Source organism: Podarcis muralis, chromosome 12, assembly GCF_964188315.1.
Source record: "Podarcis muralis chromosome 12, rPodMur119.hap1.1, whole genome shotgun sequence".
NCBI lineage: Eukaryota > Metazoa > Chordata > Lepidosauria > Squamata > Lacertidae > Podarcis > Podarcis muralis.
In genome coordinates, this window is record NC_135666.1 from 20,571,247 (window position 1) to 20,715,425 (window position 144,179).

Below are 144,179 nucleotides of genomic sequence, written 5' to 3' on the forward strand. Positions count from 1 at the left end.
TACTATCCAATAGGTGCTTCATGCCTGTACAAATACATATGCAGTTGTCATGCTTGCTGGAGCAGGAATAATGGATTCCCAGCAGCTTCAGTGAGCAGAGTTCCAGGAGGCGGTGATTTCACGACAACGGCAGTGCTTACTGAGAAACGGCCTGTGTTTGGAATAACATGGAGTCACCAAGGGCAAAGAAGCAAAGGGCTCCTGTATTTTTAAGATGCCCTTCTCAGGCAGGGGTAAGAAAAAACATGCCAGCTGAAATCTCCTCTTCGAGAAATATTAGTACCAGAGAACCCAATGTGAAGAGGTAACTATTGTCAAATGTGATGATTTCATTACTCTCCCTGTTTTCGCTTTTAAGAATATGAAAGCTGTTATCCCCTAACATTTCCCCTAGGCTTAAAATATCCAGTTTCTCTGCCCTTACTGCATCTAATGTACTTTGGAGACCCATCAATATCATCTCAGCTCTCCACTGCATCCTTCCTACATCCCATTATTGGCAAACCTACTAAAATGTGGTGCTCAGAACCAGACACATTATCAGTATCCAAGAATGCTCCGAGAGGCAGGAACTTTCACCTCATTCAGGTTCTCCAAAATGCTTTTCCCTTAAGAAAGTTAGAGAGATCAGTTTCCTGCTTGGGGGTCTACAAGTTATGTAACAAATTGAAATAGCATTTGCTTCACATGTTCCCAGGTTGAATTCATTCCGACTTAGAAATGGATGCTTCTCTACATCAAAGTGGCCCATATATTAAGTTGAACCTTACACCTATACCACCACCTGCTAGTCTTCCTCGTGTGAATTCATCTGGGTCTCTACAATTTCCACAGTATTTTCCAGCCTTGCTCCTAAGCATTTTAGCAGCAATATCTCCGCGAATTTCTCAAAAGCCTCTCTGCAATGAAGTGGGTCATTTTTCTTTCTTTCTTTCCTCTTCTACTACTTGATATACTCTGCAGCTGCAGTCAAAAGTAATAAAGAGTTATTTCCTTCTCTGCTAAATATTGAAAAAGTAGACATTAAGGATTGGCCTTCACTGTGCAATGATCCCCCTCCTCCTCCTAATAATACACCATTTATTGGATCTCTCTGTTTCTGAAACTCTTCCTGTGACTCACCAGCCTGCACTCATAACTTAGTCCTGCACTGGTCCTTCATCTGTCCCCAATGGCCACTCCAAACTGCTAGTGGTGGAGACTACAAGGTCAACATAGCAGTTTGCATGATGGCAGCTGTGTGGAAAACATCCTCTCTACCCCTGCACCACATAAAAAATAAGCATGCGCTTTCCCATTTCATTTGCTCTCTTCACCTCCAGAGCATGAGGAGGTGGGCTGGGCTGGGCTAGGGGCTGGAGAGACCCAGTTTCAAATCCCCACTCAGCCATGCAATGGCGAAGGAAGGCTCTCTGGCACCCGGGGCGGGGTGTCGAGGGGCAGGGCAAACTGCCCACGGGGGTGTGACAAACTGCCCGGCGGTGCATGCACAGCGCCCGATATGGACGGCGTATGCACGGCACCCATACGGACGGCGTGCGTGTGCCCTCGGCCGCCCTATAGTGAGTGTAGCCCTTGGCCGGCCATTTTGTCACCCTCCCGGGTAGCACTCTGGGCAGGCCGCCCCCTGCCCCCTTCCTATGCCCCTGCAGCAATGAACCTTCCTGGGGTCAGTCACTGTCTCTCAGCCTCCCCTACCTCACAGGGTTGTTGTGACAGTAAGTTAGGGAGAGAGGAGAACCATGTCCACCTCTCTGAGTTTGCTGGAGGAAAGGCAGGATATAAATGTAATCAAGAAATAAGATCTCTGGGATTAAATAGGCAGGTAGCCCTGATTTACGTGTTTATGTACTATGGGGTTTTGATTTAAGATTTCAACCCTAAAGCGATGGACTACAGAAAAGCAGCATTTGGAGAGGGAAATGGCTCAGTGGCAGAAAACAGAAGGTCCTGGGTTCAAATCCCACCCAATGAAGTACTTTGAACATATGCTCTCCTCCGTAGATGGTAGTGTAAACGAATTAACTCATCAACCCTGCCATATGAGAATCCCTTGCATTTTTTTGCAGTGCCTGGAGATAGACAGTCAGGTTGTGTATCCACAGGAGTGACCAAAGGAAGAATGATCGCTGGAATTAGTGCATCTGCAGCACCACCACCAGATGTCTTCATCTGCCCCACCTGCAATACAGCATGTCTCTTTCGTATTGGTCTCTACAGCCACTGTAACTCTTCAGCATGTCAGGAACAAGCCAGCAGTAAATCACACTGTGCAAGTTGGAGCTAACTCTTTCTTGGCAAAAACATGATTGATACAGGAGTGTCAGGCCTAATGAGCACAGCAATTCATCTTCGGTAGGTCTTGCTCCCGTGAAGCAGTTGCTGAGACTGAAAGTCACCACCCTCCTCTCCAGGGTTTTGCCCAAGCAATCAGAGACTGCATCTGGGCACAACCAACCTCCTTCCTTTTCATGTCTCTTCTGGTTCTGGGAGACCATTCCTCTGCCACCAACCAGTGTATAATGCAACGGTTTGACTTTACCCCCAAAGGTTCACTCTTCGATTGTCTCCCGAGACAAGACGGATGCCAAAAATTCACTTCAAAATGTGGCATCTGCGGATCTTTTGCTTCGTTCTGCTGGGAAGGGCCCTGGACGTCTGCCACAAGGTCCAGTCCTGGTGGCCCCACTGTCCCTGCCATCTCCAGTCAAAGGATCTCAGGTGGTAGAGGCGGAAAAGGCATGATGGAGACATGGCTGTACAAGACTTGATGGACCCAATGCTAGTGGGGAGATGGACTCAGTTGAAGGCAGTGTCATAGATTCATACTCCTGCAGGTGTCAAGAGACGTTCAGGAAAAACAGGAACGTGAATTCATCCATTCAAAGAGGTCAGCTTTGATATGCATTGCAAAAACTAAAAATCCAGCTGAAGCGGGGGGGGGGGACCCTAAAAAGTGACGGGCGGGGGTAAATAACACGAGGCGTTTCACACAGGGGATCTCAATCAATTTCTACCAAAGACTGAGCAAATAAATTAGCAGTTCCTTGTCTGATAAAGTAAATATGCTCCGAGAACACTGCTGATTGTAGCAAAATCATCTGGATGGGCTGGTAATCCAATGCAGATGTGAAATTGTGCGAGAGGAACCCCAGCCTTTCCAAAAACTCCCCCGGTATTCTCATGACAATGATTAGCTGGAGTATTGTTGTTGGCCTGGACCAGACAGCAGACAGCCGAGCTCAGCTTCAGATTGGAAAAGCAAAATACAGGCCTGTTTCATTAAAAGAAGATTTATTGGTGTTAGCGGGTTTTTCTTACAGAGCTCGTTTTCGTGAGATGTGCTGCGTACAGTGCTGGTTCCTGCGTGTGCACAGTGGGAAGCAAAAATAAGAGGCAGAAGCTGAAGACAGCAAGGAAGGATCGCACTATAATGTTGCCCAGGCCTTACAGAGCAGTGGAAAGCTTCTAGCACCACCCTCCGTGCCGTGGAGCACGTGGTACAGTCACCCATCAAAATGTCTCATGCCACCTTTGAGACTAACGGGTCGATTTCCCCATATGCTTTCACGGATGACAGCCACGGAAAGCACCATATCATTTTATGTCAGCATGTCCCTTTTTGGTTTTGCTACAACAGTCTGACATGGCTGCCCTTCAGGAATTTGCCCCCATCAAACTGTGTGTCCCACTTCGGCCTCCTCTAGCCAAACCACTCATCCTGATTTGCTTATGCAAAGCTTATACAGTGCTTAAATTACTGTATTTTTCGCTCTATAAGACGCACCTAGAATTTGGAGGAGGAAAACAAGAAAAAAAATATTCTGAATCCCAGAAGCCAGAACAGCAAGAGGGATCTGGCTTCTGGGATAGCCTCTGACTGTTCTGGCTTCTGGGATAGCCGCGCCAAGTCTCTTCAGGGCAGTGGGATGAAGGCTCCCCCTGCCCGAAGAGGCTGCGCGCGGCTAAGGCAGAAGCCAGGAGAGGCGCTTCGCTGAAGGGGTGCTGCGTAGCTTTCCCTCTCTGTGCAGCGCCCCTTAAGCGAAGCGGGAGGAGGAAGAGAAGGAGCCCCTTCTGTTTCTCCTCCGGCTTCGCAGGACAGGTGCGTTGCTGAAGGGGCGCTGCACAGTTCTCCCTCTCTGCACAGCGCCATTCGCTCCATAAGACACACTCACATTTCCCCTTACTTTTTAGGAGGAAAAAAGTGCGTCTTATGGAGCAAAAAATACGGTATATCTGGTCTTTATTGAGCCTTTCTTCTAATTGGTTTATGTGGTGGTTATAAGACAATGAGCATTCAACCTGATATGCTGATAAGTAATTTAGGGGTCTTCCTGTAAATCGCTTGTCTGCCCCGAACTGCGAAAAGTCAGGTGTTGTTCTTATTTTTTAAGTGGATTTGTTGCACTAGGGTGAAAGGGAACTTTAATCCACTTTAAACATGAAAATGTAAAGTTCTGCTCTGTGCATGAATCTCTCCCACAGAATACTGACAATCTGGAGGCGTTCTTCACTCTAACTTCTCAACAAGAACACAAAAAGAAACCGGGGGGTGGGGGGTGGAATCCACCCCAGTACTTTCTCCTACTCCTGTATCTGGAAAATTTCTCTGCCCCTCTTTGGCAGCTGTACAGACCTTGCATCCTGAACATGTCCATTGTTAACCATTTACTAAAAACCCTGAAGCAGAGCAATCACACACGGTACTGCACATCAAAACAGATTCCAGATATCTCTGGGTGCTACAGTAAATTCTGGACATGCTTCATACCTTGCAAAGATTAGATTTATTCGGGGGGGGGGGTTCTCTTTGGAGGGAGGGGGGAGTTGCCTAGGGTTGGCATATTTCAAACTGAAAATCCGGAGAGAAAAGTTGTTGAGGTTCTTTTTTTTTGTTTTGCAAAATCACTCCCGGGCGTATGGCAACCCTTGCCCAACCTAGCATTTTCCTGGATTTTAACAATTGGATGCATATTGTAACTTAGTCAGGGCACTCCAGGTGCTTTTAATTGCTACTTTGGCAGCATCTTTAAAATATCCCTCCATGGGGCAAGAAACAAAGGTGCCTTGTTTGTTCACCGCAACATCTGTAGGTTGTGGGATTATCCCAGCTCCTGTTAGTCATGCTAGTTTATTGGCAAAAAGTCTCTCCTGGAATAAATGAAAGGTATTGAGTAATGACAGGTGGGATAAGGTTTTGAAATCCTGTGCATTTTTTCCATCACACCCTGGATTCCGTCTTTTTATCCCTCTTTGAAGTGGTTTGTCTGCAACTCAATTACAGAACGGAACAAACACAGTTCCTACAGGATTTACAGTGAAAACGTTTAGGAGATAGCTGCACCGTTAAAGGCACCGGGAGCACATGCTTGAACGTTTCTATTAACCATCCAGTAGGTGGTGCTATTGCAAAACCTTTACTCCACCGGAATAATTCCCCACATTTAAAAGGAACCAACCGAGACAGAATGGAAATAGGATGTAAGCTCCAACTTTTGCTCGTCAAGGGTTATCTGAGAGAGAGACACTATCCTTGTTTGCACATAACGCTAAGCCACATTTTAGTGGCTTAGGGGTGCATGTGTATTGAAGGTTTGCTGATTCTTGTGCACATAGCATTAAGCGACAAGTTTAGTGTTCTGTGCAATCTCAGCCGCTGGAGGTGGCAGCTCTCCATGTTTTTGTAAAATCTCGAGTCCTTTTTGCATGTCCAGTGGAATACAGGATAAATGAAAGGGAAAAGGGATGAGATTGCATTGGCAGGCTCCACCTCCAATAACTACATGCCAATTGGCTACACAGCATGGCACCTACATATACACAGCCTAAATAATCAATGAATGTGGCAGGGGCTGAGACCCTGCTCCTACCCAGAAAGGCATTCAGTGTGTGACCTGCAGAATCTTAGCTGCTGATTCAAGACCGCCACAGACACTGCCAATGTGTTTATTAAACAGGGTTACACACAGCTCACTGGCAGGGCTCTAAACACAGGCTTGCAGCGGGGTTTCTCCTAGTTCAGAGAAGGAGGGGGAGGGAGGAGTCTGGTCTGTATTTGAGGGCGCAATATGCAGTTAATACAACCCCTGAATACAACACACTTGACATCCCGTTTGGTCACATGAACAGGATTCTTGCTCTTCCTCAGCTCTGAAGCTCACAGGGCACTGGCAAGTTTCTGTCCCTCACTCTTATCTACCTCACAGGAGTTTTGCAAGTCTAAAATGGTATCATAAACTCACAGAATCATAGAGTCAAGGGTCATCTAGTTCAACCCCCTGCAATGAAGGAATCTCAACTAAAGCAGCCAACCTCTGCTTAAAAACCTCCAAGGAAGGAGAGTATACCACCTTCCGAGGGAATCTTCCCTTGTCAAACAGCTCTTACTGTCATAAAGTTTTTCCATATGTTTAGTCAGAATCTCCTTTCTTATCCTTCCACCCATGACACCCTGGGTTCCTTGGAAAACAGGCAGGGTATAAGAAATAATCCATGAATCTTTTAAGTCTCTTTATCTCTTTTTTTCTACCACTCACCAACTGGTAACCACTCGGACATAGCATGTCTTTCTAAAAATTCTCAGTCTCAGCAAAACACACACAGAGAGAATTGCTTGTGTTGTCTCTTCCACTGAATGGTGCATCAACTATAATATTTTAATTGGCATTTTGGAACTTGGAAAGGCCCTTTAAAAGTACAGTTGGTGTTTACTTGCTTGCCTTATCTATGCTCGTCTTGCATATTTTGTAAAGCTAAATGTTAATATACCATTATATATAGTCCATCTTCTCTAAACAGTTATAAAGCTGAGCTATGCTATTTATGTTCTCCTTAATCGTAGTTTAGAGAACGTTCATATAAACATGACTCCCTGACCTAGAGTGAAGAGAAAGACAAATATCGAAGTGAATAATCATGAGGTTACACCCAGTGTTAGTTCTATGCAGAATAGATCCTCTGAACAGAACCTAAATTAGCCATACCCATTAATTCCAATGGGTCTGCTCTAAATAGTACCAGCTACCATGTTAGCACACAAAATTAGGGCACAATTCAAGCTGTAACTTGAGCTCAGAATCATCTGACATCATATGATGCCAGGTGATTGACAGATGGGCGCCAGTGGGTGGTCCAATTCCCCATCCCATGTCATGTTTGAATGGGTGAGACAAGAACAAGCATCTTCACTGAATAGCTCACGGCCTTTCTGGATAACAGGGAAATTATTCTTTGTTATCAATAGCTCTATCTATGCTGGCCTCAGTCCAAGCCTAGTCAATCTGATATGCCACTCCCATGAACAGGATGGATGGGTGTCTGCTTTGCTGCAAGGGAAGCATGAATGAAATTGGAATGAAAAGGAGGAAGAAATTAGTTTCTGTACTGAAGAGGGGGAAGCACACACTGGCCAAAAGACACCCGGCAGCTCTCTTGTAATGCTGTAAGGGGCTTTGTGGTGGTGCTGGTAAAAATCTTGGAAGCGGTGGTTGCAGTGATCCTAATTTACAGAGGACAGGTCTAGCAGGGGAGCAATAGGAATGGGCCAAGTCTTTATGAGATTTCAGGAAAGGTAAAGGGACCCCTGGCCATTAGGTCCAGTCGTGGCCGACTCTGGGGTTGCGGTGCTCATCTCGCTTTATTGGCCGAGGGAGCCGGCGTACAGCTTCCGGGTCATGTGGCCAGCAGGACTAAGCCGCTTCTGGCGAACCAGAGCAGTGCACAGAAACGCCATTTACCTTCCCGCCGGAGCGGTACCTATTTATCTACTTGTGCTTTGACTTGCTTAAGAACTGCTAGGTTGGCAGGAGCAGGGACCGAGCAACGGGAGCTCACCCCGTGGCAGGGATTCGAACCGCCGACCTTCTGATCGGCAAGCCCTGGGCTCTGTGGTTTAACCCACAGCGCCACCCACGTCCCTTTTGAGATTTCAGAGAACTCTATAAAAAGAAGAAGTCTGGTTTGAAAACTAGCGCTGTTGCATTGCTACTTATAATACAGAACTGCATGTCCTCTGCTGCATCAAGGTCATAGAATCACAGAATTGTAGAGCTGGAAGGGAATCAAAGGATCATCTAGTCCTGCAATACAGGAATCCATGACAGATGGCCACTCAACGTCTGTTTAAAAACCTCCAAGGAAGGAGAGCCTGCCACTTTCCAAGGGAGCCTGTTCCACTATCACCTCCCACCATCAGATAACCCATAAACGCATGCAAAAAAGAAAGAAAGAAAAAGAAGATCATATTGGAACGCTGAAACTTGCTTGTCAGTAAGGATGGGTGACTCCAGTGGCGTAGCGTGGGGGGTGCAGGGGGGGCCGGCCGCACTGGGCGCAACATCTGGGGTTAGGGCAAATCCACAGGTTAGGGGGCGCAAATTACTTGCCTTGCCCCGGGTGCTGAAACCCACGCTACGCCACTGGGTGACTCTGTTTCTCATTTTTGACAACCTGAAGTTCTGTTCTCCACATTTCTACATCAGTTTGCAATACTTTTAAAAGTCTTTGTGAGAATTCATCAACATTTTAGCACGGATTTATCCTAATGTACAAATCTGTCTATGCATTTGGCCTGATATAATGTTATGTTCACAAACATATGCATTTTGTTGCTCGCTCCACCCTAGTAAATGCATTTTTTGCACACATTACCTAGCTAGAGAACTGTATCGCAAAATTCAGATAGGTGTGAATGGCTAAGGATGGCCGTGTTTCGGATTGCAGATTATTTGGGGAAGTGCAAATCAGTTCACCTTTACTGTACATGCAAACTGAATTGTGTTTCTTCTGCATCCCTACCTGCAGGTCTTCTGTCTCCAGCAGGTGTGAGCAGTATTCTCTCCATGGTCAATAGGAGGCAGAAGGTCTCCACGACTGAATGTTGTGCTTGGGGGTTGCCCTGCTTTCACAGACAAGCCATGCTGCCTTCAGCGAATGAGTCTGGCTTTATCAGAGCAGAGACCAAAAGATCCATTCTCTTGACAAATGGATCTCTTCTCTCTCACCCCTTTTTGTGAGTTGCAGTTGGGGACTGTTTGTTACTGTGCCACTACTTGCCACATCGACTTGGACTTGGGGCTTTGTCATGAGCCTGCAGTTTCCCCAGCTAGACAGTCAGTGTGGTGTAAAGCAGTGTTTCCCAACCGGTGTTCCGCGGCACACGAGTGTGCCGTCAGACGTTGCCTCGTGTGCCGCGAGATGCCTGGAGGGAGGCGGGCGAGTCGGGCGGCGAGAGGCGGGGCGGCGGCGGCGAGGAGAGGCCGCGCCTCCTGCTGCTGCCTGGCGCTCCTCCTCGCAGCCGGCAGCGCTGCCTGGGCGCCTCCGCGCGACTCTGCCTCGCTGGGTTTGGTCTCCCAGCAGAGACGGGTCACACGCGCCCCTCCCTCCCTCCCTCAGCCTGCGCGGAGGGAGAGCCAGAGAGAGGCATCGCTCCTGCGCGGCGGGAGAAAACTTTCACTTTTGTGCGTCCCTGCCGGCGTGATGCTGCGCGCTGACGTCACGGGGCGGGGCTTTAATGGTGGTGTGCCGCGAGATTTTTTTTCAGTAAACAGGTGTGCCGTTGCCCAAAAACGTTTGGGAAACACTGGTGTAAAGGTTATATAGAGTGTCGGACTAGGACCTTGAAGACTAGGGTTCAAATCCCCACATGGCCATGAAGCTTACTGGGTGACCTGTAATCACTGTCTCTTAGCCCAAGCTACCTCACAGGGTTACTGTGAGAATGAAGTGGGGAAGGGAAAACCTGTGGATGCCACCTTGAGCTCCTTGGAGGAAAAGTGGTTTGTAAATCAAGTAAATAAATCAAATGCATCTTTCATGACAATATCCCCACCACACCTCACCAGTACTTATTTTCTGAAGGAGTTTTAAGACTTCTCTCCTAGCCTTTCCTGCTTGCAGGAATTGCAGTTGGACCTCAAATCTGCCAAGCCAGCCTCCATAGTGCAGGAACTAATCTGCCAGGAGTTGCAGAGCCACTAAGCTGTCCTCACCCTCCAGAGCAGAGAGCCAAACAACAATAACAAAAATCTGCTGCTTTTAACTCCTGGCATTGGAAGGAGCTGGTTCGTTGAGATGGCACAGGGATGAAGTGTCAGCTTGGAAGGAAGGGAAACAGAGCTCTTGCCACTTCTAACATTACCCAGCAAGGATAGTCCTCTTCAGATATTGCCTGACCATAAAAGGAGGCATGCAAAGCATCAATTTTATGGTATTATCCATAGGCCTGTGTGATTGCTTAGCCTTTCTTTCTTCCTTTCCCTTCTAGCTCTGAAACCTCCGTGGGTTGGTCTGCCTTGAATAAAACTTTTTGATTTATTTCTGGCAGTAGAAATCAGACACAGGGCCTCTCTAGAAAAATCACCTGCTTTGCTTAACTAGATCATCTTGGGGACTCGTCAAGATGCTACCTAGTGTTTCCATGCTCTTGTCTTCTCCGAGCTCAGCTGTTCCTCCTGGGATGGGTCTGGTTATTCTCACCAACAGGCTTCCAGCACGAAGACAGGGTTTTCTGCTGTCTAGGATGGAAATTTCTTCGTTTGTTTCATAAGCAGCATGTTATTGTGGTTTCCTTGGCTGGAAGATTTCATTTTTATTTCTAATCTCCGCCATGTGTTGGTCAATACGAGTGTGGAATTTGCCTAATCTCTTCCTCCTTCGCCCATGTGCTCACATGTAATTCTCCAAGCTGCGTTGCCAACACATTGCTCAAACTGGGTGGGAGACGGGACTCTCCTAGCAATCTGAAAATGAACAATTGTGGTATGCAGCATTTGTTCCACTCCCCTACAGAGAGACTTAGCGGGCAATCGCATGAATAACAGCAATTAGCAATAAGTGTCTGCTTTTCCTCAACTGCTCCATAAGTTTAGCCAATATCTGCGGACTAAACAGGCATTAACTTGTCATTCTCTCTCCTACTGACATATGGTCTATGCTATCACTCATGAATCTATGGCTATGTAAACACTATACATTAAAAACACACACACCTAAGAATGTTGGGAACTGTAGTTTACCCCTAGGGTTAAAATTCTCACGAAGTTTAGCAAATTAGTTTCCAGGATGTGTGCTACTGTGAATGTCATAAAGCCCACATTTTGTGAACGTCTGAAAATTCAGAGATATGCCAGTAAATGTTGGTAAGTCTCCTCAATATGGTAGATGACATTTGCTAGTACAGTGGTACCTTGGGTTACATACGCTTCAGGTTACATACACTTCAGATTACAGACTCTGCTAACCCAGAAATAGTACCTTGGGTTAAGAACTTTGCTTCAGGATAAGAACAGAAATCGTGCTGCAGCGGCGCAGTGACTGCAGGAGGCCCCATTAGCTAAAGTGGTGCTTCAGGTTAAGAACAGTTTCAGGTTAAGAGTGGACCTCCGGAACAAATTAAGTACTTAACCCGAGGTACCACTGTATCTGTTGCCAAAATGATTAAATATATATCATACCCAACTGCACCAGAAAAAATGGGACATCTCATTGCCCCCCCCCCATGAGAGCACAGCAACCATTTGGGGTACCTTGCTCTCACACAATATCAGGCTGAGTTTTTGCCCTGAAAGAGTGTTTAATTTGGGTCTGCAATATTGCACCATGCCCGAAAAAGTGGTTTTTTCAAGTCCACAATCTCATGCAGGTGACATGACTAGCATGGGATTTCAGACGTGGAAGATGGTGTCTCAGATTTGGGCTGCATCACGTTTCAAGTCATGATGTATGCACTTTTGAATGACCTTAAATTTCCATAAGGACCGCTTTCACCCATATAAACCTAAACTGAGGCATATAACTGGCTTTAGCAGCTCTGTTCCACCACCATGGGAAATACAGCTGGGGGACTCTCCAGTATTAGTGTCACAGTTGTGGACTGTTCTTCCTGGCAAGATCTGACAGGTTCCCTGTCTTCCTGTGCCTCGTTTTACTGTTCTATAAGTTTATACTGTCCACTGCAGCTGCTTTTTTTTACAGAGGCTGGACTCCTATATGCACTTACCTGTGAGTAAATCCCATTGACTTATTTCTGAATAGATATGTGGGAAATTCTATTGCATTTTTTTAAAAAGATGTTGCTGAGCTTTTATTACTCATTTTGCAAACCATTCTTGCACAATATTTTACAACGAAGAGCAGCTTCTAAAGAATATGAAATTTGTAAATTAAATCGGCTACCTGACAATATTTATCCATTTGTTTCAGGAACCACTAACTTGCTGCTGCTGAACAGATTGTTCTCTTTTGCTAAGGAACTATTATGTCGAAGTTTTTGAAGGACCCAAAGGGTGAAGAGCTGCAGGCCACCCAAAACTGTAGAAGAAAGAAAAATCCACATGTTCCAATAAAGGAAACCGTACAACCATCTTGTTTAGATGTATAACAAACTTTAAATATTTAATAAAGATTCTATGTAATAGAATCAGGCATTACAGATAAGCAATTGTGATTGCCAAAGCACAAGAGGTGGGTTATTTGTATATTTGGTCAAATAGGACCGTTCTCCCAAAAATAAGATACTAGGAATTTGAAATGCTTAACAGATAACATGGCTTTAGGAGGTTGGGAGGGGCAAAAGCATATAAAACGCCCAATACAAACAGAAAGAGGGGGGAAACTGAGAGGTGTGTTAGCAAACAAAAACAGATAAGGTCGTATTTAAAAGTATATCTATATATAAATACATGTTGTACAGGTTAAATCAGCTGTAATCCCAGGGGAATGTACAAGGTTCTTTTAAAATACACTTGGAATATTTTGAGAAAGGAATGTTTTAAAGATTGGCAACAATAGGTCTATGTGTGGCCACAAGAACTATCATTTTCAAAAACACACAAAATGAGTGGGAAATATAAAAATCCAGATGCATAGAGTGTGACAGCCCAGTGCTATGAGTTGCTTATAAGATCTGGTCTAAGAGCCCCAGCATGGACTTGACCCTGGACACACGGGCTGGTGCTCCCTTAACCCCTTTGCAGCACCTCAGTACCAGCCAAAGCCCAAATGGGTAAAGTTGCATCTTCTTGTGTGACTTCCTATGTGCCACGGGCAACCTGAAGACAGGTGTGAAGCAGCACCCTCCATATCCTGAAGTTAAAGGATGAGACAGGACCCCTCGCCCAACAAGGAAGACACAACAGACTCTGACTCATTCCATTCATAAATGTGTACTTCTTCAAGTCTGCAATATTGGTGCCACTGCTGGGTCCTTAGAAGCAGTGATCTAACCAATAAGAAAATAAAAACTTTGGCCTTTCTAAAAACATACATATTTGCTTTATAGGAGATATATATACACATATGCACATACACACATACCTCTTCTTTTTTTACAACAGAGAGAGTTGCAGCTGTGAACAGGATGGTGTGGAATGTGCACTAGATATAAAAAGTAAACGCTTCTTTGCTAGCTCCTCTGAACAGCCTGTCAGCTTAAGAAAGGGGGGGGTCACCCCATATCTTAACTTGCTCGCCAACGGTTAGCAAATTGCTTAATACTGTAGAAAAATAGAGATCACATTCTGTTAAAAAGTTGCCTTGTTACAAGGATCTGCTCTATCAAACCAGCAATTGGGTCATACGAAGAGTTTCTAGTCCAATCTACAAAAACATAACCACGGGAGGAAAAAAGAAAAGAACTAACTTCATAATAGCGAGTGCAAAACAGTAGCCAGGGTGGTTATGGTGTTGGTTTGAAACAGTAAATTGGGGGCAGAGGCTGCACAGGTTGTAATTACATGTAAAACAATGCCTTGACTTTGTTTTGTTTTAGATTTGTCTGGGAGAGGGGAGGGGGCATTTTTTTGTGTTTGTTTGTTTGCAGATGCCAGGTAAGGAACTTAAAAAGCAAAGCCCCTTCAAACGATAGAAGTCCAAGCTGATTTTCACAGCCAGTCAATCAGTCTTCATCCCCTTCGGCACTCACCCCCCCCCCCCCCTCAGCTGGAAATGCGGTCTCTCGCCGGCTGGCTGCTTTACGAAGACCAAAGTTAAACAAAGCTGAGGGTGCAGAGGTTCGGAGGTTTAAGCTCAGAAAATTCGCATTCTTTCAAAAATCATTTTGCTAATCTCCCGTTTACATTTTGCACAGAGCTAAAGCCAGCTTCCCCTCACACCCCTCCCATCTTCATCCTGTTTACCATCCTGCCTGAACAGGGCTCCGCAGAGTTTTAAAAATGACCAACCCATGCCAAGTAGAGGCATTAAGGCCTAATGCTACAAAAAACAGATGGTTCCAAAGTGAGAGGTTTTTGTGCACTCTCTCTCTCTCTCACTCACTCACTTTCATGCAAAGCTGTGGGATATGAACTACTTATTTCCCCCACTGGCAGAGACGAGGGCTTTGTCAGTAGACTCTGAAGTCACTGCTTGTAGGAAGCTTAAAGCTATTTCCCTGTGTTGGAAACCAGCAAAACATTTGCGGAAGGCAGACATCTCCTGAGACTCGTGTCTTTTCCACATCACACCCTTTCAACTCTGGTGGGATCGTAGGCATCTGTAAAATAGGAAAGGCAGCCATGATTATTACCAGCAATTTATAATAGTCCCCCTTTTCCGTTAATGCAGGTCCCTCAGGCTTCAACTGGAATGCCGCATGGTCAACACATTTAAAACACCAAAGCCCACAGCAGTTGGGTAAGATGGTCCTAATGCGGAAGCTTTTGAGTTCTCCGGGACTCTTCAGCAGGCAAAGAGGTCACAGAGGTTTGGGAAGGTATGGGGGACATTTGGTCCTCCAGATGTTGCTGAACTAGAACTCCCATCAGCCCCAGCAAGCGTGGCCAGCTATGACTGCAGTTGTAGTTCAGGAGCATCTGGAGAGCTAAAGGCTCCCTGAACCTGAGTTCAGGGGTGGTGGGATGAGGAGAACCAACAAACAAAAAAAGGGAGGAAAATTAGGCTGCATGTTAGAGCCATGAGCTCCACTTACAGCTTGAGCCTAAGATGGAGATTGCAGGCTAATTCCGTCCCAGGTGGTGACAAAACAGGTTACACACACAGGATTACAGGAAGAAAAAGAAGAAAAATGGCTCCTCCTCCTTTAAAATAGACTATCTGACAATTTTTACACTGCTTGTTCTATCAGCAATCCCATATGGTGGCCATCACATTTTACAGGCTAAGTCACAAAGACCACATATTGTCCAGGGATACCCATTGAATTAAATGGTACAATAGGACTTGAAACTCCAACCACTGGACCACGTATGCTCTCGGTATTATTAAATATGGGCTGTGGTGCTCTGTTTACTGGGTCTTGTGAAAGAACAGAATATGTTTGCCATGTGGTTCCTAAGGCTTCAAAATTGTTTCAAGAGATAGCTTTTGTCGACAGCATATCACTTATTGGCTATAACACAGGCAAAATGATGTGTAAATGGAAAATGGAAAACACAGAAATAACAACAACAACAACAACAACAACAACAACAACAACAACAACAAACAAACATAGGAAGCTTTCAAAGTTGCACAGAATTCTCCATGAAGCAGGGAGTCAGTTGTGTGAACCTGGTTTAAGGATGGATGAATCAGTCAGTCAGTTTTGGTTTTCTCCATCTCTCATTTTCCCATTCTTAATTTCAGTTTTATTTTATTTTTTTTAAATGTCCTGAGAATTCATCAGATATACATACTGTTGTATGCCAAAAATGTACACATTTGCAAGCAATTTCTCTTCACCAAAGATGCATTTTGTTTACACTTTCCCCTATGAATTTTTTGTAAACATCACTTGGGTGAAAAACTGAACTATGAAATTTATAGCAGTGTGAATCTAAAAGGAAAACTGTGTTTTGGTTCATGTATTGTTGGGGGATTGAGAATTAGGTTCTTCTGTATTAAAATGAGAACTGAAATGAGCTTCTCCTCCATTTCTAGTTTGGCTTTAATCTATGCACCTGCCTATTTTAATACTATGAGATGGGTTTTTTAAAAAAAATAAAAATGAACAGAAAGCTAACGTTTGTTTCATTCAAATCAGAATTCACCACTCCCTATCCACACAGCTGCCATCAAAATGTAACTCAAGAAATGTAAACAGATAAATGAGACTATACAGAATACTTTACGTTTTGGAGGATAATGACTTCCATATCCTTGTAGATAGAGAAAGCCTTACAAGGAATAATTTACCTAAGTAAAGATTTCCAGATCCACTTTTTATTTGGGTATTGAGCTTTGACAGAGGGCAAGCAGCAGCTTTCATAAGCAGCTCGGATATATTTTCTCTCTGTTTCTCACTACCATGAAATAATTTTGTCCTCAGCTCCAACCACTACAAAGAAAGGAACTTCACAAATTCATCATGTTTTAGAAATGGGGGGGGGGGGGACGATGACGACGACAGCCTACCTCCCATGATGTTGATATTTTCAGCATTTTCTACATACTGATGCAGAATGCCAACAGTCACAGAAATGCAGACAGCTAATACAGTCGTACCTTGGAAGCAGAACGGAATCCGTTCCAGAAGTCCACTCGACTTCCAAAATGTTTGGAAACCAAAGTGCAGCTTCCAATTGGCTGAACAGAAGTCACAGAAGTCACAGAAGCCCCATTGGATGTTTGGCTTCCAAAAATAGTTCACAAACCAGAACAGTCACTTCCAGGTTTGCGGCATTCAAGAGCCAAAATGTTCAAGAACTAAGCTGTTCGAAAACCACGGTACAACTGTAGACAGAAAAGCAACTGTGTGTGCCCTGCAGATTGATTGTAGCTGGGCATTCCAGCCAGACTGGAGGCCTGCCACTGCAAAAGGGGTGCTCTCTTATGGCACAGCCAGGTTGACTTCAGGATTCCAAGTATGGAAAAGGGAAATGAGGGAAACTGAGATAACTGGTCCATGTGAACTGTTTAACACAAATTGGTAATGGTGAATGTTATGTACTGAGTTGAATAGGATCCAAAATGCAGCAGTCTGATTGGTCCTAGAACAATAGGATCCAAAATGCAGCAGTCTGATTGGTCCTAGAACAATAGGATTCCGAATGCAGCAGTCTGATTGGTCCTAGAACAATGCAGCAGTATGATTGGTCTGCAGGAGCCACCCAATCCAGCTCCAGATGGAAGTGAATCCACAACCTGATTGGCATACAGGAGAATTCCGGAATTAGCCAATCATGTGCAGCCCATTGTGTAAATAATGTATATAAAGCAGATACTTTGAGGGGACTTTCATTCCTCCTCACCACTATGAGCTGAATAAAGAGCATGAAATCCACTCTCGACTCGGAGTATATTTCAGTGAAGGATACAGAGCTTTGGAGGAGGAAAGAGGACGACTTCTCCTAGGGACAGAATAGGAAGAACTTTACTGGATCAGGCTAAAGGCCCATGTAGCCTAGCATCATGTTCTCAGAGTGGACTCATGAACTTTTTAGCTGCACACCCTACCTAAAGTTCAAGAGGGGGAATAAAGTGTTTTGTTGAATCAATATGTACTTCATGTGAGCCTTCCTAAGGGAGCTGTTTCCAGAGGAAGAACTGTAAGGGGAATGGGACTCTCTGTTGGCCAGACAAGGGATTTTCCCACCTGCCTTGCCCCACCTTCCTGCCCTTGTTGCTTTCAGAAAGCAGTTGCTGCCATGGCCATTATGTTTGTGTTTCTTTTGATGAACCAAGTGAACTTTACTTGTGGTTGTGCTGTTTAGCCTATTTTTAAAGTTGTTTTCTTAAGAGTGTTTTATAGAAGGTGGTTGTTTTACTGATGATTTGGGCATTATTTAATATGATTTATGTTGTAATTGTGATGTTCTTTTATGTTTTTTTATTTATTGTTTGCGAGCCACTTTGTCACTCGTGCGAGTGAAAAGGGGCATAGAAATATAAGAAATGAAATTAATACAAGAGATTTGGGCCTCTTAGAAAAATGGGTAAAAACCAGCTTGCCTGTTGATAAGGGTGGCAGAACGGAAGGGTGTTCTGACAATTTGGAGAATTCTTAAGACCACAGATATTGGTGGCTTTTTCGTAACGTATAATCATAAAATTGTAGAGTTGGAAGGGACCCCAAGGGTCATCAAGTCCAACCCCCTGCAATGCAGGAATTTCAAAGCATACATGACAGGTGGCTATCCAATGTCTGCTTAAAAACCTCCAAGGAAAGAGAGTCTTTCATTTTAAAAATTATAGGTGCTATGTATAGTCACCTTAGAAGTTATGCTGTAACATGATTAAGTGTCTTCTGAAGTGAGGAGACCACTTGGGGAGGGAGGAGACCCAGCCCATATTTCAGATCACATGCAATTATTCCTCTGCAGTACCTACGTAGCTGGTTATCCATTCACTTAAAATATACAGCTTTTATTTTTTTGCAGATCTTCGAAGTTCACTTCCCTCCCTTTGGGCAGGATCAAAGTGTCTTATTTTTCCCAGCAGTGCATATCAAACAACATGCCAGGCATGGATTTTTCTAGGCACTGACTGGCAGCTTTTTCTGCTTATACACTTGCTTGCAATTAAATGGCAGCTGCAAAGTTTATATTTGAGATGGAACAGGAAAATGCCCTTTCTTTCCAAGGAGGCTTCAGAGGAAGTGTATAGCCATCATCACCCAGCAAAAGTGCTGAGCACAAAAACCCTGGAGGAATTTTGCTCTTACCTAAAGAAACGAAATCCCTTCCAGTTTTCTTCTCACTCACGTTGTCCCAGAGCCCATTTTCAGCCAATGAGATGATGCGCTTGGAAACAGAATTCCCATGGGACAGTTTGCGGGGCAATTCATTGCGGCCAAAGGAAATGTCGCTTCCTCTTTCCTCCGGGCCTTTTAGCTGCTTATCCTCATCTCCATCCTCTACCGAATCTGCATTTTTTATGCTTAGACGTCTCATACGAGAGACCGAGTCAACTTCTTTCATCCTCACCAAACGGTCCATGGCAGCTCGGCTAGGAGCTGATGCAAGTTTGCCTTGCAAGGTCTCAATCACCTTTGAAGTGCATCTAGCTCTCTTTTCCACACCAGGTGGAACCATATTTCTTTCAGCAAATGGAAGCACAACAGACTCGGCAGAGGGAGTCTGGTCAGCTTTGGGTCTAACAAGACCTCCATGGTGCTCAAAACATTGTTTAGCTATCAAAACTGCTTGACCGGAAGGCTGGTCTTCAATAGACTCCAATGAGATGTTTCTGTCTCCAACGAAGAGGGAGCTTTCTGTCCAGCCACACTTTCGTCTTCCTTCGTAAGAAGATACTTTTGCTTCCACCTTGCCCTCCGACACACTTTCTTCTGGCAATTCAAGGCTCTGGGGGACATTGTCAGAGTGAGAGTGTTCATCTTGAAGAGTGCTGTTGTCAGGAATGAGGGACTCCACAGCTACCTCTATACCCAATATCCGAGCTGCTCTTGCCTGAAGCGATTCATTTGGGGGGATCTCACTGGTGATAGGTTTCCCATGACTATCTAGTTCAGGTCCTTGACCGTCATCAAACCCTACAGATCTCAGATCTGGCTCAGAGAGACCTTGGTTCCTATTTGTTAAAGACAATCGCCCTACAGACCCTCTGTCCAAAGCCAAGTTATTCCACGGCACTGCATTTTTTGTCAGCCTACCATAGTTGATGTTGTCTCTGTGATTCTTAACTTGTATTTCCTCAATGAAGTTAATGCTGTTGAATGGATTGTAGTGATCCTCATGGTCATAGCTGCTTGGCAGAACTTTTTCGACTGGGTGTGGACTCACAACCTGTTTTATTGTCCTTTTCCTACCTTCCTGATTCCTTGATTCTGCAACCACATATTCATTTGTGGCCTTAACTGAACTACCCACCTCTTTTGCCTGCAAGCAGCTTTGGGACCTGGCACAAGATATGACCCTTGCACGTGAGCTTTCAGATGCACTTAAACTTTCAGGTTTGGCTTTATCCCTCTCCTGTCTAAATATAGGAGTGACTGATATGACAGTTTCTGACTGCATGCCAGGTCTATGGTCCTGGGTTGGCCCATCAATCCTAGAGGTCCCACTGCTATCTGTCCTCTCTCCTTTCTCCCTTTCTGACTCCTGGTTGTCCTCATTCTCCACACTCTCATTCTCTACCCCATCTTCACTTTGTTCTTCCTGCTCTTCCTGCTCTTGAAGCTCCTTGTTAAAACTTTCCAGCTCACTTATTATATCCCAAGGACGGCGGCTAACAGGTTTCAAGAGGAACTGCCCAAACAGCTCCTTACTACTGCAAGGGGAGCTTCCTTCCTCCCCGATGAGACAAGTAGTTTCTCTTTCCTGCCCAGGGAGAGGGGTGCATGAAGCACAAGGCAGTTTCTGGCATGCCTTTGGGCTAAGGACTACAGTCCGAGAACACACATTATTGCTAGCTTTGTCAAGATACCCTGGAGCTTTTGCACTGAGTGCAACCTGCCTACATTTTCTGTCATCGGCAGGTAACACAGATAGATCTTCTGCTTCCGCAGTGGATGCCCCATATCTTGACAACTGCGAAGCTGTCACAGTATTTGAGCTGCTGGGTTCTAAGCGTTGGAGACGATGACACAAGATTTTGGGTTCTTCTGTGAAGCTGGTCTGCGTTTGCTGGTCTTTGTACTGATCACCTGGCCATGAGCCAGAGTACTGGAGCTCCTTGTGCTTTGCAGGCTGCAGGAATCTGAGGTCATTCGTTTGTTTGAACTCTGGTCTCCACCACAACTCCTGTTTTTGTAGCTCATTCTTATTGGCCATGCTTCCTGTAAGGGCTTGGAGCTCCAAGTCAGTGGAAGAGGTACTGAGGAGGCTTTGTTCCTGCAGACCCCCGCTATCGTCAAACCCATTCTTCTCCTCGGCTCCCTGGGTTAAGTTGTTGTTCCTATCGGTATCAGGCAGGCTCAGTTCAGATTTAACTGGGACGGAGACCAAACAAAATATTGTCTCGTTGGTTTTTTTCTTTGAACTCCTCTTGCTCTGAATCTCAGTCCCAGGTTCAAACGTTTTCACTTTCGTGACGGTCTCGCAGGGGGTTTCCATCTGTAAGCTTTGGACAGACAGCCTGCCTTTTGGGTATCTGTGATCCAAACCATTACCTGCGTCACAACCGTCTCTTTGGATAGGCAAGGCACAACTGTCTTGATCGACGCTGGACTCAGCTAGCCACTTGCCGCCGTGTGCAGAACTGTCAGGGACCTGGTCACATTTCACAGCAGTATTTAGCGAGTCGAAAAAGGCACTGTTGTACTCTCGTTCCAGAGAGCTCTCTTGGAAGGCATGGGAGCCTGTCCTATTTGTATCCACAGCGTATTTCTCATCGTCCTGAAGACTGTCTTGGTGCGCTACTTTAATATGCCGGATTCGAGGGTCATCAAAAGGAATGTACTGGACGGAAGACAGGTAGCCCTCCCCATGCCTCAGGTGGCTTTTCTTGTCACGAGGAACCTGCTCACCTTTGCAGTAGGTACTAGCAGAGGGATGGTAACCAAGCATGGCTCTCGTTCTCTCCACTGGACTCTGCATACCATTACTAAAGCACATATCATAGTCAGGCACTTCACCAGGCAAAGGCCGGCTCATACTTTGCTGAGCTGGAGATTTGTAACAGGGAGGGGGTATGTACAAAGGGGGCTCCAGGCCAGCATCTTGGCTGCAAGCATCCTGGATCTGATCGTTTGCTTTGGTCAAAGAGGAGATGGCTTCATCTTTCCGTTGGTCATCCTGGAGCAAACCGGCTTCTAGGTTTCCCCTGGTTTGCTGATGCAGCTCATATGACGGGGGCTTCAGGGGTCTGCCGTACTTAGGCTTGGGCAAGGGATGGAAGTGGGCCACTGGCTCAGGGTGTTTGGAGGTCTCTAAGCCGAACCCACTTGGGGGGCAAGATGTCGCTTTAGTTCCACGGAGCGAATGCTTGCTGTTGACCAAGGAAGGCATTTCAACACACTGCAGGCTCTCTGGTGAAAGAACTCTTGGCAAAGATTGCGATTTCCCCTTCGCATGGGAGGCAATGGCAGTACCTCCTCGTCTCACCAAATACATCTCTTGAAGCAGCCTTTCTCTGTCACCATCTGTCATGAGTCCTCCAAAGTTGGTTGGTTGGGTCCAACCTTCTGTCCTTAGACTTTGCCACCTGTAGTCCCCAGGGGCATTCCAGGTCTCCTGCATGCCAGTTCTCCTCACATTCTCCATTCCACCTCCTACTTCCCACTGACTTTCCTTATCAAGCCCATACAAGGCACAGGGCACTGCCATGCCTTTCATTTCAGAGTCTCCTCTGTCAGTATAACCCAACAGTACGCTAAAATCTTGGCCCCTTCTTCTCCAGTAGGCAAGATCTTTATCCGTCTTGGGACGTGAAGGCCAGGCTAACTGCGGTCGGTCATAAAACCTGCAAAACAAAATGAAATCTTACTAAAGAGGCCCATACAAAAACAAACAAACAAACAAGCTTTCTTTTCCTCCATAATTAAAAATAGAATCTCTGCCACCCAGAATCATGAGCTTGTTTCTAATCCCAACATCCCCACAGATATGATGCACGTGATCTTTCTATGAGGAACTACAAAAGAGCTCTTTGCTTACAAGGCATTTTCTTTTACTGCAGTGCATACATGTTGTAAAACTGCATGCATAACATTCCTTTGCATAATCACATTTCCTAAACTTTATGGTATTTCTTAACATGGAAGTGATTTCTGCATTGGAAGTCTGCAACTTATGAGTTGTCTCTTAGTGAGAAATCCATACAAATTCCTAAAACTGTCAACTCTCTATAGCACATCAAGATGCACTGTTAGTATTCCTGCACATTGGAGGATCAGACATGTAACTGCCATTGAGTATAAGCCAAAAGAAACATCAAACTTCACTGACAGGGTAAGAATATAGCTCAGATAGGATCGTTTTCTTCCATTCCTGTCAATCCAAATGTGTGGAGGTTGTTCGTGAGTGAGAGGAAGAATTGTCCATGGATGGGGAACCCAAGGACTCCTTTCCTCTTAAAAACAGAAATATTCAAAAATGAAAATGTAATGCGCCCCAAAAAAGATTATTTTTTTAAAAAAATTGAAATGCACACATACACATCTGGCTGCCAATAATCCTCATTCTAAGCACTGTTCAATCACTTTTCTTACGTGCATAGATTCATCCTATCAAGTAAAACTGTTCATAGACTAAACTGAGATAATAATATATATTTTTCATCAGAAAGATTAAATGAAATCATCTGGGCAAAATGTTCAGGATGGAAAATTACATCCTTCCAGGGGCCAGAAATGAGAGCATGATCATGTCAACAACGTACAAGATTAGTCCAGGCTATATAAATAAAATCACACCATGAACATGAATGCTTAGTATGGTTTGGATTAGAGCCAGGATCTCTCACTTAAATGAAGTGTGCAATTGACTACCATCAGCATTTTGAAATTATCACATTTGTGTCAATTTCATTAAAGGTCAGAGGATGTTCTAATACAGTCCATCAAAAGGTGTAGAAAGTGTGTTTTTATGACCTGCTAAATAATACTCTAAGACTGGAGAGCTCTATCCACAGAAGCAAGAAGGTCAAACAAAGAGAGGAATGATTAATACAAGATGCATTTGTTACATTAGTTATTTTGCCTTTCCTCAGCTGAGCTCAAGGTGGCACACAGAGAATTCTCAGGTGTTCTCCTAGTCCAACTGCTGACTGGATCCTCATGTGCCTTCAAAGCATTCTGTATCTTAAGGTTTTGTATAAATTAAAAAATTGTCCAGCAGCACCTTAAGAGACCAACTAAGTTTGTTCTGGGTATAAACTTTCATGTGCATGCACACTTTGTCAGATACCAGACGGACTTCCATTTCATGTGGCTCAATGTGGTGCCTTCCATGATTCAGGTAGGTAGTCGTGTTGGTCTGACGCACTTGAAATATTAAAATAAAAAATAAAAAATTGTCCAGTAGCACCTTAGAGACCAGCGAAGTTTGTTCTGGGTATAAGTATCTGAAGAAGTGTGCATGCACACAAAAGCTTATACCCAGAAGAAACTTAGTTGATCTCTAAGGCAGTGTTTCCCAACCGGTGTTCCGCGGCACACTAGTGTGCCGCGAGACGTTGCCTGGTGTGCCGTGGGAGGGAGGCGGGTGAGTCGGGCGGCGAGAGGCGGGGCGGCATCTCCTGCTGGATGCAAATCCAAACATGGCGGGCGCCTCCCTCGCTCCTTTGTAGGCGGACCATCGAGAGAGAAAGAAAAGGAGGCGAAAGAGCGAGAGAAGGCGCCTGCGCGGAAAGAGGAGCGAGCAGTGCGCCTGCGCGCCGCGGCGCCCGAGTGCAGTGAAATTCCGTGAAGAGGGGAGGGGGGGCTGGAAAAGAGAGAAAGGAAAGATTTTTCATTTTTTTAAAAAAAAAAAAAAGGAAGAGGGAAAGAAGAGAAAAAGCGGCAGAAGCTGAGGGGAAGGTTTCCGTGAGGGAGAAAAAGAGAGAAACGCGGGGCTGGCGGGACCCCTCCTCTTCCGCCACGCGTCGCCCGCCACCGCCTCAGAATCTCCTCAGGAGCGGCGGCGGCTGCTCCCCCTCGCCCCCTTCCTCCCCCCCAGCCCCCTCCCAACCCCCGGACGAGGGACGCGAGGTGGCGCCGCTGAGAGGACGGGAAGGCCCCCGGCGGCGGGGTCGGCTCGAGCAAGGAGGGGCGAGCGCTAGCCGGCTGGCTCTAGCCCGGCAAGAGGAGGAGGAGGAGGAGCACGCCGTCGCTTCCACAGCGGCCGCCCCACACTCCCCTCCCCGGGCACCGGCAGGGAGAATGACGGAGCTCCAGTCCGCGCTGCTACTGCGGAGACAGCTGGCAGGTCGGTCCGTCCGTCGGTCGGGGCAAAACACACCACAGCGCAGGCAGAGGCAGGCAGGCCCGTCTCTCCCTGCCCCCCCTCGGACCTGGCCGGCCTGGGGTTTGCACCCCAAACATTCATGTCCACCCCAGCTACACAAGCCACACCTTGCTCTCAGTTCGATCTGTCAAATAACTCACCTATCATTCACATAAAGAACCTAGTCTATCCTCAAACGTCAGAATGTACCTCCTCTCTAGCTTCCCCCACTTCATCTAGGCACTTTCAGCCCTTACTTAACCCACCCCAGCCTGCTTACTCTTCCTTCATTTGCTATAAAAACTAAATACAGAGAGAGACTGAGAGCTGTTGACGAAGAGCTACGTGTGTGTCTTTCTTCGATTCCAGCCAGAATATCAGCTTTGTGTTCAGCCAAACAGGCCCAGGTTGCGCACTGAATAAAGTATTTTATAATTTTTCATATTTCTGTTTACTTACTATTTCATAATAAAGTAATTATAAAATACTTTCTTTGTGTTTATTTGATTCCTATTAAAGAGAGTTACTTTATATATAGTCAATATAGGCACAGAGTTAATTTTTTAAACATTTTCTAATGGTGGTGTGCCTCGAGATTTTTTTCATGAAACAAGTGTGCCTTTGCCCAAAAAAGGTTGGGAAACACTGCTCTAAGGTGCTACTGGAATTTTATTTATTTATTTATTTTGACTGTGTCACACCAACACAGCTACCTACCTGAATCTTAAGGTTTGCGTACGGCATGGGAAGCTGAGTCAGAACACTGGTCCATCTAGCTCAGCACTGTCTACACAGGCTCTCTCCCAGGACCGCGTGGAGTTGCCAGGATTGAACTCAGGACCTTCTGTGTGCAAGGCAGATGCTCCACTAGTGAGCTAAGAATAAAAGAAGAGCCTGCTGGATCAAGACCATCTAGTCCAGCATCCTTTTCAACCAGATGCCTATGGGAAACCCACAAGCAGGAATCGAGCACTCTCTTCTCCTGTGGTTTCCATGATCTGGTATTCGGAGGCATTACTGCCTCTAGTGATGAAGGTGAAGCACAGCCATCACGACTAGCAGCAATCAATAGCCATCTCCTCCAATTTGTCCAATCCGTTTTTTTAAAGCCATCTGAGTCGTGGCCATTGCTGCCTTCAGTGGGAGTGAGTGCCATAGTTTAACTACCCACTGCAGCCTTTCCCCAGAATGACAACAGGAGAGGGAAGACTTGAAAATGAGCTCTATCTATCTTGAGCTGTCACTCGTCATTTTGCACAAACTGCTTTCCACATTAAAAAAACAGAAAGAAAGAAAAAAGTGATGGAAAACACTGCACTGAAACCTAGAGACGGGTTCCATTTACTTAACCAGGATCGAAACACTTTTAAAGTCCTGCATTAGCAGAAGGGAGTGACAGTGGGGTGGGGGAGAGAGGAAGCATTTGTTCCGGAGTGCTTGTTTCCATTTCTGTCTGAGCACAACCTGTATTTTCAGCATTTGTCCCTTAAAATAATCTCCGCCTTTCCTTTTGTTCAAAAGCGGAGTTGCTATGTGTCTCCCGCCAAACACAAACACACACACACACACCCCTTCCAGGACGATTTGTCCCAGTTCAAAAGTGCATGGACAGTCGGCCGCAGGGAAGCGCAACTGTAGCGGCACCATTTTCTGAAGTGGTGACAAAGCTATCCACAGGGTGGAGTTAAGTTTCACGAGACCTTCTGCAAATGCTCCTGAGAAAAGATGACCCTCTTTGGGCAGAACACACACAGCGGACTTCACTGGTATGAAACTAATTTAAAAGGAATGTCTGCGCCCTAAAAGGGGGCAACATATAAAGGCTGAGTTTGGGTTGAATCTACCTGTACTCCTGTACTAAGGTAAAATATGTACTGAGAAAAAGACACCCAGAGTGGCTGGAACAACCCAGTCAGATGGGTGGGGCACAATTGTTATTACGAAGAAGAAGAAGAAGAAGAAGAAGAAGAAGAAGAAGAAGAAGGGTTTCTTTCTTTACTTCAATATAGTTCCCCAAGCAATTTCTCTCTTTCTCTTATCTACCCATTCTACTCCTGTAACATTTTTTTAAAGCTCACTATGCAAAATGCACTAACTGATTAATGGCATTGATCAAGTATTAATTTAAAAGAGGAACCTCTGAAGATGATTCAGATACTTCAGCTGGCGCAGAATTCAGCGGCCAGGTTGCTCATGGTAGAAAGACGGTCTGAGCATACAACACCAATCCTGGCCTGACCGCACTGGTTGCTTTGCATACAGAAGATCTCAGGAATCAACCCCCTGCATTACAGGTAAGGATGGGGGTGTCTTCTGCCTGCAACCCATGGAGAGCATCTGCCGATCAGTTTAGACGATACTGAACTCGATGGACCAATGGAATAAGACAGCTGTTCATACCATCCTACATTCCTCAGTTCTTATTTCCCCCTGTCCTCCAAGCTTTTGACAAGCCAACTCAAGAAAATCCAATCTCCGACTGGACATCCTCTGCATCACAATCTTACTGAGATACTCACTTAGAACCACCAACAGACTGATTGCATAATAAGCAAAGAAACTCACTTATTTAGAGATGGTTTGGATGTTTCCAAAGTCTCTCTCTGTCCTGTTCTGATTAAGGGCTAGACACAAAGAGGGTATTATTAGCAAAAACAACCACTGGTTGTCAAGGCTGGAGGTGGTCACAAGCAGAACAAATTAATAGTTGCTCTTAACATAATCAAGGCTGTTGGAAAGCTAAACTGAGACTTTTGCTTGGCTTTGCACATGTCTAAGAAAACCTGGGAAGTGGGGATCTTACCGTCCTTCTGAAGCATGAGTATTAGCCAAACTCGAGAAGTCTTTATGGTAACTGGGACCCAGCTGCCTCCCTTGGATGGCATGCCTAGCTTCATTGTCATTCAGGTAGCTTTTAGCTACTGTCTTCTTGCTGCCAACACTGGCTCCAGAGTTTGTCGGGAACCCATTCACAGTTCTATGACCAACTCTCCTATCTGTGATCTCTTGCTGGAATCCATCAGTTCTGTTCTCATATGAATTGGTGGGGGTTTTAGACAATTTGTATCCATGGGAAATCAGGAGATCCTCTACGCTGAACATGTTGCACTGGCTTCATTCACCTTGGTACCCCTGGAGGTTCTCTCGAACTGGGCCCATCACTAAAAAAAAGAGAACGCAAAGGACTTGTGTGAGTATAGAAAGGCATATTGATCCAACTCCAAAGCAGACAACCAGCCCCAATTTATATATACATATATAAAAGATCTAACTGCATGCAGAGAGATTTCATTAAATTGCCATTAAATCTCTATTAATTTATAGAATTCTGTTAACATAAAGTGTGCTTTACCATCTTTATTTGGTTACTTCTTGCAATCTCCATGCTAGGTACGCTGCTACTGTTACATACTTAGGGAATTGAGGCTGAGTACCAATGAATTGTGATCCCTGAATTTCTATTACTTGTCTACCAAGTCTATGACTGAGGTGGGATTTTAACCCAGAGCATCTGGAAAGGTCTTTCATGGCAAAGAGATAAAAGTTGTCTTGAATGGTCTTGGACTAGTATAAAAGGCTGAGATTTTATACATTTTGTAGCTCTTCCTTATGCATAATGTAAGAACACTGGTAGCACATTTCAAAGGCAAAAGCCCAGCAGTGATACACTTGAATAACTCAAGAGTCGACCACATCAAATGCCTCTGCTAGCATGACCAACTTGAAGGTCCATGCATAAGTCATGTGTCTTTCCTGGCTGCATGTGGCTGGGTTTACCCACTTGTTTTGCTGTGCTGTTTCCTGAATCCTCTGCAGCTCTGGGGAGAAAATTACCAAATGCCTAGATGCCCACTTGAACTTCATAGACACCCAGGTTCATAGCATTTCTCAGCCCTCGTATAAGCCAACAATACAAAAAGAAAAAAAGGAAAGACAGGACTTTGGAAATTCAAAGACCACAAAGCCAACTCCAATGTTACTTTCCCCGCAGCTGCTTTCTAAAAGGAGATTTACGTGTGCATGGGCATCCCTTAGCTCTTGCACCTGGAAATGAAAGGTCCTTTGCAAAAAGATGCCACTGAGGCAATGCCAGACACTTGGTAGGCTTTGCCTAGAGAAGGGGTAGGCAACCTAAGGACCGTGGGCCAGATGCAGCCCAATTGCCTTCTCAATCTGGCCCGCAGACGGTCCAGGAATCAGCGTGTTTTGACATGAGTAGAATGTGTCCTTTTATTTAAAATGCATCTCTGGGTTCTTTGTGGGGCATAGGAATTCGTTCATTTCCCCAAAAAAATATAGTCCGGCCCACCACATGGTCTGAGGGACGGTGGACTGGCCCACGGCTGAAAAAGGTTGCTGACCCCTGGCCTAGAGAGTCTGATCTATGATGGCCATTTCACCATGCTGGACATCACAGCGGGTGGCGCTGTGGGTAAAAGCCTCAGCGCCTAGGGCTTGCCGATCGAAAGGTCGCGGTTCGAATCCCCGCGGCGGGGTGCGCTCGGTCCCAGCGCCTGCCAACCTAGCAGTTCGAAAGCACCCCCGGGTGCAAGTAGATAAATAGGGACCGCTTTATAGTGGGAAGGTAAATGGCGTTTCCGTGTGCTGTGCTGGCTCGCCAGAGCAGCGATGTCACGCTGGCCACGTGACCTGGAAGTGTCTCCAGACAGCGCTGGCCCCCGGCCTCTTGAGTGAGATGGGCGCACAACCCTAGAGTCTGTCAAGACTGGCCCGTACGGGCAGGGGTACCTTTACCTTTACCTTTATGTATCCTAAAGGAAAAAACGTATGTGGGGAATGAGGAGAGACAAAACTGCAAAGATTAATATCTCCTTCATGTCTGAATTCACAGGTGTTTTACACAGCCTTTGCTGGCTGAAACTGATGAGAATTGCAGGTTATAACATCTGGAGGGCACCAGGTTAGCAAAGACTGGTCTAACACTTACGTTTGTCATACAAGGTTTATTGTACAGCGGATTTAAACACACACAAATGTGGAATCAACTTTTGTGGTTTAATGGCATGACCATCTTTGCTTTGAAAAGGATCACTCCCACCATCTGGTCGAGTGTTTCCAAAACCTGGGTCTCCAGCTGCTTTTGGACTACAATTCCCATCATCCCTGACCACTGGTCTTGCTAGCTAGGGATGATGGGAATTGTAGTCCAAAAACAGCTGGAGACCCAAGTTTGGGAAGTACTAATCTAATCCAGAGACAGGAAGCCATCTTCATTCCAAGGGCCACATTCCTTTCTGGGCAACCTTTGTGGGGCCACATGTCAGAACAGGTGGGGCCAGAGACAAAAGTGCGTAGAGCAACAAATGGAAAACTCCACTCTTTTCACATTAGGGTACTTTCGACACTCCCTTCTCTGTACTCCATCCAGGCAAACAAGATGCGTTATGTGAATTCAAGGATATGTGCCAGCCAAGGAAAAACATCCGAGGAGGCTGGCTCAGGGACTGTCCAGGGGGCAGCCTGGAGAGAGGGGCTGTGGCTAAGGAGAGGCCTGAGGACCAGCTAGAGAGACCTGGAGGGATAAGCTGTCCAAGTAGTCCTCGGAGGCACAGCAGAAGTTTAAAAGCAGCCAAATCCACACAGGAGCATGTCATTGTCAGTTGCAGAAGATGCTGCAAATGCAAGGAGTCCCATTCTTGAAGGGAGGTGGCAAAGAGAAGGAAGAACTGCCAATTCTGGAGCAGTCTTCTAACAGATGGGGAGGTTGGTTCAGGGCAACTTGCAATTATTTCTCCATCCCTAATTGTTTTTTCAAGCATAAACACCTGGGACTGTACGAGGAACTCATAAGTACAGAACATGGACGAACAGCTGGCTGCTAGAACAATTCGCCCTCCAAGAGGAAGATCCACTTTGAGCAGCTTAAAACAACAGCATGGCGTTGACAGGTCACAGGTGCAAGGAAGAAATGTGCTTTTCCTGGTGGTATATAAATTAACAGGAATGGTCGTGTGTGCAGTGTCCATTTTCCGGCCATTGACACACTGTTGCCTGGGCAGAAAATAGGATCTAAGAAGCTCTTGAGAGACCCCAAGAAATGGCAGCGGAAGTAAATCATTAGCGGCAAAATTGCAAGGTGATGAAAACCATCCCAGGATAACTATGCAGACTTTCAAGAAACCTGGCTAGCTAGTGGCGAAGGGTGATAAACAAATACTTTTTGAAAGACACAAACTAGTCAAAGATAGTCTCTTTGGGAGCAGGATTCTCATCTTGGAAGTTGGAAATGGTACCTTGGGTTTCATATTGCCAAGGGGAAAGAGGTCACCCCAGTGTGAAGAACAAACAGACCCAAACTTGAGCTGCTAATATAAACTTAAGAACTGATGTAGTAAAGCAGCTAAATCTCACTTCTGCCCCTAATTCAGTGGATGACCTTAGGCAAACCATTCTCTCTCAGCCTCCCCACCTGCAGCATAGGGACCCACTTTATACGGATACTGTTAGGATAATTTATGCAAAGCACCCTGATTAGTGCTGTATAAATAAGTATACCATCACCATCATTTTTGCAGCTCACCACAAGAAACCACTGGGAACTGTAGTTCAGTGGGAATGCAGAGATTTCTCTGTTAGATACCTTAAACTCCCTGAATTATGTCCCCCAGGATTCTTAGGGAAGGGGTGGAACCAGGGATATGTGAAGGTTTATGTTGGAAATAGAGAAGTGAAATATGTGCCGAAATGGAATTCAATAAGAAGGGCTACAGAGCACATGCTTGGGATGCAGGAGTTCCCAGCTTCAATCATGGGCAAATCTGGGAAAGCAAATCTGGCAAAGCTAAGAAAGACTCACTGCCGAAAACCCTGGAGAGCTGCTGCCAGTCAGTGCAGTCACTGCTGCCAGACAGTCAGTCAATATGGAGATAGATGGGCTAATGGGCTGCATCAGCATAACTCTTAATTTTCATTTGTACATTTGTACACAAGAAAAACAGAGACAGCAGAAAAGGAAGTAAGAACTTTATTTTTAAAATGTCATTCTTTGTGTTAGGTTCTGAAATAACAAAAATACAACAACAATGATGATTGCATTTGTTAGTCATTGCGCAAAGCTACCCAAAATGACTTACAACCAATAAGATCACATGCAGTCTTATAATCTGCTATGTGTTTTGTAATTAATCTTGGCAGGCATGTTATTTGCTTTCATTGTCCTCTCTCTCTCTCTCCACCCCACTCTGTCTCTTTTTCCATATAGTAGAGCTATATGGAAACTAAATATTATACAATGTCCCTGTACATCCTCCCCCCTTCCCTAAGTCATAGTTTGTATGAGCACTACAAGTAAACTGTGGCCATTGTATCAGATATTCAACCTTTTATTCCCTCCCTACTCCCCCAGATTGGTTATATTGATCCCAAATCTAGCTACATCATTTACAAATAAATATAATTGCATCATGGATCTCTAGATTATACAGCAAGCTGGTTCTGGCTCCTACTGCTATGTAGCCATTCTCTAAACACGGAAGGCACACAGGAAAGATCCCTCAGTGAAGGTGTTGCCTCACCCAACACACATTCACAAACCCAATAGCAGGGACAGTATGAGTGTGTGCTGATACCTGGCTGAATTCCTACTCTGGTCTGAAATGCCAAAGCCGCAGGGGGGTGATTGCAGTATCAGTACTTTTAGATATGTATTGCTGGCTTTGGAAGTTCATGAAATGAAAAAACAAGCCCTGTCAAAAATGTCCTTCTCCCCCAGCCTGCCCCAGTGGAGCTTCGTAGCTCTAAACGCTGTGGAATTAAGCCTGAACATGAGATGAGAAACACACAAATACACAGGATAAGAAACAATGAAACAAGTAACAGGCAACCCAGACTCATGCATTTCTGATCTGATTCCCAAGTCCATCTGGCTAGACTTCAATCTCTTAAAAATTTGCAGAACTCTGTATTGGCACAAGAACTCTTGTCCTGCACATGCCCAGAAAGTCCTTTGTGCTCCAGAAAATGATATTCAAAGTGTTAAACAGGAAACTTGTTCATCGCTTCCCAAATGACATGGAAAGGCAACTCGTTTGCAGCTCTCCAAATGATGGTGAAACAAAAGGACTGTTTTGGACTGTGTCAAAGCTACGAGAGAAGATAATCTTTTTGAACAGTGGACTGTTTGCTAATGGTCAGTGGACTTTTCTAGAGCCAGCTGCAGATGTTCTGCTCAATCGCTTTTGCTAGCCAGAAAGCGTTGCTCGAGTAAGTATTTATGGCAGGAGGTAATTTTTGTGGCACACCACATACATACGGGTGGAGGCTAGAAGAGTTGGAATGTTTCTCTGGCAAGGGAGATATGAGCTAGCGGGAAGGAACCATACGCATTATGCTTTGCTTCTGGAGAACTGAACTGATGCTGCATTCAAAATTAGTACCATCAGTCTGCTTGCTTGCCTGCTCTCCTACTCAACCTGCATTTTTGAAAACAAGCAGCTATCACAAATATGTCCACAATCACCGCTACTCTCTCTTCAAACAGAAATAAATCTGATGTCCCTAAAACTTCCTACAGTTTACAGAAGCAGGGAGCAGCACATGGAAACAATGTTGTCCTCCTGATCTCATCTACCCCCTTTATACCATTTGACATAGATTCCCCACCCTCAAATGGTGTGATTTTATTTATTTTTTTGCAAGTGTTTTCTGCAGCATCTCTTCATAACCATGATGGATTTATATTGGCCCATGTGCACATGATTCTGCTGTATTCATTGTTCTGCAATGCTTCCTCAGTGTATAACACAGCAAAAGTGGGGCAAAAATAAACAAAACCCCTAATTTTTGTGGTATGAAAAATCACAGGATTTAAACATGAAGCTACGGGACATGCAATGATTAGGAATAAGTCATATGCCTGCCCCAAAATCTTTACAAACACAAACTGTATTGAAAGCAGGGTTGCCTTGATACCATCCTGTGAGAAAATTTGTTGTTTTTTTTTAAATTAATTTTTAATTTGCAAATTTAACAAAGAAAAAGAAGTCCATATAAAAAGGATGCAGTAACTGTCAGTACATCCATTAAATACATCAATTAATGTAAGGCCTCCAAATGTCCACATAGATATCCACATGAAATTGTTGTCTATAGGAAATAATGTTCACATGTAGCCAGGGCAATGAGATCCTCAGATCATTGTATGACCGTAGATATTTATCCTTCCAGGCTCAAAGTCTCCTAGCAACTTTAAGGGCTTTTGTTGTCCTGCTGCTAATCCCCATTTTATAGGAATGACATTTCAAAGTACATGAACATCTGTAAACCTTTAGGATTTCGCCAATACACAATTGATACGGATGAGTTCAGACCAAAAAGAATACAGTATGTCACTGGACAAGCCCACATCATATGCCTCAAAGAGGCATTTTCAGTTTTACACCTCCCACCTCTGTCTCCACATTGGTTGTGGAGTCCAATATACCCAAAACATTAAATTTTGCTGGATCAATCTCAAATCTAAAGGAACATTCCATACAAATTATAAAGCCGCTTTCCATTGTTTAAGCTGTACTAAACATTCTAATTCACTATTCTGCACTTCTCTTAAGGTCTTGAACTTCTAGCTTACAAAGATCCACTAAGCCTTTATTGGCAGCAGTTATGGGGTTAGCTTTCTGTAACACGTATAACTGCCCCAAAACCACCATGGGTGCAAATCATCATGAATGCACAATAAAAAGGACATCTGGAGGGGCTGATAATTATAATCTCAAGCAGGCAATGTAGTGCGCATTAAAAGCAAATGCCCACTTAGCAGCAAACAAAGCCAGAAAACGAACAGTGTGGACCCCGGGTCTTTCCCATCAGAAACTGGCTGAGATTGAACGTGCAGCCTTTCTAATCTGATGCAAGAGTTTAAAAGGCTGGGAAAACATTGTACCTTCCTGGGGCTCCTTTGTTTTGTTTGCCAATGACATCACAGATTTCGGAGCCGATTTCGCTTCCTCAGGATGCTGGCTATCTCCCCAGAGTTTCCGACTTGTCAAACTTTAAGCCAGAGCAGTTTTGTGGAAACATGAGCCAGACCCTCTTTAGCTATCTCCAAGCTATACTGGACATGCTTATATTTTAAAAAGGACTTCCTCACCCAGCCGTTGCAGAAAAGAGAGGAAGCAATGAGATCACCCTCATCCTACTGATTTCCCCCCCTTCTCCTGCAACTCACTAAGATGACTTGTTTCAAAGAGGAGGAATCACTCTCATGTCTTCCCCCGGATTAAGGCCATAATGAGGGCTAACAGGAATGTCACTTGATGCAGAAGTGCTACAGGCAAGCACTCAGCTCAGGCCGTTCTCCTAAGTTCCTATCTCTCTAATAAGTGAGCAAAAAGAAGAAAAAGATGCCTGGAGGGGAATGTCAAAGAAAACAACACGTCGTTCTCCGGTGCCAAATTTCCTTGCCTGCCTGTTCATCTCAACACATTGCTGTTTCTCTCAAGGCGGTTTTCGCACAACAAAAAATGTCTGAACATTTATTATCTGAATCAAGCCTGGTGGGGAACCTGTAGCCCAGGCATAGGCAAACTTGGCCCTCCAGATGTTTTGGGACTAAAACTCCCATCATCCCTAGGTAACAGGACCAGTGGTCAGGGATGATGGGAAGTGTAGTTCCAAAGCAGCTGGAGGGCTGAGTTTGCCTATGCCTGCTGTTAGCCCACCAGACAGTGATGGACTCCAGGTTCCACTACCCCCGACCACTGGCTATGCTGGCTGGGCTGATGGGAGCTGGGAGTTCAGCAATGTCTGTAAAGCCACACATTCACACAATCTAAATGGACGTCGCTAATCCACAGAAGAGATTCCAGGGGGCAAGGGAAGGGGACAATGTGTAACACATATCTATACAAAAATATTTAGTACAGTGGTACCTCAGGTTACATACGCTTCAGGTTACAGATGTTTCAGGTTACAGACTCCGCTAACCCAGAAATAGTACCTTGGGTTAAGAACTTTGCTTCAGGATGAGAACAGAAATTGCACAGTGGCGCAGCGGCAGCAGCAGGAGGCCCCATTAGCTAAAGTGGTACCTCAGGTTAAGAACAGTTTCAGGTTAAGAACGGACCTCCAGAACGAATTAAGTTCTTAACCCGAGGTATCACTATATTGTGTACATATACAGCAGCAACAACAGACATCAGTATGTTGTCAGGGACTAGAGCAGAGATGTTAGGGTAGATGCTGGGTGCTCCCGGGTGGTGCTCTTCCGACCCACAATGCTACAAATAATGGAATTGCCTATATTTTGAGAACTGAAAGAGCACAGCCTTTATAATTTGGCATTTTGAGACCCTCAGATTCTACTTTAGAAAAAAAATATGGCCCAAATCCAGGTAAAAGTTAGTCATATTTGTCTCACAGAGGTCAATATGACAAGTTAGCAGTGACTAATTGCAGTCTCATCATCAATGAAACTTCAGCATGACTTTTTTTAAAATTTAATGGATTTTTTCTACCTAGACATTGTGCCTCATCTTTTACTTTCCTCCATGCATACACACACTTCCCCCATTGTGTGTAAAGTGACACACAAGAGAGTATGAAGATAACAACCTGTATAATACCCCTTGGCAGAAGACGTGGGAAGTGGTAATCTATTTAACCTAAGTTTTGGTGTAAAGTAAACTTCAAAATAATGTTTTTAAAAGTTGTATATGTAATCCTGGGCTCCTTTGGAAGGGCCGTATATAAATTTAATAAATAAATAAAATTACATCTTGTTTATGGACTTAATTTATTTTTTTTCTGAGAAAAGGCAAACAAAACAAATGTGCTTGTACTCTCCAGAATGATAGAACAACACTTTTAATTTATTAGGCACCACCCGCGGATGTTCCTTGCTGATGTGCCCCTGGAGTTGCATAAATAACTGAAAATATAATAAAAACAATGCAACATCTATCCCCCAAGCCCCGCCCTCTCGTTTTTCACGGATAACAAAAATATTATTTAAAGGATGGGGGTGGAGGAGAAGACGTGGGAGAAAAACAAAACACACATTCAATTGTGGCCAGAAGTACAATCCAACAACAAAAGGAACACAGTTTGAGGCGGGGGGGGGGGGGCTCCTTAAAGAAAAAGCAAAAAAGCCATGACCTGTGGTTGTTACAATGATGAATGAGGTGCTACACACAGACACACACACACACACACACACACACACACACACACACACACAGAGAGAGAGAGAGAGAGAGAGAGAGGGTAGTAACAAGCACAGTCAGACGAAGTCAACCTGAGGTGAACAGTGGATTCTTGAGTAGATGGGTGGTGCTGAATCACAGATAGCCATCAGGACACAGCCCTGGCAGAGGCCAGCTCGCAGCTGCCAATATAACTACTGAAGCTCCTTTGATGGCGGTAAAGAAAGCACATCAGTCTCGAACATTACAGAACATGATGTGTGTTGGGGGGGGAGGGGTCCCTCCATCTTTCTTTCTTTTATCCCTGGATTCCATGCTCTTTTTAAAACAAAAACAAAAACCCCACCTTCTGTACAACAGTCAATATTCAAGAACTCTCTCCTCCCAAGCACCAAATGTCTATTTAATGACATTTAACTTTAAAGTCATTTCGGCTTTTAAAGCAAAGTTTCATTCCACAAGTTGCCCTGTGTTCCCAGAGGCCTTTAACCAGCGCTTTTTTTCTGGGGGGATGCATACCCCTAAACATTTTGTGAATCTGAGTTTGGCCTCATTGTGGGGCAGTATTTCAATAGTAGGGACGGGGGTGGCGCAGTGGGTAAAAGCCTCAGCGCCTAGGGCTTGCCGATCGAAAGGTCGGCGGTTCAAATCCCCGCGGCGGGGTGCGCTCCCGCTGCTCGGTCCCAGCGCCTGCCAACCTAGCAGTTCGAAAGCACCCTTAAGTGCAAGTAGATAAAGAGGGACCGCTTACTAGCGGAAAAGTAAAAAGCGTTTCTGTGTGCGGCTCTGGCTCGCCAGAGCAGCGATGTCACGCTGGCCACGTGACCCAGAAGTGTCTCCGGACAGCGCTGGCCCCTGGCCTCTTGAGTGAGATGGGCGCACAACCCCAGAGTCTGCCAAGACTGGCCCGTACGGGCAGGGGTACCTTTACCTTTATTTCAATAGTAGGAAAATGAGAGTACCCCTAAATATTTTTTAAGAAAAAAAGCACTGCCTATAACCATGTGTTCTATGGATGTTGAATACTTAATAAAACTATGCCAGGTTGATTCAAAAGTAGACTTTATTGTCTCTTTGGCTCTCTTGGACATGGGCTGTCAGATTCTCCCTTAATGTTAAGTCCCAGCATCTCAAACAGGTCTGCATTTAGAGTCATGCAATAGTAAGCCATGCAACAGTCATGAGGTGAGCAATAAGACCCATCAGGAAGAGAGAGAAAACCAAGGGCTTTAGCATTGGTGTGATGTAGTGGTTAGAGTGTCAGAATAGGAACTTGGAGACCAGGGTTCAAATCTCCACTCAGCCACAAAGCTCATTGGATGACTTAGGGCAAGTCTCGGTCTCTCAACCCAAGCTACCTCACATGGTTCTTGCGAGGATGTAATGAATAAATATGAGATTTTAAAGGAAATCAAGAGTTCCTGAGCAGATATCCTTTTGGAAATCCTTCAGCAGTTCTACCCAACACTGATACTCCTCCTCTCCTTGAAATATTTCAATTCCAGCTAGCCATTGCAAGAATTCAGTAATTAAGAAACATTGCTCATTTCCTCCTCCCTCCCAATCCCTTCTCCTTTTATGCCATGTATTTTCTATTGTAAGCATGAGAACAGGACTGTCATATTATTCACATTTGTAAGCCAAGCATTCCAGACGCTGCAGAGATGGCACAGTTCACACAAGGAAAGTAGCGCCAAATCTTTGGCTCTGCCTCCTTGCAAAGCTGGACCTTTTCCCAGTTGTTGCATATCCAGTTCAGACGTTGGCTTTGTTTCATTATCTTCATAATAATCCCTGCCTTGAGTAAATGCCTGTTAAGAAAAGTAAGGCTGGTGACAGGGTTGTGTACATGTGGGTTTTTAAGAGTTTCACAAGAGTGTTGTGAACTTCACAACAGAAAGATGTGGCTTGTGTGGTGTGAACACTCATTTTGTTTTTCCTGCTGGTAAAACAGGTTTTCAGATTGCTTTTAAAACCTGCAAAAAACAGTTTGGCCATTGCTCTGCCCATTTTGGTCTCTGACATTTAGACCCCACCTTTCCCCCCAAGGTGGCATACAGGGTTCTCTCCCTCCACATTTAATCCCCACAACAACCTGTAAAGTAGGCTGAGAGGCAGTGACTGGCCCAAGGTCACCCCAAGAGCTTGGGGATTTGAACCCTGATCTCCCAGCTCCTAGTCTGTCACTCTAACCACTCCACCACACTGGCTCCCACCAGAATTTGTGCTTGCACAACAGAATGATCTCCTCTGTGCATCCCCCTAAATCATCTTTCCCTGAGGCTCATCTTTCTCGACAGCCTTCTCCTTCCTTGCCCATCCCTCTATATCGTCTCATTCATTAAGCCTATCAAAGTACAGGGAGAATCAACTCAAGAAAGAACTTCAGACAGAAACATTTTATTCCTTCTGATCCACCTCTACCAGTTCTGAAAACAAAAGAACAACAGCATCAAAATAAATTCTGCTGGTTTTTAATGACACCTAGCATTGGACGAAGTCCTCCAAAGAGAACATGTCAAGTTTGTTCTTGGTGGTGGAGGGGGGGAGGGAGAAAAAGAGCAGGGAGGCTTAAGCAGTGCTCACTGGCATTCCAGAGAGATGTCACAGCCTCCTTTACTTATTTGGGACGGCAGAGTGTACATTTCCTCCAGGCACAACTCCTATTTCGCAGTCTTCAATGAACACGTTTGAGGTGTATGTTGGTGTGGAAATATAGTGTCAATACCTCCCACCCACCCCAAGAAAATCCACTAACCCAAATAGGCTATTCTTTCATATTGATTACAGTTGCCACCTAACTTGTAAGATCTTGGGAATTACGAGGAAGACTATATCAAACCATCCCTCTCCCCCGCCCCCCAAAAATAATCCTTCGCACGAACTGCTACAAGGTCACAATACCTGCATTTGGTCATTGAGTGAGAAGAAATGTTTTAACGAAGAATCTATCAAGGCGTTTGTATGACAAGCAACACAGGTTATAAAACTTGGGCTCCACGATCAAAAGGAACACACACATCTACAACGCAAAATAGTACATTCAGTGTGGGAGTTAAGTGGGGAGGCATAAATGAAGATACCTCTTTGGTGCCTTTCCAACCTTTGGTCTCCAGCTGTTGTTTGGACTACAACTCCCATCATCCCTAGCTAGCAAGATCAGTAGTCAGGGGTGATGGGAATTGTAGTCCAAAAACAGCTAGAGACCAAAGGTTGGGAAACACTTGTTTTAAAGGGGTTTGTTGATTGGGATACAGACAGAGACTACCCATTGAGCCAAGAGATAAAGACCCAAATGCTCTGCCTGCTTTCTTGCCCTGTCTTCTGGGACAATTTACAAGACCTTTAGGATGGCTTGGGGAAATAAATTTTTTGGTCAAGATTAATGCCACAAAGCTATCGAAATGAATTTGTTTGTGACACATTTGTATCAGCAACAGAAATGATCACAGGTTTATGGTTAGAAAGTTACCAAAATACTTACTTGATGTACAGTGGTACCTCGGTTTACAAACTTAACCCGTTCCGGAAGTCTGTTCTTAAACAGAGGTGCACTTTCCCTAATGAGGCCTCCCGCCACCGGTGCCCTTCCACCGTTCGGATTCCGTTCTTAGACCGAGGTAAAGTTCTCAAACCAAGACACTATTTCTGGTTTTGCGAAGTTTGTAAACCAAATTGTTCTTAAACCGGACTGTTCTTAAACCGAGGTACCACTGTACTTATTTGGATGCTTACTTACGGCACACTTCAGAATGCCTTGACTAAATATACAAAACATCAACCTGGCTCTAGGCAAAGGTTGATGGACAATTTCACCATTCATTAGATTCCACCCCCCAAATCTTGGTTTCACGGCTGCCCAGCTGCTGTTGACCCATGAAAGGGCCTACTCCTTCTCGGTGGAAATGTCCTCATTAACAACATTCAGGAAGAATTTTAACAATTCTGCTCATTTGATGGCTTAAAGATAGACACTGTTCCCAGCAACCGTGAAATTATTAGCTATGAGGGTATGTGACCTTTTCAAAAAAAATTAGATGCTCTTAATATTTTTAGATGCCCTAAATAAGTTTTCATTTTATTTTTAGCAGTATTGTTTTGCTACTTCGTTGTCTGCCGCCCTTTCGAGAGGAAGGGTGGGTCAGAAATTTAAGAAATAATAATGATGCAATATTCATCTTTTCACCTCTGTAGTGAATTCCACATGTCTCTCCAGCTGTTTATCTTGTTATTGCAGAGAGATAGCCCTGTTAAGTTGTATTTGAGGTGAGTTGATGAGGAACAGGACTGAACATGCTGACCCCCACTCCACTCCAAACACTCATGCATTTTGCTTAACATCTGCATGTAACCTGTGTGTGTACACAACAAAAGCTGGAAAGAGCGATGTGCACACACAGCTGCATGCAGATGAGCTCGTTTTGCTCCGAAAGGCAGATGACCATTTCAAATAAATAAAAATACATGATCAGCTGAATGTGTGAATGTGGATAATCCTTCCACCCCAGTCACCTCTTTGTTCATCACAATGTGTGAATAGGACTGTTGTTGTTTCAGGGTTACTCCATCATTCAGAGAAATTTCAGTTTACCCACCTTGAAGGCCTGACTAATTTCAGGGTCCTATCCAAACTCTTCTCATGGGGCTCATGCCATGCCTCTATGACCAAGGGAACAGGAACTTCAACTCATGAACTTTCAGATGTTGTTGAACCACAACTCCCATCATCCTTGTCCATTGGCTGTGCTGACTGGGGATGATGGGAATTGAAGTCAAACAACACCTGAAGGGCCACCAGTTCCCCACCCTCATCAACTGAGTGGCCAGGCCAACTATCAGAAGCTAGGGATGATGGGAGTTGTAGTCCAACAACAGCTGGAGACTCAAGTTTGGGAAACCCTGCATTAGAATATTTATACCTTGTTTTGCAAATAAAAAGTTCCAAATAGTTGCCTATTAGATACCAATATTTTTCTACAGAGTTACAGAGGGAGCAATGAGGGAAGGAATAAGGGAGGCTTACTGCCACCAGAGAGATAAGCAGTGCCCAGATGTGCCTTACACATGGGATGGAGAAGCACAAGTGTCCTTGGTTAAAATACTGAAGGTGAAAAAGAGGAGGAATGGAGAGGGAAGCAAGAAAACAACATATAACTTGGAACTATAGTGAGACCCTACCCAAGAGACTCAAACTCTATTCAAAATTATAAGGAGTACAACACTGAATTGAGTATCCTGCTGCTTCTCACTTGCTGAATGACAAACCTCAAATGCTTAAAGTATTTCTCACTGAGTTTAGGCATGTTCAGTATTCCAGTAGTAATAGTAATAATAATTTATTATTACGGTCAAATATTAGTTCAAGAAGCACAACTGAGACTGCTTTCACAAGAGTGAAATAGACATTTAAAACAATATACAATAACAGCTTATAGATTAAAATTGAAATAGTCCTAAGGTTAAACTAACATGCAGATTGTCCCTGGGACACCCAGGAGGCCAGCTACAGCAGTTTTCCTAGTGATCTATTTGTTCCAGGGGGTGTTCTGTGCCTACAAATCTGTGCACAGAATCTGGCGACCATCCGGGTCATCTTGTGATTTTTGCCTAAGAGGAGGACATTGAAATTTAGGCTTGTCCAGAAGGTCAGCAAGCCTCACCAGATGAGGGTCGATGGTATCTCTACGTGCCTCATCATAAAAAGGACATCTAAAAAAAAAGTGTTCAGGGCTTCCTATTTCCCCTAATGGGCAGGCACAAATTCTCTGAGTGTACAGGACTTTTCCTTCCAGGACCGGCGAGGGAAGAGCCGAACTTCTGGTAGTTTTAAGTAAGGATAATGAACGGGCTTACGCTGAAGAAGATCTGAATGTAGAGACTGGAATGAGACAATTGTAAAGTGGGGACAATATTTACTACCCTGGTGTTACAGATGTGCTTCAGAGAGCACTATGTGATCCACTACAAGCAAAACACCCAGTCAGCTTCACCACTCTGGTGAGACAGCTGATTTTCCAGTGTAGTGAAAGGGCAGAGAATTGCTGGTTATTTAATCTGCCAGCACCAGATTTAGGACAGTGCAGGCAGTTCCTCTGCCCAGGGTACCAATGCAAGGGGGAACAAAATAATGACATCATGTACTTGGAGGCATGCGCAGAACAGAAAGTGAGAGAGGGAAGGGTGCCAAATTTTGTCCTCGCTCAGGGCTCGGTATTACCCAAGTCCGCCCCGATGTTACTTTTTGTAGCAGCTATAGTATTTTAAAGGTGTGAGAGAAGCACTTTGCCTTAGATGCTAGAATCACTTGACTGGCCTTTGATACAAGGCACCTTGACTTAGACCAGCCCTACCATCATTGTGACAGGTGAAGAATATGCAGAAGGCTTGCCTATTGCATCTTGGCTCATTCTGTACATAGAGACAAATTTCAGTAACCTATGGGATCCCCATCAGTAGGAATGAGCTGCCTCCCCTACACACCTTCCCAGTAACAAGAGTATAGAGCGGTTTCTGCTCTTATCATCACAGCGCCCCAAAAGAGCAGTACCATAATGCCCCTTCCCAGCTGGAATGAAAACAAAACAAAGAGCTGCAACTACTGAAATTATGGTTGGAGTTAAACCTGATTCCCATCTCTGACAGTTCTGGTGGGAGGTGAAATTCCCATCCCCGACAAATCGCAGTCATCAAGAACAAACCCTGGATAGCGAAAACCCCAGAAAAGGGGTACAAGGTTTGCTCCATAATACAATCAAAGTGATCAACCTGTTCCGACAAGCTTCAAGCATTAACAGCTCTTTTCTGACAGCTCAAGTCACCTAGGATTTAGTCTCCTTTCCTTTCCTTTTTATTTTTTTATTAAAAAAAAGAGCATTAGGAGAAAAAGAGGATGACCACAAGTAAAGGAAGATAAGGACTCCAGTACCAGGCTGGTCTAGTTAGGATGATTGAAATCCATGTTACTTTCCTTTCACCTGAATGGTTCAAGTTTGCATACCTTTAAGGCATGAATTTCAGGCTGTACTTTTTGCATTTCATTGCCAGCTAACGGGGCTGCATGCCATTTATTTTCCTCTGCACCCATAAAGATATATGCCTGCCTACTGAGGACGGCACTCCATGCATCTAATAAAATGGAAACTATACCACATACAAAAATTGTTAGGCTTGGATCAAGTTCAATTAAGCAAAGTCTGCCACCCTAGCCCTCCTCCCTTCAGCTATCTGTGCTCCCCGAAAAGATCAGCCGCAACTTTTGGAAAGCCACTATGATAGAAATCAAGGTGCCAAGCCATTAGCGAGAGACTGACCTGTAAGTGTATGCTAGGTACGTGTGGATGCTGAGAACCACCAGTTGCTCCAGAAGTCAAAAACTTATATACCTTATGCAGTCATCTTTCAGCATCTGTTATTATAATGATTACTGTTCCATTGAATTTTCTACGACGGTGCTCTCGAGACAAACTTGGCCAGGCCTCCCATGCATGTTAATAGATCCCATCAGCCTGCACAGTCATCTACAGTTAGATCCTACAGAGTTCACTGAGGCCGCTGAAGACTTGCACTTTCCTTTGTAGCTGGAACCGAGCAAGCTTCCCCCAGAATTCCACTGCCAGGCCATGGGCCCTTGGAACAATACACAATAGCCTGCAAGATAACCTTTTCCACGAAAGGAGTAGAAAACAACATCTGTTAAAACCCAAATACATGGCTTTGCTAAAAGGCCCAAAGGACTTTGGAGGTGCAGCTCTCGGTGAGTTGAGAGAGTTCAGAAAAGGGAAAGTTTAAACACAGCCATGATTGCATGCTGTGCTGTATTCCCCTCCATCAAACACACATGCACTCCAGCTCCAAGTTAATTAGGGTGGACTCCAGCCAAATCTGTTAACATGCAAGACTCAGGCCACATTTCACAATGAGCAGGTCACCTCTCCCAAGAACTTCAGAAACCATCACCCCGAAGATAAATATACTCTGGCCAAAATGAGGCTTGCATTTGTGCAGGTGGCTGCTTTGACACAGTCCAAAAAAAGTATTTGTTCAACGATCTCACCATAATTAAGCACAGTTTTGCAAAGATTATTTGCTTTCCTCTTCATAAAACAAGAAGTCCTTTGTTTACTCCCCCCATTGTGTTCCTTAGATCATGAGAGACAAGTCTAATTGTGTACAATACAATATACCACTGTAATCTGTCAAAAATGGAGAGAGGATAAAGTGGTGATCCTCAAATTGCTTTCGTCTCGTTGGCTACTCCGAAATAAGCAAGCAATTACGGAAGAGTGGTCTAAGGGATCAAGGCACTCTTTGCAGTGTTATTTCTGGAATGTGGAGTTATTTCCTCCTCACCCACTGCTGTTACTAGTAGCATGTCACGTGGTATGCAAATCTAGGGGTTGACTGGCACACTGGGTGGCATGCAAATTGCATCCACTCTTGGATCAGTTTATCACAGACCACCTTGGGAGCAAATTAAGCGCAGCACAACTTGTCAAAGACTAGAAGAGCTTCAGGTCCCATGCAAGGGCCTGTGCCCTCTGGATATTGTTATATACAACTTCCACCAACCTTGACCATTGCCTTTTTTGCCTGGGTCTGATGTCCAGTTGGAGTCCAACAGCTGATGATGTGGTGTTGGGGCAGGGCTGACCTAACAGCCTGACAGCCAAGTCACTAGGGAAAAGAGGGGGCGGGTAGGCGGGCATGGTGCAAATGCACCAGCAGAGCCCATCAGACGCTCTTACTGGTCTGTCTGTTTGCACTGCACTAACCTCCCCCTGCCCCACCACTCCATCCACTATTGGCAACATCTGCACAATTAGCAACTGCAGGAACAGCTTTTTAGCAACAAACTAAAAGCACAGGAAGCCAAGCGAGATGGGGATCTATGCCTGTGGGTGGGGCAGGGGGGCTTGAACGCTTTTGCCCCCCACATTGTGGGCCTGCTCTGGATTAGTGCCCCATGTGCTTGCAATCTGCATCGTGAAGAACCTACCCATCACCAAGTCTTGGGGTGGAATGAGGTGTATCTTTCTGCACCAATTTGTCCAAGACTGACCCAGAAATGAACACAATCTTAAAAGGGGTTATTAAATGATGATGAATCAACACCCCCCATAGTCCACCCCAAATCAACTTACAGCATTTACCGAAGGAACCATACTTTTCATTAAACTCTTTCCGTAGGCTATGAAGTTTTAAAACCCTACCTATACTTGTTCAAAGCTGCATATTTTTTTTTTCAACTAAAGCTGACTGTGTCAACATTGCTGACTATTATAAACTAAATGCGCCTAAAATAGCAGACAAGTGTGTGGCATTTTATGGCTGAAATTGATTACATCTTGGAAGAGCGGTGCAGAGAATGGGAGACCTGGAGTTCACTGCAGTCTTCAACAAGCATTTAATTCAATATATTTATAGTGTATAGCTCTGGACAGAGCTTTAGCTGGGGAACAATAAACACCCCAGGGATGCAAAGGCAGCAGGATCCTGGCAGAGAACTTTGCATGCTTTAATTTAAGTGTTAGATCCCTAAGACTTAATTCCTATCACTCTGTGAGCACCAGAAGTATCACATGTCCCAGTCCAAGAGGATTTTAAGAGCACACGAACTAATCCAAAACTTTGAGAAAGGGGGCTGGGAATATTACATGGCGTCTATAAACTATATTAGTGATGGGAAAGAGGCTTAACTCAGCAGAAGGTCCCAGGTTCAATCCCTGGTTTCTCCAGGTAGGGCTGGGAATTTCCCCTCTCTGAAACCTGGGAGAGCTGCTGCCAGACAATACAGACAGCAAGATGGGCCAGTGGTCTGAAGGCACATGCAGACTGCATGGCCAGGTGGATGGGGTACGTCATACGTTTATGTAATTTGCTAAAGGAAAGGAAATTGCAACTCACTTTTTTCTCCTTTCTCATTTTATTTCTTTACACTTAAAACAGTGTACAGAAAATGGTGTCAGGATTCAACCATATAAAAAGCTTTGCCCTCTTTTACCTGCTGCTTATGAGCTGGCTACACTCACCTGTAGCCCAGGAGAGGCCACTCTGCATATGGTCAGAGGCACTCTCCTTCACCTCCTTGTACTTTTCAATCTGAGCTCTTAGGATCTAGAGGAGCCCTTACAAATTCTGACTCAAGTCCTCAATCTTAAATCACTGTTCAGTATGACAAATATCTTAACTATTTAGATATAAACATTGAGAAACAAAACATTTTCACTGATATAAAAGCTCCCCTTTTTGCCATAGGTGAAAACATTTTGTTTCTGAATTGTACCAAGAATGACATTTGCTAGGTACTTGTTATTTGGGAGAATGGACTGCATTCTTTCAGCACACCTGATCTCCATGGAAGATTCAACTTACACATAAAACAAACAGGAGCAGGGAATCTCAGAGTGGTGCTCAGAAACTGACATTTAATATGCATTTAGAAAACAATCTTCTTCAGAGCCCAACGATTCTCCATTTACCCAATATTTTGGACTACAACTTCAGCCTGCAGTCTGGAGGGCACCAAGTTCAAGCCCGGAATACCTTTTTTCATTATTGCACTGATAGCCCGTTTCATCACACAATTTGCAGGCATGATTTTCCTCTTGTCCTGTAAGACAAGGAATGTCTGTGCTCAGATCTGCAAATCTGCATTTCCTCAGACCATATAGAAATGCTATTGTTTCTGTACTGAGTTACTATAGCCAAGCAGCTAGTCCATGGCACCCATTGCCTTCCAAGCAGGGCACCACAGGCACCACTCAGTTAAGCTGTCTAACCCTAAATCCAGCCCTGTGTAAAACGGAAATTCACCAAACTTCTCAGGGATTTCCTTTCATTCCACTGGTGTGGCTTAATGTTAAGCGTGGGGTGCGCAGTGGGGAACCACTGTTCAAATCTCCACTCAGGCAAGAAGCTCCCTGGGTGACACACCTCATCTACCTCACAGGGTTGTTGTGAGGGTGAAATGGAGGGAGGGGTGGAGGGAGGGAGTGAAGGGCAGCCCTGATTCCTGGAAGGGTGTGGGAGGTAAACTTAAAATCATCTAAGATTTCTATGTGCTTCTCCCACACACTGAAGGAGAGGAAGCAGGTAGATAAGACGCAGAAGTACATTTCGTGTCCCCCACCCCCAGAGAAAGAGATGCAAAAGCTTCAAAACCACCCAGCAGACGGGCTTTTTGTGGTGGAGAGAACGGCACTTTGCACATGCTCAAACCAAGCCTCGTTACTTATCAGCTGGATAGTGGAAAACTGCTCCAAAGCTAAGACCTTCTCAGGTGCAAATCCACCGCTTTAATTCTACCCTCCTTCCCCCAAAAATGGGGGGGGGGGAGTGAAATGGGGCAACAATTAGATAATCTCCCTCCACACACACACACACACACACACACAAAACTCTGAGTGAGACACTCCACCAAGTAGAGCGTGAGAAGAGAGTATCTGGCCTCCAGATTTGGAGGGGAGTTGTTATTCCTATCCCCTACTCCGCACCCTTCCAGCCCAGCCCGGGCAGCGCCGCGCCGAGATCTGCCGGGCTACCGCCGTCTTGGCTGCCAGCACGTGCAGTCGGCGACCGCACCCTCCGTCCATCTCCATAGAGGGAGGGGGCTGAGAGATGGCGAGAAGGGAAAGGCAGGCGGAAACGACACCCCCCCCCCCGCACAAACACAAAAATCTGCTGGGGAACGACGGCCGAAACTTTTGAGGCGCCCCAGTATAGAATCGCACGGCTACGTGACAGCCAGGCCGGCTTGGAAAAGGAGGGCGGAGGTGGGGGGGGGAGGTCTCTTCTCTTCCCCCGAGGCAGATTTCCAGCACAAGGCACCGCAATAGTCCAGAGGAGGTGATGGACGGGAGAGAGAGAGAAAAAGCAGCCGCTCGGCCGGCCGGCGACTTACCCTGGGGCTCATCCGCCCCCATGGTGGCCTCGGTGCGCTCTGCGCTCGGGACGGAGCCCCGCAAGGAGGGAGCGGTGCGGAGGGAGCAGGCCGGGTGGGGAGAGAGAGAGAGAGATGCCTCGCCCCCCTTCCCTTCCCTTCCTCTCCTCTCCAGCGCTCGGCTGGCTTTGAAGGGAGCGAGCAGCTCTCCCTGCAAGTTCTGCAAGCCGCCTCCGCCTCCGCCTCCTCCTTCCTGAACACCTTGTGGGCTTCCTTAAGTTCGCTTCGGCTTGAAAAAGGAAAGCAGCCTCTTTGGCAAACCCACAGAGCCGGGCGGTAGCATTCTCTCAGCGCACTGCTTGTCAACACACACACACACACACAGAGCCACAAAGACATCACCGTGGCTTTTAAACAAAAAACAAAACACACCATGAAATCTTGGGAAAGTTGCATCCTTGTTGTTTAGCAGGGATAAGACACATAAACTTTCGGTGACAGCTTGGTCAGGTTTTTGGTGGTCCAGCTAGAGGTGAGGAACGTATTTCAATTCGAGAGCAGCACTGTCTTCTTCTGGGTAATTTTCCTGCGGGCCACAAGCTGGCGGTCAGCGGGACCAGAGGCACACTTGTACATTTACACATGTAAATTTTACCTCTGTACAGCAGTCTAGTTTCTACACATGCTCACACACCCCTCTCAACCCTCCATACCCGCGAGCATCCTCAGAAAGGACACACAATCTTCTTATGACTACACTTAGAGCTCACCTTTCCTCCAGGGAGCTGCTCTAGGTGGCATGCATAGTTCTCTTCCTCCCCATTTTATCCTCACAATAACCCTGTGGGGTAGGGCTAGGCTGAAAGTCTGTGGCTGCTCCAAGGTCCCCAACATGGCTGGGATTTGAACCCTGGTCTGCCAGGTCCTGACCTAGTCCAACACTCTAACCTGTACACCACACTGGCTCTAAACGTAAAGCAAAATTAAGGCAAATTTGGAAGGACCTGTTGAGATGGAACAACTGTAATCCCAAGCCTATGCAGGTTAGCGTTGCACCAGTAGGGGGAAAGTTCCATAGAACACAGTGGGAATTACTTCTGAGCAAGACGCCAAAGGGAGGACCATGACTCAGTGGTGCAGGCTACAGTGCATTATGTTCAATCCCTTACATCTCCGGGGAGGACTGGGAGAGAGACTCCCATCTGAAACCCTGGAGAGCCACGGCTAGGCTACTAAAATGGAAGGATCTCAGGGAGCTTCCAATGCCACCAAGCAAAGGATTGTGCAGCAAAAGAACTTTTGATAATATCAGTAAACTTCCTCAGGGGTTTCTCCCACTTCTCTAGAGCAGAGATTCTCAGACCACGTGCCGTAAGAGCCTCCCTCCCACACCTCTTATGGGACACAGCTTGAGAATCCTTGTTCCAAAATGTATGCCATGAAGAATTAAGGTAACCCCCCCCCCCCGTGCGCGCACTTGAAATATTCACACTCTGCACAGCGCTGGTGCTGCTTTTGCCACTATATGGGCAACAATATCATCCCAAAAGAGGCAGGACTCTGGATGATGAGTCACAAACAAACTTGAAAGTCTCACTATCACCTCATTTACTTGCCACAGCAAGGGGAGCCTGTTGATTACCCAGGTACTTCAGCAGATGAAGCCACTCTTGCTCAGGGAGGGAAATCCTGGGGCTGTTCCTCTCCCTCCCCCTCCCCCCCCCCCCGGTTTTAATGCTATATGAAGACACCATGACTATGTAACCATTGACATGGTAAACCTGTGCCCAGGTTGTACCACTTCAGACTAGGGTGGGGTGGGGATGTTACTTCAGACTATGATTCTCAGCTTCCTGAAAGCATCTGGATGGCCAGTTGGGAAGAGAAGCGCACCGCTCCATCCCTTCCTACTGTGGTCGCATGTTTCCCCGTATCTTTTTATATCCTGCTTATTATGGATTCATTTCCTATGAATGGAGTCTCTACCTTCCACCTTGCACTTGTCTTATCTTTGCAGAGCAAGAACCATGTTCTTCAGGGTCCCTGTCAGCTCAGGCACACTGACTTTGCTTCATTCAAAATGCATAGCAGAGTTATTTGTTCAGGAAGAAAGCATAATACTTGTACCAGGAGAGGAATACAGGCATCCACAGGAATTATTGTCACTGTGGGGCGGGAGGCAAAGAAAAACACTGAAAGGAGGAAGCAAGCTTCCCCCCCCCCTCCAAAGAATAACACCTGTACATTTTGTTGCATATCTCAGGTTCTACAAATGCAATTAACTTACTCATTCTGAAAAATGAAAGCTGGGAATCTGGGGATTAGGGTTCATCTGGAAGGTCAAACATGTTGGGCGTTAATATAAAGCATTACACTTTTTAGACTGATTCATTTTTTTGTCATTTAACAAGAGTGTGACACAGAAAATTATTAGGCGAAACTTTCCCCATCATGCCAGGGGATGTTTGGGCAACTCCCAGCACCCTTTAAAAGCAACTGTTTCCTGCATTCTTTGGAGGGAAGCGATGACTGTTTCAGTAGTATAAGAGGGTTTTAAATGTCATGTGTGAATGTGACAACAACAAAGAAGGGTAGCAAACCTTCCTGGCAAGCAGAAGAACGGGAGAAGGGGCAAAGCTGTCTGTGGAAAAATGGGATGGACAGCCGTTATTTACTCTTACAAGGGGAGCTAAACTCTAAGATTATCCCCTAATAAAGAAATGCTCTGGAGAATGGCAGCAGTGGCCTATTGGGGAAAAAACACACCACTTCACTTATGCAGTCTGTGCTTTTTATGGTGTGAGATGATGAGAGATTAAACTATATCTCCCCCTCACATTGTGTCCCCTTATCACATATTACTTTTGATGAGTCATGTTGTGGTAAGTGAAGTGGTGTGTCTGTTGAAAACCAAGATGGGTGATACTGTTGTCTTCAGTGGGATCAAGGCCTGGCTGCAAGTGATTATTCCCCAAAGCACAGGCACCTAGATTGGCAGATGTTGCCCCATCCTCAGCTTTGCTTGACCAGGGTTGGTGATTTTCCTCTGCCTTTAGAAGACAGAGCCCACTCCCTATTTCTTCCCCTGTCCTTTACATCTCATGAGTTGTTTAGATTATGATGCCGTAGGTCACATGCATCCCATACATTTGCAGCAACATTATACTGCTTTAACAGTCATGATTTCCCCCAAAGAAATCTGGGTACCACAGTTTGCTGAGGGTGCTGAGAGTTGCCTATTCCCCACAGAGAGCGGCCATTGGTAGAGTGGGTTTAACGAACGACAGTTCCCAGAATTATTTGACAGCTTAAAGGAGTGCAAATTGCAACTTATTTCTGAAAATGAAATTGTGTTTATATACTTTTAACAAATCACTCAGCTGGGCATGAAAGAAGTGATTAACAAGGCAATCCTACATGTGTCTACTTGTAAGTAAGTCTCGCTGAGCTCAATGAGGCTTACTCCTAAGGAAGTAGGTGTGGGATTGCAGCCTCAATGACACGAGCAGACTTTAGCAGCTGCCAGCTGGTTTCACTTTGCAGAAGTTAATATGTGTGTTAATTTTTTCATTCAAAACTCTCTCTCTTTTTTACACAGTTTTCTCTAAAGCCCTTGAGGCCTGGTTTGCATTTCAGAGCATATCTCAAAACTGCCAAATACCTGAAGGCGACCATAACTAACTCATCACATATGCAGATTAAATGTGCAGCTCTCTTACTCCTCTTATCCTACACAGAAGATCTTAAAGCTGCAATATATTACATGTTCAACAGGCGCTATTCAAAAACAAAGTCACAATTAGCCTTCCCAGGGAAAAATGTCCCACGATGGCTAGCCACCTGTTTAGAAAAAATATGCACCCCTGTATTTTCATCTAAAGCAGAGGAGCACCCAGTGCTTTACCGCAACAATCTGGAAAGAGGGGGAGATGCCTCTTTTTCTTTTTCTTTTTTACTAGCACTTTGCTTCCTTTTTCACAGCATTTTTGACCTTGGTCATGTGGTGATTAAATTTCTTAACAGTTTTAACAGCTTCCTAAACATTCTTTCGCATGAAGAACAGGAGGGCTTGTGGGAGGCAAGGAAGGAAGCCAAGCAAGGAATCCTTTTTGCCAATGTGCTCCTTGACATATCACACAGGCTTATTCACTGTACCTCACACATGATGCTAGCAGGTGCAGTCCTCAGGTCATCTACTCCAGAGCAGCCTATGAATCTCTTTCGTAATCCTAGAAGGAATACTGGCTTGGCCTAGGACAAAGGCTGTAATTCTATGCATAAAACAGTGAGATAAACATAGGAAGTGTTTGGAGGCAGCACTAAACCACAATTGTGCAATATGAACAAGTCCTCCTGGTCACACATGGCCAAGAAGAGGAGTTGGGAAGCTTTTGTTAAAACACACACACGCACATATACACACAATTTGTACTGTTTTTTAAACAAATGTAAGAGCCATGAAACACTTATCCAGCAGTACATCTAATGGTGTTTGTTCTATCCAAGGCCTTTAGACATAAACTCACACTTTTGCTTCACCTTTTAGCTAAGAACATCCTTTCCTTCACCTCTCGGCTCCCCACACCCAAGCCAACATCATATAGGAGGGTCTCCTGAGCCTCCAGATTTTTGGGGGGGAGGGGATATGCAGCTGTAGCATGGAAGACAGGGCAGGAAACCCCTTCTAAAACAGGTATCCTACTTTCCACGCAAATCAGAAGATAATCTGTAGCTATAGAAGGGCAGCAAACACATAGACAAAGACATCCCTTAACTGATAGGGCATCAGACTTCAATTCAAATCCCATGGAGAGATAAAGCAGAACTGGTGCTGTTGTTATTTCTCCTCACCTCTCTGCTAATCCAAAGAAAGCATGACATCTGAGATAATACAGAGGCAAAGAGCACACTTATTTACTCTATACATTTGGCTGCCAGATAAATGGATGATCTATCTCTGCCCTTTATGAATCTTATCAAATGGTCATTAATTTGTTCTTGCTTCATCTCAGCTGCTCCCTAAGCTTCTTTGGGGAGTCTTTCTTGAGACTACCTAAACAAGGGGGTGGGTAATTAAGATAAGCTTTGCAAATGCTGACCTGCTAGATCAAAGAGGGGTTCAGGGAAAGTACTCAGGCCCACCATACATCAGTAAAGATGGAACAGATAACTTTAAGAAGAGGTCAATTGCAAGTCAATTACATATGCTTAGGATTGTTTTCTGAATTCAACAAAATATATGAGTTGTCCTCTTTTTGCAGTCAGGAAGTAGAGAATTCCTAAGAAGGGGATGACTAATAAGTCAACAAAAGTTACAAGGCTATAAAATTGTTCCTGACCTGCCTGCCCATAATAAATTCGTACCTATGTTAGGGACGTTACATTCCGAGCTATCACACATTTAAGTGAAGTCTTGTATATTGGGAGCACCACTGAAGAAGCCTGCAAGCACACAGTCGCTCCCTCCAAACCTTGTTGCTCAAACTCGAACTCTCCACAGGCCTCAAAGGTCAGTGCAAGGGCTCCTGGAATTTCACTTGCAAAGGCCCGTGGGATTGCTAGATGCTGTTTGTGTGCAATTTTTCCAATTTTTACACTCTTTTACAGGCATTTTCACCCCTTTTTGTTTGTGGTGATGCGCTGTCGCCCATGTCTTGTATGTACATAAATGGGTAGTTGCCTGTATGAGAAGCCAGCATAAGTTACGCTTCCTTAAGTTTAGCCAGCATAAAGTAACTCAGATCCAAACCCCATTCAGGAGTGGGGCTACTGCCAGCTGAGCCAGCCTAAACTTTCCAAAGGGGAAACAAACCTTTGAAATAGAGTTGAATTACACCACCTGCCAACTTAGCAGTTTGAAAGCATGTCAAAGTGCAAGTAGATAAATAGGTACCACTCTGGCGGGAAGGTAAATGGTGTTTCCGTGCGCTGCTCTGGTTCGCCAAAAGCAGTTTAGTCATGCTGGTCACATGACCCGGAAGCTGTACGCCGGGTCCCTTGGCCAGTAAAGCGAGATGAGCGCCGCAACCCCAGAGTTGTCCGCAACTGGACCTAACGGTCAGGGGTCCCTTTACCTTTTCATGGGCACAAGTTCTGCCAGGTTGCCAGGTCACATGAATAAGCTGAAGAAAGTTAAGATCCAGCATATGCCCATCCCCATCTGTTCCCCCTTCAACCACCCATTTTCCAGGCTTACACTAGGGTAAGTTCCAGCAGCTGGAAGACCACAGGTTCCCCCACCCTGCCCTAGATCAAAAAATTCTAGCATGGTTGAAGTACAGGCGAAGGACTGTGTGTGATTACTATAGACAACTCAACTGCTTTTGCGCTTGATGCTCAGTAGTCTGAGCTTGGATAATGTTATGTGGCATTCAAGAGGGCTGCCAGTTTTATTGAACTCTGCCTAAGTCAGAGACTTTCTCAGTACATTGAATAGGGGAGAAACAAATAATTTCCCTTTATGTGAGCCTCACAAAGGAATGAATGGTTGAGAAATTCATGCAGGGAATTCGTTTGTTCTACTGGCCATGCCTCTCAGCTAGAACTTGACTATCTGTTTGGGTGATCTGACAGAAATCTTTCAAATGAGTTCATATGCTGCCATATGAGAACTGCCAGGTTTCTCCAACCATATGATAAAGCAGTTAGAGGTCCACAAAACAGTGACTCTTGCACTTTTCAAAGTTTTGCCTCTGGTGAGACCCTCTGTGAACAATGTGCTTTATTCATTAAGGCATGCAGTCTGGGGATCTTTCAGTGCAGCCTCCATAAATGCTCTCCAGACTCGAGTTTAAAAAGCCTGGTTCATTAAGCAGCTCAGGGCTCATTCGCACATGCAGTTCTTTCATTAGATCTGCCATCACTAGATTACTCAACACTCAAGCCTGGGTCCTACGTGCAGATAGCACAAGTGAATACTCTACATTTGTGGCGAATGTGTGAGCTGACTGTGAGAAGATGTGAGGAGATTAAAAAGCAACTAACAGAATCTTTGTTAGAACCTCAATACCAATTCATATAGATGTGCAGAGGAGGTGGCCAAGATGATAAAGGGTCTGGAAACCAAACCTTATGAGGGAGTTGGGTATGTTTTGCCTGGAGAAGAGAAGACAAAGAGATTATACGATATGGAAAGAAGATAAAAGTCCCGACCAGAGAAGAATGGTAGATTAAGTTGATGGATTATGCTGAAATGGCAAAAATGACTGGAAGAATCAGAAATCAGGAAGACCAAAATTTTAATAAAGAATGGGGGAAATTTATAATTTATCTTAAAAAACCATTGTAAACAGTTAAAATTGTTAGTAGGAATGGAATGACACTTGTAGTTTAGTGGTGAATTTTGGATATAATGAAGATGTAAAAGATTTGGATTATTATAAAAGATGCAGGAGGAAATGATTAATAATAGGACCCACAAAGGGGAGGAGGGAAGTCCAGGAGATTCTATGGAATCTTCTCTTTATGTTGTATGTTGGATATGTGATTATAAAACTGTAATCTGGAAAACAAATAAATAAACTTATTTCAAAAAAGAAAGCCCACCCTCAAAGAGATTTATGATAGTCATCTTCAAATATATGAAGGAGCAAGATTGTTTTCTGCTACTCCAGAGTGTAGGACCCAAAGTGATGGATTCAAATTGCAAGAAAGTAGATTCTGACTAAACATCAGGAATAACTTTGTGACGGGAAAAGCAGTTTGACAGTGGAACAGTCTACCTCAGAAGGTGGTGGACTCTCCTTCATTGGAGAGACTGGATGGCCATTGGACAGGCGTTCTTTAGTTGTGATTCCTGCATTGCAGGGGGGTTGGATTAGATGCCCCTTGGGGTCCCTTCAATGGTATGATTCTATGAAATGGTGGGTGAGCACATTTCAGAAACCGCATCATTTCCATTTAGAATCAATCTGTCCTTAGGACAATGCAGTTGCAGTTTAATGAACAATGTGAGCATGAGGTTGGGAGGGAAGGAAATTCTCCCCTATCTTGTGTAGTCATGCTCAGACCCATCGCCTTCTTTTGCAGCCGGCATATAAATGTGTGTCCTTGCTTTAAAATATGCACATGCATGCAAACAACAGGGAAACGGAATAATGAGTAGTATGACAAAGAGCAGTGTTGAAGATTAAAGAGCCTTGTGGTCTTCTGTACTTGTTATACAGTTTATTTCCTGCAGCCGGCTGCTGTACTACTGTGGTATTACCGTCCCTGTTTCTAAGGGACCATCATTCCTCCTAAAATTACCAGGAGCTGTGGAGCCAGCAAACTCGCTCTGGAGAGCAAATGCATCTTAGTGTCCAAGTGAACAAAGTCCAAGTAGCAATTTTCTTAGAGATCTAAGGACATAAATCTGGCACCAGTTGGAAGCAAGAAAGTGAGGCACATTGTAAAAAGAAGAATAATTACGGTACATTTTTAAAATTCTGTTTTTTGTTTGCAATAATTACAGCAGTGATCTGCTACTTTCCCCTGTTTTGTTGAGTTCAAAGCCTTTGAGTTTGGAACAGTTGCCTGGGTAGATAAATAATACAGAGCCTGCGCTCAACAAGGAGGGGCACCCTAACCAGCAGCTGGCTGGCAATGGCCTACTTTTGCAAATCTAGAGGGAGATGTGGAAACAGTGCACCCCAGGATATGTCTGGTTAAAATGGCTCTGCAGAAACCCACGAGCAGCCAAACAGATGAAAGAAGCAACTGAGTAATAAGGCTGCAGTCCTAACTCTGCTTGCCTGGGAGTAAGACACGTTGAATTCAGTAGGAGTTACTTCTGAGTAGACATGGATAGGATTGCACTGTAAGCCAGCAGCACTGAAAATATTTACTTCAATGGAGAGAAGACAGTTGTGCATTTGGGCTAAACTGAATGTTTTTAGCTGGGAATTTAAGTTGATTGCAAGCAACATCTTTTTGCAGTGTATGTAGAACCAGGCACCATTGTTTTTGTTTTTATTATGCAGTATATCCTGCCTTTCATCTGTCACCATGAAACTCAAGGCAATGTCCATGTCTTCTCATTTCAAAGAGCATATTGCAAAGGATTATTATTTGTTCTGCAGGTCAAATGTTCATTGCAGCACACTGGTTGAGAGGCAGAGCAAGAAAGTGCCCAGTTAAAAATCTCACCTATGACTTATTTTCCATGCTCATTAGAAGGATTTGGCAAGCCTCAGTTGCCTATGGGGAGAATACTGCTGACTTCTTTGGCACCTGACTTGTGGAGTCCCCACTTTGACTTGGGGCACCTTGTACAGATCCTGCTTCACCTCGGACAAGCCCAATATTCCTTCTGAGGCTCCCTACTTCAGCTTGGCATTTGGGACCCTTCCAAAGCTACTGCACACCCCTAGGATTTAGGCATGTGTGTATGTCAAACGAGGATAACACCGTGCATCTGTTGAAGTGGGGAGTAACCCACCAAAACTTATTACAGGGCTGTCCTACCATTAGGCAGAGGCAGGCGGCTACCTTACGTAGATGATGCTGGACAGTGGTGGCAACATTCACACACACACACACACACACACACACACACACACACACACACCCTCTATTCTTTGTCCCCTGCTGAACCCCTCAGCCATTTGCAGTGCTCTGATGGTACCTGTCCATCCAGCATATATAGGAATAGTGAGCTCACCCTTCATTTCAGGAATCAAAACATTTTGGGGCCAGCTCTAACAACTGTTTGTCTTTTCTTTACACCTTAGAGCCACAGGGCTACCCCTCTGAAAGTTGTAACCAGGGCTTGTTTTTCAAGTTCAATTTTGTCCCTTTATTTCCAGGCATATACTCCAAGCAGCAGGTCATCCTAGCTAATGTAGCTAATGTTAACCAACACCTTGCTTATTGGAGATGCAGTAGACTTCTGACTTACAGGGTAAACTATTTTGCAGTTCACCCGTATTACGTAATGAGGCATTATTCTAGCAAAATATACTTTGGGGCCCCTATGGTAGGTACGCAGGGAGTGAAACTCATTTTCAATCTATATTCAAGAGGTGATTGCTGAAAAGCCTAGCAGCTTTTCTTCAACTTTCTCTTAGATCTTTCTCAGCAGGAAACAATTACATGTAATACCAATTTCCTGCAGAATCTCACAAATCCTTCCCTGCAGGGATTTCACCTTCCAATGGTCTCTAGAACGCACTACACAGCATCTAATTGGAATAGTATTAAGTCAGAGCTGCTAGGTAAGAGGAGTTTCCCCCCCTCTTTGTTATTACTATTACTCTGTTCCCTGAAGGCTGGATACTTTCAGATTATCTCAACTTTTCCAATAGGCTCATCTTTTTTCAAGATCATCTCTGTAAATCAATGCAGCTTATGATGGAAGGTTTACTACAGCATGGTGAGAAGGATGAATATGATGCTGTGCTGCACAGATAGAGAATTTGGGCACAGAATAGGACTTACTGCCTCCAATGGTTGGTTCACACAAGACTGCACATCACTTAATGACTTGCATCTGAACATGTGAACTTAAAATGCATTTGTTTCCTTTGAAATGCATTTGTTTCATCCAACTCCATTACTGGAACCAAACTGCAGGCTTCCCTGCCAATGGAAAGAGCAGCTTCAGGGAGACCTCCCCCCCCCCCTCCGTATTAAGAGACCTGTTACAGGTCTGACTTGTTCAAGATCTGTATTCCAACTAATGTAACTCCAAAACAAAGCCTCCCCTTTCTGATGTCATCATCTAGCTGGATATAACTATTTTTACTACAGTTTACATCAGGGGTCGGCAACCTAAGGCCCATGGGCCACGGGGATCGTTTAACCAGCCCATGAGCTGCCCCCAAACCAAGCCACCCGCTCAGCAAGTCCCCACACGCTGCGCTGAACCAGCACAGCACAGCGACTCGCTTCCGTGGCACCAGAAATCGTGCGTGTGCTCACACACACACGCAATCCGTCCCACAGAGGGATCTCCGCTGGAGTGAACCAGTCCAGGCAAGGTAAACCTTCCTGACCCCTGGTTTACATCATGACCAAGGCAGAGGGGGAAAGAGGGGTAAACTTTCCCTATCAGCCCCCTGTGACCCCACAACTGCTATTCATGTTTTCTAAAACAAACTGCACATTAACTGCATCTACAGAACACCATACAGTATCTAGTTTAGGACACAATGGGATTCTGCTGAGTGAGTGGTAAGCTTGGAAAATTCTACCCATCAATGAGGTTTATTTTATTTTTTTTTCATTTATATCCCACTCTTTCTCCAAGCGGCTCAGGAAGGCTTACATGTCACACTTTCTAAGAAAGAAGGGCCAACGGGCCTCTTCTTGCTCAGTAATGATCTCCAGACATTCAGCTAGGTCTGTCTTTTGTAAAACCCTATCCATCCTTTATACAGTTGCAACTGTTTATTAGCCAAGCTCACACTGAGGTGGCATTTACAAGCCATTTGAACCAGCTCCCAGTCTTTTAGCCAAAAGAGAACAGCATTTCCACATGGAAAGCACATAATCACCTACAGCTTAATCTTGAAGGTTAATAAGGAAAGGCACTAAGGAATGTGCTGCTGGCAAAATGAAAATAAAATAAGAAAAACGTAGCAATTAACCTCTTGAAAATGGACTGTTGCATAATGAGACTAGAACAGCCCAATTGAAGGCATATCTTGAGGATAAAGGACATCTGTGAAGCTCTGCATGAAGGAATAAGAATATATTTATTGTGGAATAAGTGCTTGTGGACCAGTGGTGTAGTAAAACAGGGATAAGGAAGGGTGCTGCCTGTTATTTCACAGCTGGGATGATAATGTCACCTCCTGAGGTGCTATTTGCCAGACCCCTGTATGCCAAATAAGAAACTGTTATCAGATACAAACTCACTCAAATAAGTTAACCAGAGGAAGAGGTAGGTTAACATGCATTATGAGGGTTAAACTGCCACTTTTAGTTTCCAAAATGGAACAACCAAAATAAAACAAAACAAAAAATGAGCAACCTTTTGAAGCATTAGGGTTTAGTAAGTCAGATCACATAGGCAGGGTCGGATTAAGACCTTTAGAGGCCCTATGCACTTCAAAGATTTAGGTGCCCCCATATATAGATCTAATTCAAAATATAAACAATAACAAACTATCAAATAAAATTGTGTTTTTCGAAATGAAATGAAACCTACAAGAAGATGGAAAATAATGTTGTTCTTTTTTGTATACTTCCACTATTTTTATTTGATTCCCCCCCCCTCCTACTTTTACTTTTTCTAACCGCAAAGCCTTTGCAGTGGCCCTCCAGGGATTCAGGCAGGGGTTGTTCCCAGCCCTACTTAGAGATGTTGAGGATTTAACCTGGGCTCCTTTGCATGTAGAGCATGGGCTCTACCATAGAGTCACAGTGCTTCCCCAAGCACCCCACACCACTGCACTTCTTTGGCCTTTAAATCATCCTCCCTCCCCTGACTTAGACACAGAAGGATTAGAGTTGCATTTCAAAGATGTCCATCTGCTCCAGGAGAGCCCAAGTCCTATGTAATGACAGCAGCCGGCTAGCAAAAGCCTCTAGAAAAGACTTCTGGAGGCCCAAGGAACTGGTGAGAGAAAGGGCAAGGAGATAACATGGCACTAAGTTGCAATCCCTTCTCTTGTCTCCTTCTAGTAAGCCTTCTCCGTGGTTATGCACTGGCTAGAGGGTTTGGTTGACTGTTGCTCACTTCCTTCCACCTCCAGCTGACCTTTTCAGATTATGCCAACATGGAAGAGGCAGGACTTCCCCACTTTATGTCAGCATGCAGGTGGAATGGAAGATTCACCAGTCCCTCCTGCCATATCCCTGACCAGGGTGGGCCGGCAGCTGACGAAGGGAGGAACACACAGTTACACCCCTTTGCAACAATAAAGCATATGATCCACATATCAGTAGGAATTTAAGCAGACTCAGAGGAGCTGGTGCATCTGCATAGGGATCCATTACATAAGTGGCATGCCAGATGAGTGGGCTCTAGCTAGGTTTCTACCTGGAGCGTTTGTTCTTCTCATTCCCTCCCACAGCTTGATATGGGAGATGGTTGGGTAGGTTATTACTCATGTCAGCACAAACTGGTGGTACCAGTCATGCCTCTTCAGTTGAGAAGGAATATTCTGGCTCAAACATTTTTCCCCCTTTACAGCATATGTATGTGATGAGATAATACACATCTGGTGCTGAACAGTCACTGAACTCTGCAAATCTTCCTTACATAGTGTGTGGGCAGAGCAACTGTATATGGGAGATTTAGCAGCACCCAATCATTGATGTTCTGCTTTAAGCTTGGAGTAGAATAGCAGCCTTCTAGCACTCTGTAGACAAATGAGCAGTCCCGTTCCCCTAAACCCTAACTATTGGAAGGGGACAATTTTCATTGTGGCCATTAAGTGTGGGTGAACTTCGTTTCATGCACTTCCAATCATGATTCCCCCTGCCCACAGCTGAACTTTGGGAGTGGGGAAGAGAGAACAGGTATAATGGCAGTGCATGTGGAAAAGGAAATTTCCTAGAGAGAAGAGGCAGACCACAGAGAAGCAAATGGCAAGAGCAATCTATCCTGGGTAGAAAAGCAGGGCAATAGGCCTGGGGAAATTGCACTACTATTCCACATTGTTAAAAAAGGAAAAAGTAAGCTTTTCTTAGCTCTAGAATGAAACAGCAACTGAACAGAGAAAACATGAAAGGGTAATGTTTTGTTCAGGACATTGTGCAGATGCCCCATAAAAATGGATGAATAAAGCATACCAATTTCACAATAAATGCCCAGTGTGGACACAGCCAATACCACCTATACAAGTGAGATAATCCTAAATTATTCTAGACTTTGAAGAAAATGCTTAAGGCATTTGAAACCTATTGATAAGGACTACTTCACACTTTACATGTAAAGTATATGCATAAGATGTATTGAGTACACACACAATGTGTGTACATTGTATGTATAGATGTACGCACCTAGTATGACAAAAATATATCAGGGATCTCCAGTTGGCTGCAGCTCCTTGTTAAGTGTACACTCACTGGCAACTCCAGGTTTGCTCTGCAGAATATGCCCAATGCCTTCAAAGGCTTTACAAATGTGTCCCCTTGACCCATTTAGTTCATACCTGTCAGAGTCACATTAAACAAGATGTTCAAAAACTATGAACAGTCTCTTCCCCCCCCCCCCCCAAGTCCTAACCTTCACCTGCTATTTGCCTCTTTAGGAAAATTCCTTAAAAAAGAGGTTGGAGGGCTGACCATGAATCTCCAACCATTTACTTTGGCCCTCAGTCCAAAGGGTCTTCATTGTCTTTGGTCTGACCTGCTTGCTTAAGCTTCAAATTTGAATCACACATTATCTCAAGTGCATTTTTTTCATTTACAGGAGTTGCCAATGCATGAGCAAGGTAACATCCAATCCATCATGTGTTGGAAACTTGGGACTCACGGACAATTATGCACCTGAGATCAGAAAGTCATTGGCCCGATTTGCACACAGTGCTAAGCCAAACCATGGCTAAGTGTGAACAAGCAAGCATGGGAGTGCATGGCGTGAAGACCACAGCCTCTGTTTCATTGGCCACATATTTTTTTTTGTACATTTGTTTTGCATTGTTACAAACATTGATTTGTTTTTGTTTCCTATTCACTGCTTTGGATTATCAATATACAGTGAAGAAGTCTATACAGAATAAAAGAGTCTTGGTGGTCTTCCATTTATATCGCCACCTCCAATTCAGTTTCAAAATGAGCAGCAGTTGCAAAAGCTCAGTGAAGTTTACTTTAGCTTTCCTTGCTGTAATGTGATTCTCTTCTTTCCAGGGAAGTGAACTTTGAAGGTGAGCAAAACAAAATAATTGTTGGAGGTATCAAAGATTGTTCAACAGAAATAACACAGAAAGTGATACTTCGGACCAAAATGTGCTGATATAAGAAGCCAGCTAAGGAGGGAATTGTTCCCCCAGGGAGTCCTTGCACAAAGCACACAGGCCTATCAAAGCAAGAAGGATAAGGAAGCTCTGTGTAGGATTCCTTTTGCTCTTTGCAACCTTTGACTAATCTTCTTCCATGGACAAGTGATGCCAAGCAGTGACAGAACTAAGGTCCTGCTGTGCAGGCCAATCAACAGTTCATCCACAGTCCAGACCTCCTTGTTTTATCACTCTCTTAACTGCACTTCTAAATGAGCACAGGGGGCTCATTTCCTAAGAAAGGGTAGTGGGAACGAGAATCATTGTCTGCAAGTAGAAAGAAGATTTGATTCCAAGCAAAAATACTGGATTGAGATGGATGGAATGTAGTTTCAATTGTGCTCATTTTAAATTTGCTACATTTTTAATGCCACAGTCTGCTGAAGGCTGTAGGTTAAATATGATTCTCACATATGACTAATTCTTTCTTTGCAATCTGTTTCTGTTTTGACTGCTTGTTGCTCTTATGAGTTTTTGACAGCTTAGTATGCATGTTTTTAGGATGTCAGTTATGGTAAGCTGAACAGAGGTTTTTTTGGGAGAGGTAGGGTAACAAATGGGTGGGGGGGGGGAATATAAATATTCCTAATGTGTGGGTGATCCTGCAGCAGCAGGTAAATTAATCTGCGAAGGGTCAATAGGTCCATCTGCTACACCCTTCTCCAGCCAACTTTCATATGGTGGAAATTAACCTCAGGGTTTTGTGGGGGGTTTTTTGCTTTGGTGCTGGTTAACTGATTGGGGTCATTTGGGTCTGAGAAAGGTCAGTTGACCCCAGATTATTTAAAGCCCAAACTGATAAATGTAAGCAGAGCACATGGCAGACTGCTCCTTGGAAAATAAGTTCTGGTGAGGTGGCTCAGTTGCGAAGTAGAGTGGAGGTGAGAAGAGAAATTACAGGGTTCAAACTACTAGACAGTAGGTAGATTCAAAGGCATATGCAGATACAGGTGTTTCCATCTCTGTATAGGTGGGTATATATGTGAATTGGCAATGCCACGTTGACCCACTAGGCTACTATTGAAATAGCGAACTCAGAAAGCGACACGGAATAATCACACATCTCTGTTGGCTCAGGAGCAAACAATCTTGTTACCAGTTATCAGTACAGTCCATTGTCCAGGTACTCCAGATATGGGAGTAAGTTTTATTTAATCTCAGTAAAAGTAATGCCTGTTAGCCCAGGGGTTGTCAACCTTTCTGGGATGGTGAGCACTTTTGCAAACTGGATAAATACTTCCTCAACATCTTCTGTTGGCTGCAACAGAGTGCTTCTCTTGAGCTTATTATCAGCAGCAGGAGGGCCCTTTGGGCACTATGGAGGGCCTATGCAGGTGTATTTGCATCTGTGGGTGCTATTTTGGTAACACACACACACACACACACAGAGAGAGAGAGAGAGAGAGAGAGAGAGAGAGAGAGAGAGAGAGAGAGAGAGATTAGCCCTTGTTTTGAAAGCATTTTTAACTATGAAAAACGCTTTGTCCCTCTAAGTAATTTTTAACAAATTGTGTCTTTGGCATCTGACCAAATAACTGGTGCACTTTCAAAAAGCCATTAAAAAAAACCCCACAATCCTCTTCAACTTGTTATCACTCTGCATAGCAACATGCTTTATTTTCATGGGTTCCAAATATTCATTTAAGTAACTTTCCAAAGTTAGTTCTGTGTTAAGTTATGCAGCTAAAGTAACAGCAGTTTTGTGGGTAGATGTTATCCTGACTAATTCTTTGCTCCTTGGGGGGGAGGAGAATCCTGCATCCCTCTCCCTCTCCCTCTCCCTCTCCCTCTCCCCCCCCCCCCCTCTCTCTCATACACACACACACACACACACACACACACACTTATTAACCAAGATTTCATTTTTACAGGACGCAATCACTCTTTTAGTGAGTAATTCATTATTACAAGCGTAAATTTCAGAGGATTCAAGAATATACAGCTTGACGATTTCAACAGCTTTTTTAAAAAAACGAAACGAAATGAAAAACAAGCCACCAAAGCACAGAATCTCATTTTGGTGGGACTTGCTCAGCATCATAATCTAGAGGCTTTGGCCTGGTGAAAGTCATTAAGAATTAGGCATCTCAAATCTCTGACAAAATATTCTCTGTCAGGAACTGAGGTCCAAGTACTGATAAAAATACGTAGAGCAGGTGAGGAAGCAGGCAGGTAATGTGGAAACAAGGGTGCAAGGGTGGGGAACCTCTGGTCCTGGGAGAGTACCTCTCAAATAATAATAATAATAATAATAATAATAATTTATTATTTATACCCCGCCCATCTGGCTGGGCCTCCCCAGCCACTCTGGGCGGCTTCCATAAAAACCAAAAATACAATAAAATATCACATGTTAAAAACTTCCCTGAACAGGGCTGCCTTAAGATGTCTCTTGAATGTCAGGTAGTTATTTATCACTTTGACATCTGCTGGAAGGGCGTTCCACAGGGTGGGCGCCACTACCGAGAAGGCCCTCTGCCTGGTTCCCTGTAGCTTTGCTTCTCGCAATGAGGGAACCGCCAGAAGGCCCTCGGCGCTGGACCTCAGCGTCCGGGCAGAATGATGGGGGTGGAGACGCTCCTTCAGGTATACTGGACCGAGGCTGTTTAGGGCTTTAAAGGTCAGCACCAACACTTTGAATTGTGCTCGGAAACGTACTGGGAGCCAATGCAAGTCTTTCAAGACCGGTGTTATATGGTCTCGGCGGCCGCTCCCAGTCACCAGTCTAGCTGCCGCATTCTGGATTAGTTGTAGTTTCCGAGTCACCTTCAAAGGTAGCCCCACGTAGAGTGCATTGCAGTAGTTCAAGCGGGAGATAACCAGAGCATGTACCACTTGATAGCCAGGAGGATTCTGATCCGTATTATTATTACTGTTGATGGTGATTATGAAGATATTGCTATCGATGCAAACATCTCAACTGTTGTTCTATCTCTAACCAGCTTCAATTTCCTTTCCCAGCCAGTATAGAGAGTAGAAAACCAGTGCCAGGCATACTGGGGTCCCAGTTTAAGACTTTTGGTGCCTCATCACGCCCTAGTATTGAATGAATCCTGAGTATAAGTGAATCACAAGTGCAAATGAATCCTGAGTATTCTCACCAGCTTCTTTTGCACATGTCCAGTGGAGAATGCACAGCCACAGCTGTATAAAGCCTGAAGCTCTTTGCGCAGGACATCCCCTTTGTTTAGCTAGATTATTCTGAGCTCACAGATCTTCCAGTAGACGCTGCAAGTGCAGAGACGAAAAGCTGGAATAATCGGCACTGACATAATCACAAGATGCTTGGCTGAACATGAGGGATGACTAGGCCAGTGGCTATAAGCATCCCTATGAGGCTAATGTGCCTGTATTGTCGATTCCGGTGAAGAACCCTTTCTCCATCAGAAATTAAACGGAGGGAAAATGTGTCTAACTGCCCAGCCTGTAACTCCCTGACTGTCAAGGTATTTATATTGAACCTGATGGGTGTCCCACTGATTCCAGTTGGCTTGGATCTAACGGCCAATTTCAATTAACTCTTTCCTCGATGGAGGAAAGCCTTTAGTGGAAAATACATTAAAAAGCTGCATCAGAAAATGGCATTTTAATACTAGAATCATAGAATCATGGAATCGTAGACCCCAAGGTTCCCCCTCCCACCATAAGCCTTTCTCTTCACCACCACCATTACCTGCTGTCCTGCTCCGTTTCCGCATCCTTGTAGCACCCATTTGCCTGCTACATAGGGAGCCAACGAAGGAGCTGTCCGTGGCATATCCTGGTCTTTTTTTGGCTAATACTCCATAGTTTGGGGCAGAGCAAGAGATGTGTGAACAAGGAGGTTGCAGTGGTGATGTGAAAGAGCAGGTGCAGGAGATTCATGTCAGTGGCTGCCTGGCTGGGGTCAAGGCACTTGGCAAATACCCAGCCATGCTGATTTTATTTCTGCATAGGACTCACTCTGGTTATCTGCGTGTATTCTGGACAAGAGACCTGACACAGGTGCTTCTAGCCCTTTCATAATCATCTCACAGGACCTGAGAGAGTTCTTTTAGTTTGTTTGCAGCACACATCAGCCCTGCAGAGCAGAAAACATTTTAATCCACCATGGGAGGCAGAAATGCTTCTACATACAGTGGTACCTCGGGATGCGAACGGGATCCATTCCGGAGCCCCGTTTGCATCCTGAACAGAAGGTAAGATGCGACAGCGCGTCTGCACGGGTCGCATTTTGCCGCTTCCGTGCATGCGTGTGATGTCATTTTGACCATCTGCGCATGCGCGAGCAGCGAAACCCGGAAGTAACGTGCTCCGTTACTTCCGGGTCGCCGCAGAGCGCAACCTGAAGCATATTTATCCCGAGGTATGACTGTACCAGTTGCTGGAAGCTACAGGAAGGGAGACTGCTCTTGTGCTCAAATTCTGCTTGCAGGTTACACACAGGTATCTGGTTTGCCCCTGTGAGAACAGGATGCTAGACTAGATGGGCCATTGGCTTGATCCAGCAGGCTGTTATGTTACAGAAATAAAATTTGCAAGGGCTAACAAATCTGCCACTTGCTTTTCCAGAGTGACCATGATAAGCTGCTTCTTGGTGGTGGTGGTGGTGGTTTTTTTAAAAAGAGCTATGGCTCTGTGAGTGGAGTGCTCCCATTCCCTGGTGCTCTCAGCTAACACTTTGAGCTAAGCCCAGAGCCTCCCAAGCTCATCCCCATCCTATTCCAGTGGGGACACTCTCCTTCCTCTGGTCTAAACCCAGGAAGCTCCATTTTCTAAAGGAGGACCCAGTTATGAAGAATGACTCCACAGTTCCAGAAAAATGAATGCACACAACATGTGCCACTTTCATTTTTTTTAAAAAAAGAAATGCTAATTAAGGCTGTAAGATACTTGAAAAACCAAGGTTTTGCAAACAATCTGGAAAGCAAGATCACTTGTTTTTCTATATATGTAATTCAAGTCCATTTTAAAAGGGCTAACATACTTCTCTGGCAGGTTCCCATAAATATTTTCCACAAAAGTTCATTTTTCCACATGAGCAAACGCTTTCAGTGTGTGTGTGTTTTAAACTAAGTCTTGATATGGAACTTAGAAAATTCTTGGCACTATTGTGTGGAGTTAAAATGACATCAGCTGGACTTTCTATATTGAAACGCAACCACATTTCTTTGTTCTGAACACATCAGCTTTGCATCTTTCATGCAGCTCTTACCAAAAATAGAGTGTGATTACAAAGTGGCCGTCTGTATTCAGAGCAACCCTGACTTACATGCCACAAAAGTGGGAAACCCTAGGGCAGCATCTCTCTCAATGCAACAAAAAGAAGTACCATCATCATGAAGCAGGGGTGGTGCGTCCCATTTTGCCACCTGGGGCAAAACGGAAGGTGCTGCTCTGCCACTCGGCCACCGCAGCCTCCTTTATATGGGTAGCGTGGCGGCACCTGTGTAGCACTGTAATGATGGCGGCTTCCATCATTGTAAGGAAGGGTATACTCATTGATGGAAGTGTGTGCTCAATTCTGACCAAACTAAGCCTCCTATGCTCTACGATTGGTCAGGATCAAGTATACATTTTCCAGAGTTAATGCTAAATATATTACTTCTGCTACAGAGCCAACATAGCCAATTTTGTGTCCTGGGCTTTTTAGACACGTCTACCCATATACCACAGTGCCTAGGACTTGCTGATCAAAAGGTCGGCGGTTCGAATCCCCGCGCGACGGGGTGTGCTCCCGTCGTTCAGTCCCAGCTCCTGCCCACCTAGCAGTTCGAAAGCATGCAGTGCAAGTAGATAAATAGGGACCGCTCTCCAGCAGGAAGGTAAACGGCGTTTCCGTGTGCTGCGCTGGTGCTGGCTCGCCAGCTGCGGCTTAGTCACGCTGGCCATGTGACCCGGAAGCTGTCTTCGGACAAGCGCCGGCTCCCAGCCTCTTGAGCGAGATGAGCGCGCAACCCCAGAGTCAGTCACGACTGGACCTGTTGGTCAGGGGTACCTTTAACTTTACCTTTACCCATATACTATCTGAAGCCAAAGGGGTGCATTGGTTGCCAGACATTAAATATATTGGCATTATTTTCAGCTCTCCTAGCCCACTATAATGCTCTGCGCTGAGTGTGATTGAACCAGTTGCACTCCCCTAAATCCACCTCTGGCTGTCAGCCAGCCCACACCTGCCTGCCGTCTTACTTAAATCTAGTCCAGGGGGTGGCCCTGGCTATCAGCTTCTTCCTCCTTTTTAGATTCTTTACGTGGGGACCAAACTAGAATTAGTTGCCTCTGCCACAGGCTCTGGCTCCAACTACTGCTGTTGGCTCTCTGCCTTCTGCCCCACTAGCCTCAATGAGCACCAACCACCACTGAAGATATGCATACCTCTGCCAGAACTACTGGTTTGCTTCACAGCCATGCTACCCCTTCTCAGGCAAACAGGAGCCTTGCATCCGTCATCAACCACAAGACTCATAAAAACAGTGACATTGAAGATGACATTGAAGACAGGCACCTAACATTTCTAAATACATACAAGTGTGTATTTTAAAGGGAGGGAGATATATGTTTGTACCACAGAGGTAGGGAACCTTTTTCAATCTGATGGGCCACATTCCCTTGCGGTCAACCAGCCAGGAGCCACATGCCAATGGTGGGGAGGGCAAGAGGCAAAAGTGGGCGGAGCAATGAATGTGCATTGTACAGTAGGCTATATTCTAGCAGTGCAAGCTTTAGAGGTTTACACACATATATACATACACGTATCTCCAAGCCAGAGGCATCACAGTTCAAGGACACATTCCAGCCAGGCAGAAGCACTCAATGAGTGTCTGCAGCAAGCCATGGAGGAATTTGGCCCAGGAAGGGCCTGACTATAATCCCGAGGGCCAACATGTGCAAACACATGATCTTTTTCAGCATGCAGGAAAATGATGTACATCACATATGTGCATTGCCTGCATTGCATCTCCACACATACTAAGAAAGACTCAATGTGGTGTAGTGGTTAGAGTACTGGACCAGGACCTGGGAGACTAGGGTTTAAATCTCCAAACAGTCATGGCCTTGGGCCAGTCTCATTTGTATAAATGAGACAGTGCATTTGTAATAAATGAGACTATTGTATTTTAATGTTCTGTTGGAAGCTGTCCAGAGTGGCTGGGGAAACCCAGCCAGATGGGCAGGGTATAAATAATAATAATAATAATAATAATAATAATAATAATAATAATAATAATAATTATTAGCCCACATGCAGGTGTCTAAGCATATGGCACCTATGAGGGAGCCCACAAAGCAATTCCCTTTCTTCCAGTTTTGGTTGGAGTTTTTTTTAATGGTGATCAGATTGCCAATCCTGAACCAGAATGTGGTTTGAGATTCCCCTCTGATTATCTGCACAGCACGGAGAGGAGGAAGCAGGTACTGTTTGCATAACAGAGTACTATGTGGAGAGTTCCCTTAATCCAGCATTTTGCAGAGCTGCTTTGTTATTTGCATTTCGGCATAAAAGAGGTTTTCACCAGAAGCAAACCCTGACTGTGCCTTTGAAAGGAACCCAGCAGACAGAGAGGTGCTTAATTATCTGGCAAGGCTGCATTAAAGAAATACTCTGGAACACAAGGCAGTCTTGTGGTTACTATAACAGCATTAAGACATACACTGTAAACACAGCTAGTGCGATCCAAGTCAGGCACAGCTTTAGCCTTTGGCATAGGGATTACACCGAGAGACCTGGAGAGAGGCTGTGCTGAATATTCAACCAGACAAAACCAGCCAGGAGTGGAGCGTTACTACATCAGATCAACTCCACAGCAGCAACATCCAGTTGTGCCATCGACGTCCCAAGACCCACAAACAGTTTTCTAAACACATTGCCCTCTTCTCCATGTGACACAGGAGTGCTGGTTTGCTCCTATCTGCTCAGGGCACTGGGATAATTTCACTCAGGTTGCATGTACAGAAATAGCCACAAGACCAGCTGTGAACAGTTCAAAGCCTTTGCCACTAAATGCTTCTCATAATAGCAACAGCAGTTTTGTGGCCACATTCACACACACGTAGACAGCAACACTCTCTCTCTCACACACAGCCCAGAAAATCATTACCTTGAATGCAAAGAGGAGACACCTTGCTTTCCTCTCATGGATCAGAAGAAGCAGGATTTTTAAAAAGCCACCCTAAGACAGACCCGCCTGCTGAGAGTTCTTTCAATCCCACTTTGGCTAGCGACTCTAAGTTTGTGCTCTGAATAGAGGCTGTGTTATTTTAACCACAGGATTTCTAGTCATGGGGGAGGAGAGATGGATTAGGTACGTTTGCAATCTAATGCTCAGCATTCAATGCTGGAGAAATGAACCAGCCCTAAAGCTTGATGGAAAGGAGAACTTTGTGTCGAGAGATACATTTCAAGAGACCCTGCAAGCCAATTATGGCTAAACTAACATGCTAAGGAACTGTAAAATTCCAGAGGAGTAAGATAACATACGCTTGTGTTCTTTCCTAAATAAAAGGCATGTGTGGAATTTCATGCCAGAGACTGACAAGAGGGAGGCTGAGCAGATGTGCTCAGTGCGCGTCAACCTCTGTCTCGATACCTGAGCATACCTGACCAAGAAGCATGCCCAACACCTGCTAAAGTGGGTTTCAACAGCCAAATCATCCATTTGTGTGGGACTAGGGGAGACATTTGATTCAGTCCACACTTAAATTCACACTTTCTGAAGCAACATACTGACAGAAATGCAGCCACCTTGTGAAATTCACGCTTCTTCGAAGTTTGCAATGCAGTTCTCTAGCTAAATAATGCTTATAAAGGTGCATATGCTACCGTTAAGTGTGTATAAAAATGTACATGTTAGTGAAAAATAACAAACAGAAATGCATTTTATTGGAAAAATGCTTTGCAAAATATGCACATTAAGCAAAATTCCACACAAAGATATATTTTGAGAGAAATCTGAGCTAAAATGTTGGTGAAGTTTCTTAACGACTAACATATATATATTTATGAATGGATACAGAAATATGGAGAACTGAGCTGAAGACTGGGAAAATGAGAAACAGAAAGAAACTAAAATGGATAGATTCACCTATCCTTACACTTGGGGCATGTCCACCTGTTCTTGCCCTCTCAACTCAGGGCATGTCAGGGACTGGCAGGATGCTGATGCGTGTGCACTGGGGAAAGAGGGGCAGGAGTCTGACTTGGGAGAGGGGGGCAGTGATTGTGGGGGGCTGTATCAGCCAGAAGAGAAGAGTTGGAGGCTGGGGAAGCTTCAGAGCTAGAGGCTGGAGCACAGGGTGGGTCAGAAGAAGAGGTGGAAAAGGCAGGTCAGGCAAGTGAAGCGGCTGGTGCTTCCCACCCTCTCCTGCACCGCTGTCTCCCTGAACCAGGAGGGGATTGAAAAGGGATGAGCGGAGGAAGCTTCCATGCAGGCACAGCCTCTGGCTGCGAAAGTACAACCTGCCAGGGGAAAATACATAAATGGGTGGAGGGGGGGATGGTCCTCTGTTGCTGCAACTGCTCCATAGAGCACAGACCTGGAAATAGCTGATTGATGTGCATAGGAACCCAGAGCTGCAGAAATGGCTGCAAGTGTTTTCTTTGATGTGCCATGTGCATTCCTTTGGCTGGGGAGATCCCTTGACCGTGCAGAAATGCACAACAGGATGTTTTGTGTGTCACCAATTGAATATTTCCTTCATATTTTGGGAGATTTGTCCATAATTGTCAAGGCTGAATTGCAGGCAGGTGGGTGATAGGGGGGAAACTCGAGAGTGTCATTGCTCCCATAGGCACAATCTGACGAGGGCAAAGGGCTTGATCTCAACACTTTGGGCCAAGCGGTTGTGTGGACAGGCCCTAAAAGGGCACATTGCTACAAATGCACCTATTAGGCGTCTGCATTTGGATGCTAGAATGTAGGCAAGATCTCTGACTTGCAAGAGGAAGGAAGCAGCTAACATGTCTTAACACAGACATGTGTACCAGAAATAATTACAGACCTAATTAAATGCAAGGATGAAATTGTTCCTGCAAAACTAGTTTGGAACATCTGGATTAGATCCCAGGCTTAAGATAATACATGCCTGATGTCACGCTATTTCATGGCAATACAGCTTTGGGCTTCTGTACACACCTCAGAAGCAATTGTTAAAAACCATAGCCATTAATAGCACCCTGTCTTCCTAAGATGAATGCTTTAAAAAAATAAACAAATAAACACACACACACACACAGATACATGAATTTGAGGGAGCAGTGTGGGGAACACACACAACGAAAGCGAGGATCAACTTTAATCCGTCCTTTGAAACAAAAACACTTGGGCTTAGTTCCATTGAGAGCAAAATCCAGATCTATAAATAAAGAAGCAAGTCCTATGAAAAACCGCTCATGGTGGGGCATTGTTTTGCCCACCCCTAAAATGCAAGCATCTCTTTAGTCACAGGCAGAGCACAGATGCCAGAATGCTCTGCTACCAGTGTAAGAAGGAAAGGACAGCAAATCCCATTGAAACCACAAGGGGGATTTAAAAGGGCTGAATAGGCTGCAATTACCTACCCTGGAATCAGGCCAGCATGTCAAGACTAATACCCTTTACTCTTGTGAAAACGACATGGTGGAGAAGAGCCAGTCCTTTGCTAGTATTTAAGCCTCACACACATAGAGCTCCTTTGAGATTCCAAAGAGCATGCTCCAATTAAGTGAAGGGCTCAAATCTATTTAATTATCATCGCAAAACTGTTAAAGAAATTTCAGCGCAAAGCCTCAGCTGCCCTTTTCCTCCACCTAGTGGCCAGAGGAATTTGTTGCTCAGTTTCTTAGAGGGCAAAAGGGAAACTCCAGCAGGGAGATGTTTAACGGGGTCCCCTGCCTTTCCCTTTCTCATTTGAAAGCAGCATCTTAGTTGGATCAGGGTCACAGTGCAAGGGAACAGGGAGTTAGCCCTTAACCCCTATATTGCTTTCCAATACTAAACAGCCCTCTGAAGCCGCTTTATTCCATTAGGTATAATGATACTTGTCTGTTGTCCAAGTCAAGGCAAGTAGCAGCGGGGAGCAAGGGGGTGTAGCTTAAGGAAATGGCTGAAGGAGGAAAGCATTACAGAAACAGACACACATCCCTGGCTCCTGCAGGATTAGGCTATCTATGAATACTAGCCAGGATGGCTATGCTGTACCTTCACCACTGGAGGCTGTATGCTCCTGAATGCCATTACAGTGGTACCTCAGGTTACAGACGCTTCAGGTTACAGACTCTGCTAACCCAGAAATAGTACCTCAGGTTAAGAACTTTGCTTCAGGATGAGAACAGAAATCGTGCGGCAGCAGCAGGAGGCCCCATTAGCTAAAGTGGTACCTCAGGTTAAGAACAGTTTCAGGTTAAGAATGGACCTCCAGAATGAATTAAGTTCTTAACCCGAGGTACCACTGTATTATTATTATTATTATTATTATTATTATTATTATTATTATTATTATTTGCTGGGAATCCCAGGAAGGCAGAGTGCTATTGCGCTCCTATCCTGTTTTGGGACTTACTTGAGCAAACGGGAATTCTACCCCAACACGCAAGGCAATTATGAAACAAGTTGGGATAAAACCTGAAATCCTATGCATGTTAACAAGTATCTGCTAAGAAGAATTTAGTATAACAAATTAGGTAGTCATAAATAATAAGGATGTGATTAGTAAACTTGATAAATAACCCAACATATGGAACGTATAAAAACTGTACGGAACATCGGACTATAACAAAATGCTTTCTCACCAGATGGGCTTTTGGATGGATCTAGGAGGCTCTTCTAATGTTCTTAAATGAAAGGTCAGAAGGTGCAATCGTGGATCTCTAGTGCCTCTTCTGGCTTGGCCCTCACTCAGATAAATTTGAACGCTTTCCCAACCAGGGTAGGCCCATAGAGGCACCTGCGCAAAAAGAAGCTTGGACATATTAATCTTTCATATATATTTGTGTTTCAGCTTTTCACAATGATTTCTTTTCAGCGTGGAATTATTAGGCATGTTTTCAAAATGGGTAGGTGAAAACTCAGGTGTTAGGTAGGAAATACCAGCTAAGGTGGAGAGAAAGTAACATGGAGCTTTTCTAGACATGCCTTCCATTGACTTTAGTTCCCTCGCCTGGAATGAGGAACAGAATGGAACTTGAAACCAAATATAGAATTTCTCTAGTTTATGGGCTAGCAAGATTAATCACCAGAACAAGATGGTAGGTGTCTCACACCCACATTCTGACATATTTTTTCACAGCTATGTGGGATGCTAGCAGAGATGGGATAAGTCTTGTTTTCCAAGCAATCAAAGACCAGGCACACCCACTGATTTGTGGCACAACGTCAGTTTTAATTAAAAATAAGAATATTATATTTGGCAGGCATGGCTAGATAAAGGCCTCAATTGGACACCATGGTAAACCAGAGGTGAGGAACCTTCCAGAAGCCACAGACCAGTAGTGGGTGGAGTCGGGGACAAAAGTAAGCAGAGCAACTAATGTAAATTTTACCCTTGCGCTATAGGCTGTTTTCTACACACACTCAAGCATCTCTCTCTAACCTCCATCTAGGCAAGCGAGAGGCATTATCAGAGGTCAAGGACGCATTCCAGCCAGGCAGGATGTAAAGCAGGGCCAGTGAGGGGTGTGGCCTGAGAATAGGGGGTGTGGCCTTTGGAGAGCTCCAAGGATCAGATGGAGAGACCTGGAGGGCCACAGTGGGTTCCTGGGCCTGAGATACCCCATCCCTGTGATAAACAAGAGATAACATTCTACCACAATCATATTTGCACTGGGAGGAAACAAACAATGACCTCAGGCTGAGTGTTACATCTGAACCAGGGATCATGGTTTCTTTTGCTACAACAAACCATGATCAGCAAAACTTGGCTACAGATCATGGCATATTGAAAGCATTATCCAGCACTCCTCAAAGGAGGAGGCTGACCAGGAGCAGGTAGGCAGTTAAACAGATGAAGAGAATGGGAGAAAAGTCACACTGGGTGGGGAGCATTTCCTTTTTACAGAAAGCCCTGCTTCCAAATATTTAATGGGGAAACCACCCACACTTTTTACATTTTTTCTCCAATGTCATGTTAAGCTGCAAGTTCTGACTCTTCAAATTCCACAGCAGATATCATTCGGCACTAGAGTTATGTGTTCATTAGCACAATTCCAGCCATGTTATTTTCCAGAGCCCTCTGCTCAAAAGGTTTGAAGTTTCACGGACACCAATGAATTTGTCAACATCATATCCACGTCAATATCTCAGTTTTGTAGATAATGTATTAAGCCACTGAATAATTTGCTTAGGGGTAGTCATTATCTCAAAGAGTTTCATTCTCCTCCATTAGTGGCAGCTTATTTTTATGCTTGCTTCCTTCCTTCCTGCTTTTGTCCCAGTAGATTATTTGATACATCAGCATTTTAAATAAACCAAGAAACTGGGGTAACCCAGACACTATCATCTAGCCACCATTTGCCTCTTTAAATAGCACTAATGACATCAGAACTTTCTAAAATAAAGTTATTTCTTTGCTGAACTAGCAGGCACTGGCTTCATGGATAATGAACTGGAGGTTAGATGCAACCTGGCTGATTTCTATAGCTCTTGAAGACATAGGACCTACATAGAATTTATTTATCATTATTTATTTATAAAAATATTTCTATACCACTAAATGATAAAAATATATCAAAGTGGTTTACAACATTAAGTGATTCTTTTTCAAAAACAAAAACCATGCAATAAAAGCATAAAAGGCTAAAACAATTTTAATGCAAAAAGGTTTAAAATGTGCATCAATAAAATTAAGAGAACGAACTCTTTAATACCTGCCTGGTGAAATAGGAAAGGGGCACATGAGGTGACCAGCCTGCACCTCCATGTTATCTCCCCAGCATGTCGTGTAAAATATGTGATGTTGTGTTGCCTTATATTAAGAATTTCCTGGCCACCAACAAATTGGATTGGATGTCATGGCATGTGTCTGTTTCATTGAGCTTAGTGGAAACAGATATGGGGAGGGATGCAAGTCAATGTCAGCCACACACATCCCCATATTACCATGGGAGGCCCTGAAAGCCGGGTGAGAGAGAGAGAGAGAGAGAGAGAGAGAGAGAGAGAGAGAGAGAGAGAGAGAGAGTGGCTGGCTCCTACAGGCCAAGGAGAGAGGCCTGGAGGGCTGCATTTGACCCTGTACCTGAAGTTCACCATTGGCGCTTTCCACAATCCCCATGCTGATTTGTTACCTGGTTCAGCATAAAAGGTAAGGTTCCTCAAATTATTTATATTCATTTATTTATAATAAAAATATTTATACACCGCTCTATCATAAACATGTTTCACAGCGGTTTACAACAATAGGAAAACATAAAACCAGACAGTAAAACCACAAAAAGTTAAAAACAAGTTTAAAGCATAAGAAACAAACAAATAAATTCTATTATGCCTCCTTCTTTCACACATGCACACAGCCCCTGGACAATGGCTTCCCATTTATGTCTCGGCAGTGGTTGCAGTTGGTGCATATAGAGTTATTAGAGGAACGGAAAGTCATTGGTTTGTGGTCTTGTAACTCCCCTGACCAGTTAGGCAGCCTTAGGGGTGACATTGTGGGTCTCTGTGTGTTTGGCATTTGACAGGATGAAGCTGCCTGAGTGTTAGCACTGTGTGGATGTGGTACATCCCTGGGGGTTCTGGTGCCAGGGAACTGGGGAAGTTGCATGAGCAGACTGGTATCTGTGGATCGTGGCCCACTTTTCTAAACTTCTAATGTAAGCTTCTCCCCCTTTTCAGAAATTGATTCATCCTGCTTCTCTAAGGCAAAAGGCTGGCACTGCAATAGTCCCTTCCCATGAGATATAATATAGCTTCCAGTATTTAACTAGGATAGGAACTGAAAAAAGCATGATGAGAAATGAATACCAAACAAAAACAGTCTGCCTTCTGTTCTTCCCAACTAAGAATTTCAGAAAAAGAAACCACCCCATGTGTTTTGCTTAATTAAGAGCTGAAGGCTCAGGTATCAATCTATTTTGATAAGTACACTATTAAGTATCTACTTTCTGCCGGAGGAAAATATTTTTGTTTTAAGTGAGACTTTTAGAAAAGAATGTTGGTCCTAACCATATGGTGTTTAAAATTCATCACAAGGAAATTGTGGGGGATATCACAAAACTGCTCGGAAGTAGGTTGCAGTTTTCTATGTAAGCAGGCGAATTTGTTTTAAATATGTATTTGACTCAGAAATACAAAACCAACCAACCAACCAAAACACTCCTTTCAAAGCTGATGTTTTGCTCATTAAAAAGTACAGACACTTTTAAATAAATGAAATCAGTAAATAAACTGCTTTTATTTTGATGTACTGTAGAAATGGTTTGTGTTTTCGTGCGCTCTAGAATTCTTGATTCTGGGATACCTATGCAGAATATCTGTCAGGAATGAACACTGGAATTATGTAATGAAAGCAGAGTGATAAGGGAGTGGCGTGATAAGGATCAAATATCTTCACAGAGAAATGAGCATCAAAAGGGATTGTTTATTTAGCAATATAAAAAAGAGGAGAGCAAAAACATCCCATCACCACAAAATATTTCCACATTTAGAAACATGGCAAGAAATTATTGAATTAATTGACTTCTGCTATGCTCCTATAAGGGACACAGGTGGCGCTGTGGTCTAAACCACAGAGCCTAGGGCTTGTTGATCAGAAGGTCGGCGGTTCAAATCCCACAATGGGGTGAACTCCCGTTGTTCGGTCCCAGCTCCTGCCTATCTAGCAGTTCAAAAGCACGTCAAAGTGCAAGTAGATAAATAGGTACCGCTCCGGCGGGAAGGTAAACGGATTTCCGTGCACTGCTCTGGTTCGCCAGAAGCGGCTTAGTCATCCGCGACTGGACCTAATAGTCAGGGGTACCTTTACCTATGTACCTATACAAAAATATACATTAAGAAATGAAATAAATGAATCTTCTCTCCAAAGGAGAAAGACAGTAGGATTTGTTTCTTTTTGGAAGGTCTCATTTCACCAGGTGATACTAGCTAGGCTTATTTCTGGGGACTCTTTTGTACTACATGCAACAAAACAGATCATAAGACTCCACTCTTGCAGTGCTTCCAAACTGTCACTATTGGAGGGGGGGGGGTGATTCAATCACATACTGGCAAATTTAGGTTGCACAATTTTGTCCTCTTGCACAACAAACCCACTTACTCCAAAATAAAACTGTTTGCAGTGAGAAATGTGACAGGAAAGTGTGGGATGTATCATCGTCAGAATAAATGTTCATCGAAAAGCCAGTGTCATCTGGTCTCCCTGCAAACAAATCAGGATGAATTCTCAATAAACAGGTTATCTAGAAGTGTCATGCTTCTTTTTTTGTGCTTCCTGTGTGGGAGATGCACAAGTTTCCACTTCACACATTGCAACAAAAGCACAAAAGTCAATTGTACTTCCATTGAGGGGGCGGGCACTTCCCTCAATATGTGGAAGAGACCTCTGTTTCATTTCTGTTAGCCAGAGACTAGTGACAACTTGCCATTTTCATACAGTTGTAGGGAAACACTTCAAGCACTGCCCCAGGAGAACTCTCTTCCTTAGAAGACTCTGGGCTGTTTCAAATGCTCCGCATTTCCAGACCTGAAAGCACTTCCCCCGTATGAAATGGGGGAAACCATGTAGGAAAGGTCACCATTCACATATATTTCATCTACTTTACTACATATAAAAGCTGCTTTGTAGGAAATGCATAACATTTGGAGGAGTACCCAGCCAAAGGTAAACCTCAACCTTTTTTCAGAAGCAACGTAAACCTTTTCATTTGGCTTTTGGTGAGCAGGATTAAGCTGTTAGCAAAAATTTTGTTTGGTGTTTCGGAAGGGGGTCTGATTTTTATCTGGTGCTGTTATTTTAAAACTATGACCCACTCGAAGTCCTAGGGATGGGGCAGGCTAGAAATGGAACTACATGAAATATATAAATTATTCCATGCATAACTAAATGAGAATATTTATGGAACTCTGTGAACCATAACCTAATTCCACCAAAGACGCAAAGTGAAAACATACCGAACTTTGCAAGCCAGCGTACTTTGTTATTCTCCATGGGAAAGCAGCCACATTTTTAGTCACTGCAGAACTAACGAGTTTATTAGTATAGAAGAGTTTGCTAGAGTTCATGCCTTGTCCATCCCAGGATTAATTCAGGAAAAGACTATTTCTTTGCTCAGAATATTTATACCTGCCACTGATAAAGGAGCTTCCAGACATGAGTGTGGAATTTGGAATTGATGTTGCTCAGGTCCATAACTTCCTTTTGTAGCATCCACATGATGCCATTGTCATCAAAACAAAAAAATTACTTTTTAATATATATTTAATTTAGATACAGTGGAACCTCAGTTTTCGAAAATAATCCATTCTGGAAGTCCGTTTGAATCCTGAAACGTTTGAAAAGTGAGGATCAAAGGGCTGCCAGCAAGTTCAATGGGGAAATTTGAGAAACACATCTCAGAAGCCGTTCGGCTTCCGAGGCGCATTCAAAAACGGAAGCATTCACTTCCAGGTTTTCGGCGTTCAGAAACATTTGGCAGCCGAGGCGTTCGAAAACCGAGGTTTGACTGTAATTACTTACCATGGAAAATCCAGTAAGTAAAGATAAGCTATTAAACATCCACAGTCATTGTTGGTTTGGAAGTTCATTAGCACATTTGTAAGCGGGCGTTTGGTCATGTGCATTTCATAGGTGGTCCCTTTCAACACTTCCCTACTTCCGTTTCCTTTGATTATCACTGAAACACAACCTACCCATTTTGTTTCCAGCAGCCCCCAATACCAAACATAATGCCAGTCGTTGTATGCCAAAGTAATACCCAGAACACAGGAGATATTGTCCATATGAAAAACGTGGGGATTACCTGAAATACATTAACTGCAGCACACATACATTGGACTGATAAAAATAATAATACAGGGGTCCTGTTCAAGACTTCTTTATCACCCTTGCACGAAACCTCACTGTTTAAAAGCCAAATGGAAATAGATATTATCCCTCTCCCAGAAAGCACAAGCTTTCATTTTGCCCACTGTGATAACTGCCCACTATGTATTTTCACATTGCCAGGTTACAGATAAGGAAACAAATCGCAAGAAGTACACACAGGTTGTACAGTATAGCACACAATTCAGAACAGTAAAGAAGCAAAGCAGAGTGAAACCAGGACTCTTCTCATCAAGGGTAAAATGAGCTACAGCTATTTAACAGCAAATAATTAAATAGCACAAAAGTCACGTAGACCTCAATGTCAGTTCAGCATTAAAAGCTCTGGGTGAATTCATAACAAGAGAAAGAGACTAAACTACAAGAAGCATAACTTGACTTGCACCGATTGACTAACAGCAATCCTAACAATCCTACTGGGAAGTAAACCCTATTGAATTCAGTGGGACTTACCCCCAAGCAAGTGGGGTTAGGATCGCAGCCTATGTTTTAGCATGGCATTTCAACCTAAGTGGGGAACATGCTGAATTTCAAGGAGAACTCTGTAAAATGCTGCATAGTTGGCAAGAATGGTAACTACAGAGAAATGCAGAGCATGTTTGAGTCCATCCAAGTTACCACAGGCCCCAAAGAAATATAGTTGTGGTACTATAAAACAACACTGCCCTGTTTCCATCCTCCAAAAAACTTGTGGAATGTTAGAAGAAATAATATACATCTCTAATATCCTCAACATTATGATACAGTGGTCTATTTAACTGCACCAAGAGAAGGCCCACAGCTGTAATTTCAGCCATCAAATTTCCTGGGTTTGCAAGCTTAAGCCAGATGCTCAGGTTTGTTTTTGTGAGGGAGTAATATATAACATCACTGATGCATGCATGATTTTATAAGGGAAAGGTATGTTCGTTGTATATGAAATGGTGCCTCATTATGATGTTGCTGTTTGAGAGCATAAGGTACCGAGCAGAAAAGATTCTTCCAAGTACAGTGGTACCTCGGGTTACATACACTTCAGGTTACATACGCTTCAGGTTACAGACTCTGCTAACCCACAAATAATACCTCGGGTTAAGAACTTTGCTTCAGGATGAGAACAGAAATTGTGCTCCGGCGGCGCGGCAGCAGCAGGAGGCCCCATTAGCTAAAGTGGTGCTTCAGGTTAAGAACAGACCTCTGGAACAAATTAAGTACTTAACCCGAGGTACCACTGTACAGTCTTCTAGAGGTTGAAGAAAGTTGTGAAGCATGTAAGCACCAATGTTTTCATGGTGGTGTGTTATAGTGGCTGCAGTGGGGGGAGGACAGCAGCCACAAAACTCACAGGTGACCTCAGTCTAGTGGCTACCTCACAGGAGTGATGTGAGGATAATAGGAGGGATATGTACACTGCCCTGAGATTATTGGAAGGTGGTATAAAAATGCAACAAATAATGTTTAAACCTGCTTGATTGCCCCCTCTTTTTTGTTTACAAGGTTCTCTATATTTTGTGAGGTAGGGCAATAGCAAAATGCTTACTTTTGTTTTGAAAGGAATTTTATTCTCCATTTGTTATTGGAGATGCGTTTGAGTAAGGAATCATCAGTGCTTAGTACTAGGAAATGCTTTCAGTATTAGACCTCAGAGGTGATAAAGAGTGAAGTGATTTGAGGATGTGCAGACTGTGTCTTCCTCGCAGCACTGAACAAGCACGGTGAACAATTCCTAGATCACACCCGCCCCATGCCTATTGCTTCCCCCCAAAGAAGCCTGGAAACTGTATGTGTTAAGGGTGCTGGGAACTGTAGCTCTGTGGGGCGTAAACTACAGTTCCCAGGATTATTTAGGGGAAGCCATGGTGTGTGGGTGTCACCAAGTGTCTGAAGGCCACGGGATGTGATTCACCCTACCATTTTCACACAGCGTTTTGTTTTCTGGGATGTGGTAGCATGTGATGCCACCATGCAGAGCTTTCCAATCCCAACTTCTTCACCGCACAAAAAGCTTGAGAGGATCAAAACTCAAAAATGGGTCACGCAAATCAGTTCTTCTCTTGTCGAATCCCCACAAATCGCTCCCTTCAATAACCTCAAACAAACAACATCCCCAAAATGGATGCCGCTTTGCTCTGTACCTGGCGGTGACTTGCCAGGTCCCAACTCCCTGAACTTCTGAACTCTTCTTAATTCTGTGTACCTGGTTAAAATCACTTGGCGCTGTGTGGGGACGGGATCCAGGCCTACTGACAGCAGCATTTAATGAGCCCTCACCCCGTTCTCGGCTTGAGGGAGTGAGAGAGACAGAAGAGATTCTGGTGGCCTTCCTGGGGCCTTTTAGCATTTCTGAATGATGAAAATGCAAGTGAGCGGGACGTGCACATTTTTGAGTGAAGTGCTACATGTGTTTAGCCCCTTCATCTGGCAGTACAAGTTTGTTTGGATTTTTTTTTTTTAAAAAAAAAAGACAAGGCAGTAAGATTTTACCTGAGTAGGCCCATCCATTAGGAGTTGCCCTGGGCAACCAGGACACAGAAGGTGATTTATCTTCCTGTTTTCTTGTGCAGCATGACAGTAATATTTCAATGACCATCTTTCCCTTTCGTGCCTTGACAGCTCAGCAAACTGAGGAGGAAAGTTAAGCAGCATTTGGCCAAACGGTGCCACAAAAGCGTCTTTCTAAAAAGGAGTCTGTGTGGGTGTTTGTGTGGGTGTGTTTACAAATACAAATTGAGCACCCCTTACGTCAGAACAAAGATCTTGAAGAACATGAGCCAGTGCTTTTGTTAAGTCCCCATCTAGATCTCTAAAAGAGATATTTCTTGAGGCAGACATTCTTCCCCTGCCCACTGCATACTTTCCAACACTTTGAAGCCAAAATCTGGGGCGCCGTTTTCCCAAACATAGCCTTCTCATTTTTTTATTGCAAAAGCACAGCAGCCATTTTGGTTGCTGTGATCTTGCAAAATTTGTATCACGGTTCCCCCACCCAAAAAAAGCACTTTTTGGGCACAGTGCCCCAAAAACATGCATTGTGGGGTGCCACATGAGATTGCGGCCCCCAAAAGTGGTGAATTTGCTTGGGTTCACAGCAACCAAAATGGCCACCATTCTCTCATGATGGAAAACAGGATGTCCCTTTAAATACAGCTCAGCCTACAGATTCCTGCTCTCTTCCTTTTCCCACGGGCTGGGCCAGGGATAACCAACTTGGTGCCCTCCAGATGTTGTTGGATTACAGCTCTCATCATCTCTGGCCAATGACCATGTCAGCTAGGGATGATGGGAGCTGTAGTCCAATATTATATGGATTGGTTACTTCTCGGCTAGGAGAAAAAATCCTGCTTGTAGGCCTGTGTTTAGAGCCCTGCCAGGTGCATTGCCAACATCTTATACGGCACCTGAATAAGCAATCAAGATTCAATAGACAAAACAACATCTTGAGATGATAGGTGTGATGTTAGTAGGAACTAAAGTGACTTAGAAATTGTTATATGGGGGAAATCATTTCTGGGTGAGATCATCAGGGAAGTTAAGGAGTACCTGACTAAATTCAGTTTAGTATGCACTTTTGGTAGCAGGGCACTACTCTGTAAAGTTTGTTCCTTCTAATCCAGTCTGTGGATGATTTATAATCTTGCAAACACTACAGTGGTTGGGTCTCTTTACAACATGATTAAACCAGACAAGATCCCCTTCTCCGCTTTTATTTTCCTGTGACTGGCTTTCCCCCCCCCCCCCTTTTCTGCGTAGCCAAGCTTTATACAATCATGCTGTCTTCAGAAAGGCAACAGATAAGTCTTGCAAACACATATGAACTCTATTTCACTCTAGTTTTCTGAAGAGTCCCTTTTACCATCTGCTTTCTTTGAAATCTAGACTCTTGCATGTAGATTGTTGATACTAACAATAAACATTAGTGTCTGCTTAGAAGAAATGGTAATTACCCTTTACAAATAGGTGATGATTTTAGTGTCTTCTTCCCAGACGGAGAATTCATTGTTTATTGAAGATAAATTCTAGGCACCAGCAGGTTCCGAATTAGCTCCTCCAGTAGAAACAGAAGATAATCTGAATGCATTTTCTCTGTGTAAATCATCCCAGGCAAATAGCTGGACCTAATTTAGTGAGAGAGGGTGCTCTGTGATGAATAAACATATACCGTAATCAAGGACCAAATCAGTGCTGGATTTACACACAAGATTGTAAGCAACAGCATAGGACCTCAGAATATGTGGGACCACTAAATTAAAATAAATAAACAGGCTAAATTTAAATTACTAAAAAATTACATAACTGGTTAAATAATAAAGGAAGTAGAAAACACTCTAAGCAGACATTACAAGTTTTTATATATGGAAAGTAGGAAGTCATAAGGTATTTTCATTTAAAGGCATTTCGTATGCAAATAGACTTATTGCAAGGTTAAGTTATATTGTTAGTCTACCATTGAGCTAGGGGACTTTGGTCTAAACCACTGAGCCTAGGGCTTGCTGATTGGAAGGTCGGAGGTTCAGATCCCTGCGATGGGATGAGCTCCCGTTGCTCGGTCCCAGCTCCTGCCAACCTAGCAGTTCGAAAGCACTCCAAAAAGTGCAAGTAGATAAATAAGTACCGCTCCAGCAGGAAGGTAAATGGCGTTTCCATGTGCTGCTCTGGTTTCACCAGAGACGGCTTAGTCATGCTGGCCACATGACCCGGAAAAACTGTCTGCGGACAAAAGTCAGCTCACTCAGCCAGTAAAGTGAAATGAGCGCCGTAACCCCAGAGTCGTCTGTGACTGGACTTAACTGTCAGGGGTCCTTTACCTTTTTACCATTGAGCTATGGTGTCTCCAAAACCATGGTGGATAAAAAAAGGAGCCAGTACAGAGTTCTGGTGAAGTCCTGGGGGGAAACGGCATTTGCTGACTTTTCACCCCAACCTCTCCTCCCAAAAAAGGGGTCACCATTTTTGGGCCAGTAAATGTGACACCAAAACACAGGATAAGCTCATGTATGAATGTCAACCTCAGCTTCTCAGAGGAACAGTGGGATATACGTATGAGAGAAAACCTAAACCAGGGGTCAGCAAACTTTTTCAGCAGGGGGCCGGTCCACTGTCCCCTAGACCTTGTGGGGGGGAGGACTGTATTTTGGAGAGAGAAAATGAACGAATTCCTGTGCCCCACAAATAACCCAGAGATGCATTTTAAATAAAAGGACACATTCTACTCATGTAAAAACATGCTGATTCCTGGACCGTCCACAAACCCGAGCCCGATTTAGAAGGTGATTGGGCTGGATCTGGCCCCCAGGCCTTAGTTTGCCTACCCATGACCTAAGCCCTAATCAAGAGTTCAAAAGGTGTACAATGAGCGCATGGAAGTGTGTGACAAGTTATACATGTGGAGGCACCCTGCAGATGCTCCGTTAAGGCACAGGTTGAGAGCCAGAGTCTCCCCCTCCCAGTATTCACTGCTTGCACTTTTGAGTGTCTGAACAGAGTTTAGGTCTACCTGGTCTCGACAATAAGAAACAGGTGTTTGGTTTGGTTTGAAAAGAAATACAAAATGCACACTTCACTCCATGATCATATTTCTTCCTTGTATCAGGTTCAAAAAATGCATTCCACAAGTATATGAAATAGAACTGCTAGGTGTATTTTTAGGTACGCTTATTGCTCATCCATTGCATAGCAGCTCATCAGAACTAGAGCTTCCTAACATGTTCGAAACATATGGGCCAGGTGACATATGCCACACAGATGCACTTTAGCATTCAGTGCATGAGCTACAAAGGAAAGAAGGCAACTCATCTCAGCTGCAGGTGATCCATTGATTTGCTCTTAGTATCCACTTTCTTTATTCTTCTTTCCCCAAGATGGAAGGGGGGGACCCAGGTGGTTAAACTTCTCCCTACCCACCCCCATGTGTCGTTTTTTTTTCCTTCTTCTGTGAATCTGAGCATTGATGTTTCTAATTTTCGGCATATGCAAGCTCTTAGGAGAGATGAGGTGTGATTTCAAACACAAGCTTTCTTTGTCATATGGGTCAACCATCTAACAATCTGGCAATTTAGTGTGATGCTTCAGCTGAGGTTTCTCCACATGAAGTACACATAATTGGTTTGCATTTCTTTCAGCCATCTGCAAAAGATTGTGTCAGATCCATGACAACAAACAGCTAAAGTATATATGCAATTCTGTTCATCATGGCTCTAAAGGGCTCTGATGGTCATGGGCAAAATATCCCTGGATATCCATGGTTATTCCCAAAACAGTAATATAAAGCTAAGGCTACATACACCTGGCTCCAAGTAACAGAGCGAGGCACCTTCCATAGCCCCTGCCCACCCCCCAGAAAACATCACCACTTTTGTCACCAGCTGCTGCTTTTCCTCTTCCTGCCTGCCTGACCCCTTCCTATTTTTTTGTAATTGTTTTATGAAATTGTTAATGCTTTATGTTGCAAGCTGGCCTGAGAGGTGTTTTTTACACTAGAAGGGCAGGATATGAATGCATTAATAAAATGGAATAAAATAGAAGCCCTGCAACATTGGAAGAATGCCGGATACGCTGCCTCTGTGACAGATACGTCGACAGAACACCCCAGTGTCATGAACTGGCAGGACACCACCGGGACAAGCTGAACATGGGGAAGGGGAGGTTGGGGACTTAGGAGGTACTGATTTACGTATAAGCTAAACAAGCTATAGCTTAGGGCCCCACTCTCTTGGGGGCCCCAAAAAAATTTAAAGGGAAAAAACCTGGATGTACATTTCCAAAATATAAGATAAGAAACAAATAAAATAAAACCTACATACAGCAACAGCGTTTTGTGTTGTGTAGGCTCCTATGATGTAAGTAATAGGCCCTGCCTGCTAGCCTGCTCCCTAAAATATCACTGGTTTGCTCATTTCCATATATAGGGTGCCTATTAGGTTCATAAATTGCCCTATAGCATATATTCAACACACAAAAAAGTGACAATTTGTTGTTGACAAAGGACAGCTGGACATATAAAGGGCCCCATTACCTCCAGTAGCTTAGGGCCTCATCAAACCTAAATCCGGCCCTGCTCACAGGACATTGGAGGACATCACAGGGCCAGCTGACAGTTCAGGGTAGGGGCACCTATCACCAGGGAAACAGTGGGCTCTGAGGCATCAGGAGAAGTGCACTCCAAGAGACTGAGGCAGGCAAGTGAACACAGCCCAGGCCACTAGTGGACTAGGTGGAGATCATGGGGCTTCTTAGGTCGAGGAGGAGGTTGGTGGTCACTCAGGTGGATTAAGATCGGGGCAGGTGAGGATCACAAGCTTAATCAAGCAGCGAGGTAGAGCGTCTCAGCTTGAGCAAACTCAGATGCAGCAATCCAGGTTGGGAAGGATAAAAGGGGAGCAAGGCAGAGACTGAGTGCAATGGGGAGCAAACGATGGCTGCTCTCTTAAGTCATTCCCACAGAATGTTCTGAGGTCCATTGTATATCTAGCTTTCAAAAAGGATTAACTATACAGAGGGTCAGCTTATCAGCATTATTCATTATTCATATATGTGTAATCAATGTAGAAGATGAATATGGCAAAGATTGCAAATTCCCCTGGGACATCTAGCCAACCAGGGTTGGGAGAATTCACTATACCAGGGTTTCTGTGTGTGTGTGTGTGTGTGTGTGTGTGTGTGTGTTTGTTTTAGTCTGAGGGCTGCATCACCTCATGGGCAGCGTTCTGGGGTTACACGCATGTAGGCATACACGCATTTCTTCCCATGGCCAGAGTGGGAAGAACAACTGGTGTGCCTTTTACCTTTGTGTAGTTGGCTACATTCCAGCCATGCAAAAGTCAGATTTCTCTGACAAATCTCTCTCTCTCTCTCTTTTTTTTATAAAATTTTTTATTGATTTTCCAACATAAAATAAACACAATACAATTCACAATACACTGACAAACAAAAAACATATATAAACACGTATAATTTCATAACCTCCTTTTCTTAAGCTTGTTTCGCCGACTTCCCCATGCCTCCCTTTTCTGCATCCCTTTTTTAAAATTTCCTCAGCAACCCCTCACTTCATTAACATATTTGTTCTTTTTCTTTGATCTTATCTCTCTTACTCAGCAAATCTCTCTCTCTCTCTGCCCAGGCAAGCAAGAGGCATTATTACAGTTCATTGGCACGTTCCAGGCAAGGAGAGAACAAGGCAGGGCCACTGAGGGAAGAGTAGTCTAGGGGGAATCTTGAGAGCTGGATAGAGAAGCCTAGAGGAGTCCCCTGGGGTTCCTTGCTCCTGCACTCTGCACACATTGCAATGAGCAGATCATTGGTCTGGGTCAGCATGACAATCCTTATCAGCCCTGATAGGATTTCCAGAAAGAAATCAGTCCATAAGATCAATGATTACATGGCCTCTTTGAAATGGTAGTCTCAGTTGTGGGGATGTCCGACCTCCATGCATTACAAACTTTTGCAAAGGTCTTGGTGACCAGGAAAGATTTCTGCATGGTCATTTTTCATAGTGTGTGTGTAATATCTCTCTCTCTCTCTCTCTATATATATATATATATATGACCTTATAATTCCTATAACAGTGAGCATAGTCTGAGCTGCTTCAGGATGCTTTGGCAAACAAAGAGAAAGCAGAAGGCCATTTTCCCAGCTGCGAGCGAGCACTACAGGAAGTGTGGCTCAGTGACTTGGTGACTCACACAGTGCTAGCCAACAATTGGAGGAACTCTCTAGAGGAAGTGACCAAAATAGCTGTGCGGGATCCTGCTTGTGGCCGTTTAAATAATTACGGGGTAAATAACAGGCCAGGCTGTAGGGCACAAAGTATGGACGCCAGGTTTGAGAATTATTTAATGCCAGTTCCATGTCAGGCGCACACACACACCCCAAACACAACACGTGCGCTTCCCTCAAGAAACAGCAGTGATCTTATGCCTACGTCTTAAGGTGTGTGTCCTTAGGATATTTCATCCCCTGTGCCAGGAGAATAGATGGAAGCTTCTGTTACAGCTTCTTAAGCTGCGCAGATGCTTCGACAGCTGCAGGGGGAAAGAAGAAACAGGTGGTGCTGCCTCCAGCTCCATAGGAAATGGATGGAGGATGGGAGGCACAGAGGACTGTGCAGCAGGCCAAATGTTTGGGACCAGATGGGTGTGACTGGTGGGCCCCACGCCCAGGAACTACCTAGGACATTTGTTTGGAAGCTGTGGCTGGAGGAAGGCTTGCCGGGGTTGATGTAAACATCTGTGGAAGCTGCCAGGGATGTCTGAGAAACAAGGCAATAGCTTCATCATCAGTTTCTCACTGACAGAAGATAGCATGGGGTAGCAAGGCATGCAGAGGGTCTGGTTCACTCTCGCCTCATAAATTTCCCCCCCAGCTAAGCTTACTTTAGGAGCTGCCAAGATCCACAGACAGCTGCCCCATGTGGTGATCCCTGAGACTGCAGGTAGTGGTTTCTCAGTGCAGTACCCTGACTGACTCCATCCACTCAGGTCGGTCATTGGTTCCCCATAGGCAGGAAAAAGTACAATATGGCTTCTTAGTTTAGCATTGCTTGAACTGCAATGACTTCCTAAGCTCTGGCATAGTCCTTATTGATTTTTCCTTGGTTCTGGATTGCTCACTGATTTTGTCTCCTGGTTTGTCCTCACTTCAGATTTACTCTCTGATCCTGCTGGCTGGCTTTTCCACCAGAGCTCAGGGTTCCTGGCTCACCTCAGTCTGCTAACCCACGGTTTGGCCTTGACTTCCACACAATGCATTATGCTCATGAACTATATTATGTGTTTCAGAATGGAGTACATGATTCAGGCTCAGTATTGCTTATATGTTGCTCTTCAGACATGCATATTAATTATTCTATGTATTAAGTATTATATTAAAACAATATGGAATTCAAATTTTAATGCAGTACAGTGGTCCCTCAGGTTAAGTACTTTATTCGTTCCGGAGGTCTGTTCTTAACCTGAAACTGTTCTTAACCTGAAGCACCACTTTAGCTAATGGGGCCTCCTCCTGCCGCTGCGCCGCTGCAGCACGACTTCTGTTCTCATCCTGAAGCAAAGTTCTTAACCTGAAGACCATTTCTGGGTTAGCGGAGTCTGTAACCTGAAGCGTACGTAACCTGAAGCGTATGTAACCTGAAGTACCACTGTACAGTAAGAAATAAAAGAAGCAATAAAAATGCAAGCGCTGGACTAGGACCTGGGAGACCAGGCCAGGGTTCAAATTCCTACTTGGCCTTGAAGCTCACTGGATGACCTAGGGCCAGTCACTATCTTTCAGTATAAGCTACCTCACAGGGTCCTAGTGGGGATATACACAACTTTGGATCTCCTTGGAGGAAAGGTGGTATATAAATGTAATGGATGGATGGATGGATGGATGGATGGATGGATGGATGGATAATGCAATGGGTGTGCATGTTGTGTTAAAGTTATTCAGTATTTGGTGTGATATAACTCAGCTTGAAACCTTGACTACTTTCATTCTAAATTGACACTCAGAGTTACTCTCTCTCTCTCTCTCTCAGCTTCTTCATTCTGCTGTAGTGAGTTTCCACTCCTTTCTATGTCTTGCAAACCTGCCCCTGCCCCACCCTATTATTTCTGGCCCATCCCACTCACCTTCCAGGTGGACTGCCAAGTTCTAAGAATGACAGAGCAGGTGCGCTCTCTCTCTCTCTCTCTCTCTCTCTCTCTCTCTCTGTGTGTCCAGTGAATGCACTGAATAGCTCAGTTGGTTAGAGCATGGTGTTGATGATGCAAAGGTTGCAGGTTTGATCCCCATACAGGACAGCTGCATATTCCTGCATTGCAGGAGGTAGAACTCTTCCAACTCAACAAGTATATAATTCTCTCTCTCTCTCTCTCTCTCTCTCTCTCTCTCTCACACACACACACACACACACACTGTTCTTCATACATACTAAGCCACTCCACCATAGACCACCTGAATGAAGCTCATGGACCACTGGTGGCCTGTGGACCACACCCTTTGAACCACTGCATAGTCTACTGAGTTCACTAGAGACTTAACTCTTGTGGAAGCTTAAAGGCTAACACATTTAGAATGGCATAAGCTTCCACAGACAAGAGTCCACTTCATCGAAAGTAAGCAATGAGATCAGAGAAAAAGGAAATGCAAAAAGTACAAGCAGTGGCGATTCAATTACAGTGGAAATAAGCAGTTACCCTTTACAACAGCAGTGACTTGTAATAATACAATCAACATAGCAACACTGAATTAAATAATGCGTAATAGGACAGGAAACCATTCTTTTCATTCAGACACGGATGAATAGAGTTGGGCTTCTTGATGAATTATAATGCAGCATTTTCCTTTCTTGGGAGTCTTCCTCTGAAATTGTGGCTACCACAATATCAGTATCAGAGTCTCCAGACTGCAATGTTCTCCCACATGTATGCAAAGGGAAATTCAATAATAAATAAATAATACAGGTTACCAGGATAACCCACATGCTTCAGGTAATTTGTTATTAACTCAGTCAGTTTGCTATGTGTTAATAGCAACCACAAAACGTAGCAGCAGCGCCCCCCCCCCCCCCAGGTAACATTAAGCCTGGTGTCTGCTAACAGAAAAACAACCTTGGTAAGATTCAAACTGAGATATAAGCACTTCACATCTGCCATTGGGATGGGAAATGCATTGGAAGAAAACACGAATCAGAGTTTCCACTTCCTCAGACACACATGGACATTGGCAATCTGCAGAAGGAGTTCCTGTCATATGACCTGTCCATAGAGCAAACCATCAGGCATTAAACCTAGAAACTGCAAGAGCTCACCTAAACCTTGCATCATCTTCAGTAAACAGGGTGCTGGGAATGAGGAAGGTAAAAGAGCAGGGCAGGTAAAGACAGGAGAGCCACATTTCCTGGCAGAGGCCCCAGTATGTCAGTGATTATTGATAGAGAAATGTCTTTGCCCCACATTTTGGATTTACAACACAGTACTCTAAAGAAGAGCTGGGGGACCTGTGGCCCTCTAGATGTTGCAGGACTCCAACTCCCATAAGCCCCAGTGAGCATGTTCGGTGGCTGGAGATGATGGGAGTTGTGGGCTGCAACATCTGCAGGGCCATAGGTTCCTCACCCCTCGCTAAAGTAGCCATTAATTCCTTGGAAAGGACAATAGTAACCAACTCAAGTTGCTGGTTCTTCAAGAGACAACACACATATGAGTCAGCAGTGGTAATAATCCCAGTGGTTGCAGGCAAATAAATGTTTAGAGTGGTTATCCATGCTGAAGTCTCAGCAGATGATAAGCCAACTTCCACATACTGTATTGGCTAGTGCTTCAGCTTCTCAAATATCTATTCTGGATTCTCTTTAAATAGTAGTTTTATTGTTGAGCCAAACTGGAATCCCAAACATTAACTGAGACACAGACTGTGCTCTACAGAATTTACCTGCTGGAAGAATTGAACAGCTTCCTTTTGTCCAATAAAAATGAGCAACCCCAGCTGCGCTGTTATTAGCTCTGGGCCAAAATGCTTTTACCATAAGCCATCTAGGACCCTGAAAAACAAAGCCTCAATACTTGAAGGTTTTAACTTGCTTGTCCAAAAGTCCTTTAGAAACTCAATTCCTCATGGAGAAGACCAGTATTTTAGTTTTTTGATAAATTGAACCTGGGTTCCTTTGGCAGAGAATTAGGATGCAAATATAATCAATTAACGTGGGTGCTGTTTAGCCTGCAACAACCCAAAGCTTTTTGACAAGCGCATACTTTTAAATCTTTATTTTATTTTACTTCCACAGTCATTTGGCAGCATGGAAACCTCGAAGGCTGCTATGAACTTCCATAAAAGGCTTCACTCAACATGTATTAATAATATTTGTGCAAGCAGTTGGCCAGTGTTTAAAGAGGACAGAGAACGGAACTAAGTCCTGCCTGCTCTCCTCTCCCATTCTGAGTGATGTGACCAAAGTCATTTGTGGCATAACCCCACAGCAATCAGGGTGTCCTTGTCAAGGTGGAAAGCACAGACCACTCCCTGTAGCTTTTGAGGCTTCTGCATTTGGTTAAGAAAGCAATAAATTTGCGTAGCATAATGTCTCTTATCATATCCTTTTTATCCTTTGCTTCAAAGAAGCCAAATATATTTACACAAAGAGCACAAGACTTTGTGGAGTTTATCTTAACGTATGTGCCATAATAAACAGGACTTCCAGTAAAAACAGAATCATAGCTCTACTTCTTCCTTTGTTTTACAAGGGGTTCATAATATAGTTCTTCCCTCCAGCTAGGCTTTAAACATATTCATTGCCCTTTCCTTTCCTTTTCCTTTTTTCTTTTGCAAGGTTTCCTCTATATAAAGCATAAATATATGTTGCTTGCTTTGATCTGCTCACTGGCAGCACTTGAATTTGGTCCAGACCTCTGTGTAGTTAAACGTTATCATATGCCATACAGCATTTCCTGCGGACTGTATTTAAAAAGAATGTGAAATCTATGCATGTCTTGCTGTAAAGGATGGGGCATGACCTGTGTTCTGTTTTTCGAAAACTTTGATTCAGCTCTGCCTTGCTCATGCTTAGGCTACAAGTTGCCTGGCTCTAATCCATAGCCTAGTTAAGCCACGCTGCTTCATTTTAACGTGATGTATTCCTCCTGATTTCAACAGGAGCAAATCTGTTTAAGTCTAAGTCCTTCAAGTTTAAATAGGATGTGAATGGGGCTCCACCGATTCCCATTATTGTTACCTAAAGTAACTCTGTAGCCTTTCAGCAGCAAAGGGAAAAAGCTGAATAAATACATCAACTCCAATCAGCAGCACTATTAAAGTCTTTCTGATCCTTTGTAATCCCTCCACAGTTTGGTTATGTTTAGCCTGTATAAACTAGGGAGACTTTGCGGAGGGAGGATATTGAAAAAAGGACTGCATTGTGTGAAAAAGAAAAAAACTTCTTCCCTCCTAGTTCTGTCACAATACCCAAATCACATTCAGAATCTGATCCTAGTAATGGGCAACAAGTAGTTCTCTTTGAACAGGCGTCGGCAACCTAAGGCCCATGAGCCACAAGTGGCCCATGGGGGTCGTTTAACCAGCCCATGAGGTGCCCCCAAACCGAGCCGCCCGCTTGGTGAGTCCCTGCGTGCTATGCTAAACTGGTGCAGCGCAGCACAGGGACTTGCTTTCGTGGCGCTGGAAACTGCGTCTGCGCACGTGCTCATGAGCGCGCAATCCAGCCCATGGAGGGATCTCCGCTGGAGTGAACCGGCCCAGGCAAGGTAAACCTTGCTGACCCCTATATTTGAGGAAGGGCTGTAGTTCAGAGCACATGCAGAATCCTTGGCATCTCCAGGTAGATAAAAGTTTAATTCAAAGACAGTGCAAGAAGAAGAAGAAAGAATAACCCAAAGAGTCATATAGGTAACCGTAACATATCAGATGAATCTCATCAGTATTATTGGGTTGTGTATTTAGTCTAACTTCAGCAAATAAACCAACAAGACACCTTCATCATAGTTTGAAAACTCCCTTTGATTAGGGAGAGTCTGTAGTAAGCAGAATGGAGAGAGAGAGAGAGAGAGAGAGAGAGAGATGTTTCCTTTCCATCTCAGAAATACAGAAAATCACTAGCTCCACATTCTGGCTCTCATTGAGAAAGAATGTCCCTCAATATCTCTGGCTTTCAAGCAGGAATTATGAAGGCTGCAGTTGTAATACCGGCTTACCTAGAAGCCCATCAAATTCGATGGGACTTTAGTTCTAAGTAGACATACCCGGTATATAGGGTTGCACCATTCCTGAGATAAGCAAGCTTACAGTGCAATCTTTTACACGTCTCTCCCAAGAATCATAGAACTGTAGAGTTGGACTCCCAAGGGGTCTCCAACCCCCTGCTTGCAGGAAACCTTTCCTTTGTGGCATTCATGTGTTTAGCAGTTGTACTGGCTCTAAGTTTAAATGGTTCCACTTAAAAGGCACAGTAGTCATCCAAAGTGGCTTCTCCTTGCCGCTCACTAGGAACCATCCTTGTCTTTTGTTGCCTTGCTCTGGCTTTGAATTTCCAATGTGTTTTGAATGCACACACTAATGGCTCAGAAGGGAGTGACGTTGTGGGAGAGAAGTTAAAGATTCCGGAATTGGTGTTTGAAATCTAAATCTTCTTTGAAGTGCCCAAGACTCTCTGCTCTCATTAGAGAAAGTTGACATTTTCAACAAGGAAGGTCAATTTGTGGTTATTACTACAAATGTATTGCTTTTCCTGCTGTCAAAAGCTGAAACTCAAGCCACCTAACTGTGCTGGAGACATCATAGAATCATAGAGTTGGAATAGACCACAAGGGCCACCGAGTCCAACCCCCTGCCAAGCAGGAAACACCATCAGAGACCTCCTGACATATGGTTGTCAAGCCTCTGCTTAAAGACCTCCAAAGAAGGAGACTCCACCACACTCCTTGGCAGCAAATTCCACTGTCGAACAGCTCTTACTCTCAGGAAGTTCTTCCTAATGTTTAGGTGGAATCTTCTTTCTTGTAGTTTGGATCCATTGCTCCGTGTCCGCTTCTCTGGAGCAGCAGAAAACAACCTTTCTCCCTCCTCTATATGACATCCTTTTATATATTTGAACATGGCTATCATATCACCCCTTAACCTCCTCTTCTCCAGGCTAAACATGCCCAGCTCCCTTAGCCATTCCTCATAAGGCATCATTTCCAGGCCTTTGACATGCAAGAGGCAACGTTAGAAGAACAGTTTATTAAAGGAGGAAGCTCAGATGTCACAAAATAAATGCAGATTTGTTTTTAATACCCTCCATATAACTTTAAGATTATTGTATTATGATCCACTTGTTACAAGACTCGGTGATCTTCAGTAAAGCAGAGCAAAGACAGTGGTTAGAAAACACAGTGCCTCAGATTGTTAAGTACTGACACAGTTTAGGGATATATACACTGTGTGGGCAAAGATGTCATAGGGGTACCGGACTACCTGTTTATCGAGCATTTATCCTGTTTCGTTTGCAGGAAGACTAGACATTGGCATTCATTCTGATTTGTTTGAGGCGAGGTTATATGACATCGCGTCAAAGCAAGTGGTATCTGACTTTCTCTCTCTTTTTCCTTATTGGAAAAAAGTCTGTAGGAGCCTTTTCCTTACACCAGGAATATATTAAAAAGATACTGATTGCACAACTCTTGTCTTCAGTCACCACTGCTATCATGTGGTTGTCAGTGTGTATCAGCATCCATCACAAAAGTGCGCCAGGAGACCACTCATGTTTTGTTTTTTAATCTAGCATCTTCCTCCATCATTGCAGTCATCTCACTCCTGCTCAGAAACACAACTGAGTTGCTGCAAACAACTTCCTGTCAGATGGGGGGTGGGGTGGGTGTGCTGGGGGCAAGTGTCCCTTTTCTTTGCACACACGGTGTGTGTGTGTGTGTGTGTGTGTGTGTGTGTGTGTGTGTGTGTGTGTGTGCTTTGTCATCCAGCAACTTGATGTGCCAGGATGTGGCCTTCCTGGTGGCCCTTGGTTTTAACACTCTGCAAAACTGCTTGCTGGTTCCATTTCTTTTCTGCTGGGAATGCAAAGAAACAGTTCACAATTTCCTGCACTTTATTCCCCCAGGGTGTCATCATTATGGGAAACACTGCCGAAAGAGGAGGAAATGTGTATGCGAAAATAGCAACAGAAATCAAAGGGAGGCATATTCCGTATAAACTGCAGCACAACTGCAGCAAAAGCTGTCGGCTGTGACATGTTAGCAGGGCCGTTCTTCTGCTTTGGGTGACTGTTTTAAACATGTACAAATTCTAGAAATTCTGGAAGTGGGGGTGGAATAGGGGTTTTCCCCTAATGGGTGGGTATTTTTGTGTCTTTTTTAAAGGTAGAAAAAGTTGGAGGGAAATTATAAAGATTTCCAACATTTACTTAACTATTCACAATAAAAAAGACACACGCAGCCTGTGCTAAGTTGGGACTAAATATTAGGAAGAACTTTCTGACGGTGAGAGCTGTTTGACAGTGGAACAGACTACCTTGAATGCGGTGGACTCTTCACAGAGGTTGGATGGCCAGCTGTCAAGGATTCTTTAACTGTGATTCCTGCATAGCAGGGGATTGGACTAGATGACCCCCCCGAGTCCCTTCCAATTCCACAATTCTATGATTCTAAAGCCAAACGGGTTATTAACTGCACCAGACTAGGGGAAAAATCACACTTAAGTTCCACTGAATTCAATGTTGTGACCTAAGTTCAGGATGTAACCGTAAGCAAGGCTTTGTTCTCTAGAGTTAGCCTTAAGGTTTCCGTTGAATGAAAGGGTTCTTACCTTGTGCCTTTGCACTGGCAATGAGGAGCTTCTTTCTGTCCGGTGAAGGGCTGGCTATTCTGCTGATCTGCTGGTTGGCACCAGTCCCCAGTTCAGACTGCAGAAAATAGACTGATCCCAAGGCAAAACCACTGTGTGTCTCCTTCCTCTGCTTTAGCTACCTATGATTCCCCATTAACTCCTTCCTGTGGGGTGTTCCCAAGCACAGGGATTTGGGAGTCTCAAACAGCGGTGCAGTGCAGGAGCTCATCATCCCCAGACCTAACCCTAAACCCCAAGGAGTATCGAGAAATGCATGATTGGGGCAAAGGGTGGTAGAGGGGTTCGCCTGTGAGACTTTGACTGGGCAGACCTGGGTTTGCATGCCTCATCAGTCATGAGGTTCACTGGATATTCCTGGGTCTGGGCTGAGCTTGCCTAAAAAAGGGCTCATGTGCCAGGCCATCCCATGGGCAGATCTATTATGAAACTAAAGAAGCTTAAGATTCAGGGCCCTGAACCCTGGAGGGGCCCCTGAAGCTACTTTAGAACACATTGCTTAGAGAAAAGAGAGAGTCCAGTAAACCCAATTTGAGTCACACGGCTCAAATAGGTTAATTTTTGGTGGTACCTATGTTGACAATCCCAAAGTTTGAGAGTTGGTAGTGCAGGTGCTGCAAAGGTAAGTTGGAAAGTTGGCTGTTCTGCTGAACAGTGCTTAGATTCTTTTTGCGCTTTGTCTCCAGAAAATGACATTGCAACAAGGCTCTCCGCTGATGAAACGGGGTGTAAGTTGCTAGAAGAACCAGAAATGATAGAGGTGGAAGGGACACTGAGCATCATCTCGTCCAGCCCTCTGCAACGCAGGCATCTTTTGCTCAACATGGGGCTCGAAAACTAATAGGCATAGGGCATTCTTAATCACCCCAGTGTCTTTGACAAGTGAGATAATTCAGGACTGCCATTTTAATCAAAATCTGAGATGTAGTAGTTCATTAAATGTGGCGATCTGTCATGGAACAACTCCATTGAAGAAGGTAACAGGGGTGACCCAAACCTCATTGCTGGTTGTGAAGGGGCCCTCATAACAGTTTGAGCTTCAGGGTCCCAAAAATGTAGGTCATTCCCAAACATACAACACTGGCAAATACTTCAACAAGTGATGCCAGCCCTCCTGCTGTGAAAAAAGTACCAGAGCTGCACTCCCACACATTAATGCTCCACAGCCCCACACTGGTCTCAAGTCCACACTGATGGCATTCATAAGCTTGTGCCTGATTTTACTAAAAGTTGGTCCAATTAATGGTGCTCCTTTTCCTACTCTCTCCCCCCCCCCCATCACCCAGTAGTATGCAACAGCTGTTTCCAGCAGTCATTCATCGTATTCAGCAAACCTTCCTCTCCCAACAGCGATCTTTTCTGTGTTAAGACCGTTTGCTGAGAAGGTTACTAATATCCCTCTTGGGTCTGCCTTGATTTCGCCTGGCTACATCATTAAGCAGGTCAGGACTTTGATCTTTTGTGCTTTGTACTTTGGTTTCACAGGGCTTAGATGCTTGTGAAAGGAGAGGCCTAACATGGTCAAAATATATGCTCCGAGTTAGCAGCTCTTTAAATTCTCCTGTATTAATGAACCTGCTAGGAAATTTAAGGAGGGTCAATCCAATAGCAAAACACTCAGATCGGCAAACTAGGAGTTCCTATGTAGTTCATACTAGGAGTTCATGTAGGAGCTCCAGTTACTGCATGCTTCATACATATTGTCCCAGTATTCCTTTTAGGAGGGATGGGGGACCTATGAACCTGTGGCCAGGTCATTAAAAGATTCGGGGTGTCAGCCTGTAGACATACATTGGCATAAAGTTATATGTGTGGATTTGAAGGTCACAGAAGGCAAGCCAACTAGTTTTTTGTCCGAATGAGTAGAGGAGCTCAAGAGCAGCTCATGGCATGGGGCAGAGATGCAGCAACAGCCTCCCAGCCACTCCCTCGCTGACCCTTACCAGGAAGCGAGCTTAACATCTGTTCCAGGAAAGCTGGTATAAAACATTCTCAAAGAAAAAACTGCCACGCATATAGAAGAACAAGTCTTGCTGAAGCAGAACCAGCATGGTTTCTGTAAGGGTAAGCCTTGTCTCACCAGCCTGTTAAAGTTCTTTGAGAGGGTCAACAAGCATCTAGATCAGGGGTCAGCAAACCTTTCCAGCAGGGGGCTGGTCCACTGTCCCTCAGACCTTGTGGGGGGCTGGACTATATTTTTTTTTTTGGGGGGGGGGGAAATGAACGAATTCCTATGCCCCACAAATAACCCAGAGATGCATTTTAAATAAAAGCACACATTCTACTCTTGTAAAAACACCAGGCAGGCCCCCAAATAACCCAGAGATGCATTTTAAATAAAAGGACACATTCTACTCATGTAAAAACACACTGTTCACAAGCCGGATTTAGAAGGCGATTCGGCCAGATCTGGCCCCCGGGCCTTAGTTTGCCTACCCATGATCTAGATAGAGGTTATCCACTTGACATTGCTGAGGGAATTTGTCAAAAGTATGCAAAGACTCCTCGGATCACTAAGCAGTGATGGAAAAAGAGGAGAGGTCTTATTATAGATCAATAACTGGTTTAGAAACAGGAAGCAGAGAGTAGGAATAATAGACAGTTTTCCCTATGGAGAGACTTAGAAAGATTATTGGGAGTCCCCCAAGGCAGGGGCAGGGATACCTTCACCAGATGGTTTCTTTCCCTGCACTGAGTGAAGCTTTGATCTGCTCACCTGCGCATGTGTAAGAGCAGCCTGAAGTGTCCATTGCACGGAGGAATTCTGGAGGGTAGGACTCGAACCAATGGCTTCAAGTTACAATAAAGGATTTTCCAACTAAACATCTGGAAGAACTTTCTGATAGTAAGAGCTGTTCAACAGTGGAACGCTCTCCTTCGGGAGGCTGTGGACTCTCCTTCCTTGGAGGTTTTTAAGCAGAGGTTAGATGGCCTTATGTCACAGATGCTTTAACTGAGAATCCTGCATTGCAGAGGGTTGGGCTAAATGACCCTTGTCATCCCTTCCAACACTATGATTCTGTGATTCTAGCAGTAAAATGTCCTTCCTAGTATTTTCTGATGCAGCTTTCAAATGTAATTCTGTGGTTTCTGCTTTCAAATCAGATGGAAGCTTGTTTCAAGAAAAACACATTGAGGAGGAGTATTTCCCTTACGGCTATGGGACACAGATGGATTGTGGCTAACATCGTCATGTGAACCCGGCTTAAAAATATCGGGGGTGGGAGCATGCTGGAGTCACAGTAAACGGTAACATGAACACAACCAATTCTTGCTTCTAACAAGGTGACCCCCACCCCACCCACCCAAAGCTTGGTCTCAGAGATTTAATTCCTGCTAAGATCATTTGTGTCCTGGTTCTCAGGAATAGAACCCCCTTTCTTTACATGGCCTTCACTCCGGGGATCCGGGTTAACAGCCAAGGACTGGCTATAAATTGTAAGGGGGGGGGGGGAATCTGAGTAACAATGATATTTGTCACAGACTTGCTGGAGGGGCATCAGCAAGGTAAGTCCTGGCTGACAAGATAAGGTTTGAACTTCCAGTTTCATACCTCAGTATATTAACTGCTCCCCTACGTTGAATATGAACTCCTTAACTTGTTTGTAACATTAAAAAAGATGGTTGAGAAAGGAGATTCCACGTGAAGCTGCGGAAAGGGTTCATCTCCCAATGAAAACAAATGCATGCCCCAATGAAGAGCGTGCAATGAAATAGATTTTTCAAATCCCTGGGGCTCTTTGGCTTCAGATGAGATACTGCTCCATTTGTTTGGGTTTGTGGGTGTGCAGGAGGCTGTTCTGTTGGCCCCAGCTCTGTTTTGCCTCAGAGAGCAGCAGGATCCGTGCCAAGTGCAACCCTGCCTGCTCATAAACATGTCCAAAAGGGCTGGGGCATAGGGAGGACAAACATGCCAGCGGCTGAACATAAATAAATAAAACCCAGTTCTCCGGCCTCTGTTGGCATAGGGACTCCAGGGAGATCCCTTTCCCATTAATGCTTCTGAACTTTCAGATTCTCCTTGTTGGCTTTTTACTCTCTCTTTCAAGAAGTTTTTTATTATTTCGGGAGGCGAGGCTCTCTGCAGCACACTGTGGGACGTTCTGAAATGGAGTCCATGTGACTCAGTAGAAAGCTCATCATTACCTTGCTGGGTGGCCGGGTCAAGGTCTGTCCAGTCCAGCGGTCTTCATCCTTCCCACACCTGGACCCACCACCTTTAACCAAAACATGCATTTGGGCACCCATTGCTTTCATATCTTTGCAGGGTGGCAGTAGTCTTTGTAGGGTGGTAGTAGTGCTGTTCAGATCCTGAAGCTGAGGCTCCAATACTTTGGCCACCTCATGAAGAGAAGAGAAGAGAAGAGAAGAGAAGAGAAGAGAAGAGAAGAGAAGAGAAGAGAAGAGTGCCTGCCGTGCTCTGGTCACGAAGAGTCGGACACGACTAAACGACTAAACAACAACAAGAAGAAGAAGTAGTGCTATTGCAGCCCTCTGCCTGGTTCCCTGTAGCTTTGCTTCTCACAATGAGGGTACTTCCAGAAGGCCCTCGGTGCTGGACCTCAGCATCTGTGCAGAACGATGGGGGTGGAGACGCTCCTTCAGGTATACTGGGCCGAGGCCGTTTAGGGCTTTAAATGTCAATACCTACACTTTGTGCTCGGAAATGTACTGGGAGCCAATGTAGGGCTGCATGTGGCAAACAGACAGCAAAATCCCCACCTCCAGGCATGAAGGTTCTCTCTCCTAAGCATGTGATAGTCAGGGCAGTGGTTTTCAACCAGTGTGTGCCTTGAATGATCGTCAGGCGTGCCATAGGCAACACTGGCCTCTGTCCCTCTTTCCTCCCCTCCCTCTTCCGATGCCTCCTCTTGTCTCTGCCTCCCAAGGGCTTTTGCAGCTGTTTGTTGCAGCAGCCCTGGAGGCGATTGGTGCCTTTGGGGCTGGCCAGAGGATGCTGGTTGCCAGGAGCTGAGGCAGCCTCAGAGTAAGCAAGCAAGCGGGCGAGGCACCCCAGCCAGCTAGTCCACCAGCCCTTGCTGTTGGGAATGGACGGACAAGTCCCAGGTGCCTGTGGGGCAGTGTGAAGAGGCACCTCTCTTTGGGGCAAGGGGGGGGTGGTAGTTCAGAGACCAGGGCAGCAGCAGCAGCTGCCTGGAGGACTCCCAATGAGAGGGGAGGAGGCTGAGGGAATACTCCACAAGGGAGGGTGTTCAAAAAGGATTAGAGGCTGCCAGCTCTGCAGGCAAGGGGTGACATAAGTGGGCTTTTGAGCCCCACAGGGATGCCACAGAAAGAATGTCAAGGGAGCCATGGACTCAACAAGGTTGAAAACCTCTGGTCTAGGGGTTGGGGGAAAGTGATGGGTCACCAGATGTTGGACTACAACTCCCAAAGTCCCTGGGCCATGCTAGTTGGGGCTGATGGGAGCTGGAATCTTGAAATCCAGAAGCACAATATATTATAGGGTGATTGAAATATTAAGAGTTGTGTGCTTTGTGTTGTTGAAAAACATATCTATTGATTCATTGAGCAATAGATATCCATATACACACATTTTTTAAAAAAAGAATTGACACTCTTGAGTCCATGCAAGTGATGCCCTTCACCTAGATGCCACAGATGATATTTCTTAAGTCCAAATGCATTTGTCAGGTTACTCAAAATATATATTTTGCAACCATGTGCCACCTCCTGAATTTGAAGGTTTTGGGCTAATATACCTTTTATTGTTTTGCAATTAATATTTGGCAGATGTTTCTAGTCAACCCGCCCACGCCTATTTTTCAGCGTGATTTGAATTGGCCATTGTGCCTCTTATAAAAAGTGAAGTGAAGCCGCTCACAGAGAGGAATCTATAAACCAAAATATTGTTCAAAGGAGTCCAAGTGGTTGCTTGCCACAAACTCTTTGGCTAGAGTAAAATCAACACAGAAAGACAACCTGTTCCCAGGCATTGCCCAGGCTGATGTCTTTACTGATAACGGAAGAATTCCAATTCAGGAAGCAGGTGAATTAAGATCTGTTTATTATTTGTACTCCCAAGCTCTTGGTGCTTTTCTAGTCACCCACCCCATTCAATTCCTTAAGCTGTATCTTGTAGCACAAGCGTGCCTCAGAGCACAGTCTCTCTCATCATATAATGTTTAATTAAAAGTGCCAAGAAAAGCAGGCTGGCTACACAACCGCATAGCCCAACCGCAAGGATTTCTATTTACTCCACCCAAGAGAAAAACACGCCTGTAACTTGAAGACTTGCCTGCTCGTTTTCATGTCTTAAATCAAGAGCTTGTGAGAAGAAGAAAAAAGAAATATGCAAAAGAGGGTGACATCTCTTTGGCCTCCCAAATTTATCCCTGAGGCCACCCAGGGAAACTGAGAGTCAAAGAGAACACAATACAGTCATACCTTGTGTTACGTTTGCTTCACGTTGTGGCTTTTCAGGTTACGAATACAGCAAACCCAGAAGTGTTTACTTCCGGGTTCACCGTGCGCACACGCACAGAAGCAATCTGCGAGCTTTGTGAATGCGCAGAAGTGCTCTATTATGCTTCGTGCACATGCAGTTGTGGCGCTCTATTTACAAACAGATTGTGTTCGTAAGTAGAGGTACCACTCTACTTGTGTAGCTTGCAAGTGTAAGTAAAGGTAAAGGGACCCCTGACCATTAGGTCCAGTCATGGCCGACTCTGGGGTTGCGGCGCTCATCTCGCTTTATTGGCTGAGGGAGTCAGCGTACAACTTCCGGGTCATGTGGCTAGCATGACTAAGCCACTTCTGCCAAACCAGAGCAGTGCACGGAAACGCCGTTTACCTTCCTGCTGGAGCGGCACCTATTTATCTAATTGCACTGCATGCTTTCGAACTGCTAGGTTGGCAGGAGCAGGGACTGAGCAACGGGAGCTCACCCCATTGCGGGGATTTGAACCGCCAACCTTCTGATCGGCAAGTCCTAGGCTCTGTGGTTTAACCCACAGCGCCACCTGCATCCCTCAGCTTGCAAGTGTATCAATGGTTAAAACAAAAACAAAGTGTGGGGCCAATTTTAATCAGGGATGCAGCACATGCAGATAGATTTAACATTTCACTCCCTAGCTGTGATCCTGACAAAAATGCCACCCCATTCTACCTAACAGTAGGCCTGGTCCTTAGTGGTGCCAAGGGGTCCTCACAGCTAGCCATCCATGCTACTTTCTGTGACCATCTCATACGGAGGACATAGATCTCTGTCTTTCATGCTGGCTTTGCTTGTACATTATGCCAAGTTCCTTCAATAAACTAGTGGCCTGCTTATTTCCGTTTATGGGTGCCTGTCTCTTTCTTCCTCCCATGACCAGACTACCTTCCTGGTCTTCTGTGGCAAGATTCCATTGCCTCCAGGCCTTCAGAGCAATAAACTGGGTTTGGTTTGGGTCTTGACAGAGAACCTAGTGCCGGCTGGAGGTTTCCTCTCATTGCAACACACCCTGATCTGCACATTTAGAGGCCTTCCAAGATGTGAAGTTTGAGCAGATGCCCTTGACTCCTTAGCCACAAAACTCCACACACGCAACAACAACAAAAGCAGAGAAAGCACATTTTATTCTCCTGGGAGTTAGCAACTGCTAATCCAGACAGCTCACTAGAGCAATCCAAAACCTGCCTGGCATTAAAAGCAAACAAAAACAAAGCCTTCTCCTTTCCACCAAAAAGAGTCGTACCAATCTTAATGGTGGGTACGAAACCAGAGAGAGAAAACCTGGACACTTTGACAGCTGGCAATGGTTAATATTTATGGACTTTTTCTGTGATAAGCGGAAGAGCCTTTAAAAAATAATAATAATCCAGGAGATTCGGAGTGATGAGGTGTCTCTGAATCAAGTCAGCGTTGGTCTATGTGATCTGAAGTATTTCTCTTACCGGTATTTGGAGCATAAAATCCTATCACTTCTGCCCAACTGTCATGTCCAAGTAACCCTGCTCAAGACAGCTTGGGAGCAAGAGGCAACCGGCACTTGGCTTCCTTCCCCCTACAAGTCAGCACGACAATGCAGTGCCTATTGCTCATTCGATTCTGGCAAAGGAGGATGGGTTGATGGGATGATAAGAGGCAGGGAACCAGAAACAGACAATGCTGCCATTACTATTTCGTAGAAGAAATGCATTCCAGAAAGAACAAATTAAATCTACTCAAAATTGTTCCTTATGACCCGTAGGGGCTGGCCTGTTATAGTGAACAGGACACTGCCCCAACAACCTAAGCCTGCCCTCAGCCAGCCCCCACCTGCCTGTCTTCTTACAACCAGCCCAAAGGATGGTCCTGGCTTTCAGCTTCCTCCTCCTCCATTGGGATGCCCTTGTGTAACTCAGCAGGAAGGAATATGGTGAGAAAGCCAGAATTATTTGGCTCCGCCTGCCTGTGGCTTTGGGTCCTCCTCCTGTTTGGGCTCCCTGTCTTCTGCTCTACCAATCCTAATAGGCACCAGCCAACACTATCCACAGGACAACCCAGATCGCTTTCACTGAAAGCTTTCACTTTCACCTAACCCTTGCTCTGATTAATGCTTTATTTCACAAATTTTGACTTGCCATGTTCCAAATACTTACCTCAAACTTTCAAGCCTAAAGACCCTGATTTGTTAGAAGGGCAGAGTGTAATCTAGATTTGCTTAGATAAAAATTGCCTTGTTTCTCTTTACTCTCTGCCTAACAAGGAACCTTTATGTTCTGGCTAATGTTAGAGATAAATTTGGGTAACTGCTGGATGTTTTTATTGGGGGGGGGGGGGCGGAACAAGCAAGGGATGAGGGATGTGGCATGAGGCTTGTTTCAGAAACCTGCACAGCAAAGCCAAATTATGTCACTGACATGCCAGAAGCATGCACTACCTAATTCAATGGGGCTTTCACCCAGGTAAGCATGTGTATAGGATTGAGGCCTCTATCTTAAGGCTTCATTATCCATTGTTATGAACTTGGAGGACATGACAACTTGCTCACTCTTTTGTGACATTTTGAATTTCTTAGGGTTTCATTAATGTAAGTTGCACAAATGTTCATTGAGTATGCAAGGTTTAAACCAATTATGGCCTTCAACGTAGTGACAGCTAATAAAAATAGCAATGGACACCATTTGATACCACATTGTGCAGAAAATGCTCAGGTGCACAAGAGCTGGAGGGAAGCTCACGAAACCTGGAAGCCAGCAGCTGTCATCCACATCCCACTTTACTTTTACGGAAGTGTGCTGAATGTGTCATCGGCAAGTGCTTAAAAGCTGGAGAAATACTTAGCACTGTAAGTGACCCGTCAAGCTGGGCGTCCCAAAGTGCTTTTAGATCTGCTTCCTGCTTTGTGAACTGGGAGGGTTTCGATTCCCTGGAGTTTTCAAAACAAGACGTGGCAGCCCCTTTTTGCAAGTCAGGAGGTGACCCCCCCCCCCATAAATCTTTAGAAGAGATATTTGTGTCGCCTCCTCCTACCCCCTTCAAACTCTACAGGGTCAAACCCACATAATATGAGCCTTAAAAGTTTTAAGTGCGGGTTCCAATCCTGTTGTTGTTGTTGTTGCTTTTCTATACAGCCCTTCATCAAAAGATCTCAGTGTGGCTCACAAGATAAAAATACAAGATAAAACCACAGATAAGTAGTTAAAACAAGAACAATACAATAGGATTGAAACACCACAATACAATAATGCGTGTATATAAAAACCAGGTTGCCAGTTGCATTTGGAATGCTGTGCACAGTTCAGATTGCCCCCATCCCAATGAGGACATTGTAGGGATGACGGGAGTACAGAAAAAGACAACTAAATTAATCAAGAGATTGGAGCACCTTTCCTACGGAGAAAGGTCACTCAGTTTTAATTTATTATCATTATTTTCTAAAAATGGACAGAGTACATGACCACAGAATTGCAGAGTTGGAAAGGACCCCTAGGGCCCATCTAGCCTAACCCGCTGCAATGCAGGGATCACACAATAAAGGATTATACAATTATACCTGGTGCGAGTGTATTCTTATTCTCCTGAACTCAAGGTTGTCCAATGAAACAGACTGGCAGCAGGAAAGGCTGCAGCTCAGGTGGCAGAGCACCTTCTTTGCATGCTGAAGGTCCCAGATTTAACCCCCAGGTATCTCCAGGTAGGGCTGGGACAGAAACCTACCTGAAACCGCTGCCAGTCAGTGTAGACAATCCTGAGCTGGGTGGAACCATGGTCTGGCTCAATGTAAGGCAGGTAGGTCCCTATGCTCCTAGATTCAGGGAAGGCCAAAGAAATCACAGCTCCACACCGAATGGAAGATTACTTGCCTGCAGGCTTGTAGATGGCTTTAAAATGGAATTGGACCCCATACTCCATAAATTTGCACTGCTGCTGCTTGGAAGCAGGGGAAGACTGCAGCCTTTGTGCCCTCCTGTGAGATACCCAGAAGTATTTGGCTGTCCACTGTCAGAAACAGGATGCTGGTCTCCAGCCAGCCAGGCTCCTCGCCTACTCAGTGACAAGCAGTGGACTGCTCCAGCCTCATTCCTCCCCCTTGATTTCAGGCGCTTGGGGGGAAGACCACCATATGGCACTTTGATAGCAATGCAAAGATTTGGAAAACAAGCAGGATAACTAACACAGAAACTAAGAGGATGAAGACAGTAGGCTAAACATTTCACTCTTGATTCATTTTTATCATGTGCCGTTTAGTTTCACACTGCAGCCTTAGAAGCCTGTTAAATAGTCAAAGGAAAAATTGGCCTTTTTAAAAATAGAAAAAAGGGGTAATATTATTTCATATTAATGGTTCCCCATTATTCATTAGAGGAGCTGCCTACCAGAGTCTGGAAGGCCAGTCACCATCCATTTATTTCAGGCTGACAAGAATGCCATTCCAGCAGGAAGCAGAGCAGTCAAAGTGACAGGTCTCCAAAGTGAAAGGAACAGAGTGATTTTGAGAGGGAGAAAGTCAGAAATAAGGACAATGCTGAAACAGAGGGGAGATGGAGTGAGTTGCTAAGCACAGCAGCCACCTACAAAAATATTAAGCAAAAAAAAGGGAAGAGGTTTGTGCGCGTAATCACACATGTACGCAAAAAACACAGCACAAATTAATTCAGGGATGCATACTTGGATCTGTGCCACCCTACAACATGCAGCTCAATGGGAAAGCTGTTAAATTTGCAGGAGCTGTGTGTGCTGTGCTTTGGGCTCCTGCACATGTAATGAGTCCTTAGATCACACCAACGGAAAAAAACTGCACATTCACAGGAAGGTCCGTGACAGCTCAATTCAGAGCCTTCAATGCAGGTTAATACAAGTTCCAGGCAGGATCAACAACACAGGCTGCAGTCCTCCTGGATTTCAACTTCCCAAATCTTTCAAGCTTTAAAAATAAATGAAGATTTCAAATACAGAGACAACATGACAGTAAGGTAATGGTAATATTGTGTTTAAAAACTTAAAGCGTTGTTTTTTGTTTTGGATGCACAAAGGCAGCTTCTACAAAGGCATCATCTGCAGTATTTGTTCTCATACTGAAACTCACAAACACTTTTCTTGTTCAGCACTGAAGACTTCCACAACAGCAGTACCACTCTGCCTTGCTCACTTTATTTCACCTTGCATCGTTTATGGGTGTGGTTACAAAAATGGATATAGGTACTTTGGCTACAATGGTTTGCTGTGCATCAGTGTGCTTGGCAGGTGCAAGCTGTTCCCAGAAGGAAGAGGTTTGCTGTACATTTCCCCCCTCTCTTATTTAACCAATAATATTCCCAAGGCCCAGATTCTCAGATCCTTTGTTCATGCCTTTCCGATCACTACTGAGTATAAACTTAATTCATTAAAAAATGGGTATTTCTCAACCAAGAGAGCAGCACAAACAGTCAAGAAGAGCAAGAGGAGATTCAGCATATCAACCTCCCCAGTTGCAGAAGACCTGAAGGCTGCGCTGCTACGACTACCTTTTCATTCCATGCAGAAACCAGGATGCTCAAGAGATACGGAGCCATCAATCATCGTTGATGCTGCAGAAACTACTACTCCCGAGTACTAAAAGGCCTCTTCCCGTTCTCAGCGCTAAGCTTCAAGGATTCCAACAAGCCCTTGATCCGTTCGCTGGCTGGTCCCCTCTTCCTTCTCGTACACTTGCTGGCATTATTTCCTGCTGATGTTAGGAGAAGGGCTGCCAGTCCCCAGCGCTGGTTGCTGCTGGACGGACCCTTCCCCGTCTGCTGCAAAAGCCAGGCGCTCTCTCTGGCCAAACTGACAAATCTTTCAAGCTGCGTTGCATTTACGTTCTTGCTGATATTAAGGTTTTGTTCAAAGGGGTTCTGTATGTGAAGAGCAGACGCTTCTGGCTTGTTTTGCTCTTTCCCCTGTATATTTGGGGAAAAAGGAGGCGGTGGTGAAACAAAAATCATTTAACATGTGCACTGTGTATTACTGACTGCCCCGAGGCAAGCGTAAATAAGCAGAAAGCCATGCAAAGTCCAAAACTGCTACCACCACCACTCATTTACTGGGCCTTTCAAAAGAAAGCCAAGTGTTTCTATGCAAAGGTATGCAGAAGGGAGATCGGGATCTACTGGTGGATCTCTGGTAAGTTGCAGTAGATCAGCAAGAGTTTCCAACTCCCAGAAATGTAATGGCTTTTCTTGCTTATAGCAGACTGCTGAAATGAAGTAAGCTAACCAGAAATGGATTCGTGTGTGAAAGGTCTGAGTCCTCAGTTCAGTTCTAGTACTGGGAGCGGGGGGGGGGGGATATCTAGGCATAGAATATGCTCAGAGGCACCCTGTTCTACAATATTAGCAGAATATCTTTTCCGCCAGGCTCTAGCAAAAGACACCAGCAATCCTGACTTTGCCTACCCCTGTAGTACAGAACGCAGGCAATATGCTGTGTCCTTAGAGAAGCGTTTCGATGGGCAAGCCAGGATTGCGGTGGCAGAGACAATGAACTGGGTTCAGAGGGAAAGTTCAAGAGCGGAAAGGCAGCAATTTCCACATACTCAAACACAGCAAAATTCCTATTTGCATATTTCTTTCACTCACAATAACTGACAAGAGAAGGAAGGATTCAAGTTTTTGCCCCCATCTGTGAATAAGCCCAAGGGGGCTCTTAGGTGGAGTCTGTGCATCAAGCAAAAAAACCCCAAGGGGTGGCCTTAGATGCTTTGTCCTAAGGCTATAGCCAGCAAGGCCCATTTAGATCCAACATAGCAGGGACCTAGCAATGTATTAAAATGTTCTCCCAATATGGCCTCTCAAAAAATGCCACAAGCCACCCACATCCATTCAGCAAACAGCCCCTCTCTCACCCAAATAATACATTTGGAGGTTTCTGAATTGAATGCCAACCCATACTGGCTGCACAATACAGTCATAGCAACACAGCAAAGCAGGAAGAATTACTAATATCAATTTTGCTCCCCCCACCCCGTCTCCAATATTAAGACATTTTCATACATTAACGTAAAGACTGGCAATAAACCCTGCAAGGGTGTGAAAGTTAAATACTTTTACCTTCCTGATATTTAGTGAATACTTGTTAAAATGAAAATTTCCAAAGTATTCAAAGAAGTCACTCAGTAGTACATCTGGGGGAAAAAGGGGGAAAAACACAGTAAGGAAAGAAGAGACCCAAGTTCAGATCTGACTGGTGAAAAGATTTACAAGGGGGCTCTCTTACCTAGAGTTTCTGTGTTTTCTGTGGGCTTAATTTTGTTCAAGTCACTAACAAAGGTACAGTCGTGACCTTCAATCACGTGCTTATCTTCTGCATCTGAAACAAAAAAGAAACACTTTTGAACTATCACATACAGACACTATAGAATCTGATAAGGGATGAAGTGAATCACATAGAAATTAGTGTGTGACAAATTACAAAAAATAACCGTTCAAGCACTTCAGCATTAAAACAATTCAGGCTCAGACAAAAGACAATTGTTATTTATATCTCTTACTCACCCTTCACCGGAAGGTCCCAGGGTGGGATACAGCATATAAAAAGGCAATACAACTGAAACAGCAACAAATACACACACTACCCCTTGAATGCCTGAATGAGTAAGCAGGGTCCTCATTGCTCCTAACAGTGGCCTCTCCTTTTGGAAATGCAGAGGTAGAAAGTGGTCCAATTTGCAATGCTTAACAGTTAAAAGCTTTTAGCCTCCTTCCATTGCTTTTATCAACTAAAAAACAAATTGCAACCACTATGATGTTCTGGGTAGGGTTAGACTCGCCCTGAAGGAACAGGTGCATAGCCTGGAAGTAGTCCCTCGATTTAAATCTGTAACTGGACTGCCAAGCAGCTTCTGCGGCTACGAGTGCTTATGCCTAGCTCTGGCCATTTATGGACTGGGATAACCCGGCCTCAGTCATTCATGCTCCCCTTTTGGACTACTGCAATGTGCTTCATCTGGGGCTGCCCTTGAAGACTGTCTGGGAACTGCAGCTAGTGCTGGGAACTGTGAAACTTAGCTGTGAGGATATCTGGTTTTGCATTTTGTTGTTTTTTTTAAAGTGCATGGTCTTTTCTGCTTTGTTGTATCTGCTCTGGGTCCCTTCCGGAGGAAGGGCAGGAGAAAAATCTTATAATTATTATTCCACCTGCACATGTTTGTCAAATCCTCCCTCTTACCAGCTAGCTCCTTCAGCTGATCCAAAGTTGGAATGATGGGGGGCTTTCTTCTTTGCAGAAAAAACAAGACCATCATCGTGAGCGAGAAATTAGTAATCCAGGGGCCAGGAATGCTGCTGGTTATGGCTTGGACCCGTGCCCAGCACCGCACACTGAACACCAGAGCTCTCACACGCGGGTCGAGGCTGCCGTAGATATATAGGAGCTCAGAGCTTTTTAGGGCAATTCTGTTGGAAAAGGAATGGAAGAGGGTCAAAGGGACAATATAGAATGTCAACAACTTATAAGTGCAACACATGAGGGTGTGAGGAGAGCCCCTGCCAACAGGAAAAGTGGGAGCATGCATCCTTTTTAAAGAAATGGCAACAGACTGTTTCACAGGAGACAAAGGATCTACAACTGTAAGGCTTACATAAACCTTTGCTGGTTTATTGCTGAAGAGTCAAATCAACACAGAATCACAATTCTCAATGTATGATGTTCTCTGAGATGACTTATCAGGAGAGATGCAAACTTTAGAAAGGCAGAGGGCATTGTGCTTATTAGTATATCTGCTCTGCAACCCAGAAGTGGACCCTTTAAGAGATACTAGGTTGTATCCAATGCTAGACATACTCAGAGAAATTAATGTTCATGGCTAACGTAGGGTTATTCATTTCAACTTTGAGTAGAACTGAATTGGATTTCACTCACTATTTCTCCTCATAAGAATAGGCCTGTCACTCAGAAGGGTAAATTGGGTAGCAACTAAGGCCATCTGAAACGGTATCAGGAGGCTTCAGGGAGGACTGGCAGACAGGGTCAGACACGAGTGGTAACACAGAAGCACTGTGATCTTTCTTTGCAGAGGGCAAAACAACAGCTTTTGTCTGGCACAGAGAACTCAACATGGCAAAGTTCACAAATGCTAATCTGGTCAATAAAACATCAACACAGGTGTCTCCTGTGGTTTATTATAAAGCCAACTGTAAAGTAGTCATACAATTGGTATTTCCCCTATACATGGAATTAAGAAAGGAAAGGAAAAATGCTCAAAGGGGGAAAAAAAAGAAACTGTGCCAGAAACGTTATTACTAAGAAGCCTGCTCCCCCTACTGGTCATCAAGTGAAAAAACAAAGTTTTCTTTAATATCTCAACACTAATGCCCATCTGTATACTTTTATCCAATGGTTCTTAAGTGGTTTCTCTGAGCAGACCACCTGAAAACTGCTGTTAGTCTTGGTGGACCTTAACAGACCTTCCCCACACCCTTTAGCACTGTCATCATTGTCAAACCCAGCACCTAATTATGAACATCACAGGCCCTGTTGAGAAGGGCCCCTTTACCTGTAATTTTTTAGGGAGAAATTTGCAGGCTGCACCAGTGCCACATTACGATGGACAGAGGACCTAGGCCAGGGCTTTGCTGGCCTGTCTGATAATCCGGCCTTGCTTGGTCAAAACGATCTCAGTCTCCATTGCTGGAGTGGGGTGAGGAATCAAGTGGGGGGGGGGATTATATTGATGCTAGCAGATCCCAATCTGCATTTTGCCTGCTCCTGCTTTAGAATGCTGATATACATTGCCACTCTACAGCCACTAATGCATCCATATCTAAACCCAATATGGTGTGGTATACTGTATAGTGTATGGGTGGGGAACCTGCAGCCTTAAAGCTGTTGATAAACTACAACTCCCATGATCCCTGACCATTAGCTGCACTGGCTGGGGTTGGTGGGAGTTAAGAGCCCACCAACTGGAGATTACCTGGTTCCCTTTCTCTGGTGCAATGGATGCAGTACCAGGCCGGAAAAACATCACTAAGCTTACAGGGTATTTCTGGCTACCCTTGCCCTGAATTTCCTGGACGGTAGGATGTACATTTGAAAATGCTTACCTATTATTAGCTGTCAAGTCACACTGAAATCCTGAAGGCTGATGAGAAAATCGTACCAACGGACAGCGAGCATTAAGTATTTTTTGGACACCGACACACCCAGGGCCAAAGTTATCAATAAATTCACCAATCACATAAAGAGTCCTCTGTGTTGCTATTCGTTCAGAAGGTACTCTCTTCACTAGATAATCTATGTTGAAGGGACCTGTTTTCTAACACAAAAGAGACAGAATAAGTCAAACGTTCAAAACAAAGGCAAGCCCCCTGACACAGCGTCCTCTTCAGAAATTTGTATAAGATGATGGAGCACTTGAAAATTAGGATTGTCATCTGCATCTTCTACTGACTTGCCTCTGTTTAGTCTTTGCCTCCCACCCCCGAATGAGCAAAATATTATTGTTACACAGCTAGAACTCAAAAGAAGTGGTTTATTTATTTAACATAATTTTTATACTGCTTGACTGTAAAACAACAACAACTTCAAATTGGTTTACAAAAAAGGAATAAACAATACAGTCACACCTTGGTTCTTGAATGCCTTGCGACTTGAACATTTTGGCTCACGAATGCCGCAAACCCAGAAGTGTTCCAGTTTGCGAACGTTTTTGGGAAGCCGAATGTCCAATGACGCTTCAATGGCTTCCGGTTGAGTGCAGCTGATCGAAAGCTGTGCCTTGGTTTTCGAACATTTTTGGAAGTCGAACAGACTTCCGGAATGGATTCCATTTGAGAACCAAGGTATGACTGTACAATTATTAGTAAAAACATTCAAAACATTCAAAACAAAACCAGCAATAATCTAAAAACACAATGGCATTCTAGACATCTCAGTAGGCCTATCTAAACAACATGTTTTTAGCAAAAACTACAGTGAAGGCGCCTGGCTGATATCAATAGGCAGGGAGTTCCAAAGTATAGGTGCCACCACACTAAAAGATCGAGTCCTTACAAATGTGGAGTGGGTATTACATGGCATCTGTAACAGGGCCAGTTCTGCCAATCAAAGCTGTTGAGTGGGAAGATCTTGCAGGCAAACTGTCCCCAAGCTGTTAAGGGCTTTGTATACTAATAGCAACACCTAGAACTTGGCTTGGTAGCAAATTGGCGACCAATGCATATCTCGGAGCACTGGTGTTATATGAAGCAGGAAAGAGCAGTTATATCCCTAAAATTAAATGTCCAGCATCCAAAGAGCCCCACTTATACCTGGTTTCCACTAACTTGTCCTGGCTTGCCCTAGATGCTGCTTCAGCTTGGGAGGGAGAGGGGCATATGGAGGCTGCAGCAGGAGAAAGGAGAGATATGCTGCATGCAACCGCTTGGAGCCCAGCCAGTCTGAATCATGTCCAGTTCTAATGGACTCTTCAGAGGAATAGATTTAACTTTTTTTATATAAAAGCAATGCTGTTAGAGAAATGCTCAGATATTAGAAACACATGCACCATCCATATCCATGACAAGAAAAGCTGCCTCAAGGCAAAGACTGAAACTGAGCCAGTTCTCTCAGTAGAGAGAAAAACCAACCTGGAGAAAGTCAGGGGTTTCCCACATGTGATGGGGAAATGGTTTTTAAGCACACAGCCTCTGTTTACATGAGCAAAAGAAGGCAGCGTTGGCCAATACACTCTGGCAAAATTACGCAAAAGGAGGAAGTGGTATATCTGGGACTCCTTTGTGCTGATGGGCAGCATTTTATTACACTGTCATGAGAAATATGTAACCGTGAACCGCATTACTGCAGTTTGCATATGCTGCTGTTTGAGATAAGATTGGCTAATTGCATAGAGGAAATGTACACGGCTTTGCAGCTGCCTAGAACAAACCTGCTTAGTTTGCTTATCCCCGTGTGGACATTGTGTTTAACCCTTCCTGTGCTTGCGCATTCATTGTCCAGGAGCATGTTAACGTGGCCACCGGCTGCAATGCAGCACATGGAACAGGCACCCAAGTCCCATTTTCATTGCAGAAAGCAAAGACGCATGAGAGCAGACTGTTTTGTGGGTGATGCTGATAAAAGCACTAAATGCTGTCAAACGTTTAGGGCAGGGTGCGGAAGCTGTAGCCCTTCACGTGTTGCTGGTCTCCCTGAATCCATCATCCCTGACCTTTGACCCCATTGGTTGTTAGTGATGTTAAATTCTCAAAAAAAATCTTTTGAAGAATATTCTCAATTAACGAGAATATTAGAGAATTTTTATTTTAAATAGGAGAATAGTCATTTTAATGCATTGAAAATGATATAATTAGTTAATATACATGTTTATTCATGGGTAAACTTGTTCAGATGGCAACCAAAAACTGTACAGATACTTTTATTCAATGGGACAAATGGGTTCACATTCTTTGATTTTTTGCACGAAACTTGAAATTGAAAATTCAACGGGAATGACTCACGTTAATCACTAAGCCTGCCACTAACTGTATATTAACCATCAACTTTGAATTCTAATTATGTTGTGTATGTATGAAATGTAGCTTTTAAAGTAAAAGGAATAATTAAAATCTCAGCTTGACTTATTATTAACTAGGTTGTTAAAATGTGGGTTGTAAAACTGGTTCTTACATTAGAATTTACAGTTTGTGAAGAATATTCTCCGGAGAATTTTCTAGCAGAGAATATTCTCCGCAAAATATTCTCACCTCACCTCACTATTGGTTGGTGATAATGAGCACTGGGCTCCATAAACATCCAGGGAGCCACTGGTTTCCCACCCTTGACTTTAGGGTCTGGAATTCAGTGCCTTCTTTACCACTTGCAGCATAAGCAGGACTCTTCCATTTGTCCACAATGACTGGATAAGGTACTGGTGATGCTCTAATGACTGCTAGGAGGTCCATGCACTTGAAGATGGTGGTAATTAGTCTTTATAGTACCATCTATGTACACAGCACTCTTGAATATGAGTAATTTGTAGGATTTCAGTGTCAGGGAATTCCAGGAAGTAGAGTTAGCAGGGAGGGGAAATAGACACACACAAACGGTAACCAGACAATGCAATGATATTGTTTCGTACTTGAAGAAAAAGCCATTTAGTTACAGGCTGGAAATTTGGGTTGAAGCTTAACATTAATTCACACATCAACCGCAATGCAATTCTTCTGATGGCTGAATTGAAGATAATGTCACTAGATGCTCTCCGAGGAGCTATGTATAAATTATAAGCTCATGTTTGAGAAAGGATTAGGCCTACAAATTTTTGATCCTCTGATAATTTGATTAGAGTACGGCAAATGAAGCCATAACGTACACACGCAAGGGTAGGCTTTTTTCAGCTTAGAACTTGCCTGCTGCCCAGTTGTATGAATAAACTAGTAAGTATATACACTGAAAGACTGGGAGCAGTTGATGCACAAAAAGCAGCTTAAGATGAATGCACGGCATTCAGGAAGCTCAGTAACAGCTGTGCAAAATGACAAAAACAAACCAAAAAAGCTGCAGATGTAGCCAACTTTGATTTGCATCACGGCAATTAAAACAAATCAAATTAATAAAAATGGTCATGATTGCAAAACAGTCATTCCACACTCTAATCAAAAGACAAATCAATGGGGGACGCTGTTAGAGAAAGACCTTACCCTTTGGGTAGCATTTTTTCGGATCGCATCCAGATCCAAAAACATGTCTAAGTCACATCCCAGTTTACCAAAGCTGTTCACAGAAGAGCCAAAGGGCTTCACAATGCAGTCTGGAAAATAAGCACTTGCAATGTCTTGAATTAAAGAGCAGGTAAAAAATCGGAGCTTAGTGTTTTCTTCCGTCAGCTGATACTTCTCTACGAGCATGTACAACTGGTCGCTCACCTGCAAAGACAAAAAAAGGGCGAGAGGGAACACAATCTCAGGTTATGTGAGGCACTTGGATGACCTTTGAGAGTTGAGGAACAGCTGCATTGTCTGCAAGGTACAACGTTACAACATAAAGCAAGCAGAGGCTAAACTCAGCATTCTTTCTTTCCAAATCCATCCTTAAAGATTATTTAAATACAAGTACTTTAAACATCATTTCTCTCTGCACTGAACACAATAGATACTGGTTCAATGCAAGATCAACAGATTCAGAAAAGACACAAGTAACTTCTATATACAGCAATTCTTACATATTTGGCTTAAAACATCCCCTTTTGGCTTAATTGTTCCTGCTATTTGGTGCTTGCTAAATTAATGTGCACTATTGAAGATTAAAAGGGATGGAATTTGTAAGCCACCACAACCCACATTTTCATCCTAATATTAATCATCAGAATGTCTCAAGTTCTAACATCTACTGTTATCCGAATGTACCAAGTGATACATTTAGCAAATATGTAAAGTCACCCTGTTCACATGTCATTAAATTATAATTGGTGGTTTACTGTGAATGTGCTAACTGTTCCTGCTTTGTTCCTCTCACCTAGTGAGTGGGAGCAACAAGTCACGATCCTTGGCTTAGCATTACATCCAAACCAGGGGTTGTGGTTTGTTTCACTTCCAACAAACCATGTTTGTAATGCTAAACTATTGGGGAGGAGTGAAGCAGAAGCAATCTGCTTGGTCACAGTAAGTCAGTAACCATGGCTTACTACAAAGCGCAAACACAGCCACTGTAACAGACATAAGTTAACGCTATATAGCTTTGCACCCAGCATAAATGCACAACATCGACTTTGAAGACAAAGGATGAACTTTGTCACTAAATGTACTGAGAACATACATGAGTGCCAAGTTATTGGGTTCCAGAGGCATGGAAGTTCATCAGAATTCTATCAGGAATTTGCAACTTGATGATCTGTAATGGCGCACAAGGTTCTATTCAAACAACAAAATTACTCAATGCTACAAGGCTTCTCCTGCAATGTTTATCCACAAAGAATGGTGGGTGGGTCCTAGGATGTACTGTCAGTTTATGTGAGTCAATGGTGAGGCTCAGTTAACTGACTGTGTCCTCTAAAAATCTCTGTACTGTGCTGGTGATTTCATGCCAGGCAACTTGATGCAAAGTGAGTTCACTAATGATTCCTATTCCTGGAATCAAGATTTCTGAAAAAGTTAAGTTTCTTTACATGAAAATTCATTTTGATATTATACGATTCATTATTGCTGCCTCTCTCAGAAGCATGAATGGAAGCACTGTTTATAAATTTAGTTTTTCATGATCCAGATTAATTAGTAGCTACTACCAACATGAACTGTCTAATCCTTCATAGAAGTTCTTTATTTTGCTTTCAGCTTCTTAGTATTAAAAATGCAAGAGCTACTTCTTTATCAGTAAGCATGACCATTCTCTGTCCTATTTAAAAGATCTGGAGAAAAATCACAAATTGATATTTATTCCATTGGTAACAGTTCTATTGTATTAACAAGTATTGCACAGATTTTTCCAAAAATATTAACGGAACTATTTACTGCATGCATTAAAGACCACTGACCCTCTTTCGTCATTCTTCTGATCAGCGTTTCTGATTCAGCAACTTAAATATTTACATCAGCTTTTCAGTTACATATTCAACACAATAATAAAGCTGCTTTATTTCTTATAAGAGAAATTGCAAACATGAACTTACACTGTCAGCATTACATAGGTTCGTCAGCAGCTCTCCAACTTGAATAGTTGCCTGTTTATGACGGTAAACTGGAGTCTGATTGGAAGCTTGGCTTGGTGGGTTTTTCAATGTTATTGTAAAAATTCTGGATTTAAATGGAACAGGACACTCATCCACCAACTGTACAGAACCAGTAGCATCCTGCAGTGAAGCTATACTGTCGGTCTCAGAAAATTCTACCACTGCATACACCCCCTGAAGTAATAGAAAAGAAGAAATAGTAACAACAAAACAACAACAACAACAACAACAACAACAACAACAATAATAATAATAATAATAATAATAATAATAATAATAATAATAATAATATTTTATTTATACCCCGCCCTCCCGAGCCAAGGCCAGGCTCAGAGCGGCTTACAAGCAATAATAAAAACAAGAATAAAATACAACATTAAAATAATGGAACATTAAAATATTAAAATGTAGCCTCATTGCAGGAGGAGAAGGAAAAGAAAAAAGAGAGAGAGGGAGGGAGGGAATCAAATTGGCTCCAAGCCAAAGGCCAGGCGGAAATAACATAACAGATTTTATCTGTAAGCACAGGCTGGACATTAGAATGATTTTTCATTTTTTTAAACATGTTAAGACTACAGTGGTACCTTGGTTCTCAAACTTAATTCATTCTGGAAGTCTGTTTGACTTCCGAAACATTCAAAAACCTAGGCGTGGCTTCCGACTGGCTGAAGGAGCTTCCTGCACTCAGCTTCTGAAAAATGTTCAAAAACCGGAACACTTTACTTCTGGGTTTTTGGCGTTCGGGAGCGGATGTGTTCGTCAACGAAGCCATTTGAGAACCAAGGTTCCACTGTAAAGCTAAATGTTCCTGCTATGTATATGAAACTAACTGTATTTTGTAAGTTGCCTTGGGAGACCTTTGTGTGCAAGTGTTTTAAAATCTGCCAAACACTAATTTCCATGCTATCCACTTCTGTAACGGATACAGATGAGTTATCGCAAGTCCATCTGCTCTTGGGTCTATTGGAATCACACAAATTCAGTTGCTAATGCTGAAAATACTTACGTAACTTTCATAGAAGAAGTGATTCTTAATGTTTCCATGAGATGACAAGTATTTGAGTAGTTTTTTCTCATTGATTTTGGATGGGCAGTTAATTAACACTGTTCTTTGTGCCTGCTCTCGTCTTTCTGCCAAGATCTTACTGAATGTCTTCTTTCTGGTGCTAATTTCAGTATCTGGATGGAAAGGGAGGGGGAAACAGATTATATGAGCAGAGTTTTATAGCCTGATATTAGTACATGTACTTCATTTTTAAAAGCGAAAAGGTACGTACTACATGACAACCCCCCCCAAAAAAACCGTACATAAAAGTTTGTGTGCATTTTTCTTTTCACTAAACTTGTTACTTGTATAATTTTTACTTCTTCAAACATGGTCAAAACCAGAATAATTATTTACATAAGGTGTATTTCCCACACTGGAATAGCTGACATGTGCCGATGCTCATGCTTGCAGGTGGCATACAAAAATAAATAAATCACTATTTGAGCCAGGCTTACATGTGCAGCAGATCTGCTAAGGTAGTAAAAGGGACTTCAGATAGGCACACCATTTCTGAATGCTTGCATAAAGGGTGAGATGGAGTATTTTCCCAAACCAACCTAGTTTTATCATTCCCCTACACATGCCATGCTAAAAAAAGAAAAGAAAAGGTTCAGAGGCTACGGTGCCATCCAGGTACTAAGCACAACATCCCTTGCCTGCATGAACTGTCCTGTGGGGGCTTGGATGTGTTTGTGAAAGCACACTTTGCTCAACTGGAAACAGCCCCAGGCATCAGGTATAAGAACATAAGAGGAACCCTGCTATATCAGACCAAAGGCGCGCACCCTGCTTTCCATAGTGCCTATGGGGAGACATGACTGCAATAACATTAGTATTCACAGGTGTTTGTGTAATTTGGGAATATGCGCAAAATTGCACCAACAGCTTGGTCTGTTTCTCGAGGTGCCCTTCCCCAACACCTGAAATCTGTTCATGGTTAGGATGCCAGCTCTGGTGGGCATCTTGAAACAACTGAAGGCCATAGGCCTTTGGCATGACTCATCCATACCCACTTTCTCCAAAGAAGATGTGCAAGCACCCTGGCACTGTGTGTGTGTTTCAATTGTTTTTAGTCAATAAAACACTTTATACTGAACTGTGTGGGCAATGTGTTTTCTTCACTGTCAATTCTAGAAAGGCCAACGACGGGAAAAGGAGAAGATTGTGAAGCTTTGCTGGACTACTCGGCTGGCCACACTGGTATAGATCCAACTGAAGCGGACCCAAAAAGAGCAACTCCCTCCCTACCAGGGAAGAACAGGCGAGGGAAGATCTACATCAGGAACAAGGCAGTGGTGGTGACGACGGGGCAGAGAAAGCTTGACATTGGGATCTGCTGCCCCGGTTGGATCCTACCGCCTGAGGCAGTTGCCTCATGGGTGGGTCGGCCCTGTATAGATGCAATATTAAAACACTATCAACAGGCGCCCTGGAGGCGATACTGCTTTCGAGGCTATAGTCACTGGTAGCTTTATCATCCGTCGCCTTTCAAAGCCATCTTAAGTCGGCGGCCACCAGCGCATCCCTTCGCCTCGCTGCTCACCCACCCGAGGGTCCCTCGCCCTCTCCCCTCAAGTTGCTAAGCAGCAGACAGACAGCAAGAGAGAGGGAGCGACGCGAGGGCGGGCGGGCAGCGGCCTCCCGGGAAATCGAAACCTCTTTTACCTGCCGCCGCTTCCTCGCTGCCGAGGCCCTGCGGCTCCCTCCGCGCAGCTGCCGCAGCTTCCGTGGAGCTGAACCGGTTCCCGGCGACCCTCAGCCTGGCCTCGGCGCGGCGGAGGAAGCACAGCCCCCGGCACTGGAGCCAAAGAGGCACTCGCCCCATGGGGGCCGCCATTCCTGAAAGAAGCGCGGGAAGGGCTCGCACTGCGCACGCGCGACGCAGGCGGCACTTGACGGGGCGACGCGAGGGTCAATATTCCTCGCCTTGCCTGCGCGTGCGCGCTGCGAACGTTCTTTTCCTTACGACGGGACGCGGAGAGGGCAAATCTCCGGGGTTCGCGAGAAGAAGCGATAGATTCTCGGATAGAATGCTCCTGAATGTGGAGGCTCCGTTTTTACCTGTCGTGGCGAATGGCCCATCGGGACTCCTGTCGCTGAATTTGTTTAGCTGTCCTAACAACAGTTCTAAGACCTGAACTGAATGCTGGTCTCAGCCACCACCAGGGCTCCAACGCCAGAATTTTTAGTAATCCTGGCTTTATTTAAGGATGGGTCCCCAAAGTTGCCGCTGATAGAGCGTTTGAACTGTGCTACAGTGAACCCAATGTATTTAGGATTATGGTAAGTCCTGTTAAACTAAGCAGAATTTATGTCCAAGTAAACATCAGGACAGAGCTTAAATCTGGAAATAAGCAGCAGTAGCAACGTATCCTCAATTCTGAGCCCCCTAGCACCATTTGTAGTGACACGTGCAGCCAAACTGAGAAATGAGATTGAATTTTGTAGGAATGGACTTTATAAAGTAACGATAAAAACAAAAACAATGTAATAAAAATAAAAAACACTATAACATAGGTAAAGGTAAAGGTACCCCTGCCCGTACGGGCCAGTCTTGACAGACTCTAGGGTTGTGCGCCCATCTCACTCAAGAGGCCGGGGGCCAGCGCTGTCCGGAGACACTTCCGGGTCACGTGGCCAGCGTGACATCGCTGCTCTGGCGAGCCAGAGCCGCACACGGAAACGCCGTTTACCTTCCCGCTATAAAGCGGTCCCTATTTATCTACTTGCCCCCGGGAGTGCTTTCGAACTGCTAGGTTGGCAGGCGCTGGGACCGAACAACGGGAGCGCACCCCGCCGCGGGGATTCGAACCGCCGACCTTTCGATCGGCAAGCCCTAGGCGCTGAGGCTTTTACCTACAGCGCCACCCGCGTCCCTGCAGCGCCACCCGCGTCCCTAACGATAAAAACAAAAACAATGTAATAAAAATAAAAAACACTATAACATACTGCCTGATAATGATGTATCACAGGGATGTCCAACAGGTTGATCGTGATCTCCTGGTAGATCCCCGCGATGTTTTGGTAGATCGTGGTCGATCCCTGGCTCCCTTTCCTTAGCGTTGTTAAAACTGATTCCTGCCCCCCCCCGCCTCACCCCGCCCTCCATTGCTGTCTTATCTCTGGAAGGGAAGATGGAGCTTTCTCTGTGTTGCTGTTTTCACCCATAGCGATCTTTTTGTGAGTGACTTTACCCCTTTGTCCCTTGCCTTTAAGCCCCCCCAAAACCGGAAGTTTCCCCAAAAGCTTTTCCTTTAACCCCCCCCCCCCCTTTTCTGAAAGTAGAAAGTAGTCTCTTGAGAGTTGGCCACCCCGATGTATCAGACCACTGGTCCTTTTTAGCACCAGCACATTTCCCCAGCTTTGCTTAGAGATGCCTGGAATTGCATCCCCTTGCCTGCAGGGGATCTGTTCCACTACCAAGCTGCAGTCCTGTCCCCATCCTTTAGTAGGTCATTGACTAGGTGTGTTTCTATAATGTTCAACTTCAAAGGGCAACTGGATGCCGCAGAAGACAACAGTTGCAGGGAACAGGGGTGCCTTTCCAGACTCCTGCACTTTGATGGCATGCTGCACCTGCTTAAATTTCCCCTTCTGACTTTGGGCCAGTGTTAGTTTCTTTGCTGCCTGAGGTGAAGAGATGAAGCTGCTACCATTGCTATTCATCTATTTATTTGTCCCTTAACTGTGGTCCCCTTATTGCTCGTTCACCTGCCCCTGGTCAATTTCCTAGTCCTCAAGCATAAGTGGTAAAGTGTGTGCTCTTAAACAATATTATTATTAATCCATCAAGATGAACACATGATTTATGAAATATACAAATGAAAAGAATAAAACATGAAACCTTTGCAATAATTTTGCCCACAGTTGCATCAATAATATTTATGTCAATCCCATTTTTATCTTCGGCACTATGTGGAGAGAGAGAGAGTGGGGACAGGACATCTTATTAAATGAAAAGGTAGCATATACAGTACTGAGATATACAGTACATTATGAGAACCATATTTTTTCCAGCGGTATCAGCTCGTGGAAACCAAGAATGTTATTGCACTCTTGGCTTCCCACAGGCCAGGATGAGAATAGAGTGCTGTGCCAGATGAGCCATTGGCCTGATCCAGCAGGACTCTTCTGTGCTTTTCTTCGGAGCAACTGGTGTATTGTGCACAGGTTTCCTCGAGCAGCCTCTGCCAATGCACTGCCCTAGAAATGTTTTGGACTATAACTTCCATCAGCCCCAGCTAGATTTGACCCAAAGGACAGGTGAACTGGAGCAACATTTGTTCATCCCTAAATTGTGGCCCATATTCGTCACCTGCGGGGAAGCTTTAGACAGAATGGGCAGGACAGGGGAACCTGCATAGCTGCTGTTGGACTCCATCTCCCATCAGCCCCAGGCAGAATGGCCAAGAGTGACGGATGATGGAAGCTGGAGCACAGCAACACCCAGAGGGCCACAGGTCTCCCTCCCCCATCACTCTATTGCTTGGGAGATGACAATCTGCCTCTACTTCCATCTATTCTCTAATTTCCCCAACTGAAATAAAACACTAGCTAGTGACTTGTGCCCAGTGCACAATTTGACTGAAGTAACTTAAGGTGTGTATAAGCGATCATGTTAACTGCTGCCTGTTTTCTCAGGCTTTTATTTTACCTCATCAAAGTGATGGTTATCCCAAAGATACTGGATCTTGACTAGTCTCACGAATGATCCCTGAGGGATTTTGCTGTGCATATTATCTGGATGCTTCCAGAAGGAGGAGTCTTATGTGCATGGGTCTCATTGAGCAGGCAGGAGTCATTACAGCAGGACTGTCTGGGTGGCCAATTATGACGCGTGTGCACGTGAGCCTGGAGGACTGCTTTCAGTTTCCACACCCAGAAATCTAGGTGCCCACCCTTCCTGTTTTTTCAGGGGACATTCCTTGTTCTTGAAGGCTGGCTGAAGGAATCATTAGAAGTGCTTTCGTGAAATAATCATGAAAGGCCTAAAGACTGTGGTAGACACTATTAACTTTATTACAGGGTTCCTAAACTATGCTCTGCAGATCACCAGTGGTCCAGAGATGCTTTCTAAATCCCTTGTTTGTCCAGGGAAGCAGTCTCTCCTGGGCACTCAGGGTTCAATGCCTGCTGAGCAAGTCTAATGCCTCAGTCTCTTATAATTTGGCCTTCTTTGCGCGGGCAGCAAGGAAAGATCAGGAAGAAGGAACTGGATAAAATTGCAGTAAATTGTAAGGGAGATTCAGATGTCTAAATAGAAATATGTTGTATGAAGTTGTAGAGAGGCACCCCATTTACAGTCTCGCTTGCAATATACAGTTCTGATGGCTTCTGCAGAGCCTTTATGCTTTTATATATGTATATATTTCCTTTTGATATGTGTCTGTATGGTTTTGCCATGGTCTTTGGCTAGTACAATAAAATACTATTTTTGCCACCCTTTTTGCCAGTGGTTCCTGGTGTGCCTGTAAAAATACAACTAAAAATCATACTGCATCTAGACTAGCCAATTACAGTTTCTGCAACAGGCAGGGAAATCATTAAGTGGTCCAAGAAAGACTCTCTGCAATTTTCAAGTGGTCCATGGCAGGAATGGGGGAAGTTTTATCTGTCTTCTCAACATGCCATCTCAAATTCTCCCACCAACAATACATGCAGCATGTTTAATTCAGCCAGTTTGAAAACCATTTTCAGAGTTACCGTAATGAAGCATAATACAACTCGAACGATGCGTTGTGCTCTTGTGGGCTCCCCTTAGGCACTTGTCTGGCCACTGTGGGAACAGAACGCCAGACTAGATGGACCTTTGATCCAGCAGAACTTTCATTATGTTCTGAAAGCACATCAGCTGAAAACTATTTTGGCTCTTCCTTCTTGCCCCTGATGTTCCTTGATGAAAACGCTGCACCATTTGTGGCCCCTTCTAACGAGTCAAGATAGAGAGGTTGCGAGATCAAATTTTTTGGCTGCTCAGCTAATTCTGACATGCTTCATCCACACCCATTTGCTGCCTTGGGTCAATTGCTGGCTGCAGTGTGTCTCTATGGAACAGCGAACCCCACCCATCTGAGATAACACGGTTGCAGCCCTGATGATTAAGGAACCCATGATCACACCAGTGAGGTTACTGATTCTCGGCTCATTTCAATATTTGATTCACCCCTTACATCTACTGTCGGGTGCTGTTGCGGTTGCTCGAGAGTAACCAGGCAGGACTCCTACCTGTGTTTTACAGGCTTTATTTTGGTGCAACCGCTTTACAATGAAGAGCCCCAAAGCTCATGTCAGGCTCAATCGCTAGCAGAATCTGGGAGTGGTCTTTTTTTGTACCTCCCCCAGCATAAAAGTTTTGTTACCTCCAACCGTCTCCGCCCCTCTCTGTGCTGCAGACTACTGCGCAGGATGGGCGATGGCAAGGGCGTGCTTCCCTCCTCTCCGGCTTGCTCAGGAGCGGCGTTTAGGCTCTCACTAGCATCCTCTGGTCCTTCCACCTCTTCCCCACTGGAGGTGGGGCTTTCCTCCTCCCCGGAAGAGAAACTGCTTCGCAAGATTTTCAGAGGCTCCATGTAACACAACTGCCTTTCTATTTCTTGCCTCTGTGCCGATGGCAGTTCACTGACATCTACAAACCAGTTAGAGGTTGGGATGGGAGTTACAGAGAGTTTTGGCATTGCTTTGTCAAGATAAATTATATAATTTGAGGGCGGGGGGGTGGGTGGGATCTTTTTCAGACTCGGGGCCACATTGCCTCCTGCCAGTGTTGGGCAGAGCCAGAGTCAAAAGTGGCCTGAGCAGAAATAAATAAATTTCACATTTGTTCAGAAGGCTAGTTTTTCACACACTCACACCTTATCTTCCATTCAGGCAAGCAAGAGGCATTGTAAGACCAAAGACACAGTCCGCCCAGGCAGAACCATTTGAGGAATGCCATAAATGTAATATTTCTCTAAAACATATATCCTACATTACATTCCTTGTTCTCATTCCTTTGCTTATATTTCAAGTCCTGCCTGTGATTTCTATTTGACTGTAATATTTTCTCAGATAATCCGAAAAGGGTCTCCATTCTTCTGCAAGCGTTTCTTCTTTGGGGTCTCTTATTTTTGCTCTCAGTTTCGCCATCTCCGCCATAGTCCATAGCCTGCAGTGTGGCCAGGGGAGAGGAGGAGGCATGGTCTGGAGAGAGGGCCAAGGGCCAGATACAGAGACCAGGCGTCCCCAAGGCCTGAGGTACCCACCCCTGTTGTAAACAGGCCATGAATAGTCAAATGCTGCACAGCCCGTGCACTCCCAAACCTTCCAGTGAAACACAAAGGCACGAGATATTCCACTTATTTATTTATTCCTTGTATTTGTAGTCTGCTTCTCTTTCAAATCTATCCCAGGGTGTTAAGGAAGTGCAATGAAGTGCAATTACACAACTCATATTCTACCAACTATTCCACCCACCGCCACTTGTAACAGTTTGCAGGGTTACCCCAGAGCCGTTCCTTTTGCAGGATTAGCCGTCAGCTCGGAGCTTGTCCTTATGATGGGTAATTCAGCCCCACCCACAGAGTCCAGCCGCTGGTATTTAGGTAAGCAATCAAGTGACAGATGCGTCACCTGATTATCACACAGGAATTAAAACCAATGTCTCCCACACTTTTAACTGTATACCGTGTGTGTCTAATGCTGAAGCATCTGTCTTTTAGGTAATACCGTATTTTTCCATCTATAAGACGCCCCCATGTATAAGACGTCCCCTATTTTGGGGGGACTCAGATTTAAGAAAATGGGGGGAAATGTATCTGTGTATAAGACGCCCTCTAATTTTGACATTATTTTTTAAGGGGAAAAACCTACCGTATTTTTCGCCATAAGGCGCACCTAGTTTTTTGGGGGGGAAATAAAGGGGAAAATTATTTTTCCCCCCCAGGCGCGGGGCTGGGGCGGGGGAGGCCCGAGCTTCCCCCGACCCCAGCCCCCAAACAGGCAGCTCTCTGCAAGCCGTGGGAGCCCAGCGCTGGCTCCCGCTGCTTGCAGGGAGGTCCGCGAAGCCTGGACGCGCTGATCTCAGCACGCGCAGGCTTCGGCATGCCGGCAACTCTCCGCAAGCAGTGGGAGTGCTCCCGCTGCTTGCAGGGAGGTCCGCGAAGCCTGGACGCGCTGATCTCAGCGCGCGTAGGCTTTGGCATGCCGGCAACTCTCCGCAAGCAGCGGGAGCGCTCCTGCTGCTTGCGGAGAGGTCCGCGAAGCCTGGAGAGCGAGAGGGGTCGGTGCACACCGACCCCTCTCGCTCTCCAGGCTTCAGCGAAAGCCTGCATTCGCCCCATAGGACACACACACATTTCCCCTTCATTTTTGGAGGGGGAAAAGTGCGTCCTATAGGGCGAAAAATACGGTAGTCTTATACATGGAAAAATACAGTACTTTACATGCATTGGCAAACCTGGAATAGCTCAGTCAGTAGAGCATGAGACTCTACTTAATCTCAGGGTCGTGGGTTTGAGCCCCACGTTGGGCAAAAGATTCCTGCACTCCAGGGAGTTGGGCTAGAGGATCCTTGTGATCCCTTTTCAACTCTACAATACTGTGATTCTATGATGATGTGAGTCCATCTCAAAATCCCACCCTGAAGTGAAAAAACCCAAGAGATTCCAGACAAAGGTCACAGATGCTCTAGAACAGAGAACCGTTCATCTGATCTGGCCCGCCATGCCTTCTCCAGTGCCCTCCCCCAGCCCTGCAGCCCATATTTTCTGGTGGCAATTAAGTACATAGAGCAAAAGAAACAGAGGTGGAGTTAATTTCATCCTCATGGTTTAAATCCTTCCATCACACCGAGATGCAAATTGCCCCCTCCCTGCTCATCTGTTTGGAGGCCTGAAGAGAAACATAAGAAGCTGCCTTTTACCAAGTAAGACCATTGCTCTATCCAGCTCCGCATTGCTTGCACTGACTGGCAAAGACTCTCTGGGATTTCGGGGGTGGGGTGGGGAGGACTCTATCCAACCCTACCTGGAGATGATGGGAATTGAGCCAGAGACCTTCTGCATGCAAATACTCTACTATCTGAGCTATGGCACTTCCCTGGTAGAGCATGAGCGGGGAGCAGGCAAAAGGCTTGTGTGTGTTGCGTGTGGATGTCCTATGCATGGCATGTGGATGTATGCAGAGCCGCCTTTCGTATTGGGCTTACTGGTGCGTTGCGCCAGGGCGCTATCCTCTCAGGAGCGCCCCAGCGAGTGGGGGAGCTCCGTGGCTTTGCCAGCGGCCTCCCCTTTCCCTGCACACCTGCCAGCTGTGCCCCGTCAACCATATGGTTGGCGGGCGTGCAGCTTCCTTCCCAAGCCTCCACAGGAGGAGAACAACTCTAGGAAACGGGGTGGGGGTGGGGGGGTGGAGGGATCTTTGAACCACAGCGCTGGATATGCTTAAAACGGCCCTGTATGTATGGAGGCCATTGGCCACATCCACTGCCAGCTTGTGGACCCAGGAGGGCTGGTCGAGGGCGAGTGCAGCTCTCAGATCAATCAAGGGTCGCCATCCCTGTGTGGCAATGGTGCCAATGATACAGTGCTTGTATACAGTACTTCTAAAAGGGTGCCAAGTGGCTGCCAATTAGCTACAGCCACAAGGTTCGAGGTGCTGGTCCTGGTGAACAAAGCCCTATACAACTTGGGACCAGGAGACCCTAAAGATTGTCTCATCCCCTAGATTGCCAACCAGGGCTCTGCAGGAGAGGACATGCTGCAGACATCTTCCTACCAGGAAGCCTGCTCTGTATGATGTCATGATCAGGCCTTTAGCGTAGTAGCACCTTCTCTTTGGAACTCTCCCTCCCAATGTGTATCAGGTAAGTTCCTTCTCTGCTGCCTCTTTAAGGAGCAACTAAAGACCTTCCACTTTTAACAAACCTTCTTAAGTGATCTTTATCCTAGTTCAGGCATAGGCAAACTCCAGATGTTTGGGACTACAATTCCCATCATCCCTAGCTAACAGGACCAGTGGTCAGGGATGATGGGAATTGTAGTCCCAAACATCTGGACTACATACGTGTGTGTGTGTGTGTGTGTGTGTGTGTTTTTGTATGCTTTCTTCACACACAGTAAGCCCGCAATCTACGTGCATTTAAACTGTGCACATTCCACATTCCACTTTAAATTTTTTAAAAGGGGGTAAAAAGAGGGCAGGAGTCTGGGGGAAAAGGCTTTGGTAATCCCTCCCACCATTGCACCTGTTGTCTTTTAACTATACACAATTTTGGCTTTAGGTGCTATCCCTGGCTTAATGTACACACCATTTTTTAAAAAATCTGTCTATGTATATTTTAAAGAATGTTTTATATTTGTAATTTTTAAAAACAGTTTTCATATATGTAACTGTTTTATATATGTTTTTATTTAGCTGCAATTCACTTCGGGGTTTCCCCGCGGGAGTGATTCATAAATGAAAACTATTACTACCACTATGAATAATAATGATATTAGCTACTACAACAACTTACCCATCTCCACCCTGCTCTCGAGATGAGCCAAGGGCCACATGGCCGGGTGCTAAGCTCCTTGATAGCTTGATTCCTCCTCCATGTGCTGTGTGATAAAGCTTTTCCATGGACCTCGCCTCTGGAGTCACGGCACATGCTTGGGCTATGGAATCTCGTGTGGCACACCCTCAAAAATGCACCGTGGCAACTTGAGAAAGAGACGCCTCTTCATCCTGTGAGGCTGGCCCTCTTGGGAACCAAGGGTGTCATTAAAATTAATTGCGAGTTTCAGAATGCTAATAACCCCGGCAGGTTTTTTAAAATAGTGACACCTGAAGGTCCGGCTGCACATTAGGTGCTCAGAAGGACGCACTGCTCCTCCGCTCCACTTGTCTGTTCCTCGCCCTGTATTCCTCCCATCGCTCCACACCTGATATACTTCCTTTGCACGGATTTCTTGAGGGATTAGCAGTCTGAGAGAGGATCTCCGTGGAAGATGAATCACATGGACTCCATCTTCAAGAAGGTGAGCCCAGGAAAAGCAAGGCTGGAATGGAGGAGAGATAAGAGAAACCCCTAACATGTTATCTGCCTCTTCACATGTCTCTGGTGTGGATTAAAGGGGAAGACATAGAGAGACATGTATTTTTTTTTAATCGTTTCCCCTTTGAATGGAAAAGTTCCCTCCCATCCCAGGCTCTTAAAATCTTGACCTGAAAAGATGACTTCGGTGGAGCTTCCACGCGGAAATGATCTGTGGAGAGTTTTGCGAAATAATTTGCGGAAGGTGAACTTTAGCTGGTGTTGGACTGAGGCTAAAGAGACTTGGGTTCAAATCCAAGCGGCAATCTGGCACACACTTACTCGGGAGTAATTCCCATTGAACTCGGTGGGGCTTGCTTCTGAGCAAGACACGTATAGGATTGCAATGTTTAAGTCAGAAAGCCCACTGGCGGTGCAATCCTAAGCATGTCTACTCAGAAGTAGGGCTCCAAGGATTTCCTTGGGAGAGACTGTGGCCCAAAACGCTTTTAGACCGATCACTGTTCTCCAATCTGCCTCCCAGGGTTGTTCTGGACTTCTGGGTGAAAATGTGGGCTAAAAATGCTACATATGCTAGGCATCGTTGAAGTTGGAAGAGATATAAAATAAATAAAGGGTGAAGTGATAACTTTGGAGAAAGTGGGGCAGCATCTGATGAAATGAGAATGTGAACGTAAGGCTTAGCCAGAGCTGTTCATCGAAACTGTATCTCAAATCTTCCCAAGAACAGTATGCTCGTACTAAGAGTGGTGCAGTCAATCCACAACTTAATTTGGATGATCTTGCAGAATCTGGGTAGCGCCAATGATTGTTTTCATGTTCATCTGAGGTTGGCTGGGGTGGTTACGGTGTGGGTGAACCCTTTTATAGTCTCGTATCCTGACTTCATGTTTTTAACACACGCTGGAGTGTGTGTGTTTTTATTGTTCTGTTATTGCTCTGGTTGTAAATCACTTTGGGACTTTTTGTAGTGAGAAGCTATATACAAATTTAATAAACTCAAACCTGCTTCAAAATGTGATAAGCCCTCCGTGATGCATGGGGGAGGGGGAAGGACCCTGATACTCGTTTTGCTACGTTTTGCCCCAAAGTCCTGCCTTGATGACGCACCTGCATACCCAGGGAAGCTGGGCCATTAAAAGGAATGGCTTATCATTGATCTTCAATGGGTGTGTTGTGACCTACAACTGAACTGTAGTCTACTCTAGAAGCGACATGCCAGCGATACCTTTTTAAGAGAAGGGAAAAGATGGAGATTAAGAGAAAGGGGAGGTGAAGAGAAAACTCAGCCATGAAGCTCATTGGGTGACCTCTGTCCAGTCACTGCCTCTCAGCCCAAGCTACCTCACAGGGTTGTTGCAGGAATTAAATGAGGAGGTTATGCCACTTTCAGCTCCTTGGAGAAAAAGGTAGGATATAATAATAATAATAATAATAATAATAATAATAATAGGAGAACAGAGGCAGAAGATGAATGGGTGTATAGAATCAAAGATTCTAGGTACATCCCATATGCACTTTATATCTCATTTTCTCATTTTATGATTATGCCCTGACTGGGACAATAAAAGGGTATTGCCACCACTGTTATTTGCTCTCATTCAGACTTCACAAGCTTATCTCAAATATGGATGATGTTTTGTCAAGTGTTCTATAGAACTAGATCATTATATAGGACTATATCTATATCATTTTGGTGGTGGCGCTGTTGGGGGGAATTGGCCCCAGGCCTCACACATGGAGGGGGGTCACATCAAAACTGACAATCAACATTAATAAGTAGGCATTAACCTATGTCAAAACATAGTAAAGACCCACAGGGAAGCGAGGGTAAAGGGTATATACATCCATAGGGATGTAACTACAAACTGTATTTGTTAGCATAGCCAAATCTCTTTTAAACTGGCATGATACATCAGAGACTAAAATTTTGATACTTCCTGCAGAGTTGTATGGACAAATTAATGTTTTTGCTTAATTTTACTTAAGACTCCCTTTCTCTGCAAGATGAAGAGGGGATTGTTCCTTACTATTAATATGGAATTAATAAAAAATAAATATTTTTTAAAAACTGCTTTAAATGTGCAGATGGGAGCCTTAGAAACTTCTCCATCCTAATATGAGCCCCTATAATCCAAGAAAATATGGAGGGCACCAGGATGGCAAAGGCTGCTCTACAATATCTGTGTTATTTTAACCAGGTTCTGATTTGTCTTCCAACAGCAGAGAGAGGAGAGCTGTTAAGTGCTGGGAGCAGAGCCTTTACGGTGGCTGTGGAAATCCCCCTGAAATGAGAATTTCCGCTTCTTTAGTCACCTGCAGAAATGCCTGCAGGGTGCGGCCTTCCCCTCTGGCTTTGGAGAGGCAGTTTAAGTATAGCTAGAACAATTCAGAAGGCCATTAATCCCTATCCCCCACTGCAAACAAGCCTAAGGATGGGTAAATGAAATAAATATATGTTATTCCCCACTTAACTCCTTCCTGCTGTTTCCTGTGTGCCACACTTTTGTTTGTAAGGTCCTGGGGGCAGAGACCTGCCCTCTTACGCTTTGCAAAACGCCATGAATGTGCCAAAGTGTTGTAGGGGTTTGCATGTTGGACTAGAGCAGTGTTTCCCAACCGGTGTTCCGCGGCACACTACTGTGCCGTGAGACATCGGGTGGTGTGCCGTGGGAGGGAGGCGGGCGAGAGGCGGCGGCGGCGAGTATCCGGCGGGGGTGGGGGGAGCGGGGGCCGTCGTGCGCAACCGAACTCACTTGGCGCGCTGCCGGCTTGTCCTCCTTCAACCCGGGTCGGGCCAGGCCTGCTCACGTCCCCGGATCCCCTAGCAGCAGCCGCACGCTCTCCAAAAGCGCAACGCTGCGCGCAACCGCTCGGCCAGCTGGTGCTCTGCGACTCCGCCCTTTCCCCTCCCAGCGCCGGAGGGTTCGCGCGACCGCAGCTGTTCCCTTTCGCAGCGCGCGGGAAACAATTCCAGGCCGATTGCCTTGTGCCGAAAAGCACCGCCTCTCCTTCCAGCTCAGGCCCGGGCCGCCGGCTCCCCGAATGACGTCACGGGGGCGGGGCTTTAATGGTGGTGTGCCGCGAGATTTTTTTCCGGTAAACAGGTGTGCCGTTGCCCAAAAACGTTTGGGAAACACTGGACTAGAGCCCTGACAGAGACCAGGGTTCAAATCCCTCACCCAGCCATGAAGCTGGCCGGGTGGTTTTGGGCCAAGTCATCCACCCAACTCTCAACCTGAGGTTGTTGTGAGGAAAGCAAAGCAAAGGGAAGAGAGACATCTTACACCCAGCCTGAGCTCCTGAAGAAATAACCACCATATTAGTTTAGCTTTGTTTTTGTGATTTTGTTCCTCAAAAAAAAATAAAAAAATCACTGTATTTTTGCTTGCCTCTTTTGAGGGAAAGGAGCAGAAAGCTATGACGTACACTAAAAATGTCAGGGTTTCCAAGGTTTCGTGGGCTTAAAAAAAAAGAAAGAAAAAGGCTGTACTTCGAAAATTCCTGCAGCTCCCCCGCAAAAAAAAGAGGAATTTTGGAGGCAAGGCAGGTGTTTGAACTCCCTGGAGCAAATGCAGGAGTCAGTGTGTTGCAGTGGTTCGAGTGTCGGACTAGGACCTGGGTTCAAATCCTGACGCGACCTCCCTCACAGGGTTGTTGTGGGGATCAATTGAGGAGAGGGAGAGCCATGCGCGCCACCTCGGAGAAAAAGGCGGAGTGTGAATGCAACCAATCAATAAAGATCACAAAGAGTTGAAGGATCCGATCCCGCGGCTGCAAAGCGCCAGCCAGTTCCCGATTCGGTCGGGTTAAGGGAACAAGCGAAATCGAAACCGGAGGTGGAAGCGGCGGCGGCGGCCGGACAGTGTCTGCGCGTCGAGGAGCCGTGAGTCAGTCCGTCGGACGCCCGGCAGGTCTCGGGATTGCAGGCGGAGCTCCGCCTCCTCCTCCTTCGCCGGGCTTTCCCCCGTCACGGCGGGGACTGCTCCGCCAGTGGCTCCGGGTGCGAGGTCGGAGAGAGGTGGCCGTCCTGCCCGGCTCCGGCTGCTGCTGCTGCCTTCCTTGCTCCCGGGGCGCCAACTCCGCGGAGGCGCTGGAGGTGAAGCTGGCTGCGCGGGACGCGACGCCGGGAAGCGGGGCAGAGACCGACGCCCGCCCGGTCGGAGAGCCCCCTCGGAGAGCCGAGGGAGAGAAAGCAAGTAAGCATCGGGGCCACCCACCCAAAGAACGACGGCTGCTGCCGCTGCTGCGCACTTTTGCTGAAAGGTTCCCCCGAGTTCCGCTTTCCGAATTTCCCATATTGAAATTAAATTAACCTGTTGCCCGCCCTGAGCTTCTGATATATGGCGAGATATATAGTGCTTTATAGACATCTCCCGTTCAGTTTTAATATGAAAAGGGACCTGCGTTTTAAACTTCCGCAGCAGGTGCGTGGTGATAGGAAAAAGGGGCACTTTCTCTTCCCATTTTACAGCTGGGAAACTGAGGCTGAGAGTGACTTGTCCGGGGGATATCATGCCGAATAGCACTGAGGTGATCCCTCTTCATTAATAGGGCGTCTTTATTAAGGAGATGAACTTATGATGACAATATCCCATTTCCATGTGCTTTGGTGCTTTAAAAAACTTACGGTATATAGACTTGGGTTGCAATCCTGTACACACTTAACCTGGGAGCAAGCCCTGTTGAACTCAATGGGGCTCGCTTCTGTGTAAGGCCAATTCCTTTTACCCAGAGTGCCACAGCCCCATTCCAGCGACATGATATTCAGATAATTTTCCTTTGGAGGTAATGGGGTTTCCGACCTTAAGTTAACCAGGCTGTAATTCTGTGCACCTTATATCTGGCTGTAAGTTCCTATTGAGCTCAGCGGGGCTTGCTTCTGAGCAGACCGTGCATGGGATCGCAGCTTCAAGTGGCTTTTGATTGGTAATGTGAATCTGGAAACTGTATTGGCCAGAAGGCACACTTGCATTACAAATGCCTCTTCAGTCTTTTGCATTGACAGCCCATCAGATAATTCACAGTGCTAGTGCGAGGGGATCTCAGCTGTGATTTCATCCATCCCTGCAGAGGAAGTGAATGCGAGTGTGTTTGGGAAGTCCCCATTCAAAGCTCCCCTCTGGCGGTAAGCTTCTGGCGTGCAGCCTCAGACCCTCCCATGACAGCTATGGGAATAATAAGGCTGATCTGCCTTATAGCATTGTTGTAAGGAATGGTATGCATGAAGTGTTGTGGATACTAGAGAGCTGCTAAGTACTGTTAAATTTGTTTAGGGTCGGAGTGTTCAAAGCTTTCATATAAACCCTGCACAAATAGTCCCTAGTAAATCAGTTTGTACCTGTAAAATGGAGTGTGTTTGTCTATATAAAATAGTTTTTTAAAAAAAATAATAGATCAGTTATTGCATTTTTAAATGCAAAAAAAGGTATTTGGCAGCTGAATGAGTCCCCATCCCACTGCAAAAAAGGAAACACTTTCAATATATCTGAGGCTAGTGAAGAAGCTGAACATAGAAAGTATTTGTGATTTTAAAAGTAGCAGCTGCTCAGGTTAAGTGTGATTGAGATTGAAGGTCTTTATCCATGCAGGTTATTGTGTCAGGACATTTTCCTGCAGCTCCTGTACCCAAATCCCTATGTCTTAAAGCCTTAAACCATTGAAACTTATCTTAAGAGTACAATGCCTTGGGTGCCATTCAGTGCTAGTCCTACTCAGAGTAGATCCACTGAAATGAGGAAGCCTAAGTTAGCAATGTCCAAAGACGTCAGTGAGTCAACTCGGAGTAGGAGTAGTGTTTCCCTATTGCCCACTGTTACATCAAACATGCCAGCGGATCGTTATTTAAAATAAGTCAGCGTGGTACCATTTGCCGAATGGTTGGAGCCAGGATAAATGAGTTTAACTTGAAATCAGTGGGACAAGTTAGTTATGGCTTAACTTAGCTCCCACTGAAATCAACGGGCCTCAAAGTACATGCAGCTAACTTAAGTCTGGATCTGACCCTATGAGCTTGGTGATGATGTCATTGATGTACTCTAATAATGTAAGCAAAAAGGAATGTTTTCCTGCCCTGAGGAGGCTGCAGTATTTCAATAGTGGGAGAGGTGACAGGCGAGAACTAAGGGGTTAAGCCAGAGGTTTTGTGGGAAAGAAAGGAAGGTCTGGAGGAAGAAAGAGAATGTTTTGGACTAAAACTCCCATCAGCCCCAGCAAACATGGTCACCCATTGTCAGGAATTTTGGGAGCTGCGGGTCATAACAGTGTGGTATAGTGGTTAGTGTGTTGGACCTTTGGCCAGTCACTGCCTGCCTCTCAGCCTAACCTACCTCAGAGGGCTGTTGTGAAGATAAAATAGAGAGCGGGGAAAACCATGTATACCACTGTGAGCTCCTTTGGAGGTGGGATATAAATGTGACGATTATAATAGCAACAGTAACATATTCTGGCTATTCCTTACTTTGGTGTTTTGAAAGAAGGAGATGCCAAAATTGGGTTCAATTCAAACGTGCTTATACTTAGAGAAGACCCTTGAAGTCAGTGGGGTTTCAGTTAGCCATCACTAAAATCAACCCATTGTTTGTATGTTAACACTATGGATGGAGAATAGCAAGCAAAAGAAATGTGGTTAGCGCTTGTCGTGTCACTTGGGCAGTTGTGGAGCACGTAAAAAAGTAGTATGCAGAAGTTGCCATAGTTCCTTTTTCTACTTTTCATTGTTGCTGGGCTCTCCTGGCGTGAGATTTTGCATCATCTCGAGCGAAGGGGCAGCCGTGAGCAGAAGCAGTGGTTCTCCTGAGTGAACACGAAAGTGAAAGGGAGCCTTCTTGATTTCATTGGGTCACCCCCTGAGGAAATTTCACCGGGGATTTCTCTGCTCTTTCTCTTAAGACTTACAGGAGGGTGGCAAATGGTGTCTAGGCTTGGTGCCTCTGCCTTTTGAAGAGAGCTCAGTGATAGGACATGCGCTTTGTCTGCAGAAGGTCCCTGGGGTTTCCGCTTAAATGGAGCTGGGAGCTGGGAAAGAGGCCCCTGTCAGGGGCAACCAAAGCTTCACCCTTCAGATGTTGCTGGACTACAACTCCCATCATCCCTGAGCATTGGCACTGATAGGTGTTGTAGTCCATCAACACTATATTGGCTCTCCCTAGCACCAGTTTAGGGGTTTTGAGAGCTGCTTAACCGTCGAGAGCGGGGGGGGGGCAGTGCTAGCGAGATGGGCCAACATCTTCCACCTTCGTTCACATGCCCAGCTTGGAAACACGACTGGCATCCCCTGAAAGCCACTGCCTTCCCTTTTGGGGTGGAGAGGGTGAAAATATGCTGCCAACCGCAGTTCCCAATGTCATGTCTGTCTGGATGCTCCCGACCTGACTCACCTGCAGTGTGTTTTGTTTACCAGATAGCAGCACGTTGCATGAATCAGATTTGTGGAGAGAAGTGTAGTAAGCGGGGGAAAGGAAACAGGCCCGCCTCAAAATTAGGTCATGTTTCTGCCCAATGGGGACACGGGCAGGTGTCCTTGTCCCAGATAAAGGAATGCTTGCTTACGCCTCCTCTTAATAGCTTTGCTGGTCAGCTACTCCAGAGTTATCTGGAATGCCACCTTCATGGGAACCTGCAATGTTTCCAACCCATCACGTGGGGAGCATTCCCTGTGTGGCACTTGGGCAAAGTCTTCTTGGCCAATCCCAATGTGACAACAAGTGGCTTCCCCAAGCTAGCGTCCCTCCAGGGGACTTAGCACTTTGTCGGCACTTTGTTGGGCAAGAGGCTCAAAGGGTCAGCTGTGCTGGAATAATCTCTCCGGCCTCCTCCCTATGTCCTGGCAAAGCTCCTTGCCTGGAAAATGTGCCACGCACATACTCGGAAAGATTGCCTTGTGAATTTCTTTAGTGGTGTTGCTTCAGAGTCTGTGTGGGACCATCATCACTGCTAGGAATGGGAAACAACAGCCACAGGCCTTTCCCCACCAAGAAAATTAAAATCCGGTCCTGATACAACCTAGATACAGAGCAAAAGTGCCTTGAAGGGGTATGTACACTGGAATCAGGGGCTCTCCAGATGTTGCTAGACTACAATTCCCATCATCCCTGACCATTTGCTGTGCTAGCCGGGGCTGATGGGAGTTGGAGTCCAGCAGCACCTGGAGGGTCACATGTTCCTTACCCTTGTGTGACTCTGCTGATTTAAACTGCTTTACTTAGTCATTCCCTTTCCTCAGGGAATTCTGGGAGTTGTAGTTTTGTGCATTCAGGTAGATAGCTGTGTTGGTTTGACGCAGTCAAAATAATAATAATAAAAATAGTCCAGTAGCACCTTAGAGACCAACTAAGTTTGATCTAGGTATAAGCTTTCGTGTGCATCTGAAGAAGTGTGCATGCACACGAAAGCTTATACCCAGAACAAACTTAGTTGCTCTCTAAGGTGCTACTGGGCTATTTTTTTATTAGTTTTGTGCAGTGAGGCTAAGGAGCTCAGGAACCGCAGTTCCGAATATTTACAAGGCGTGCATGTGTGTGTTCAAAGAGTCCATTAATTATCACCCTATGAAGATAAAGGGAAAGGGTGTTTGGGGTATTTAGGGGTTCTTGAAGACAGGGTGGAGTATTCACTCAAAGGTGATGGCTGTTTTAGGTCACCTTTTGATGAGAGGGGCGTGGTCCACCATGCCAGGTTTCACTGCCTGTCTCACCACAAGGTTGTTGATCTGAAATTGCTGAATCTACAATGCAGAGTATTCCAGATCTTCCAGAGCTGGTTTAATGTGTGAATAGAACGAAGGGGCAGATTCATGCAACTTTCGTATCCACTGTTGGATGATTCATTGTATTGTTGTTTTAGGCAATCCATGCATAATAGTATATGCTCTAGAATTCGATATAAATTTGGCAAGCCCCAAAACTCACGTTTCCCAGGGTTGTGTGGGCATGCGATTCTGATAAAGGTTGAATTCTTCTTGTGATGTTGTTCTACCTGAAACTCCACTGTGCTCTGCAAAATCAGCTGGGTTTTTTGGGGGGGGGAAATCACTTGGGTGGCTCCATCCTAAGCGCTATTTGCAGTGCTAGAATCTTGTCTATGGATGGAGATGCGTAGAGAACCTTTATGCTAACACTGATTGTGGGAACCTGTGTCAGGAGTGTATGCTAGACAAGCGCTGGAGTTGCTGTTTTGTTCTGTAGATCAGGGGTATGCAGTGTGGTGCCCTCCAGATATTGTGGACTACAACTCCTGTCATTGCTGATGGTTGGCTATGTTGGTTGGGGCTGATGGAAGTTGTAGTCCAGTTGCTACACAAACTCTGCAGCAATTGTAGATCTCTTGGCTGTAAGGAAGTGTGTCAAATGATCAGATGCATCATTTTGTGTGAGTTCCTTTTGGAATTAAGGGGTTTATGAGCTTTTCCTGCTTCTTAGGAATACATATTTTTCTTTTTCAGAGGACAGGGCATATATGCCCTAAATACTATAGTGCTAAAGGTTTTGTATTAAAAAGGCCAACTTGGTGAATACACTTGAAGTCAAATATGGTGTCAAGTGTGGGGCAGGTAAAAACTTGGCTCTGCTGGAAGGGGGTTTGCAAGCCCCACCAACCTGGTGACCAGCAAAGTGTTGCCTAAGATACCGCTTTGAAAGAAAGTCATGAAGATCAGCTGACTGTCGGGTCTTCAGAAGCCCCTTTCAGTGCCCTGTCTTGCACAGTGCTTTGGAAGGGCAAAAAAGGACAGCTGATGTCATTGTGATGTCAGGTGATTGGCAGGTGGATGGCTGCTTGCTCATCTGTTAAACCTTGAAGAATGGGGGAGATAACAATCTCGCCTGCTGGCCAGATGCTTTTCCCCTTCCATGCTGTGCTAGAGATTTAGTCCGCCAGTGTGAAACTTCGCTTCCGGGACCAGTGATCCAAACTGTAAAAGGAGGAAAATAAATAAAGTGAAACACATGTGAAAAACCCAGGGCTTTCCATCCTTGGAATAGTGGGTGGAAGCAACTACTGGGGATGGGGGTAAAAGGAGGTCTCTATTTACTGAACTGGAAAGCATCACTGTGGAAGAATCCCCTTTGCAAGAGCTCAGTCTGCTTTCCTATACCATCATGGAAACAATTATATCCTTTTAAAAGAACACTGATAAGCCTCACAATACAGCCATTTGAGTGTAGGCAGCAGGAAACCTAGGAGATTTTGGCCCTGGCAATCTAAAAAGAACAACAACATTAAGATGGGGACACTTCTAGCTGTTTCTGGTAAAAGGACGAAAGTATCCTATCTCTTGGTCTGTTTCAAAATAATATAGGTAAAGGTAAAGGTACCCCTGCCCGTACGGGCCAGTCTTGACAGACTCTAGGGTTGTGCGCCCATCTCACTCTAGAGGCCGGGGGCCAGCGCTGTCCGGAGACATTTCCGGGTCACGTGGCCAGCGTGACAAAGCTGCATCTGGCGAGCCAGCGCAGCACACGGACCGCCGTTTACCTTCCCGCTGGTAAGCGGTCCCTATTTATCTACTTGCACCCAGGGGTGCTTTCGAACTGCTAGGTTGGCAGGCGCTGGGACCGAGCAGCGGGAGCGTAGCCCGCCGCGGGGATTCGAACCGCCGACCTTTCGATCAGCTTTTACCCACAGCGCCATGGATCAAATCACACTTTTCAGCTAGTGAGTGGCTCTCCCTTTCCCCAGTTCATATTGTGGCTGTGGACCAGCATGTTCAGCACTGCCTCTTCTCCTTTCTTGTAATTTCATACTGGAGGATTGCAATCTGCATATTGCCCTGATCCTTTTTGCAAAGTTGCTGCAAGGTCCGCAGCCTCCTGACGTGGTCCTTTAACATATATCCCGATGGGGTGTGTTTTCCACGTACCCTGTTTGAAAACATTTGCCAGAAGGCTTCCACAGCTATGTTCTGAGAAGGATGAAGATAAGGATCTTGGCCAAGGATGATAACTAAGCATGCCACTCCGAGGAGGCACACAGGGCTGCCTGACGGCTGCAGCAGATCAGGTG

At 44.8% G+C, this 144,179-nt stretch overlaps 3 protein-coding genes across 6 annotated transcripts in view; 1 reads left to right on the plus strand and 2 right to left on the minus strand.

Annotated features, from left to right (window-relative positions):
* Nucleotides 1-12,363: 12,363 nt before the first annotated feature.
* Nucleotides 12,364-71,901, minus strand: JCAD (junctional cadherin 5 associated). 3 transcript variants are annotated; one of them, XM_028749985.2, is made up of 4 exons: nucleotides 71,806-71,901; nucleotides 27,562-27,919; nucleotides 18,599-22,296; nucleotides 12,364-14,491 (listed from the first exon to the last, which is right to left on the minus strand). In XM_028749985.2, exons 2-4 carry the CDS (start codon nucleotides 27,858-27,860, stop codon nucleotides 14,457-14,459), a joined length of 4,032 nt encoding a protein of 1,343 aa, XP_028605818.2. In that variant the 5' UTR covers nucleotides 27,861-27,919; nucleotides 71,806-71,901; the 3' UTR covers nucleotides 12,364-14,456. The 3 variants fall into 3 exon arrangements, with proteins under 3 accessions (XP_028605818.2, XP_028605816.2, XP_077792928.1); XM_028749983.2 differs by lacking the exon at nucleotides 71,806-71,901 and adding an exon at nucleotides 48,819-48,991; XM_077936802.1 differs by lacking the exons at nucleotides 27,562-27,919; nucleotides 71,806-71,901 and adding an exon at nucleotides 48,819-48,991.
* Nucleotides 71,902-108,819: 36,918 nt separating this feature from the next.
* MTPAP (mitochondrial poly(A) polymerase) lies at nucleotides 108,820-125,288 on the minus strand. Of its 2 annotated transcripts, none has more exons than XM_077936804.1 (9): nucleotides 125,114-125,288; nucleotides 122,123-122,295; nucleotides 121,057-121,290; nucleotides 119,093-119,317; nucleotides 115,517-115,728; nucleotides 113,640-113,866; nucleotides 112,689-112,781; nucleotides 112,523-112,596; nucleotides 108,820-111,373 (listed from the first exon to the last, which is right to left on the minus strand). In XM_077936804.1, exons 1-9 carry the CDS (start codon nucleotides 125,271-125,273, stop codon nucleotides 111,035-111,037), a joined length of 1,737 nt encoding a protein of 578 aa, XP_077792930.1. In that variant the 5' UTR covers nucleotides 125,274-125,288; the 3' UTR covers nucleotides 108,820-111,034. The 2 variants fall into 2 exon arrangements, with proteins under 2 accessions (XP_077792930.1, XP_077792929.1); XM_077936803.1 differs by lacking the exon at nucleotides 125,114-125,288 and adding an exon at nucleotides 123,830-124,037.
* Nucleotides 125,289-137,004: 11,716 nt separating this feature from the next.
* Nucleotides 137,005-144,179, plus strand: part of MAP3K8 (mitogen-activated protein kinase kinase kinase 8) — a 23,465-nt gene continuing 16,290 nt past the window's right edge. The window contains exon 1 of the mRNA XM_077916299.1: nucleotides 137,005-137,377. The gene's annotated coding sequence lies outside the window, so the exon portion shown is untranslated. The remainder of the gene's footprint in view (nucleotides 137,378-144,179) is intronic.

Bases quoted from the DNA above. Each gene is read 5' to 3' on its own strand.
- MTPAP (XM_077936803.1), bottom strand. From the start codon at position 124,001: ATGGCGGCCCCCATGGGGCGAGTGCCTCTTTGGCTCCAGTGCCGGGGG. The intron at 113,867-115,516 runs GTAAGCATTTTC...CTTTTCCAACAG, and splicing joins GACTTGACAGCTAATAATAG to AATTGCCCTAAAAAGCTCTG. The intron at 111,374-112,522 runs GTAAAAGTATTT...CCAAATATACAG, and splicing joins ATTCACTAAATATCAGGAAG to GGGAAAGAGCAAAACAAGCC.
- JCAD (XM_028749985.2), bottom strand. From the start codon at position 27,860: ATGTTCAGCGTAGAGGATCTCCTGATTTCCCATGGATACAAATTGTCT. The intron at 22,297-27,561 runs GTAAGATCCCCA...TTTGTTTTGCAG, and splicing joins ACTCATGCTTCAGAAGGACG to GTTTTATGACCGACCGCAGT. The intron at 14,492-18,598 runs GTAAGAGCAAAA...CCTATTTTACAG, and splicing joins AAGGGATTTCGTTTCTTTAG to ATGCCTACGATCCCACCAGA.